Source organism: Podarcis tiliguerta, assembly GCF_965153285.1.
Source record: "Podarcis tiliguerta genome assembly, chromosome: 7".
In the NCBI taxonomy this organism is placed as follows: Eukaryota; Metazoa; Chordata; class Lepidosauria; order Squamata; family Lacertidae; genus Podarcis; species Podarcis tiliguerta.
In genome coordinates this window covers 26,262,333-26,384,228 of record NC_139540.1, presented here as the reverse complement: position 1 = coordinate 26,384,228, position 121,896 = coordinate 26,262,333, and the positions used below count along the sequence as shown (strand labels likewise).

At 42.3% G+C, this 121,896-nt stretch overlaps 2 protein-coding genes and 1 long non-coding RNA gene across 7 annotated transcripts; all 3 read left to right on the top strand.

Annotated features, from left to right (window-relative positions):
* Window positions 1-251: 251 nt before the first annotated feature.
* Window positions 252-19,239, top strand: LRRC69 (leucine rich repeat containing 69). Of its 2 annotated transcripts, XM_083451260.1 has the most exons (8): window positions 252-614; window positions 3,704-3,830; window positions 4,950-5,022; window positions 6,194-6,389; window positions 7,811-7,882; window positions 13,726-13,827; window positions 15,854-16,033; window positions 17,468-19,239. In XM_083451260.1, the coding sequence occupies exons 1-8, from the start codon at window positions 267-269 to the stop codon at window positions 17,576-17,578; spliced, it is 1,209 nt and encodes a 402-aa protein (XP_083307386.1). In that variant the 5' UTR covers window positions 252-266; the 3' UTR covers window positions 17,579-19,239. The 2 variants fall into 2 exon arrangements, with proteins under 2 accessions (XP_083307386.1, XP_083307387.1); XM_083451261.1 differs by lacking the exon at window positions 7,811-7,882.
* Window positions 7,889-13,063, top strand: LOC310682567. Its single transcript, XR_014514003.1, has 2 exons — window positions 7,889-9,062; window positions 9,562-13,063. It is a non-coding gene; the product is annotated as an uncharacterized lncRNA (long non-coding RNA).
* Window positions 19,240-32,017: 12,778 nt separating the features above from the next.
* On the top strand, window positions 32,018-112,337 carry SLC26A7 (solute carrier family 26 member 7). 4 transcript variants are annotated; one of them, XM_083451094.1, is made up of 19 exons: window positions 32,019-32,173; window positions 42,938-43,172; window positions 54,260-54,370; window positions 58,928-59,104; window positions 68,732-68,892; window positions 77,177-77,329; window positions 78,473-78,555; window positions 80,157-80,304; window positions 81,858-81,971; window positions 84,762-84,839; window positions 85,581-85,676; window positions 88,992-89,098; window positions 90,098-90,164; window positions 90,969-91,109; window positions 94,215-94,263; window positions 100,251-100,354; window positions 103,366-103,420; window positions 103,518-103,621; window positions 107,454-112,337. In XM_083451094.1, exons 2-19 carry the CDS (start codon window positions 42,980-42,982, stop codon window positions 107,487-107,489), a joined length of 1,977 nt encoding a protein of 658 aa, XP_083307220.1. In that variant the 5' UTR covers window positions 32,019-32,173; window positions 42,938-42,979; the 3' UTR covers window positions 107,490-112,337. The 4 variants fall into 4 exon arrangements, with proteins under 4 accessions (XP_083307222.1, XP_083307220.1, XP_083307221.1 ...); XM_083451095.1 differs by lacking the exon at window positions 32,019-32,173 and adding an exon at window positions 45,089-45,132 and having other exon boundaries at window positions 43,064-43,172; XM_083451096.1 differs by lacking the exon at window positions 42,938-43,172 and having other exon boundaries at window positions 32,018-32,173.
* Window positions 112,338-121,896: the final 9,559 nt, after the last annotated feature.

Here is a 121,896-nt window from a genome sequence, read left to right as displayed (position 1 = left end):
TAGCTTTTACTATACTTTTTTGTTGCATAGCTTTTTTGTTGTTATCCACCTACAAACAATGCTATTTCTTCTTGTTCAGTTCCTACTGCGCCTTTTTATAAAGAGAAGCAGCCAAAAATCACGACTAGTCGCCCTTATCTCCTCCCCTCGCTGCCCCTGCTTCAACTTCTTATTTGAAGGGACCGGGCATCTGTCTGCGGCTTTCCTAACATTCCCGGACTACAGTTCCCATCACCCACTCCGGGCTCTATGCCACTCCCTTGCGCATGCGCGGTCTCCTCGCGGCCCCTCGTAACGTAGACGCCTGTTACCATGGCCGCGAGGCCTCGGGACAACGCGCCGCTTTCGCCGTTACCATGGCGACGGCGAGGCCTTGTTTACTCCCGCGGTTTCTACGGCGCCGCGGAGCTGACCGGGCCCGAGGGAGAGGAAACATGACGGCGGAGCTACTGCGGGCTCTGCGTGGTGGGCCAGGGACTCGCTGCCTGTCGCTGAAGGCGCGGGGGCTACGCCGCCTGCCGCGGGGGTTGGGGAAGATGAAGGGCCTGGAGAGACTGAGCTTGCGGGACAACAGCCTGCGCCGGCTGCCTCAGGATATGAAGGCTCTGGGCCGGGTGAGGCGGCCCAGCAGATCCTGCGGTCGACTAAGAGGATTCTGCGCCATGGGGCTCCATCCCTCCATCTCTGGAACCACTAGGGTTGCCACCTTTCAGCCCCACCCCCCCAGCCCTGCTCCTATGCTTTTCTGACAGCGCCTTTCCCACCGCGTTATTTAGCCTATGAACCTAGCATGAAAATAAAGTGGTAGGAGTTTTCTTCCCTCAGCTGCTGGTAAAGAGACAGCGCAAGGTGTGGGGGGCATTTGGCAGGCTGGTCAGGACCTGTTCAAAAGCCATCCCTAGCTTAAGGTTACCAGATTTTTTTCAGTGAATCCGGGGACACTTTTCAACTTCAGTGGATTCTGTATGGGGACTGATTTGTAAATCGGGGGACTGTCCCCGGGAAACAGGGACATCTGGTAACCGTAGTCTAGGTCCACAGTGGTTCCCAACCTTTTTTAGGCCATGCCCCACCTAAGCATCTCTAAAATCCTGACACCCCCCTACCCGGTGACATATAATTCTTCTTATTCAAAAAGTGAACTCCTATTCACGTGGAGGAAGCCAAAAAGGCCATTAACTGTTAATAACTCATTCTTGAATTGCCCCCCTTAAAAATCAAATTGCCCCCCTGTAGACCCTGTTGGGAGCCACAGGTCTAGGATAAGCGGTCTAGGGCAATCACTACTACTGTACTCAGGTGGCTTGGGATCTCTGTTCTGCATTGCTCAGCAAAGATGTGGTTAGTGATGCGGTGGTGAAATCTTCATTGGGGAAAAAATAGTACAAAGCATCATCCTAGGGCAGGCATGTCCAACAGGTAGATCGTGATCTACTGGTAGATCATTGGACATCTGTGGTAGATCACTGGTAGATCACAGGCTCCCCCCACAGAACAACTTTGAGTCCGCTAAAAAAAAAGCTGAACAACTTAGAGCTGAACCCCTAAAAAATGGGGTTTCCCTCCTCCCTAAAAAAACTCAACAACTTTGAGCTGAACCCCCCAAAAACGGGGGTAGATCACTGACAGATTTTAATTCAGAAAGTAGATTGCAGCCTCTTGGGAGTTGGCCACCCCTGTCCTAGGGTTTCCAGTTGTGTTGTGGGCTTTTAAAACAAGAGGAACACGTGGTTCTTCTGTAGGTGAGATTGGGCTTGTTCCTTCCGAAAACCCTTTTTTTAGAGCATTTGGGAACTGTAGTGCAGCTTTCTTTGAACAATTCTGCTATTTGTCTTTGCGACAAAATTTTATGCCACTATCAAGTTTTAGATTTCTAATGGAAAGGTAAAGATGCTATAATCTTCATAGTCATAAATAGAGGATGCAAGTGTTCAAAGATAACACTTTCAGGCTCCATTGGTTTCAGTGACAGAGATTTAAGAGCTTTTTAAAAGCTCTGCTTTACCTTTAGAATCAATGGGGGTTAAGGGTGCACAGCGTTTAACTGGACAGTGCCCTTAGTTTCTGGGTTATTTATCATATTAAATTAGGAGAGAACTGGAATCAAGTAGAAGGCATTGACTGAACAGCTGGATTGGGGGTGGAGGGAAGGGAATAGTTCTTTACATCTTTCAATCTAAGCCTTTATTTTTTATGGGTCATAAAAGTGGTTATGGAACTTTTTATGACGGACTGAAACTTGGCAGTAGTATAATTCAACCTGGGACTAATATGCACTTTTTAAAACAACATTTTAAAAATGTTCTGGGAAAACTCAAATTACTTCAAAATACTTTCACAAAGCCCCATGACTGTGGCACGAAAGTGTGTATTTTTCCACAATTGTAAAATATTTATACTTCATGCTGAAAGCAGTGTTGTTGAAAGTGCTGGCTATACCACAATACATAATTATTTTGAGTAGCACTGTGCCAGCCTCTCTTCTCGGAATGGGTGCAGTCCTATCATGCTTTCTCCTTTGGCATAATGGCATATGGTGGATTTATATGGAGAAGTATTTGGTTCTCTTTGCTTCTCCTTCCTAACTCATGTTTTGGAAGAGAAAGAGATACTTGTCTCATCATTTCAGGATGCAGTTTCTGATAGGATTCCAGGCCTACTGTTTAAAGAAGGAAAAGTTAAAATTCCTAGTGAGTGTATTCAAACTCTTGGGCACAACTAACGCAAGTAACTTGGATGGATCAAACCTAGTTCAACCAGCTCTGTATAGCCTAACTAATTAAAATCACAGCATATTACAGACAGAAAGGAGGCTTAGTGCAGAAAAGTGCTTACAGAGAAAATGGCAAAACCACATTCTGTAGCATAAGGTACACTGCAAAAACACAGTGTGATCTGGTGAAATATGCTATTTTAAAAATAATATTGGATTTAGGGTATTTATTTTCTTAGTTTTCAAATAAGAAACTGATTATAATGGACGGAAACTGACTAGATTTCCTCATGTACAAACATGAGCTGTGACTGTTGTCATAAAAAAAGAATGGAGATTTAGGATTCTAGAAGCCCAGCAATACTACAACAGGATGTTGTGTAGCATAGTAGTGTCTTAATAATATGTTTGTGAGTGTGTGTGTGTTTGTTTGAGGGGGTTTACACGGTGCTGAACATTATATTTGGAATTAGGTTCCAGTATTACTGGGTATGTTTTCAGCTTTAAGTTAGTATTTAATAGCATGCATTTAAGTAAATGCATTAAGTAAATTTAAGTAAATGCATTAAGTAAATTCGAAAGCACGCAGTGCAAGTAGATAAATAGGTACCGCTCCAGCGGGAAAGTAAAAGGCATTTCTGTGCGCTACTCTGGTTTGCCAGAAGCGGCTTTGTCATGCTGGCCACATGACCCGGAAGCTGTACGCCGGCTCTCTTGCCCAGTAAAGCGAGATGAGTGCCGCAACCCCAGAGTCGGTCATGACTGGACCTATTGGTCAGGGGTCCCTTTACCTTTACGTATTTAAGAAAATGAATACCATCTAGGCTCAGGCCATGCTTTGGGGCTTCCCATATGCATATGGTTGGCTGCTGTGAGAACAGGATGCTGGACTAATTGGGCCATTGGTTGATCCAGCAGACTCTTCATATGTGTCTGATGTTTTGGTGAAAGAAATGATGCAAGGCTGTTTAATTAAATATTTTATTATAGTTGAAGGTACTAAATTTGGGAAATAATAATTTTGAGGAGGTTCCAGAGCAGCTGAAATACCTCAAGTCTTTGCAGACTCTTCATTTGTTTAGAAACAAGATCACCAGAATATCACCCTTAATATTTGGTAAGCTCATATCACATCCTGCTCAAAATCATTTTAATGTGAGTGTATATAATGTGACATATAATATATTCTATTGTAGAAATTCTGCTCCATAAAAACTTACAGTTCATAAATCATGTTTCTGAATCTATGCTTGTTATCTCATAAACAAGCATCATTGTATTAAATGGAACTTACTTCCAGTTTTTAATTAAAGCGCTTTTACCCAACCCTTCAGCCAATGGAGTCTCCCAGAATTACCTACAGATATTCATAATATAACAGCCCCTCCCCTCCTCTCTCCTCTTTTCATGTTGACAATCTGAAAGATAAGGCACAGCAGGAAAAGTCATTCAGAGGGGAAAGGATTGTAGCATCAGTGAATCCAATTGAATAAATTTGCATATGAGCAAACCCTAATAGTTTTGGAGAAAATGCACTCTTTTTAGATGACGTATACACATCTTGCAGAACATACCATCTTAGAGAAAAACATTTGTTCTTTTGAGATAAGGCAAATTTCTAAGATGGTGCCAGCCTTCTATGACACTTTTCGAGGAGACTATGTTTAAATGTTTTTAATAATCTGTCTTACTTAACATTGTAGCCGTAAATAGTCTCAGTTCCCCAAATGTACGATGTTTGTAATTAATATATATGTAACTGCATGGGCAATCAGGGAGCTTTAGGCTTCTTATGACATTGTAGCCAAGTCTACAAACCTGCTTTCTGTCCTCATTTTGTTCCCTTGCTGTCATTCTGTCCACACTGCCCTAGGAGTAACTTCCCTTTATTCAGGAGAACTTTCTTGCAAGCAACTATGTATAGAACTGGACTGCTATTGTTCCTGTTCCATACTGTGGATTATCCTATCATTGACTCCCATTTTGAGTTTCCCATGACTCTGTCCGGTCACCTTTCTGAGGATATACTTCCTTTATATCCTTTGGCAACACTTCATATTCCCCTTGAAACCGTGTACTGTACTTACCTAGTAAACAAATGAAATGATCACCCATGTTACATTGTTGATCAATAAAAACACACACTGTAATGACAAAAATGGAATGCAATGGCATTAAAATGCATATTCAGGTCTATATAGATAATACATACTTTATCTTAAAACTGTCTTTACAGATGGATTGCAAAATTTAGTACTCCTCAATCTGAACAACAACCAACTTAGTTATCTTCCTCCAGAGATACAAAGGTAACTACTATAATTTTGAAGTTTTACCTAAGCTGCCTATACCATTATTTGGTAGTATGAGACATAGCATTTGCCCATGTTTATCTGGGCAGAAGGTGTGATATATTCCTTAATACTGAATGGCAAAAACAATAAAATATAGCAAGTTATATGCCTTATTTTGGTTCCACACTTCACACTTTTTGGACAATAGCAGCAGAAAAAAGAAAATAACACCAGTGCCCTCCCCAGTCATCTTTTGTTTGAGACTCTCTAGCTGTACTAAAAATTGCTTCTGTTCTGTCCATGTTAGTGTTACATCAGGTAGACCTAAGTTCTCATTTAGTCACATTAGGATTGCAAAAAGGCTCCTATAGAAATCTTAAGCTAGATATTTAAACATAATGTTTTGTAGTATTGTACGCTTTATAGGGTTTAGGTTCCATCCCTGTCAGCAGCCATTCCTTTATTATTATATATTTATTTATACCCCACTTGTTTCCTTGATGGGAATCAAGGCAGCTTACAAATAAAAACAAGAATATAGAGAAAAATAAAATAAAAATATAGAGAAAAACAACAATAATTAAAAACAATTAAACATTTAAATAGAAATAAAACCATATACAGTATATATATATAATTTGTTTTAAACATACAAATAATTACAATAAAAACAGCACAGCACCAGCCCTTTCATTCAAAGCAGTCAATTCCCCAAAGCCTGTTCAAAGAAGGTCTTCACCTGCTGGCAGAAGGACAACAAAGAGGGAGCCAGTCTAGCTACTACAGGAAGGGAGTTCCACATTGAGAAGGCCCTTTCCCATGTCCCCATTCCTTGAGACAATGCCAGGCCTACTTGCTCCTTTGATGATAAACAGTTACTTATTGGGCTGCTACATCTTCAGTTGATTGTGCTTAGTTACAGGGTTAACTCTGACCTATGAGAAACATAACTCTGACCTATGAATTAAAAACTACCACATTAATTTTGAGTTTTAGTGCTTTTTTTCTATACCTTTATTGGCAGTAAGGTGATTGAGGTACATTCACTTGATAGACTAATTAACAACTTTTAATCCTGTTTTGTATTAAAATCTATCTAGATGCAGATGTGTAGACCAACATTCACTGGTAAACATACAAAAGAAAAATAGAGTTGGAGGCTTGGAATTCTTTGTTCCTTTCATAGGCTTGAACATCTTGAATGCTTGAGTTTAGACAATAACCAACTGCAAAAAATCCCCAAAGAATTCTGTTATCTCCGAAAGTTGTGTGAACTCCATTTGTTCAACAATTCCATCACTGTGCTCCCTGAAGAGATTAAATACCTGAGAAAACTCAAGATCTTGATTTTGGCAAGAAATCAAATAGAAGAACTTCCTGATGTGAGTAGTGGTGTGCTTTGAAAACTGTGTCTTCTTGAGACCAATACAAAAGTCATATGCAGTTTGTACAGGGATTAATTTATTTTTTAAAAAATCAGCTTGTGTTGTGCAGACTGTTTATAGCCAGTTAGCACATCATGGTAAGCCATAGTTAATGGTTTACTGTGTGTGCCCCTTAGCTGATTTGCTCTTCCCTGCTCACACTGGGAAGAAGCAAGCCACAATCCCTTACTTAGCATTACATCTGAACCAGTGATCATGCTTTATTTCACTCCAAGCAAACAACAGTCAGTAAACCAAGAACCACCTGTGCCTATAACTACTACTACTACTGCTACTACTCTGAGTAGAATTTAGTTAGCTACAACCTAGAATCTGTTATGTTTTGCTAAACTAAGAAGGTGCAGGGAATTCATATAAGCACATTATTGATATTCACCATATGGGAAATGCTCAGCCCTGAAAATACCCGTTGTTGTTGTTGTTGTTTAGTCGTTTAGTCATGTTCGACTCTTCGTGACCCCATGGACCAGAGCACGCCAGGCACTCCTATCTGCCTCCCACAGTTAGGTCAAACTCATGCTGGTAGCTTCAAGAACACTGTCCAACCAGAAAATACCCTAACATTACAATTAATCAAGAATTACCATGGGTGGCCTAAAGGAAAATACATTTTGCTTTGGATGAAACCTCACCTTGCCTTTCTGCTTTGCTGCCTGCTATGCCCAGAATTGCTTCCCAAAATACCACTGTGATATTGTGTTTCTCTTCCTTCAAATCCCTCATTTTCTTTGAAGCCTTTAGCAGAACCGCCCAGTTACTATTCACTACTGAAACTAAGGGCTTGTCCACACTTCCTCTTGTCCCGCTGCTTTCCCCTGGGGAAAACTGCTCTTTAGCGCTCAGTCAGAGCAAATGGCAATTTGGGTTTTCCCTGGTTTACTATTTCTTCCAGTCTAAGCGGGTTTTCTCTTGGAAAGGAGTGAGGGGAAAACCACCTGGACCCATGCCTAGTAACCACGAGTCAAGCAGAAAACTGCTTGGACCCATCCTTTCTAGGCACGGCATAAGCGGAAGTGTAAATAAGCCCTCTGCCTAAGTAAGTGCGAATAACCTACATACATATTCTTTCCCTATCTGTCTCACCTCTATCATCTGTGTCATCTTTTGTTACCTTCTGTATCAATTTTCAATTTGTAAATATACCCCCAGAGAGGTAAATATTCTAAATTGTTTTAATACCAACTAAAATCTAGCCCCTCTTAGAATACATTTTCAGCTTTCCCTGTATGATTTTTGTCTCCCACTTCTGACAACTGTTTTATTTTTGTTCTTTCACCTCTGATGTCCGAGTCAATATAATTTACTTTAATATTGCTAAGGCTCCTTTGGCTTTTACTAAATTTATCGTTTTTCACTAGGGACTTTGCAAATTGAAGAGGCTTAGAGTTCTAGATGTAGCTGGAAACAATATCCAGATCTTCCCAACAGCAGTAAGTAGGACTATTAATAGGTCTCTTCAGTGGAATAATCTGTACATTATGAAAATTAGTAAAATGGATTTCAGAAACATGAAGCAGGAATGCATTTTTAGTAATATGCTTGTATTAGTTATAAAAATATACCTGATTTGGATTCTTGTTTATGTGGATTCTTCCTGAACTATGCAGGGTAGTGGTGGTCCACCCCAAATCAGCAGGACCTCCACTCAGTTTAGGGGAATTCTTCCTTCTGCCACCAACCTTTTGTTTCCCATCCCACCTTGTTCAGAAGGGCCCCCCAACCTACTGGAGAGGCTTTGTGGGTGACACAGGTAGTGCAGGAGGGGGCAGGGAGGAAGGGAAAATGAAGGGAAAGAAAACTTTCATTCCATGAACGTCTTTAACTTACCTTAAGATCCATACCAGCAAGAATAGTCAGAAAATACTGGGATGCAGTTGGTTAACAACCGTATAGTATGGATATACCATAAAAAGTGATTGAGCAAAGGATGGCAATTCTAGTAACTGGAGCAGCAGGCAGGAAAGTTGCCCAATGTGAAGGGCAGTATGCCTACAGCTCTCTGGACCCCAACGCCACCCAGTATATAGAAATGCTTACAGAGGATGTTTGAATGCATTCTGCAATAATATCAGCAAACACCTGAGGGCAGCACTACATAATGTCACACTGCTCAACTCAGTTTCTTACTAATACAGAAAAGCCAACTGGAAAAGTTAACCCGCAGAAAATAATTTTCTTGAACATTTGAATGTTCAGTCTTTGCATATGGTTTCACAGTATTCCAGTTTATCTGACCAACAGCCTTTAGCCACAAAGTGATTTCCTACTGCAGGTACATTACATGGCAAACTTTTTCTTTTCCTTTTTTCTTTTTCGCAACTACAACTATGTTTGCTGCTGAAGCATGGACAGCATCTCCTTGTGCTCACGTGTGTTTCATATATTTGTGTACCTGAATATATCATGGCATTGTTGCAGAAAGCACTCGTTTGATACCAGCATTAAATGTATTTGATGTGTAATGCAAAGAGCTGCCATTACACATTAATGACTCAGGTTCCCTACCAAAAACGACCCTAATATGAGGTAGTGTGTGGTAGTTGCCTAAGGCAAGAGATAATAGGTTCCATTAAATTTTAGTAGAGTGGAAGGCAGAGGTCTGGCCCAGGGGTCTGCAACCTTTAAGACAAAAAGAGCCACTTGGACCCGTTTCCGAAAAAAACAACAACTGGGAGCCGCAAAACTCGTCATTATAAAAATAACTTTTTTGTCACTTTTTTATTATTTCTTTGTTTGACCCCTCAGAATTACTCCTCCTCATAGAAATAAATGTTAAATTAACAATTTACCTTTTTGTGTGTGTGTTCTTCACTCCCCTTCAAAACAGTGACCAGCGTACATGCCCCCTTTCAATGCAGTGACCAGCGTACATGCCCCTTACAATGTAGCGGGCGGGCGGGAAGGTGACGTTGGGACGGTGCGTGACTAACGCACGCACCGCCCCATGCGACGTCACAGCCAGTACAGTGCCCGCCACAGTGGGGAGTGTCGGGGCGCACAATGCGCCTCCTCCCCTCGCTAGTATCTGCCCCGGAGCCACGGCAAAGGTGTAAAAGAGCCACATGCGGCTCCGGAGCAGCGGGTTGCAGACCCCTGGTCTGGCCTATAGGGCACAACCCAGGAAAGGGCTTTCTAAGCAACATCAAGATGAACAGGAATGTGAAATAGTACTCTGCAACATCCATTCTTTTCAGCTAGGCTTGTACAGGAGAACCTTCTGTTATTTAGTGTGAAGAAGCGGGCACCATTTGTGTTTCCTGCTTTGGTCCAGGCCTGTTTCTTTACATTAGCAATCTCTACTCTGTTGTGTGAAGCAATGAATTTAACATATCATGCTGTACTATACTTACCATTCCTGATGGAAATAGAAGAGTAGCATGGTGCAAGTTATGTGCAATTTCAGGGGTGTCGAGGCAAACTGAGTCATTCATAATGGAACTATTAAAAACGATACTGCTAGCAAAATAGAAAAGACATCTTTAACTAGCAACAAACAACTACTGAAGAAGACCAGAAGCCATCTGTAAGCATAAGAAAGCCTGTATTTTAGGAATTCAGTTTCTGAAACTTGCTTGAAGAGATACCCATCTATGAATTCAAGTAATCAACTTCAAATTCAAGATATAGCATTTAAATATAAAGTTTGATTAGGTATAATTTGTTAGCAGTACTTTTCTAAAGGGTTCTTTTTGTGGTATTTGCCTTATCTACTTCTTTTGATGAGTTTATCATTCATAATGAAAGCCACTATCCTTCTACTTGTTAGAAGTGGCTTTCTAGTCTTCCACCTGACATCTGTGATGGACACAATAAATTCATCTCTTCCATTTGAGAGCATAGTAGAAAATACTTTACTGAGGAACTAGTGTTCTCATATGCATACATTATACTTTTACATGTGCAAAGGCCCTTTTCTAGATTATTTTGGCTGTACTTTAAAACATTTCAGAAGGAAAATATTCAACAAATTATGAAACTCCAAACAAGCATGTTATCAAACCAAATAGATTTTGGAACTAGAATGCCTTCTTGCACCTATCATTTTACATGTACTAGAATTATGTAAATTAAAAGGAAAGAAAGGTTGCAAGTATTCTGTAATGTAAACAGTGCGTATATTGGCATGAAAATATGGCTCTTTTGAACTATAAAACTCACATAATGGTGGGGGGAGGATATAAAGTTTGTCTGTGAGCCAATTTGTATTTGGGCAGAAATAAAGGATTCATTTTTTAAAGGATATTTGCAGCCAAACAGACCTAGATTTAGAAAAGAATTGAGTATTTCTCCCAATGGAAAAAGAATTGGCACTATCCACACACAGCTGAGTACATCTAACTTTTGAAAGGTGGTCTTGAGACTCCAATTTTACATGTGTGCATTAAGATGCAGTTAGCCCCTAAGTCAGTTTAAGAGGCAGAGTTAAGCACTTCAATATTCTAGCATTTAAATAAGGGATTTGAAAGTGTTGGAACATGTCAGTTTTATGGATATTTGCTCTGAAGTAACATTTTTTGAGTTCAATGCAACTTCCTTCTCCCAAGTAAGTATGCATAGAAAAATTCCTTAGAACCATGTCAATACTGTTTAATTTTGTTACTTTAAAAAATATTTAGAGAGTTCTTATCACACAACTGCCCAGATTATAATTGTTGAAGAATTGTGCTTGTTGCAACAGTTAACTGCCATTTATGCTTTGCTGAAAATGCAAACAAATACCTAGCCTATATTCTGCTGAGCCTTTTAAAGGATTGTTGGTATAATCGACCTAAATTTAAGCACTTTTAAGTCCCACTGTTTTCAGTGTTAGCACATTTAAAAACTTTTCCATTGAAATCAATGGGCTTTAAGAGTTTTAACTTTGGCTGGATTAATAAATATCTGCTAAGTTCATTGTCATGAACACCTAGTAGTCATTTTTTATGTGGAACCTGTGCTAGCTATAGAACTCAAGTTCCAAACTTACTGATCTGTTCTTCACTATATTTTATGAGAATGAAATCATCTTTTGACGTTTCTTGTAAAGGAGATTTTGGATTACACCTCAGAGATTCTGTCATAGTTATAATTTGAAGGAAAAAAAAGCTGTAAGAAAGTGATATATTTTTATGGTGATTGCTACAAACTATGTGACCCAGAATGTAATTGCCTATTCACTCATCTTGCCCTGGAGGTATGAACTTTTTAATGTCACAAAATCTCAAGCTTTCATTTGTGGAAAGACAATAAAAGGTTTTACAGATATACCAGCTGCACAGAATCCTCTCTCTGTGTTTATACGTTTAATACAGGTGTTCTCAGTAAGTCAAGGTCTTCTAGCTTTGCTTACATTGAGTAGTTGCTTATATAATATCAGCAGAATTGTTATCTATCGATTTACCTATCTTTGTATGCTCTATCTAATAAAACAGAGTTAGATAAGCTTAGGTTGTTTCATAAAACCACACGGTATCAAATTAAGCTAAATGCAATATTATTAAGCAAATTTCTATTATGCACTTCCTCTCAAAGGAGCCCACTTAATATTTGCTTATGTAGCATATGAACTTGTGATTTAAAATAATTTTTACTGATTTGTCAGTGGAAAGTATTCATAGACCAGAATGTGTATAAGAGGAATAGTAACCATTAAAGAAGGAACAAAGAGTCAGTACCATTTATTTCAAGATGGTTTGTAAATTACTTAGAGAAATTTCATGAAACCATAAAGAAAAAATACATTCTTGGATGGTTTTCTAGCAAACAGCACAGTGTGTCAGGTCCCTTTGGTAGCTCTAGAAATCAAGGGTATAATAACTCAACTTGTTACACAGTTGACAGTGGGGATGGCCTAACTATGAATAGTTTCTTCCAGATCCATTTGAATAGCTTTTTGTCCCTGGTCAGCTACTATTTTTATGGTAAGCCCATTGCACATAATGGACTTCTGGAAAGTCCTTTTGCCAAAGTCACCATGCTCTGTAAAGTCTGTCCTGCCTAAGGCCTGGAAAATGGGTGGTGGTGTTGTCTTGTTCTGTGGTAAGGTGAGGGTCAGGCTAGGTGCAGAACAACACAATGCTAAGTAGGCACAGGTGGGATGCAAGGTGAGGTGAGGCAAGGCTCAGTCTGTAAGCAGAGGAAGGCAAGGTGAAGGCTGGATGTGAATCTCAGACTGTGTTATAGGATACCGCTTCAGCAACAAAACCAACTGGTAGCAGCTACATCCCAGTTGTTAGCCCTGTCTGTACAGCAGAGCTTTCCAAACTTTCCCCTGTTTTAGACATACATCATTTTGCAACACAGTATTCAGGTTTACTAGCAAACCAGAGGTTAAACTAACCCCTTTCCAGCCCTGGGAGGAGCATGGGGAGCAGTCATATGACACACCTACACGCTGCAGCCGACATTAACATGTCATGACACACATTTTGGAAAGCTCTGCTGTAGAGGAAGGTACTTCTTCAGTTGAAGGGTGCCACCTGCTATAGTAATGTCCTGCTGCAATTAAGCCTCTGGTCTCTCTGGGACTTCAGCAATGGAGTCCTCTGAGGACAGCAGTGCTTAATTTTTGGACTGGAGGGGCACCAGCTGCAGACTTTGATTAGACCCCTCTGGTGCTTACTATTTTTTTTTTTTAGATGCAAGTTTAAACAACGAATTGAACATGAAATAGTTTGGCCCTGATTTAGTTCACAGGGACTTTCTTCCAAATCAGTATGCCTATTTTTGCAACTGCAATCAAAGTCTAATACTAAAGCAGCCAGCAGTATCAACATGCCAAGCTGGAGATCTCATGGGGTAGATGCTCCTGCCTGACCTCGCTTTAGAGTAAGGGTGGCTAACCTGTGACCTGAATTTGATCTGCCAAGCTACAGGAAGTTGCCTGCAACTTTTATCTGATCAGGAGATAAAACGCCCTGCCTTCTCATTGGAAATGACATTTGGTAAACTGAGGTCCAGCTCCGAGGGCCTTCTGGCGGTTCCCTCACTGCGAGAGGCCAAGTTACAGGGAACTAGGCAGAGGGCCTTCTCAGTAGTGGCGCCCACCCTGTGGAATGCCCTCCCATCATTTGTCAAAGCGATAAACAACTACCTGACATTCAGAAGACATCTGAAGGCAGCCCTGTTCAGGGAAGTTTTTAATATGTGACATTTTAGTGTATTTTTCATCTTTGTTGGAAGCCGCCCAGAGTGGCTGGGGAAACCCAGCCAGATGGGCGGGGTACAAATAAAAAATTATTATTATTTGTTGAAAGTATTGATGTTTCCTGTATTTCTTGTGTTGTTTAAACAGATGGAAGATCTTGAACTGGAGGAACTTTATTGTGAAAGTAATCCATTGCTTCAGAAACATCCAGTTAGTGCCATACAAGAGGAGGACATTTTGACTCTTAAGGTTACTGGAGAAAACCTTTCAAAATTATAGATAACAATGGACTAACTTAAGTCCACAGATTTTAGTGGGTCATCTCTGGGTATGACTTAGTTGAATACCACCCTATAGTTTAAAAATGACTTTTTCAGATTTCAGAGTAATGAAATCCTTGTTATTCAAACCATTCTATATAAGCATTCTGTATTCCAAGATAAAGTTTTACTTACTAAAAATGATCCTTAGTCTGGTGGACAGAGTTTGAAATTAAGTTAATTAAAGTTTCAGGATTCTGATAAATTGTAGTGATTTCTTGGAAAATAATAATAGATGCTATGGTGGAAGCCAATCACTTTCCAACAGTATTTAAGTACAGAGGAAAAAAAGTTAATAGTAGCTGTTTCTACCCGTTCCTTTTAAAGAGCACAAACACTGAATGAACACTGTTTCTGCCCCGTCCTTTTAAAGAGCAAAATGTTAGTGAAACCTATGCAACTCTCCAAAGATTGAAAAATGCTGAAATACTTGGGGAAGATATTTAAAATCACATACAAGAGCACAGTTCTATATAACAGCCACAAAAAAGCACTGAAAGGCACAGGACTGTAACAACAGTATATTAATGAGAAGAAGTTTTCAATAAGGTAGACAATGTGTATATTTCATGAAGACTTACAAAGAACCATATAGTACAAAAGTAATTGTTGCTGCATTGAATGATGCTCTAAGCAGCTGAAAGCAGACCAGCTTCCTGATAAGGTCTGGTTTTGACTCTTCCCCAGATGATAGCACCTCAAAAACATTTCAAGGCCCTGAGTGTGGCGAGTATTGGGACAATGTCTTAGCTTAATGCCTAGCCATGTGTCTTGGAGCTCTGTTGTGAACTTCTGAACTAACCTGTAGTCTGATATGTGTTTGGGCGTTGTAGTGAATTTTGGAATAAAGCCTTTAACAATAACCAAGCTGAGAATTTGAGCACCACATCCACAAGTGGGTCTGTGAAAAAATGTGTCTGTGAAAGGCTGCAAATGTACTTTATGGCCATGTATATTGTGTGGCTTCAGCAAACTGCATCTCAATTGCTATAAATAAATTTGCTTTTCTCTTACAGTGAGCCATTTTATATTCCCATAGGATTCTATGGCTACTCTTTTTGGTTCTGTTTGAGTTAATGATTTTGCAATGAGTAATAAGTTAAAAGCTAACTTGGTTTTTTAAAGACCTTAACACAAATCTAAATTTTAAAGAAAAAACAGAAATTATTTCCAAATTATATAAAATTAACCTCCCTGGGCTGGGGCCTGCATATATCTTTTTGCAAAGAGCTCAGCGAATCATTCATAATTACAAAATAAGTATTTTTTGCTGGAAAAAAAGCAGAATGGAGCAATCTGAGCATTTTCAGGACATCTTTGACAAAAAGGATTAGCTATTTCAGTATTAATTTGAGGATAGAATTCTCGCTCAAATTGTAAAATAACAGATTAATTTGGAAGCTTTAAAATTGATTGCATCTTGTAAATAGTTATACAAATAGCACTGAATTCTTTAACTGGCTGTCTGTGGGTAGAAAAGTCTAGCATGCTTCGTGAAATCAATAAGCACTCTGTCAGGAAAAAGGAACATGTTCAGATAGGAATACAGGGAGCTACCATCTAGCTCAGTATTGTCCACACTGGCTGGCAGCAGCTCCCTCCCTCCAAGTTCCATCAACAGACACTGATTGAAAAACGTCCTTCCTGGAGCTAGATTTGAGTGTGGCACCTGATCTGTCCTTTACAATAAATTCACAGTGCCTCATGGTTACCGCACGTCTGGAGATAGAGAGAACAACTCTTTTACCCCTATCAGGCAGAGCCTTTTGCAAACAGAGCTGTGCAACTTGGGGTAAAAGGCTACAAAGGCCCATCTGGATAAGAGATTATTAAAATATGGAGCCATATGCTCACAGAGTCTCCTGCTAAGTGTCCGGGGTTAAAAGCATTCACTTTGAGGTTCTCTTGCAAGTCTTTTGAATAATATAAGCCATTCTGTCTTTTTAATCATACAGGAACTAACAGCAAGATTTATTCTTGATCAACTGGAAAAGAAAAACTTTAATTTACACAGGGCGCTAAAGCAGAACTTAAATGCACAGAAGATGCTTGCCCATAAACAAGAATGTGCTCAGTGCAGACGTGGCTTTCTGGGCATGTGGCTAGAATGTGTACAGTTCGTGGATATAAGACAGGTAATTTTTCCTGAATCATGTATTATTTAAAGCTGGGTTCATTGCATCACCAGACTTTTGCTAGGTTCTGCTGCGGCATGTTTTCCACGAGCACCTTCAAAATCTATTGTTTTCTTTCTGCATGTGTGCATTAAAAATTATTGGGTCCCAGTTATAAGGAGAATATTACTGGTTCAGCATTTGGTTTCCATCAGTGGCCAACCATCTCCTATCTAAACTATTTCAGCTTTCTCTGTTTTTTAATACCACTTCTGCTGTTATTTATTAATTCACTTATCTCATCTGTAATCTCGTGTTTTCTTTGACTGAGTTCCATTTGTTTATGTAATTTGTATCCCACCCTTCATTCAGAGACACATTTCAGCCTCACAAACTCATGACAGTGGCCCCTGAACCTGATCCGGCAATTAGGTGAGACCTAGGAGATCACCTAGGCAGGGTCAGTGGCCAGTTTAAATGTGCCACGCAGAACCTGAGGGTTACTTTTCTCATGCAGCACCCTTCTGCTACATCTCAAACCAAGATTTGTCATTCCAGGTGTTATACTAAAGCAGATCGGTTCTTGGTTTGATGGCTACTCAGAAACCCTGGTTTGTCTGGTGGCATTGTTTCAGATATCATAAAAACCACAGGTCTGAACCATCTATGGCTGTTACCATGGGGTATAAAACTCAGTACCTCCTCTTGTGCACATGCAAATGTCAGTAGAAAGATGTCGCCTTATATGGGAACCATAACTTGATAGTGGCCGCTGGCAGTTCCACTACCATGGTGAAAGGGTCACTAGGGAGAGGACACACAGATTACGCCCCCCCCCAAGACTGCTAGGATTAATCTCTGGACTAAGGGAGGACATAAGATCATGGAAGCTCAGACAGAATCTCTACATAAAATATTATGTTTCATAATAGAATCAATATTTCTCCTGGGTAAGGTCTCTGAAAGGACACTGCATGATGCCCTTTCTTGAGGCTTGTGCTGAAGTGGCAAATCTGACACTGTTTCCTAACACCTCATCAACAGGGTATAACATCTTGATTTTCAGTTTCACCGTCCTGCTCCTCCAATTACTAATTTTGAATGCCATCCAGTAAATTAGCTTTCCCTTGACTCCTGCTGGCCCATTTCCCCACCAGATTACATAGCGCTGGATTGTTCTTCTCGCAGATGTAAAATTCCTGCTGCCTTTCTATTTAGAGATAAATGTGCGAGGGCAACTATAGCTCTGACACAAACATTATTAATTTTAAACATCATTTCAGCCAGCTATTTTGTTGTTCATTTTGTCTGAGCAAATCTGAATGTAAGGGTTGACTGTGTTGTGTCAGAGAGGTTCATGAGGACCCCTGCATCGCTACAATTTATAAAAATGAATATGCTCTGTAAAATACGCTAACAGTTATGCTGTTATATTTTCCCCTTTCTTTTTAAAAGCGAATGAAGACTAGCAGAAACTTGGAGCTCTTACCTGTCAAGGCACTTCTGTGCTCATACAAATGCTTTAATCAGAGCGGCCATGAACTCTTTGGGATTGCTGTACCCTAGAGCAAGCAATAAACCCAGGATCTCACCCAGCTGGCAAGTTGCAACTATTTGTGACACTCTTAAGAACGGAAACAGAACACAGCATTTTGTGCTATATCCATATTCAATGTGAAATACACAGTTGTGTTGGAACAATGGTGGCAGAGAAGTGATTTAGTGGTGGGCAGGAATTATTTCCTACAGCTGTACAGTTGGTGTGTTTTGGCAGCCTTGACTCTCCTTCTGAAAATGGATGAAGTTAATGGCATTGTTTAACAGTGAGGTAAAAGTTTTATAATGTAAACTCTAACTAGCCTAGGTTACTGTGGTTTCTTTTGGCTTCTCTGTTATGATCCATGCACCTTAATCTGAAATTCTGATAAGTGTTTCTCCCCCCCTGAAGATTTAGGGTCAGACCTTAAAACTGCAAAAGAACACTTTTAACGTGTGTCCAGTGATTACGTAGTGCTTGATTTCCATTATAAATCCTGTTTTCTAGAAGTTTATAACTTGGCTTTCACATTTGGCATGCATAATTTTCAACACAGAAGAAAATGTGTTGGAGCGTTTTTAAAAAGAAAGGGAATTGGTACATATTAAGAAGGATTTCTTTGCTCATAGGAACTTTGATTATAAGAAAGCTGTGTATCCTGGCAACCTTTGGAAAAAAGAACATTCCATGGAGAAGCAAGCAGTTTGATAGGACGTTCACATGCTTGCTTGCTTTTCCACTTTTATTTCTTTGCATGTTTTGTCTTCAGTGTTTCCAGTGCTATTTTACTAGAAAACTCGCCTTGTTCTCTTATAATGGCAAAGGCGCCCACCTGAGAGGTGCCGGAACTGAAAAAAGGTATTTCTATGCTGCAATTCCTCCTGGTTTGCAATTTGCATTCTCATCTCATGTAATTAATTGCAGTGCTACAGAAAACAGGGCTGTTTCTTAAACTTGATCCTAAATTTAAGCATGTGGATTGACTTTACTGTTTACATACAGAGATCATTCGTGTTCTGATCTAAACAAAGAAAGATGTATCTAAATTTGAAATAGTAAGTAGAACCATGTACTTCCCTAAATTGCAGATATTTTGTATACGACTGCCCCCCCCTTTTAAAGAGAAAGCATTCTCTGTCACACAGTTACTTGGAAATCAAGCGAAACTCAAATGAGTTCCTAGAATGAAACTAGTGACCACAGTCAAGACAGCATTCAGCATTTCAGGTGTAAACCCCAGCTTTGCACACCGCTCATTTTCAAGAAAGCTGTAAAAATGTGTTTTCTGTCTTGAAGATTGAGACATCAGAATGAAAGCTGATGTCAGCATCTAGAATACTGTTCAGTTTTTCAAGTACAGGCCCTGGCTTGCACCCCTCCTCCCTTGACAAAGGTCAAGGGTGTGCAAAATAGATTAGAATCAGCAGGGCTTTTTTCAGCTGGAACTTGCCAGTTCCGGCACCTCTCAGGTGGGCAACATTGCCATTATAAGAGATGTTCTCTTTTTCTAGAAAAATAGCACTGAAACAGATGTCTGAAGTGGAGACTCTCAAACACAGTTCTTCACTAGTGCATAATGATTTCAAAATGTAATTGCATTTGTCAAGTGATAGTTACATAGAAACAGCACTTCTTAGGCAGTATGTTTTAGCTTACAATATGGGGAAGAATAAAGACCCTGTTTAAAATATTTATTGGTACATGGTATTATCTGAAAATGCATCTGATACTTGCTTTTTATGAACACAGTTGTAGTGAGCAAAAGGATTCAGAAAGGTCTATTGATTCAACTGTCAAATAAATAGTACTCTTTAGTAAAAGCAATGTGACCAAAAAGGCATTTGACGTTTTATTCAAGTGGAAAAACTCTTCAGATTTATCCTAAGGATGAATGAATGGTTGAAATCAGTGGTGCTTTAGTTGCAATACATTTATCTCATTGATTGCCGCATCACTTGAGTACAGGTATCGGATTCAGAGTTAGTTAGCTTGAAAAGGTATCTGAAGGAACCCCAGCCCTAGAAGCAAGTGTCTACATTTTGCAACTTGCCATAATATTTTGTTCCACCAAGAAGATGCCTGTGCCAAATACTTTTCCGGCTTATCCTTGCTGAGATACCATGAAAGTTCATGACATCCTTTTCAGTTACAATAGGAAGCAGTGCTTGTGTTTTTTTAATCCACCCTTTTGCAACAGACCAGAAACAACTTGAGAAGAACTTTCACGTTTGTTTACATTTACTTGAGTTTTTCAGTGGCTCTCTTACGTGATCATTCTTATCGGAAACTAAATTAGCGGAGCATAAAATGCAACAAATATATTATCCAAGCATTTACAAAGAAAATGAAATACTGTTATGAGATATCACTAGAAAATGACTCTTTTCTTGTCCAGGCTTAATTCTTTCATGGGTCAATTTTATTTTTATGAAAAATTAAATATTTGGCAGCTTGACTCTGTGTATTCAAAGTTACAGAACATACTGGATTGCTTTCATTCCTAATGCAATGAGAGAAACAACAACTGCAGTGGCAGTGAGAGTGCTGTATTCAAAGTACTGAACAAGTGTTGTTGAAGTAAAGGTGCCTTCCCCCTAAAGGACTGGAAGACTTGGAAGAAATAATTCACAAGCAGCTGTCATTGGTATGGCCTAGTATAATGATCTGAGATACAACACAATAATTTTGTATTTGCTTAAGATGTGGTGGAATCCTCTATGCAAAAGTTGTGTTTGGTCATAATATAAGGTTTATAAGATACACACGAACTGCTTTCAGTGGTTTGCCATAAAGAACTTCCTCAGATAACTGTGTTAATAGGAAAGATCTGTAGACATTATTTGGACTACATAAGCTATTTTGCAGCACAATCCTAAATGTTCCTACTCAGAACTAAGTTTTCGTGAATTCAGTCGCACTTACAGATAAGTAAGAATAGGACTGCAGCTCTACTGACATAAATGTTCATCTTTTGGACCTCCTAGCATGGGCTTCTCTCAGACCTTTTACTTGTTGAGCATGAAGGATGAAGACAGGTTCTGAGCATATCTGAATCCATTTAGAAGTTTCTGTACAAGCAGATTTGTGACAAGCAAACTTCCTGATTACACAGAGGCTTCTAAGTGCGTTCAGTCAAATGCCTGAGAATCTGAGGGTCCTGCACAAGCCTGCATTAAACAAAATAAGCACATGTTTAGGGCATAAAGAGAAGGGGGGCACACAGGAATTTTCAATTGTTGGATTCACCATGGGCCATATGGTGCAGCTGAACAAAATAGCCATTATTTATACAAATATACAAAAATTAACATTCTTTTCCATCTTACTGAAGGTTTTGTTTCATTTCAAAAAATAAAGTTTCATTTTACTGTTTATTATTGTTTATATTCCAAATTAGATATATATGGGGGCACCAAAATCTTTTAAGTGCTTAGGGCCTCTAAAGGTCTTAATCCAGCCCTGATGCCCCCTATACATTTTTAACTTTTTCATGTTCAGGTAAATGTCTGAGGGGGGCTCTTGTAGTAAAATATCAACATAAATGAGATCCCCAAAGGCTATGGTTGTAAGTGCCACATTGACCATTCCACGTTGTGGCTGCTGCATAAAGAGAGTAAGGTGTTTTCTATAGACATTTGCAATGCTAATTGTTGAACTATTCTCTGATTAGCCACCAGTTCACCATTCAAGAGATTCGTCTGTCTCAAGTGATACTCTGCCCATGATTACTGGTCAGTATTGCTGAGGGCTCATCCACTTCCATTTGCCCCATCACTTTCTCCTGGGGAAACCTGTGGTTTAGTGCTGAATTGGAACAAACGGCAATCGGATTTTCAGTGGATTGCCGTTGGTTCCGATTTAGTGCTAAATAGTGGGTTTTCCAGGGTGAAGTGGAAGAAGAAGAAGAAGAAGAAGAGGAGTTTGGATTTGATATCCCGCTTTATCACTACCCGAAGGAGTCTCAAAGCGGCTAACATTCTCCTTTCCCTTCCTCCCCCACAACAAACACTCTGTGAGGTGAGTGGGGCTGAGAGACTTCAAAGAAGTGAGACTGGCCCAAGGTCACCCAGCAGCTGCATGTGGAGGAGCGGGGACACAAACCTGGTTCCCCAGATTACGAGTCTACCACTCTTAACCACTACACCACACTGGCTCTCCAAGTGGAAGGGCAAAGGCTCTTGGACAAGCACAAGACAAAGGAGAAAACACTCAGCCCCGTTCGAATCCACACAACGGGGATAGCTCCCGTTGCTCTGTCCCAGTTCCTGCCAACCTAGCAGTTCGAAAGCACGCCAGTGCAAGTAGATAAATAGGTATCGCTGTGGCGGAAAGGTAAATGGCATTTCTGTGCACTCTGGTTTCCATCACGAAGTGGTTTAGTCATGACCTGGAAAGCTGTCTGTGGACAAATGCCTCCTCCCTCGGCCTGAAAGCAAGATGACAGCTGTGCCCTATAGTCACTTTTTAATGGACATAACCGTCCAGGGGTCCTTTACCTCCCTCCCCCATTTTTTACCTAGACGAGGCCTGACGTGCTTTTCACGACTCAGACAATGGCTATGACTGATTTGGCTAATGAAAAAGTAAATACGCATTTGACTGTGTATTTATGTGTGTTGTGGCCAGGATCCAAAGAGCCACTTAAGACACACTCATGAGCTTAGGTGTACTTAGAGGGAATTCCTCCCTCCCCCTTGCTGTTTTCCTTTGAAAACACATTCAAATGTGGCTTGTCGTGGACATAGCAGGATGGTGTCCGAGAAGAAGATGACTCTTCCACCAGGTATTGAACAGGTTTTGCATATCAGCTTTATATTTGGAGCTACAGTGATCAAAACATGCTTTGTAATCCTGTTACCTTTAGTTCTTGGCTTTATTGACTTGTTATTCCCACATACAGCTGGGCTTTTGCAACTTTCTAACTCCAGAGATCATTTTCCACATTGTTGCGCTTGCCAAAGCAATGTGCCCTGAGCATATGGCATAGTAATCTGATGTGCTGCAGAGAATTCTGGGATATGGCTTCAGGTGCAATTTCAGTTCCCACAGATTGTTGGCCAAGTCTTATGAATTGAACATGCAAGCTTGGTTAGACCACACTTGTGCTGTCTACTTCATTTTTGACTACAACCCCACCCACCAACCAAGCCAGGTGTGAAATAATGACTTGGGAGCCGAGCCAAATTCAAAATGGTGACAGACTACCTACATCTGCATGTACAAATGTGTATCTACATCAGGGGCCAGCAAACTTTTTCAGCAGGGGGCTGGTCCACTATCCCTCAGACCTTGTAGGGGGCTGGACTATATTTTGGAAAGAAAGAAAAAAAGGGACGAATTCCTATGCCCCACAAATAACCCAAAGATGCATTTTAAATAAAAGGACACATTCTACTCATGTAAAAACATGCTGATTCCTGGACCATCTGCGGGCTGGATTTAGAAGGCGATTGGGCCAGATCCGGCCCCTGGGCCTTAGTTTTCCTACCCATAATCTACATTGTAATGGATCAATAATTCTGGTAGCTTTGTTGCGGGGAGGGGCATTTTGTTGTTGCTGTTGTTAAATGGAGTCAGAAAGCCTTGCCAATACATGGTAAACCACCAAAGGATCCTCTACCTATAGGTATGCATGTATTTTTATCTGCAGTTAGATTAAATTGTGTTTATCGCTGTATAGGGGGCTGGACATTTAACTGAATTTATTTATTTAATGATAATTGATTCATGTATGGTGGCTGGATAGAGTGTTGATTTTTTTTTCTTTTGGTCAATTGTGTTATTTAAAATGGTAGAATATATACTTAGTTGATAAGCATTTATAATATATTACTTCCTGTTGTTTGGCTGTTTTCTGTTAATTTTCCTTTGTATTTTTGTAGCCAGTTTTAAGTGTACTGTATTGTTTGTTTGGATGCTGAAGAGGATCTTCCAATTGTTAATTTTGTTTATAGAAGGTAGAAATTCTCTGGCATTTTTTTGTAGTTGTTTATTTCAGAAAGTTTTAAACTACTTTGTTAGAGCTTTGTTTAAATGTAAGTGGCATATAAATTGTCCAAAGAAAGAAAGAAACGAAACAGATCTCCATGTATGTTCTGCCCAACCCTGGCCTAGAATACCACACAGGTATTCTGTCATACTACTAATAAACTGGACTGTCTTCTATAGAGGATTGTTGCCTATGGAGGGACCACTGATCAATTGCAAGCACACATTTTGCAAGCACATGATGCCCCGACATCTAATAGTTAAAAGGGCAGAGAGCAGATCTTCCTTCAGTCGAAGTTGGTAATATTTTGCTAGGCTAACAAATAGTGTGCTTCTCATGTACAACAATATACAAAATAGGTTGTTACTAAGGTGCTATATAACAACCTATTTTGTATATTGTTGTACGTGAGAAGCTGTATATGTGTATATAGTGCTATATAGGGGGTGCGGGGGGTGCTGTGGGTCAAATCACAGAGCCTAGGTCTTGCCGATCAGAAGGTCGGCAGTTCAAATCCCCATGACAGGGTGAGCTCCCATTGCTTGGTCCCTGCTCCTGCCAACCTATCAGTTCGAAAGCACCTCAAAGTGCAAAGAGATAAATAGGTACCGCTCCGGCGGGAAGGTAAACGGCGTTTCTGTGCACAGGTTCGCCAGAAGCGGCTTAGTCATGCTGGCCACATGACCCGGAAGCTGTATGCCGGCTCCCTTGGCCAATAAAGTGAGATGAGCGCCGCAACCGCAGAGTTGGCCACGACTGGACCTAATGGTTAGGGGTCCCTTTACCTTAAGGTGCTATATCTCTTATCTCCCTACTGATTGATATGACTAATCTTCTAGAACTTCTTAGAAAGATAGTCTAACCAGAATTTTAAGGAAATGGAGTCCCTTGTATTTTTATTTTGATAAGATAATTGGCCATCAAAACTGTCACATAAGAGAGAGCAACACATTTTAGACAAGGCAGTAAATCAGGCATAGGCAAACTCAGCCCTCCAGATGTTTTGGGACTACAATTCCCATCATGCCTGACCACCGGGCCTGTTAGGGATGATGGGAGTTGTAGTCCCAAAACATCTGGATGGCTGAGTTTGCCTATGTCTGCAGTAAATGGTGTCAAAGCTAGATTTGCTGCTCAGAGATGGTCTGTGACTTGTTGGAAGAAGATGCTCCACTCACACCCATTTCTAGGTATTGATAAATGAACTGTCAGCAAATTATTCCTGTTAATCTATTGTGTTTGGTGCCTCTCTTGCAGGATGGGAGAAATTTGGAGGTGGAAGCAGAGACAAGGGACTAAGTAGCTCAGGAGGCTTTACACAGGGAGATCCAGACCAAAGCATAAATGATTAAATGTTTGGCTGTTTGCAAAAAGTAGTGTTAGTAAAGAAATTATTTTGTTGTAGTAAAGCAAGTGACAATGTTTTGTTATGTTTACTAAGTAGTGGCTACTTTATAGTACTGTGTTAAGAGACTAATAAGCTTTCTTAGTTCATGGCTGCTTTATGATAGCATGCCAGCAGAGTTGATGTAAGGGGTAAAACCAATTTATCAGTAGTATATTACATATTGCTGGATTTTAGAATAGTTAAACACATGTACACACACCCTAAAAACACTGATACAGCAAATTAGTACCTAACATTATTGCCTTAAAATTTATGAACTAGAATTTATTTAAGTAAACCCAAATTTAATTCTTCAAAGCAGATTTTGATCATGTCTGGAATTCAAAAAGTTGACTCTGGATCCTGGAAATGTGTAGAATTTTTGATATATATGACCTTTTAAGTTCTGTCCCCTGGTTCTTATGTGCTGATCAGCAAAAGTGGAGGCAAATGAAGTATGAAGACCCTGGTATAAAAGGAAGGAAAAAAAGTGAAATCAACAGGTAGAGGTAGAAGACAGACAAGCTGATCTGTGGGTCTGGGCACAGTACCTTCCTATTAGCATTGCAAACCAGAGTTTTCTGAGAGGTACAGGTTGATGGATCCAGGGACATTTGTTAAAAACAATCAGGACTGTGAGAACCAAGTGGCAATGAAGAAGAAAATGTGTAAGATGCAGTGGTAATGGGGCCTTAAATTTCCTGATCTCCTAAAGGCATAAAACTCACAGTCTTAGAGTTATTTGCACATGTATTTATTTATTTAGGCTATTTACATACTGCTTCATAGAGCAAGGGAATCTCTTAAGTGGTTTACAAAATTTGTAAAAATGACCACAAATAAATGAAAAATACAAAACCCACATTTTAAAGACGCACAGAAGAGTTAGATAAGATCCTTTTAAGCGGCAGAATAAACTAAAACAATTAACTTATGGAAACCATCATGATCCTGACAGCCCAAAATACAGACATGCAGCAAAGACAACGAAATTTTGCCACTTGATTTGCAGATCTGAAAAGGTTGATCTAGCCACATTTTTTGTTCTGCCTTTCTTTCAAATAGTGTAGGCTTATGCCCTTTACTTTGCCAGAGAATTGCTTACCCGCGTCCCCAGGACCGAGAAGAGAATAAAAAAATTCCAGGAAAGTTTCTTCTTTGGAGAAAAGAGTTTTATTGCAAATCTGTGCACAGAGACAGTCAGCAGAATATAGTTTCTGAAATCTGACTGTGCAGCAATACGCATCTGCAAGCCTTCTTATACTTTAGAGTATTTACCCACCTCCCAGACCTCCCCCCAAAACTTCCCCAATCAGCTGGCAAGTTTCCAACTTATTCCTTATATGGCACATCTATATTTGCTGGCTAAGGCTGCTAGCTAAGCACTTCTTCTGCTGGTTAAGCATTTTCTCTGCTCAGTAAGCACCCCCTCCCACCTCCTTGTACACGTGTATTCTTTTGCTAGCTAAGCATTCCCTTCGTATCTCTTCTTATCTTGCATTACTTAAAGCAGAAGCAAAGCAGGAAACATCTTGCTAGTGGTTTTTAGTTGACAGCAGTTTTTGGCTAGGCAGGAAACGACCTTCTGACCTGTAACTAACATCAGCAGTTTCAGATAGCTGGTTAGACAGGAAACGGCCTCCTGACCTGTCTGATTTAGACTTTGCAAATAACTGCATTTTTGGGTTTGAGCTTGTGTAACCATCCTAGCAGAGTGCCGGAATTTACTATGTGTAGATAATATTAATGATTAACCGTTCCCCTCTCCCTTCACTCCCTCCTCTTCTTCTGAACAACCTAATACTTAGGTTCGTTCTGGGGTATGGGCCTATACTCCCTCAGCACAGCGATGACTGTGGGTCCTAGCTTCCGTGACAGGAGTCTTTGCATCATTTGCTGCAAGCATTGCAATAAGCAGGGGATACAGAGGCAAAGAAGCAAAAGGATTAATAGCGGTCCTGCTAATAATACTATAACATTCCTGAGCCAACTGCCATCAGGGAGCCAGGAATACATCCAACCCCATGCATCACTCCCCGTGGCTTTCAGCGGGTTTGCAGCTATCATTGTTTCCATGTGGTTGATGGTGGCTGAAATATTTGCTGACTGGTCTGAAATGTACATGCAGCAATGGGAATGAATTAAGGCACAAACTCCGCCCTTAGAGGCAAGGACTACATCCAAAGCGTAACGATTTTGAAGGACTACCTCCCTTATCTCTGACATTTCCTTATTAATTGCTTTTAAGGCCGAGATGGTGGAGTTAAACAAAGCCTCGGTCCAGTTTGCCAATCTATGCAGATCCCGGTAATTCATGGCTACACCCAAAGGGGGTAGAAGGGACCTAGAGATGGCTGTGCCGGTATACTGGTTAATAGGTGATTTCGCGTCCCTTTTGTTACGCAGACGGACTGTTGGGAGCTTATCCATCTTATACACCAGGGGTACGACTACTCCTAAAGTACAGGTTCCAGAAAAGGCAGAGGGGATTTCTTTGTAGGCTCTTGTGCCGCAGAGCAACCACAAATCAGACTGGAGCAGGCAGTTAGATCTGCTGCGCGCCGTCATCCAGGTAAACCAAGTATAAAAATCGACACACATAGCATCATAAATGGAAGTACCTTTTTGGAAGCAGGAGGATCCGTTAATATACTCATAAGTCCAATTGCAATATGGATAGTGACCTAAAAAATTGCTGCTGTTATGATTGAAACGGAGACAACGAGGTGCCTGTTCCATGAGTGACAGAAACACTGGGGGTGAATAGGTGCGACCATCTGACATAAGATTACTAATTCTAAATGACTCATTTATTGGAATACTATGCAGTAGTATGCCAGGCTTCTTAAATTGTGGAGGGATATGCATACAAACCCAGCATTCAGAAAGATTAAGCATAGAAGAGAAACGATCTATATCTCTAACATAGGTATTATTACTCCAAATCTGATGATAGGGCTCTGACCGGCCGGTTTTCCGTATATGTGAGTCATCTCCCAGACCCAACCCAAGTAGGGCTAGTACCAGAAGGGTCAAGGGGATGGGGGCTGGTTGTTCCCTCCCACAAAATCGGTGACGCTCATGCCAGCAAAAGAAAACACACATCCATATGACAAGAGCGGTTGAGATAACCCCTATCCACCAACCCCAATCCTTCCATGGTTCCTCCCACCAATATTCAGGGGGTGTGCTCATTGTTGAAGAGCTCACTGATATTTGTGCCCGACTATCTGTTGAGCCTCAAGGATGAGAGTCCACTGGTGAGCTGATGCTCCCACTACGTGGGTCAACTTTTCTGCTAACCCTGATGGGTGGATTGAACCACTTGTTTAGCAATTTCAATGCACACCTGGTTAAGGCTCCCACCCCGTTCCGTCCCATCTATCGCCTGCATTAAGAGTAGGACCTGGTCTATCAAATGAGGTTGGTACAGTGCTCTACCTCCCATATAACAGTTGACTACCCTCCCACAACAGCAAAAGCGGTCCAGAACTCGATAGAGTTCGAGCGTCTCTGCAACTTCCCGTATGAGCACTATCCACGCATGCCGGACAGTGGTGTGGGAGAGGAGCCACAACGGGGCAGTGGGGTGTTTTAAGACGGCAATCTCATCAAATCCCAGTTTCCAATAGCCATAGAGCACACCATCTCTTACCACCGGTAAGACGAACCAGTCGTAGCAGAGTCCATCAGGCCAATAAATGCGGTATGGCTCAGTGGGGTCAGGGCTGTGGGACATAAAGCAGATAACAAAAAGAAAAGAGAAAGTCCCTATGGAAATATTAAATGTCCTGGTGAGCTTCCTGGGTTAGTCCTGGCACGGAGTTGGGGACGCTGCCCGCGGGCGCCCCTCCCATCCAATTCTTCAGCTGTGCGTTGAGATATCAGCTTCCGGTGTGATATCAGCAGAGCGGTCGTCTGCCAGGCGTCTGGAGATGGTCAGCTGGAGGGGGTCTTGTGAATTGGGGATCACTGTCCAGTCAGTTATTGCCCTTTTCACACGAGTATGGTGGACCCAAGGGGTGATGCCTACAACCTTCACGGCAGTGGGTGTGGGAAGTAACACGGTGTAAGGTCCCTTCCAGCAGGGCTGAAGCGGAGTCTGGGACCAGTCTTTCACCCACATTTCGTCACCAGGTTCAAAGTGGTGCAGGGCTCGACTAAAACACAGGGAGTGCGAGCCTGGGTCCACCTATTGAGGGAAGGAAAACTCGAGAGAGAGACTGAACATACTGGTCTATTTGTGTACAGCTATGGGGTTAGCAAAGGGTTTGGGTTTCAGAATTACGGGCGGTACATTTTTAGCCATTCCTGGAGGATTATCTTCTGCCCATACAGCTGGATTTACTTGCTCTAAAATGCAGGTGGGAATAGGCCCCTCCTCTTCTTGTACCATCATGAGGCACCAATATTCCCTCAGCGGGGCTTCCATCACTAATTCCCCGGGGGGCATTGTGGCCTATATGCTTCTTTCAGTCTTTCAAGGAAGACGCCGGGCGGCTGCACAACTTCAGCAATTTTGGCCATATTGATAGGACGCTTGGCCGCCCTCTTCATGCCCTCTATTACTGTTCTATGGTAAGTCTCCATGGCATTTATTCCACCAGGGTCATTATAGTCCCAATTGGGAGTCCTCCTGGGGTAAATATTTTCTATCTCTACCTCCTATCTGTTCTGGGATCTCAAGTAATCCCTAGCTCCTGTGTGTACCTTCCTGACTTCCTCTGTAGTCAGGAGGGAATCTAGCAGAAGCTGTATATCATCATAGGTGGGCTTGTAGGTTTTAAAGATCCCTTCAAATAACCTAATTATCTTTGCAGGGTCCTCTTCAAAGGCGGGGTTGTGTGGCACGCTCTCAGCCAAGGGGGATTTTTGTCAACATTTGTCTACCAGGTTGAAATATATGGCACCTGGTCAGGGTGAACTTTAATAATGTTCTGCCATAAGGGGTTTGTTAGGTTTTCACCAAAGGTTCCTTTGGAAGGCGATCCAGTCCCTTGGGTGGGCCAGTCTACTTTGCAAAGGGTTCTTAATCTTTCTTTCTTCAATTTAAAACCCCAATCATCATCCTTTGTGGCGGCTTTCCATTTGTTCAGAAAACATTGCAAAGGGGTGCATTTATTACCGCCTGACTCCATTTTATAAGATACTCCGCACCTAATCCAGCAATCACACACACTCCAATCTCCACGTCCTGTCAGTGGCCCAGACGAGCTCGCGCTGCTGGGAACCGCACTTCAAGGACCACACATCGCTTGGCCGATGGCTCTGAGCCCCAGCCTCTCATCCACTCATCTACATGCACTGGAGTATCTTCACTCAACACACACCTCCCCTCCCCTGTTTCCCCCTTCCCTTTCCTTCCCTTTCCTTCCCTTTCCTTCCCTTTCCTTCCCTACCTAGCTGACGGCACCTTATTGCCACGGCCAGCCGGGGGTGATCAAGCCCCATTATTCCTAAGCTCCAATACCACTTCCCGGAGCTTACCTTAACTTCAGAAGTCACCCACGTCCCTTCGGCCGTCTCCTTTCTCCCGCGACCAGGTGTCTCCACTCAGGAGCGGTGTGGCTGGCTCCCCCCACGAACAGGCAGGGTGTGCACTGGAACCCCAACACCGGTCCAAGCTGTTCACCTGGTCGAGCCTGGCTCTTCCCGGCCCCCTTGGGGTGGGGCAATTCCCGGCCAATGCACCAAGCTGTAGGCTTATGCCCTTTACTTTGCCAGAGAATTGCTTACCCGCGTCCCCAGGACCGAGAAGAGAATAAAAAAATTCCAGGAAAGTTTCTTCTTTGGAGAAAAGAGTTTTATTGCAAATCTGTGCACAGAGACAGTCAGCAGAATATAGTTTCTGAAATCTGACTGTGCAGCAATACGCATCTGCAAGCCTTCTTATACTTTAGAGTATTTACCCACCTCCCAGACCTCCCCCCAAAACTTCCCCAATCAGCTGGCAAGTTTCCAACTTATTCCTTATATGGCACATCTATATTTGCTGGCTAAGGCTGCTAGCTAAGCACTTCTTCTGCTGGTTAAGCATTTTCTCTGCTCAGTAAGCACCCCCTCCCACCTCCTTGTACACGTGTATTCTTTTGCTAGCTAAGCATTCCCTTCGTATCTCTTCTTATCTTGCATTACTTAAAGCAGAAGCAAAGCAGGAAACATCTTGCTAGTGGTTTTTAGTTGACAGCAGTTTTTGGCTAGGCAGGAAACGACCTTCTGACCTGTAACTAACATCAGCAGTTTCAGATAGCTGGTTAGACAGGAAACGGCCTCCTGACCTGTCTGATTTAGACTTTGCAAATAACTGCATTTTTGGGTTTGAGCTTGTGTAACCATCCTAGCAGAGTGCCGGAATTTACTATGTGTAGATAATATTAATGATTAACCGTTCCCCTCTCCCTTCACTAGTTCACGGTGATGTAAGCAGTACTTTCCTCTTTAGAACAATCCTGGAAGGTTGGTTAGGCTGAGAGAAAGTGACTGGCTGAAATATATCCAAGTGAATCAGGCCTCTGGCCTACAGAAAGCACAGGAGAACTTGATGCGATACGCTGGGAATAAGGAACAGTGTCTAAAACGAATGTGTCATTTATGTCTAATTAATATATGCATACAGGCCCTGCTGCCGTGCATTTCCGCCGGTAAGCGCAAATCAAGACAGCCAAAAACATAAGGCACTTATAAAGAAGGAAACAACCCCAGAGTATGGCCTGGAGGCAAATGAGACCAGCGGCTTGCGGAAGCTAATAATGTCTGGGTCTGCCTGGATGTGTGATTTGCCTGGAAGCCACATGTGTGCTATCTTGGGTCCCATGACCAAAGAACGGAGGGATACGAGTGCAAAAAAAGAAGATAAAATCAGTTTTCTAAAGGAAACAATTGTCAGTCTTTAGCCAAGCTCAGGGAAAGGTCACAGTTCTGGTGGCCCAGTTCTGATGCAGGGAGGCTGAGGCCCAAAGAGCAAGAAGCAGGCTGCAAAACGGGCCCGTGTTTAGGATCAAGGGTAAATAGACAAGCATCTGGGAAGGTTGGAGCGAGCTGGCTGCCAAGGTGAGCATCATCCCCTGATGTCCTATTACTCCCACTGAGGCACCAACTTAGATATTATAGGGCTTGGTGGGTTCTGATTGGCTTCTGTGGGTCAGCTGACAGTACCCAGGCCACTAGAGGAGCCTGGAAGGCAACCTTGGTCCACAGAGTTTAGTTGTCTGAACTGCTGAGGATTCAGGATGCTGTCTATGGAGGAAGGTAAGATGGGGGGAGACTGTCTGCTAGAGGCCTGGGTTTGAGAGAGAGGGAGACACTCGCATGCCTTGCATCAAGCAAGCATCCTGTTTTTAAAAACGAACAAGGCCTTTGTTTTTAGTTTTTCAAAACAAGGGAATGAGAGAGCCTTTGCTACCAATTTATACTGGGCCTAGTGTAATGATGTTTTGGACTCTGGTTCTTCCACAGTCACCTCCTTGAGGTGCAACTTTTCTCTTTGTAGGGAGTTTGCACTCGAGGACCGTTCAAAAATGCAGGCCTCTATTTGCAGCCTGAATTAGCAGTACCATGTTGTGTCCACCCCCACTGCTGTGTGATTATTTTGAATATAGAGATTGGGACTTAGTGGGTGAGGGGGGAGAGAGAGAATGAAACAGGTACCAAGGACTCAGCTGTACAGCTGCAGATAAAATGTTCTGATTGTGTTGCAAAAAGTGCAATATACAGTTGTGACACTAGACGGCAGCTGTGAGCTATAGCAAATTTCAATGCATTTTTCAAAATGGTTTTTATTTTTTTAAAAAAGCATTTTTGCAACATTTTTAACACGTGTGTAGGTGTTCCACCCAAGTAAGCTGATATTTCAAACGCCATCCACAGGTAGCCCCAGAATCCACAATAAAGAACTCTAGGAGCTTTGTATATTCCCCCAGCTGTACAGATTGAACAGAGTCAGTGCCTGACTTGTTTTCGCACATTATTCTATGTGTGTCAGAAAAGCATAGTCAGGGAAAACTGGACCTTGGCAGGGACACACACACATACCCGTGTTAATGGCCTATCACTGATGTGATCGCCTCACCAGGAAAGTAGCTTGGCTAATATTTTAACACTTGCTGGATCCAGTGATTAGAGAGGTCTCAGCATATGGCCTAGTGCCCCCCAACTCAAAACAAGATACTCACACATCTGCACTTGCCGACATGCATAAAAGCTGTGGGGGGGGGGGGGGATGAACCTCTCGCACTTACACCACCCTTGGCTTGGCCAAGCATTCTGATGTGCAGCCTCATGCACATACTTGTGCAAGCAGCTGCACTTGTGTGCACACAACTCGCGTTAGATCAAGATAACTTATCTAGGTCAATATTTTTCATTTATAGCTTATCTATCTAATACAGTAAACCTGCAACTTATGCACATTTATGCACATTTAACATTTAAGTGCATGGGAAAAAAATGAATAAAATAAAAAGGTGGTGAAAAGGGGGCAGGATTCTGGGGAAAATGACTTTTGCAAAAAAACAACAACAAAAAACCCATTGTTGAACACAATGAGTTTTGACTATACGTGATTTTGGCTTTAGTTTCGACCCCCAGAATGTAACCCCGACATAGGTCGTGGGCTTATTGTAATACTAAAGGGTGTCAGAACTTCAAATTTCTTGCTTACGCCCTCCAAGGACCTCTTGCATAATCTCCCATTTTCTTGGAGTCACTTAAAGTTTCTCTTGACTGGCTGTGTAACAAAAGCATGAGTAATCAACCTCTCCGTTTTATCCATGAAACTCCAGTATCAATCTGTGATGGTACATTGTGTAGTTGGAGGATGATGTCAAGGTCGGAGAATCTTACTGATGGAGAAAGCAGGATGCTACCCGTTGTGATCCAAGGACAAATGACTAGCAGTTTACCTATAGAAGCCACTGGATGTCACTGTTGCTTTGTATGCCTCTTGTGAAATGAAGTTAGCTTAGTACCGGAATGGAGAAAACATTTCTTTTAGCTAGAAGTTCAAGTCAAAGGTGAACCACACACTCATGTCCTTGCATATTATGTGGGAGTATGCCCCATTTAGTTTCCACTGTTTTCAGCTTGGGTTACAAGCCATGCAGTTTTGTGTTAGATTCAGAATTCTGGAGAGAGTTTTATTAGAGCTATTAGGCTTCCTTAGAGCTATATACAAAATATTGCTTTGTTATCGGAAACAAGTTTCCCTGATTAGTTGAACAAATAATTTTGAGAGATTGCTATGCACAGATTGTGTGTCCTTGTGATAAAATTTAATGCATGCACTGAACACGCTAGGTACGCTTTCATGCCATATGCAGATAGCCAGTGCTTGCACTGTGACTTGGTTGTCTGTGAAAAGAGCACATGACAACAGTGTGTGCATTTAGTGGAAGTGTTTGGTAAGTTTTTGTGATTAAAGGTGGGATGTGGAAGTTTGCATAGTTTTGTTTTCAGTCTTGAAGCCTTTTGTTGGTATTTTGGTAAGGACATCTGTGAGATATAACACAAAGTAATGTCACAGAAGTGCAAGTTGCTTTGCCTGTGTTGCAGAGAACTGTCTTTGCAAAGATGCAGAGAGGCATCCTGTTTTATTAAATTCCATTGTGTCGCCTCTGTTGTTTGGAACCCATAGAAATGAAACGTTTTCCTGTTCGCATGGCACAGAGTACTTTCTTCTTTCTATGAATAATGATGTGCCAGTAAGGGAAGTGCCAGATGGGATAGGTTATGCAGTGTTAATAACTACAGAAGAGTGGCCCTTATTCCTGGTAAATGGCATGCCCTGAATATACAGTATGCAATAAAGGCCATAAACAGAGTCCTGAGTGACAATAGTATGTAATTTGTAGACCGACAGAACAAACTCACCAAGAACTTGGCCATCTTCAACTTTAGATGAACCAGGATCTGTAACTTGTACAAAAGGTTCTTTTGTGGGTGAGTGGAGGAGGAAGGGAGGGAGGTAGAGAAGTAGAACACAGTGTCGCTATGGATTGTTAAACCAAAATGGTCCACAACTTGAGCTGCCATTAATCAGTTAACTCCACTCACCTCTTGTTCCAATAAGAAAAAAAATGCTAGAACTTGTAATATATTTTAAAACATATTTGCATTTCATCCCCGTGTTTTCCACAATAACTTGCGTGAAACAGACATTGGGACAAGCCTACGATAGGAGCAATAGTTTTGTCATGATTTGCAGTAATACAGTAGGCTTATCCTAGCAGCTAGGTTCTAGGAAGTGACTGTGGCGTAGCAAATTAGCACATCATGCTAATTTGGAAGCACTGCCCAGTGATGTCTTCATTTCATACTGTGCTGAGTGAGCATCTTAAAACAGCCCACAGAATGTTGATGAAACCAAGGTGGTGCTTGAGTTCTACGAACGCTGAATTGTCTCCCAGTTTCGGCTGAGAGGAAGGGTGAAGCTGGATTCATGATAAACTGTTGAAGAGGGCCAAGCCGAGGAACTCATCTTTTGAGTCCCTCAGTGACTGTTGTTAGGACCTGTGCTTTTTCACTTGTTCATATGATGTAGAGTTATGGGTGAGCAATAGGTAACCAGGCTTGCTGGTGACACTCAGTTGTTCAATGTGGTTAAAGAGATTGTGATGACCTACAAAGTGATTTTTCTCAACTGGGTGAATTGGCAGTAAAATGGCAAATGCAATTCAAATTAAGCAAGTGTGAAATGAGATGCATTAGGGCAACAGAAAAATATATATCGTAATTTCACAAATACACTAATGAGATCTGAACTGGCAGTGACTGACCAGGGTCATAGTGGATACCTAGATGGCCCCAGAGGCAGCAGTGAAAAAGTCAAATTAAATGTTAGGGATCATATGGGAAAAGGATTGAAAACCCCCCCTGCAAATATCATAATGCCAGTATACAAATGGTGAGATCAGATCTGGAATATTATGTAAAGTTCTGGTAGCCTCATCTAAAAAAAAAAAAAAAAAGAAGGGAGGGCATTTGCAGAGCTGGAAAAGGTTCAGAAAAGGACAACCAAAATTGGAGGGGATGGAGTAATTCTCTGAGGGAAGGAATGGTCACAACATTTGGGGCTTTTTAGTTTAGGAAAAGAGCATGGAAGGGGGAACATGTTAGAGGTTTATAAAGTAATGCATGTCGTGGAGAAAGTGGAATGCTTTTCTTCCTCTCTCTAATACTAGAATTTGGGGCCACCTGAAGAACCTGAATGTTTGAAGATTCAGGACGGGGAATGTGGGGAGTCCTTCTTCAGACAGCGAATAGATCAACAATGGGATTTGTTCCTCAAGATGTAGTAATGGCTGCTAACCTGGATGGTTTTAAAAGAGGATTAGACAAATTCATGGAGGATAGAGGTCTCATTCTGTGCTGGCTATGTTGGCTATGCTTTCCTTCACTGTCAGAGACAGTGTGCCATCGTATATTAGTTTCTGGGAATTGCAAATGAGGAGAGCGCTGTTGAGCTCAGGCCCTGCATCCACATACAGTGAAATTTTGAATTCTTACAAGCCAAAGGTAATTCTGTGGATCATTTGGTTGATTCCTATCAAAATTGCTAATGGTTGAAAAAAGATTGGAAACCATGACAAGCAATAAGGTGCCGAAGGGACACTGTAACCTTAGTGGCTTTGACAGGTGATTGTTAACAAAATCGTTTTTCATTGGGTCCTTATATAAGAGGGCAATCTCTTCTTTAAATCTGCTACCAATATTCATTTCTTGAATGGATCTTGCTCAAAAGGGCCAGTCAATCATACCAAAGGCTTTTCTCACATCCAACCCTTAATGATTTCTCAGACTGTTGTAGTAATGGTAATGGTAATGTACTGTGCTACATGCTTTATAATTTTTAATTGTATTTTATAGCTGCTTTTATTTATTACATTATGCATTAGCATTCCATGTGAACCGAACCTGCATGTTACTAGGAAAAGAATCAAGCCAATTCTCCCCATCTTCCCTTTCCTTCCCCCGCCAACTGACACTTAATATTCCGTGGCTCCTGGAGGCCACACTGGGCTCTGTTTGTGCATTATTATTATTATTTTCTTCTAATGCATACATTTCTGCAGACCTGGGGTGTTTTCCAGGAAGGGAGCCTCATCCATGTGGCTAACGAGGGCCTTTGTGACATTAGAGAAGGTCCTGCATCAAGAGAAAGATCAATAGACTTTGCAAAGGAGACGACTTTCATGACCCATTACACAACTGCCTTTCTAGTTATAATAGATTTTAGAGAAACCTCCAGTCCTGAAAAGATGCTCATCTTTTAACTCCAGTGACAAGCACATAAGCTCCTGTGCATTTGGGATTTTGATTGGTAATCATTCCAATGTTCTTTTGAAAAGCCAGCAGAATTCATGTATTAGTCATGAAAAATTGCCACCTTCCAGTTTGCTTTTGGGCTGGGAGATGTATTTTTGTTCTTGACTCCACTGGGCCTTTCCTTTCCTTTCAGCATCTCCTTCTGCTCTTGTAGCACTTATGTCATCAGTAGTGGATGCTGCAGAATCTTTAATGCTTTGGTGCCCCCTGTTGCTAGCTCTTCTGTAGAGATACTCAATAAAATTATCCATAAAATGATTGCAGGGACTTTTAAAGATCCAACAACTAAAACATAGCCACAAAACATTTCCTGCTGCAGCACATTGTAAAGCTTACTTCATATGGGAATTAATTTCCATTGACGTTAACCATCTTTTTGTGGTCAGTCTGGATTGCAAAAGTTAACTAGCATGGGTTGCAGTGCTTAATTTCTTCAGAGAGCTTTCCCCCCTTAAGCTTAGAAGCATCCCCATCTAAGTTGCTAACTCTGCCTCCCTCACCTTAAGAAGAGTGAGGATGCAGTAGGCAGGCTTAGGAGGAAAATAAACTCACCCTGCACCAGCTCAGAGACACTATTATAAAGTTCTGGGACTGACATTCAGAACATTTTCTAAGTGTTGGTTCAGCTACAGAACCTAAGTCCTTGTTTTCTCACAAGCATTCATGTATGCTTTTAGTTATGGTGGGGATTCAAACCATTTCACACATGATTTCTGATCCTTTGATTGCTCAGTGCTTGAGCCTTTTACAAAGGTTCAGTCTGAATAGAACAAAGGTCCATATAGTTAAAGTTATGGTTTTCCCAGCAGTGATATATGGAAGTGAGAGCTGGACCATAAAGAAGGCTGATCACTGAAGAATTGACGCTTTTGAATTAGGGTGCTGGAGGAGACTCTTGAGAGTCCCATGGACTGCAAGAAGATCATACCTATCCATTCTTAAGGAAATCAGCCCTGAGTGCTCACTGGAAGGACAGATCCTGAAGCTGAGGCTCCAATACTTTGGCCACCTCACGAGAAGAGAAGACTCCCTGGAAAAGACCCTGATGTTGGGAAAGATGGAAGGCACAAGGAGAAGGGGACGGCAGAGGACGAGATGGTTGGACAGTGTTCTCGAAGCTACTAACATGAGTTTGACCAAACTGCGGGAGGCAGTGGAAGACAGAAGTGCCTGGCGTGCTCTGGTCCATGGGGTCACGAAGAGTCGGACACGACTAAACAACAACAACATGCAGATGTGGGAGGGAAGGAACTGAAGCAGAAAACTTGAGCCCTCACCACAATAATTGAATATCTGAAGGGAGCCTATGCATGTAGGTTCTCTTTTGAGTTCAAACAAGCATGCATGCATTTGGGCCAGTGCCTGCCTATGCCTAGCCGTCCCCGCACTCCCAACACACATTCATCCTACACAGATTGGACTTTTGTAAAGGGTTTGGATGACTTACCTGCATGAACAGACACCACTGGAAAGCACTGTGGTTGGGATGATGTGAGGAAACAGGAAAGCTGAGTTCTGTCTGTTGGGTTTGATCTGTGGTAGCTGTTCCACCCATGCAAATAACCACTCAATACTGCACTGATCAGCAGCAGCATCAACAACCCTTACCATTAGGAACTTGCCATAAGAAAACACAATAAACATCTGAACATAAGAACACAAGAGCCCTGTTGGATTAAGCCAGTGGCCCATCTAGTCCAGCATCCTGTTCTCACAGTGGTTACTCAGAGGCCTGTGCAATCAGGATTCAAGCACAATAGCACCATTCCCTCTTGTGGTTTCCAGCAGCTGGTATTCAAAAGCATCATTGTCTCCAACTGTGGAGGCAGAACAATGCCATCATGGCTAGTAGCCATCGATAGCTCTCTCCATGAATTTGTCCAGTCTTCTTTTAAAACCACCCAAGTTGATGGCCATCGCTGCCTGCTGTGGAAGAGAGTTCCATAGTTTATGTGCTGTGTAAAAATACTTCTAAAAAGAAAAATCTGTACTGAATCTTCCAGTATTCAGCTTCATCAGTCCTAGTGTTACAAGAGGGGGGGGGAACCTTTACCTACTTTCTCCCTGCCATTCATAATCTATCAAGTTAGATTATGCCTTTTTTCTAGACTAAAAATCCCCATATGCTGCAACCTCACCCAGTTTTACAATATCCCTTTTAAGGTGACGTGACCAGAACTGTACACAGCATTCAAATGCGGGCACACCATAATTTGTATAACAGCATTATGATATCTGAGACCTATAAAGTGTTGGCTTTTTGCAGTGTGGTAGCGCTGCAGAGAGCTTGCTGGGGAGACCATGCATTAAAAAGGGACTCAAAAATAACTTAAACAAGGTTTTAATTACAAAAACAAAAACTCCTTTTACACTAAATACATTAACAAACAAACACGACCCAACCACCAACCCATCCCCCAGGGTAATGGCAGAGCTAGGTGCTGCTCCTTACATACTATACCCAATTGCTGACACAGCTTAATCAATAGAACTCAGCAGCACCTGCTATGTTTCACAGCTGTAAAGCTGGGTCTCGTTATTTTGCTCTGGCCCTTGCTCTGACCCCTTAAAGACATACACATCGAGTGGAACAATGATGAACCTTTACATTTAAAGAAGCCATTCAACATAAAGACCTATCTGAGGACTCAAACAACCACCAGAAGAAAGGCTTTTAAAAAATGTTTTTTTTTTTAAAAAAAGTACTATAAAGAAGACACACCACCATTCAGCCACCTCTTAATTATCTTAAACTAAGAAAGTGATACCCCTTAATAAGAAAGAGACAATGGAGGAAAGCTATTTCCTTTTACCTCCACAACAAAAAGCCCCTGGACCTATTTATCTGCAATTTGGCAGGCTCAATCCACTCTGGAGTGTTTCCTGTGCCTGTAAATTTCATCCACTTTGGCCAAAAGGAAAAAAACAACATAGCCATTTTTAGATTTTGCATTATACTTAGTGGGGAAACACAGTGCTTTGCTCTATACAGAGTGGCTCAGAACTCGAAACACAGTTCAAAGTGGAGAGAAAGCACAGAGTGACTCAGACAAAGATTGTTGTTGGTTTTTTTTTAATGCATAGGGTCTGTGTATACCACTGGTATATATCCTTAATTATGAATAGCCAATAAAAATTGTATATGGCGGATGAAGCGGTGGGATCCATCTCTCTAGTGGGCATTTCTCTCCCTTCATTGAAGCCTTTTTCTTGTTGCAGTGTATAAGTTGATGTTCGGGTTTCAAAATTAGAAACCCCATGTTACAAAGAGATGAATGGCTCTGTTATGCAGCGGAGATTAGCCTGAATGTTACTCATTACCCTCTGGGGCTGAGGCAGGGGGGAATTCATAATGCTTTATATGCACTGTGGATTACTTGACTAGCACCTTGTTGCCTAATGGTTTCCATGACTCATAAATGCAGAATATATACTTATAACAGAAAAAATGCATTATTTCCCCATTTCTTTGATGCCATTATAAAATGTGTGATATTTAAATACCTAGGCATTTATAACAGAGTCATATATTCAGTAGGGTAGCATCTGAGCACCTGGAAAAAGAAATATGAGTACAGGAACAATAAGAAATCACTAGGCATTACAAATATTTAGAGACTAGTCTCCATAGAGAGCATATTAACTGCCAACAGCAGCAATAAGAGAGAGAGCAGATTAAACAGCTGTAAAATGTGGATGGTGAGCACAAACTGCATATTAGGAATTGAACAGATATCTAGCTGTACTTATCAGAATTAGATAAACCACCATACCATCTAGTGCAGCGCTGCAATTAGCTACATTATGATGGCATGTAGATCCCAATTTTTCCATTGTGATGAGAACAGTCTCATTGGGTTTCTTTTAGTGGCGTAGCGTGGGGGGTGCAGGGGGGGCCGGCCGCACCGGGCGCAACATCTGGGGGTTAGGGTTAGGGGGCGCAAATCCACAGGTTAGGGGGCGCAAATTACTTGCCTTGCCCCGGGTGCTGACAACCCACGCTACGCCACTGGTTTCTTTTAATCTCCCTGTAACTCATACCAGGCATATGAACTTACTGGGAAAATGGGGTGTCAGTGTGTGTGCACTGCCCATGTTTCCAGTTGGAGGGCAAGCACCTGGTCAGCACCTTGGTTCTTTGAGGATGCCCTGCAACTTTTGTTTTACACACCACACTGGGAGCTTCCATTACACAGCAGCAACCTGGGTTTCCTGCCTGTGGTACACTGAAGAGGGAGAAGGTGGCAGTCAGCATGGTGCTCTGAAGACTGCATTTGTGTGATGCTTGTGTGTTCACATACCACTTTGCCACATCCACACATTATGTTTCGAGGCGTCTATTGTAAAAACCCTATGTGTCACACCTCAGAAATGTAATGTGTGTAGAAGCCCTTAGAAGGCATGCATAGCTGAGTGGCAGAGCACATGCTTTGACTGCAGAAGGTCCCAGGTTCAGTCCTTGGCATCTGCATTAAAGAGGTTCATAGCAGGTATTTTGTCTGAGACCTGGAGAGCCACTGCCAGTCATAGGCAGTACTGGGGCCAAATAGACGGCAGTTCCGAATGTTCCCATGATGGCCAGTTTCTGATGCAGCCTCCCTAGCTGTTCCTTTAACAGTGATTTAATCTGCAGCAATTGCAGGTGGGGATCCCATTTAGCTTCTAGTCACAAAATGTAGACCTGTGTTTCCCAACCTTGGGTCTCTAGGTGTTTTTGAACTACAGTTCCCATCATCCCTGACCACTGGTCTTGCTAGCTAGGGATGATGGGAGTTGTAGTCCCAAAACACCTGGAGACCCAGGGTTGGGAAACACTGATGTAGACCATACTGGCTAAAAAAGCTTCACCTGATCATTTCTGCATATCAAAACCCTTCTTAAAGGGGAAGGAACAAGCTAAACCAGGGAGGTTGTGCATAGCCAATTGGTAAGCTTGCCAGCTTACCTGAAAAGGTCTCCCTGTTTGTTTTCGGCTGGTATCAACCGTGCCAAGACATGTGGGCAGTCTAATCTACGAGCTGCTGTTCCAAAGAGAATGTTTTAATTAAAGTGTCATGTTGCAAGAGGTCTAGCTAAATTCACTGAGCATGTTTGCCAGCACCAGAGATTCGGAGCAACTTTTTAATGCACTGATGAGTTTTTCCTCTGGCTAGAAAGGGAGAGAGAGAAGTTCTGTGTAGTGTTTCCCTCGCAAAAAAAGACAAATTGCTGCTCTCTCTCTCTCTTTTTTAAATGGTTGGCAAGGAGACTCCTGTCTGCCTGGGCACTTCCTGCTTTCATTAGCATAGCCCAACCCACATCGAACAAACGCCCAGCACTACCTCATTTTAATGCTGGACCCAGGCCAAACGTACAAGCACTACACTGAATATAAGGAGGAGAATGACTGCAAAGAGAACCATAAACTGTCATAAGGCTAGACCACATCTCTGGCTAGGGCAGAAAGAATATTGTGCTGAACATGAACAGCCTTTTAGATAGTTTGCATGGTTGAAAGCAAAACATACTCAGCAAGGTTCTGACACTGGAAGAAAGGAGGGGAGGGAGATAAAAGAACGGGTGTTTCTTTCACAGATCTGAAAGTATAACCTGACAGAAGAATAAGCGAATTTCATACCAACTGGGTGCAGTTCAACAGAGGCAGTGTTTTCTCCCCCCCCCCTTTTCTATTACTATTTTCTTCTGCTACAGAAGAAGGAACATTGTGAAGGAAAGGGGTAGTGGGAACACAGCATGGCAGGGGCCAAGCGAAAAAGGAAAAATGCCATCTGGAGAAAGATCCATGCACTTCGCTACGAAGACTTCAAACTGTGGTGTGTAAGGAGGCTCCCTGTTCTGGAGTGGGCGCCTAACTACAACTGGAAAGCAGACCTGCTTCCTGACACAATTTCTGGGATGATGCTGGCCGTTCAGCAGGTGACTCAAGGTACTGTGCTGGAAATGGGCTCCGATAGCTGTTTAGTGTACAGGTTGAACTGCTCAAGCCTGTGCTTGTCTCCTATCAGAACTGATTTCCCCCATCCCCTTTCCTTACCCATTCGGTGTAACTTACAGCGGACGCCTACGTGTGTTTACGTGGAAGTAAATTCCGCTGTGCTCGAGGGGGCTTGCTCGCAGATTAAATTTGCCTTAACCTTGCTGAAATCAATGGGCATTTCTCGCCTTGAACATGCAAGCACACAACAATAGTAATATATGTTTGGCAGAATTTGTGTGTGCATGTACATACGGCATATAAATTGGGTGCCATACGACGGCATATATAAGAGCGATTCTTGCTTGTCTCCTTTAAAAAATAATTATACCTGTGCAGAGAGGTTTACTGCTACTCACAGCAGAACCCTTTAATTATGAAGTGAAATTCACAGGACAGATCTATGCATGCTGATGCAGAAGTACATCCCACTCTGTTCAGTGGGATGTATAGTAGGATTGTAGCATTAACCCTTTACTAATCTGCTTTTACCCTCCTTTGTTGGTTGTTGCTGTGCTTTATTGCACAATGTTTGCAATGAGAACAACACACTTATACTGACCTACCTTACAGGGTTCTTGTGAGGATTATTGCTTACCAAGATAATGGTTGTGAAGTATTTTGAATGCCATAAACTGAAACGTAAATGCTAAGTATTATTATAATTATTCTATGAAAAATCTAGCAATTCACCTTGAAAGTAGCATCTTTCCCTTCCCCTGCTCATATGAGAGAAACAGTGAAGAGACAGACAAACATTAGCATTACCCCCTAGTGTTACCTGCTACTTCCTTGACAGCAACAGCCAACAAGCCACAAAGAGTTTAGCACATAAAATAGTACCTTGTTACATGTTTATCATGGTAGCCAAAACTGTGGCCTTTTGCAGGCATGTTTGTCTTCTGAGATGTACTGCAAATGGCCATTGAAAGCTGTAATAAAAATCAGGGGGGAGCTCCAATTTAGTTTGGTTGCCATAGGTGCGAAGAAATCTCCCCCTGGCTGATACCTGGGGGGGGGGGGACAGATGTGAAAAGAACAAAACTGCTTAAATAGTTTTTGGAGAAATTAAGGTTTCTGTCATGTTCCATATGATATTTCAGAAAAATCCTCCATTCAGTGTATTGTGAAAACAGCTGAAAGATCATTCAGAGGCAAACATTTTGTGATAGCTGTTCTTTTACAGATTTCCTAACAGCTAGCCTTAGTCCTCATTCATGCATTGAAAATTATAAGTGCTCCTTTAATTGAATTATTCTGCAGCTGGAACCAACCGGTTTGTGTAAGTATTTATGCTTTTGGAGTAATTAGGAACATCTGCGCTGGCATGATTTAACTTTAAAGACCTTAATACTGTAGTACTGTAAAGGATCTTGTTTCACTGGTACACTCATAGACAACAATTGCAATTAAAACACAGCTAACAATGGCATGTTTGAAGCCAACCAAAATATTGAATTAAGAGGCAGGCAAGAGTAGGTAGTACTTTTCTCCAGCCTTCTTTTTTGGATTTCCACAAAAGAGTTCTTGGACTTTATTGTCTACAGCTTAGAATACACAGGTGATGCTAAAGAAAACTACCATTTCTATTACATAAGAAGTTGCCTTTACATCAGGTGAGACCATTGATCCAGTGAGCCCAGCAGTGGCTCCCCAAGGACTCAGGCAGAGGACTTTCCCCAACCACCTGCTATCCTGTCCATCATATCTAATATAGTGGAGATGCCAGAGATCTTCTGCGTGTAAAATAGGTGCTCTGCCATGAAGCTATGGCCTTGATTATATTAATAAAACAAATATAAGAACATAAGAAAAACCCACTAGATTATACCGAAGGTCTGTCCTGTGCATTATTCTCTTTCCACCAGAGGCCATCAGATGCTCACGAAGAATTTACAAGCAGGGGATGAAGGTAACGGCATTCTCTAGTCTTTGAATCTCAGCACCTGTGAATGCAAAGGTATTCTATTTTGGAGCATAGTGATTCTTCCTGGCTGTTATTGCTAATGTAAGGTTACCAGATTTTTTTCAATGAATCCAGGAGCACTTTTCAATTGATTTTGTATGTGGACTGATTTGTAAATCCGGGGACTATCCTTGGGAAACGGGGACGTCTCGTAACCTTATGCTAATAGTACTGATAGATCTCATTGAATTTGGCTAACTTCTTTTATAGCTGCCTAAGCTAATGGTTGTCAGCACAGTATTTCGTTTAGTCTTCTGTAAACTTAGTACAGCAGCATTCTCTAGCTCAGGGCGTTGTTGGACTCCAACTGTCACCAGCCTCAGCCAGCATGGCCAGTGGTCAAGGAGGATGGGAGTGTGTGTGTGTGTATCTATATATTTATATATATTCATTCTCACCCAGTCTATTCCTGGCCCCACTTCTGCTTGTGGCATGGGGGCCATTGCAGTGTGGCTGCTTCCTGTGCCAATCAGAATGTCAGAAGCCCTAGGTCATGGAGCAAAATCCCATGTTGTCGTAGTTTACAGGATGACATAGCATTGGGGTACCCGTATCTAGCTTTTCCTATGTGGCTAGGAGCTTCCAATGATATCATCATGATGTAGAAAGGAACCGCAGGAAATCATGAGGATCATACAAGAGAGCGAGGCTTTAATATAAAGCAGATTCCAATTAAGCTTCCATTTAAAGGAGATTCTACAATTCCCTAGGCAACTTATTCCATTGGTAACTGTTCTCTGAGAAGGAAGCACTCTTTGGTATCTGCAGCCTACATCTGCTTTGATATTTGCTGGAATCCACAGGATAAATGGATGTCTGAGCCATGGAATTATTCTGTTAACCAAACAGGTTTTGCCCAAGTGTTTCTTTCTTCGGATCATTACCTTTAAGGAATGTTCAGATGCCATTCTGTCAAGCTTTATTGTTCATTCTGCCCTGGCACAGGATGATTTTGTTCTTTAAAAACTTGTGCAATATCTAAATGCTAATGAGAGATTTGATTCAAAAAGTTGAGAGGAGGAGAGAATCAGACAGCATGGATGTTAATCCCATAGCAGACACACACAAAGAAGGGGTGTCAAATGGGAGTCTAAACTCTTCATTCAGAAGATGTCCAAGGGCTGCACTCAGTTTTCAGTATTTGATTTGGGGTGTGGGAAGCAATAAAAGGATCAGTAGTTGATTACTGAGTACACTCGTTACCATTCAATCCCAATGTGCAAAAAAACTTTCATCAACACTGCTGCTGCTCCTAATCACCAGTTTCCACCCAGACCTTAAGACCTCCTTGCAATTCTAAGTCCCCTATCATTTAGAATGCTTCCATCCTGCAGTTTATTATGGACTCTGCACTGTTTTGCATGCAAGTTTTGCTCAGCATTCATAGAATGTTGTCTTCATCAAAACGCTGCCCAGTGTTATTTTCCTATTTAACCATGATTTACGCAGAAAATCTGATAAGAAAGCAAAACCTATGAAAGTGGTCTGGATTAAATGAGGAGATGTTGTAGGATATCATTTTGATGAGGATGGCATTGTGTGAACACGGCAAAAAAATTGAATGTTTGAGCAGCAACAAAACTGCCAGGTGGAAGTGCCATTAAGCCCGCATACCACTGCTTGCCCTCCAAAATCCTCTTATACTCCAAAGTAGCTATCTTCACCAAACATGCCACCTAAACATCTCCTCCATTGGCTACAGACAACCGCTTCCTATCTCTTTTGGCTTTGTGTCAGCATATAGCCAATTGTGCACTCTCTATCCTTTTTGATGCTTGTGCTGCTATTATAAAAGGATGGCAGAGAGTTCAATGTTTAAGATATTCTAATAGTTGGCACTGTTGGTAGGCTAATCCTTTTGCTTCCTGGCTATTCAGATGGGTCAGTAATTTATGTGGAGTGAGCTAAGAGTGCCATAGTCTGCCATAGAAACTTTGAAGGCAGGAGGTTTACAGTCCAGCTCGGAGGTGTGAAACCTCAGGCCAGGGTCAAAAGCAGTCCTCCAGGCTCTCACTCTGGCCTTTGGAAATTTCTCCAGCTCACACCCTTCACAGGTTCTGTTTCACCCCCCAGATATTTTTGCGTGGCTAGAAAATGTTCTTGAGCCCTGCTAATGCCTCCTGCTTGTCTGAATGGAGAATAGAGAGGAGTGTGAGAATGTAGAAATGTCAGAGGTGAGCCAGCAGTACACCACACTGTTCAAGTTGGAATTAACTCTTTATTAGCAAAAACCTGATCCACACAGGAGTGTCAAGCCTAATGAACAGAGCAACTCATCACTGGTTGGCCTTGTCCCCATGAAGCAGTTGCTGAGCAGCCCAGTGAGATGTGTGAGGTATAAGTAGTTAATAATAATAATAATAATAATAATAATAATAATAATGGTATCCGCCTCCTCATAGCTGCCTAAGTCCCCTCTTCTCTTAGGTTTCCCCCCCAAGCAATCAGAGACTGCGTCTGCATGTCACCAATCCCTCCTCCACCCCTTTCAAGCCCTTCCTGGTCCTGGGAGGCCAGAGGGGAGGGGAGCCTGTCACAGCAGGAGGGGGAGACACTTCACCAACCTGACTCATCTCTGCCTCTTGGCCTCTCTCCTCCTCTGCTTCAGCTTCTGCCTCTGATTCCAGACTTCTCTCTGCCACAGACTCTCACAGCTCACTGAGCCCTGTTACCACTTCAGCTTCTGACACCTCCTCTTCCCTATTCTCCCTCTCACCACTCATTGTCATCCCACCACCACTCCTTGGGCTCTGAGCCTTCTTCTCTTGGGGGTTCCCCAGCCGGTTCCTTCCACCTTTCCTCTGCACCCAACCAGTCCATGTCAAGAAACTAGCCTACTGTACAAAGGCAAAATTTACATTTGTTGCTCTGGCCAAGCCCATGACTGGCACATGGCCCTTGAAAGATGGACCAGAAAGAAATGTGGTCCTTGAACTGAAAAGGTTCCCTACCCCTACTCTTTCTGATGCTCGTATGGCTCATGCCTCTCAATCTACCCGTACGCCTTGCCTGCACCAAAGGGTTCATTGAATTTAGAACCAATTCAGAGAGCCACATTGTTAAAGTGATCACATGGTAGTACATTTATGGGTCCAGCTGTGGCAGAACTACTTGAGGATTGGTCAGAATGTGGGGAATTCAGTCACTGATGTGGATGAATAAGTGACAGCTTACCTGTACTGAATTTAAATTTATTAGCCATTACCCATTCCTCATTCCTGCTTCATTGGGGTCGTATGTGAACATCTGAAATGGTGCAATTCTCAAAGGAATGCCATATTTGTTTAGTGCATGCTTAGATTGGATCTGGAGAGACTTTTTCCTAACACAATTTCTCATCCATTTCAATCCCCTTACTCCAGTGCCCTAAACTTAATTTTAAGAAACATAGAAATCCATCCCTCAATTGGTTTCATAAGCACTGTAGGAGGAATAATAATTGCAAGACTAATCTGTTGCTTGTATTTGAACTGATGGATGATGCAACACTGATGCGTGTTTTCTTTTTGTATTCCCTGAAGAGAACAGAGCTCCGTTACCTGACACTATAAATAGACAGAGGTATATATTAGCTTAGATAGCTTTTTAAAAAATGGATTAGACAAATTCATGGAAGATAAATCCACTAAAGGCTATTTACTCATGACAGCTATGTGAACCTTCCATTTGGATGAAAGGGATCATGTAGACCCACATTAATCTGTTTTCAGGCCTGGTTATATTATGGAAACAGCTTTTATAGCTCAGTGGGGCAGACGGGGAAATTTAATCCCATTGCTTTTCCTGGACCTCTTAGCAGCATTTGAGACCTTCTATGCTTTTGCATGGCCTGGTCTTTGTAGCACCAGTGTGTTTCTGGATGAGGGTTTATTGGAATAGAGTGGGGGGCTTTACCACTGCTGTGGTTGAATAATTGGATAAATTTGCTCAGGGCATGGGGGAATAAGATAAAAGGAAGATGGAAGGTCAAATGAAAGTAGAGAGGGAAAGTTGCAAGCAAAGATTCCTAGCAGTGGAAGGAAACATATGAGGAATCTAGTGAGTCCATTGCTGGATTAGAGCGCTTGGAAATATGATAAGTCTCTATTAGGTTCTAATGGCTGGTCCTTAGAGTCAGAGAAGGAAAACCATGGAGCTCAGACAGTATGGCTAGCTCTTAATAGCCTGGATGCCGTTGAGAAGGTCTCACCACTGGCCATGGAACTACGAGAGAATGGATGAAGAAGAACTGCTAGGCAGCTCAGTGTTCTGAAATAGCTTTGAATATACATTGGAAGGACTCATTTCATGATTTTCATCCTTTTTGGCAAAGTGAGACATCTCTTTTGCTTATATAGTTGCACATCCTTCAAAAGATTCATATCCTTTGCCTTGGCATCACTGATCAATCTGCGACTACAGGCTTATTAATTAATTACAAATTAATAGCTCAAATTTCTCCAAGGATCTAGCCAGATGTTCTGGCTTGAGGACAGAGATTTTATAGTGTCCCACGCTTCCCAAGTTTTATTCTACTTATATCACTACCACCGTCTCCAAGACTTTGGCCACAAGTGCCAGGTAGAGAAGTTGCTTTTAATCCTTGGTTTCCCATGAGGCTGACGATTTATGTAGTTTTTACTAACTCATTTGCCTCACATAAAAATGGCCCTTTAACTTGAACTGTGCAGTTATAATTAAACAGAAGAACAAGAGGGATCATTGCTCTTAAAACAAAGCTAGCTTGCAAAGGATTAGAGCCATGGGTTGTGGGACAAAGCCCATGTATTACCTAAGGTAGTTCTAAATTTTGTACTTGGCTTGTGGGTTTCTCAGAAAGCCAAGAAACTTAAGACTTCATGAGCTGGCAAAAAACCTAAAAATTGGCAGTCTTTCTTAGGCTGCTGGTGTACATGCTTGAAACTTGTACTTAAAAACCAGAAAGACGGATCATGTGTCTCAATGAGTCTTCCATCCAGCAACTTCTGAAACTCCAGAAGGCTAAGGGCATCAGTTAAACTCAAAAGATGCAGAGGAACATTCTTGGTAGATGCAAGTACTCCTGTTAAATATGCTGGCTTCTTTGTCCCATGGTACGTCACCCAGAATGCTTACATTTCTCTGAAATTGGTTATATTTATATGCTTAACAGCATAATCCTATGCATGCCTACCAAGAATGAATTACCCCCAGGTGAGTTCAGTTGGACTTTCTCATAGGTAAATATGTGTATAGGATTGCAGCCTAAGTGTGTTCTTCAACCCAGTTTGAACCACTGAAAAGGATTGTTCTCATGTTGCCATCCTTTGGACCTCCATGGAGGGGGCTCAGTCAGAAGGTCAAGATGGTGATTGCTGGCTCCACATCGGTTTATGTGAGAAGAAGTGGTCCCTGAAGTATTGAGGTCCTGAACAGCATAAGGCTTTATAGATCAAAGCCAGTACTTTGAACTGAGCCTGGAAACTAATTTGTAGCTAGTACCTTCATGCCAGAATTGGTTTTGTACGTTCGGACCATCCTGCACTGGTCAGCAATCTGGCTGCTGAATTCTGCACCAGTTACAAAATGGATGTTTGGATTAGTGATTTTGTGGCCAGATACCAAAACTGCTAAAGTTATCTTCCCTTTTCTTTGTGCATGCCAATTTATTATAAGCACTCCCATTTCATTCATTCATTTCATTTATAACCTGTCTTTCCTTCAAGGATTTCTAAGTGCTATATATGATCCCTCCCCTCTACATTTGACCCTCATAACAACAGGTAGATTAGGCTGAGACATAGTGACTAATCTGGCTCAATGGTCATTCATTGAGTTCTTGTGGCTGAGAAGGGGATTCAAACTTGGGTCTCTTAGCTCTCATTCAGCACTTGAACTGCCATGCCACACTGGCCCTCATCTACACAAGGGGTGGACTCTTATTTAAAGCAGCCTTTCCACTCCTGTCAGCGTTCATCTTTAAGAACAACAATGTTCTTATTGTTAAATAAAAAAGTTGTTTATTTAAAAAGGTAAAAAAAAAAAATCAGCTTGGCTTTGAATGGGATTTCCTGCTTTAAGTACGAATTCTCTCACACAGAGTAAAAACATGCGCAGGTAAGAAGGCTAACTATGTAGTCCTTCATGCTTAGCAACGATAGTGCCTGGTGTTATGGGATCGTTGGATGGAGCCAAGAATAAAAATTCTTCCTGTGTCTGGACACAATGACTACATTCTTGCCTAGACTTTGCAGGTGCTTTACATAAGGCTTCATTCACCTGAAACAACCTGAGGCTGCCAGGTATGATGCTATTATATAACTATGACAGGTCCACATTTGGAATATTATATGCCATTTGGTGGCCCATTTCTGGTTCCACTGAAAAGGGGTGGGAGGTGTGTAATAAATATAAATCAAGTCTCTTAAACAAAGGGCTCTTAAACAAAACTACTCGAGAGAATGGCTTGATGGACAGTGATAACAACAACAACAACAACAACAACAACAACACTGGTAAAATTACAATAAAAACATAATAGGGGAAAAAACCCAATTTAAAATATAGGTTAAAATGCAATTTAAAATGCAGCCTCATTTTAAAAGTAGCCCATAGATCAAAACCATAAGGGGGTGGGGTGGAAACATAAGGGTCACTCTGAGTCCAAAACCAAAGGCCAGGCAGAACAGCTCTGTCTTGCAGGACCTGCAGAAAGATGTCAGGTCCAGCAGGGCCCTAGTCTCTTGTGACAGAGCGTTCCACCAAGTCGGGGCCAGTACTGAAAAGGCCTGGCCCTAGTTGAGACCAATCTAACCACCTTGCGACTTGGGACCTCCAAAATGTTGTCATTTGTGGACCTTAAGATCTTCTGTGGGGCATACCAGGAGAGGCGGTCCTGTAGGTATGTGGGTCCTAGGCCACATAGGTGCTAATGAGACAAAGAGGCAAGAACTGAGGATTAATCTTTTCATACTTCATTCAGTGCTCAAATGCCTTGGCTTTTGTAGTGAGTTTGGAGGGCTATAATTCATACATTTAAAAAATACATTTAAAAGTAATCACTTTGATCATGCATCTTTATCTCACTAGACTATGGCAGGTTTTGTGGCTAGAAACTTAGCTTTAGGTACAGAAAGGCCCTTGTGGTCTATTCCAACTCTATGATTCTAATCTTTTTTCCATCACCACCTTTTCTCCCCCCCCCCCGTCACATACGTTTGCCATATTATGTAATTTGTCCACTCATGCATTCTAACTCTGGCAAAATGATTAACTTGACTTTGGTCTTCACACTAAAGAATAGTTAGCACCTTAATAGAGCTCTGCTCTTGCACTCAGAGCTCATGTTACAGCTCAGGGTTCATTATTACTCTGTAAAGCACTATGGACATTAATGGTAGAATGCATGATCCAGCCAAAATAATGCATTTTCAAGTCCCATTTACTTCAAGATGAGCATATGCGTGCATCTCACCAATGGAAGCCAATGGGATTTCAAAGTTTTTAGCTTTGACTGGATTGTGACCTTAATGTGTAGGCTGTTCCTTCTTGTTAATGATTTACTTATTTCCCCTCGTGTTGTATTGACTTTAGGAAAGATTGTGGCAAGAAAATTATCTTACGTTCCTCTTGATCCTATTTAAAAGTCAGGTGTGAATAAGACCTGTGTTTTTGAGATTTGTAGATCTGTCCAGTAGGAACAATCTGAAAATTCTCTATGGGAGAAACAGCAGCTAAGTGATACCACACATGCATTGCATGCAGAAGGTCCCGGGCTCTTGCTTTGCCATCTCTAGAATTGTTTGTTTGTTTAAAAAAGAACCAGGTAGTTGGTGATGTGAAATATCGGAGACTTCCAGATTCTGCAGCTGGAATTGACAGTAGTTAACTAAGTTTTAAAATCCAGTACACCCATTAAAAGGACTGTAACTCCCTATTTGAACCTGCCTAGGTTTTGAGATCTTCCGGGAAGGACCTTCTCTCAGTCTCACCACTCTTAAGGAAATGTTTGGCAAGGAGAACCTGTGAGATTGGTGGCTACCCCCAAGTTCTGGAACCTACTCCCATGGGAGACTAGGCGGACTGCCCCTCTGCTTTCCTTTCACCAGCAGGCAAAAGCTTTTATTGTTTGGACAGGTCTTTGGTCACTAACTGGCAGTTGTGATGATGAAGGATTCAAACCAGAGACTTCCTCCTAGTACAGTGGCTAAGATAGAATTCCCATAGGGAAGGGACTGTGGCTCAGCGGTAGAGGGTCTGCTTTGTGTGCAGATGGTTGCTGGTTCAATCTCTGGCATCTCCATCTATAAAATGATCAGGTTGAAGAAGATGGGAAAGTCCTCCATTGCAGAGCTGATGCTTGTTAGATTAGAAAGCACACACACAGCTTTATTGCGGTCCATAGACCAAAAGTACATGGTACAATATTATATATCAACAATTATTCAGGTGTAAGATCGGCCTTGCTAGCCAACAGAGGAGCTTTAGCTTGTACATACTGAATTTTGGCAATGTAATGGTATCAATCTTATCCTCAGGGAGACCCTTGATATGAGAAGAGTCAGCCATTCCAGGGAGCTCTGCTAATGTTGAATTGATTAGGTGCTGTCTAACCTGTTTATACAAACTACAGTGTAACAAAATGTGCTTCATAGATTCAACATCCTGGGAACATGGGCATAGCCTATCTTGGTATGATTAGAAATCAGTGGGCCAGGAGGGCAAGTAGCCTGACTCAGCATAGGGCAGCTTCCTGTGTTCTTATGTATCATGCTACCCCACCTCTAAAAATGGTCAAAGAATGAGATTCTGATTACAGATTGATATTAAGAACATAAGAAGAGCCTGACGGATCAGGCTAATGGCCCACCTACTCCAGCGTTCTGTTGTCACAGCGGCCAACTGGATACCTGTGAGAAGGCCACAAGCAGGACCTGAGCACAACAGCATTCTTCCTGCTCATGATTTCCAGAAACTGGTATTCAGAAGCATAGGGAGAATGTTGTCATCATGGCTAATGGCCACTGATAACTCCATGAGCCTTTCTAATCCCTTTCTGAAGTCCTTCAGAATGTAACCTGATTTGTTTCATAATTCCCATCTACCTTCTCTACAGGACTTGCCTTTGCTGTCCTCTCTTCAGTGCATCCTGTGTTTGGCTTATACGGATCTCTCTTCCCTGTTATAATTTATGCCATATTTGGAATGGGACGCCACGTTGCCACAGGTAAGTGCTTTTGGATCCTTGAGGACCAGTTCCGAGAACTTAACAGGTCTGTTGGCTGACTCTCTTAATTTTGCCTTCGAGGTTAGTGTTTTGTATAGCTCACAGTGTACGATGAATAAAAATTAAACAAGCTGTTCTTCCATGGAAGGGCAGAATGCAGAATTAGCTTCCATTTGCTTCTCTGAAAATCAAAGAGTCCCCGAGGATCAATGCACAAAGCTTTGCAACTTTTCAGACTCCATTCATTTGTAGGAACCCCATGTAATTTCTGCGGAAGTAAATGGAATTTGGGTAACAGCATGGCTTGATGGGTTGTGCTCTCTGTGACACTCAAATTCGGCAGTAGTTTTGGACTATTCTGAACTCTTGCAGCTTGGAGGAGATAGAAATCACCCTCCAGAAATGAATTTGGTATTTTTTGGGTGCATTTCTTTTACAACTACTTTCCCCCCCTGTGTAATAAAACTATTTGGGGGTGGGGGAAGCATGATGAAGATCAATCTGGAACTGTATCTGCATCATTAATATTGCACCAACACTATCTCCATAAGGACTCTCCACTTCGAGATCTGGCTGGTGCCTGCTAAAGGTCTGTGTCTTTCAGAAGGCCTTTGGATGCTAAGGTTTGGCCTTTGGCCTTTGAATGGATGGTGTAGTTTTAGTTAACTGTGTTGTATTGTTTTCTTTGTGTTCTCTTGTTTGTTTTGTTGTTTCATTGCTGTAATCTGCCCTGGGGTCTTTTGATGAAGTGCAGGCTCTTAAATTTCAAAAATAAACAAAATAAATACATTATACCATTATATATAATGCTCTATAAAATTTGCTCTAAGATGAAACTTTCACCTGGGAGAGCTCAGCCAAAGACAGTTTATTTGCTTATTTCCAGAAACAAAAAACAAGAGCTGCACAGTGTTCGCTTGCTTTGAAACCAGAAGAGATTGTTGTTATCGTTTGGCTGACTCATATCCAGATAATCTCTCTCTCTCTCTCTCTCTCTCTCTCTCTCTCTCTCTCTCTCTCTCTGTGTGTGTGTGTGTGTGTCCCCTGCCTGGCTCTCTCTCTCACACACATACACATAATGGTGTTTTTATGTATGGATGCAAACACATAAATCCATATTATGTACAACAGAAGAATAGTTAAGCAAGAAAGGGCAATCCTGCACCAGACATTTTGCCATTCTTCTAGGCAGCTGCACTATATCATCCAAATCATTCATCCCTTACAAAGGACGCTGGAGCCCAACTCTCATACTAAGCAATTCCTGGCCGGGTTTTAGTCAGGATGGCGTCAGTGCGCATTCTACTGCCACACCTCAAGCACTTGAGTCACTCCATCTACCTTGACACCAAATGTTCTTTTCAATTGTGACAGTGCTTTAAAAATAACAAGAGCTTACAGACAACAGCATCAATATCTGTTAGCCAGGATAGCTATATTTCCTCCAGTATCTAAGGCTAAATGCTTTGAATGTGCAGGAAAACATTGACTCAAAGAGAGGAGAGCAGACTCCTGTGCTTACTGATGAATTTTTTTTAAAAAATTGCTCTATTGTTATTATTTAATTAGATGGTGAGCAAAATTTAAAATCTTCACTCTGTAAGCACCAGAGTCTACTCTCCTCTTTGTTTGACAGTACGTGTAGAATACAAGTTTGGGGGGATCATGATCATGCTCCAGGGTGCCAGCTCCAGGGGGCTGAGCCCTTTTGGGGGTGCCTACATTTTGGGGGTAAGGCTGGGCCCCCACCCCACAAGTCACGGAGGCAAAGTGCAGAACTGACCGTGGCACAGCTCCAGTAGCCAGCTCTTTCCCCTCCTCCTTCTGCTGCTGCGGAGGTGATTGGATCTAGAAAGTCCAGCTTCCATCATCCCTAACTATTGGCCATTCTGGCTAGGGCTGATGGGAATCTGGGAACCCACCAGTTGCCCAGCCCAGTCTTAGGTAATTTTCAAGCTCATATGGGCATCCCAGTGATGCTTACTCAGAACCAAAGAAGGGGTCCGTCTAAGATATTAATTTGAGAACTTATCTCTCAGAATGAGAAGCAGGGTTTTTACACAGAACATCTGGTCCCGGTTGCAGAAAACAATGGAGCTGGGTACGGGGGTCATGGCCTCCCTTTAGTTAATACGGGTTGGAAAGGATGGAGGAAGGGAAAGAGCTATGGGAGCCTTTCAGATATCGGGGAGGGAAAATTCTGAATTGCGTGGAACCACACACAAAGCTATCCCCTCGGGGTTTGAAAAGCCCAAGTATATGCACATTCCCTTTGGTTGTTATTATGCTTTCTAAGGAGCAATCATTGTCTTTTGAGTAATTGCGTGGTTTTTTGGAAATGGTCTGTGTGCCAAAATGTGCATTCAGTGCTACATTTAACAGCTCTGTAGCAGCCATGTGGTCTGCTGGGAAAGCAACATTCCGTCCAAAGTACATAGAATTTGCATCAGGACGTATGCAAAGCCTATTGTCAAAAGCCCCTTGCAACTCACTGGCAAGTTGGATTTGCATCTTGTGGCAAGTTCCTTGGAAGCGATCATAACTCTTGAGTCAGCAAAGTAGACATTACGTAGTTACTTCATTTAAAGTGTAGTAATTGCCCAACAGGGACAAGCTGGACTATTGGTTTCTTCAAGCAAAGCATTTAGGACATCTGGTAATTTGAATAAATGTTGGATGCAGTTTGATATATTTAAAGGGTTTGGGATATCTGAGCAGCGTAATTGATGCACGTTCTGTGCTATTCATGTTGCTTTTAGATGAAACAAGATTTCCAGAATGAAGGCGTAGAGTGTTTGGTTAGAAAATTTTGATCAGTGGAGAAGTTTGGCGTTCATTTTTTAAAAAAATGCTTTGTAGTTATTGTAAAGTATCTTCTTTCTATGATCAGTATTTGTAATCTTTTATAGATCTGGGTGAACTTATAGTTTTGAAACAATTCTATAATGCCTCCAATAATGCTATTAACGCCCCCCCCCGAATATTTCTTATAACATTTACCTTAAAGAGAAGTATAAATGTTAAAGTACACCTTAGGATCCAAGACATACAATTTATATTTCCCCTAACTCTACAAGTTACTCCTTTGCTGCAGATTTCTCCATTGAGTTGGTGGCTATCACAACATCCATTAACAACATTTCATATATATTTCACTCAAGCATTTATGTAAGGATCCCATGTACATGTAGCAGGATGACTCACATATATACACACAAAACAAGAGTTGAATAAACCACCTTTGTTTATCATTTCAATAACACACAAATGTAACTTTGATTGCTGCATGATGTTTGTGGTTGCTGTGGGAAGGGCCGAAGGAATGGATACAGAAGCCTGGTATTGGGTCAAATTAGGCCACAGCTTTATTGATTACAGGAAAGAGTATGTTTGGCTAAGGCGTTGGGCATGTATCCAGCATCAGGCAGCTCACATGCTGCCTGATAAGAACTCAGTGGGTTCGACCCTGTGCTGGGGAGTCATCCCTCAACATGGATCGAGTGCCACAACCCTGTACAGCCTGCCATTGGGAGAGGTGTATTGGACCATCAGTCCCTATGCGGACTCCTGGACAGTCTCATCCCTCCTGGACCCCTTTAACAGGGTATTCACACCACTCAGCATCCAGCCCAATGCCTTATCCACCAAAGCTGTGACAGTTGCTATGAGGTAGGTGAAAACTGGCAAGCCAGCTTGCAGGAGAAAATTCCTTCCTGGCCCTGAATATAGCAAGGTCTATACTCTAACTTGCTCGCTCCCCCACTAGGCGGACCCCCAACAGACTGCATGGGTGGAAAATCCCACGGCGGTCAGCAAAGAGGGTGGCCTGCGCTTGGCAGCCCTCTTAAATATACCAGGAACAGGCAGGGCACAGCCCCATGCCTCTGCCTCAATTGGCCTTGCGGGTAAGGCTCACCCTAACTGGAAGGTCCAGCATGACCAGAGGTGGGTGGCACCAGGTAGCCATCCCCCGCCCCGAATACACAGGAAGATGGTGGCCTCCCAGGACTAGCCGCTCTGCCCCAGATGAGCGAATAATAGAGAAATACCTTTTCCTGGTAAGAGGTGATGCCTAAAATTGGTGTGTGCAGAAAACAACACATGGAGAACAGACATGTAGTTGGACTATCTGAATACAGAGCTGGCAAGGCAACTTTCAGCACATTTTAAGCACAATCATTTGGACACAACACTCATAGGTTTGGATCCCAACTACGTTGTTCACAATTTAATCCCATTGAAAATCAATAATACTTAAGTTCGTCACGTGGGCATAGCCACAATTTTTGTTAGGGGGGCAGGCATTGGGGGTGGGGCAGAACCGCCGTGATTGTTCAGTTAGTTAACTATTTCTATCTAGGGTGGGCAACTGCCCCCCGCCCCCCTTGGCTATGTCCATAGTTCGTCATGACTAACTGGACTCATTGGTTTCTGCTTGAAATGTGACTTAGTCTGCACCCAGTCAACAGATTTCAATAGCACTTCCTTTGTTTTAAGCACAATGCAAAACAAACTGGAACTGTACCGATCAGAAACTAAACTCTCTCTCTTTTGCAGGAACCTTTGCGTTGACCTCCTTGATATCAGCTAATGCTGTCGAGCGTCTTGTTCCTCCCATGAGCAGCAACTTCACAGCAAACAATAGCTCCACGGTTTTAGGATTATCTGAGTTTGAGATGCAGAGGATTGGAGTTGCTGCAGCAGTTTCATTATTAGGAGGACTCATTCAGGTAGGTATCCCTTAATAGCCAATACATATAGAAAATCAGATTAGCAGTAAACCATAATGCATCCAGAGCCCCTAGAAGAAGCAAAACTGGATTGTGATGGAGCCATAGCATGGAGTCCTCCCATGTGCTCTGGAGTTTGATGTGGCCTAAGTAGCATGGAAGACACCTCACTGCTGGAGTGTTGATGCCACAAAAGCAAGATCAGAGGGAGCTGCTAGTTGTACATGATCTTTAAAAATGAAATATACATTTCATTACAGGCTGAGGTTTATGCAAAACATGATCAGTATTTCAGCTAAGCTGCTGCTTACTGAATATAAGGGAAAATGTTCCCTTTTATCCACCAGGGTTCCTGTCTGCTCCAAGAAATTAAAACTGGGAGCTAATTCTGCCAAATCAAGATGGGAGTCTGCTGAAAAATGAGTGGCTTACCATGTGTTTAGGCCTACTTTCATGGGCCTATGGATGGGTCAAATCACGTGTTATAGTCACTTCCATCAGGGGTGGCTAATCTGGCCCTCCAGATGTTCCTGGACTATAGTTCCCACCATCTCTGGCTGGGGCTGATGGGAGTTGGAGTCCAGCAACTTCTGGAGGACCACTGGCTCCCCATCCTACATGATGAATCCTTGCAAAGAAGCCATTTGGGGGACAAAGGCGCACATGGCATAATAACACTGGAACTAGTCTTCAAGTGACCATTTCCCAGCATCCCTTCTCTTGCGTCTCCCAGCATCTAGTCATATGGCAAGAAGTTCCACTGTGACTGTTTTCAGCTTGCAAATGAAGTTGATCTGGGCCAGAGAGGAAGCTGGAGTTTCATGTAGCACAGGCAAAGGTTTCCTTATCCTTAAGAAAGCTGCTGGCAGGTTTGGTGCAAAGTTACATGACATCGCTTGCTCTGGCTTCAACATACCCGTCTAAGTTTACCTGCCGCTTTTCAGGTTAAACCAAGAAAGCTGGTTCCACCACTCTTTTAAATCTGATTATTAATGCACTTTAAGCGGAGTCCCAGGTATGTTCATGTTGGCACTCTCAGTTTACATAGCACAGCTGATATGCCCAACAGGCTGCATGCAAACTGAGAGCATGCCCTGGAACACCAGTGGCAACTAATTTTTAAAAGGGCCAAACTGAAGGTCCAGTGGCAATGGATAGGTGGAACCACCCTGTTCTGATTTGCAGAATTTTGGCAGAAAGCAGACTTTATTTTATTAATTTATCTATTGGAAACCTTTATCTCCTGCTTTTTCAGCTTGTAAGATCTTCAAAAGGACTTACAGTCTATAATAGCCATGGGGACTTGTGGCACTTTAAAGTGTAACACATTTACTAAGGTGTAAGCTTTTGTGCACTTCATAAGATGCAAGACATTACTCTCACTGGGCAGCTATACATCTATTTATAATAAGGGATAATAAAGAAAGGCCAAATGATTGGAGGCTGGTATTGCAATACAGAAGAAAAGAACTTGAGGTAGCTGGGATTGGAGCAAACTTCATGCTACTGTAATACAAGTGAAAAATAATAGTAAGGAAAGATAAAATGTGATATCTTAAATTTTCCCCTATTATGCATGTACTCTTTATAAAGTATTTGTTTATGAGACGTACCTTTAACTGTTCAAAATTTATAAGGAGCCCATAGATGGAATGATTGTATATGATATTTTGTGAATAGGAATTACGTAAAACATTTTTTTTAAAAAGAAGAGGAGGGAACTGTAAACAAAATTCTTTACTACGATCACATTTCAGTTAATGACTGCTTCTGTATTAGTGGGTAGATATCTAAGTGCTGCATGCAATTCCATATAATAATCATCATCATAATAATTTGCTTTTTTTGTCTGTGGAAACATCCAAATTGAGGTGTTTGGTTTTTTTTAATCAGTATTTCTTTTGTTGTTTCAATGCCCAGTGGATACACTTATTTTGATTTATATTTTTAAATGACACCGGGCAAAACTCCCAAAGACAGATTTCCTTCTTGCCGTTTGGAATATGGCTGCTACTCGTAAAATAACCTCTCTAGCTTTTGCTTTGGCCAAAGTTTATGCGTGCTTTGTCAAGTGCTATCTTTTGGAGCATGTGCCAGACCAGTGTTCATTTTCATTGTAGACTGTTGTTGTTATGGCAAATGGCTGAATCCACAAAACTGAAATTGAACTGAAATATGGCCTCTACTGAGAATCAGCAATTAACTAGAGTACAGTGGTGCCTCGCAAGACGAAAAGAATCCGTTCCGTGAGTCTCTTCGTCTAGCGGTTTTTTCGTCTTGTGAAGCAACCCTATTAGCGGATTAGCGGATTAGCGCTATTAGCGGTTTAGCGGCTATTAAAGGCTTAAGGGATTAGCGGAGTAGCTGCTAAAAGGCTATTAGCAGCTTAGTGCCTTAGAAAAAGGGGGTGGGGAGCGAAAAAAAATCGCAATAATCGCAAGACATTTTCGTCTTGCGAAGCAAGCCCATAGAGAAATTCGTCCTGCGAAGCGCATTGAAAAATGGAAAACCCTTTCGTCTAGCGGGTTTTCCGTCTTGCGAGGCATTCGTCTTGTGGGGCACCACTGTATTCACAATTCCTTACCATCAATCAGTTATTGCACTCAGGTACATTGCTGTAAATGTACCCTTATTATATGATGCTTATGTTACTGCATGCTTTGGGGCGTTTCTGTGGTGAGGTGCATGCCCTAGTTTTCTTGTCATTGTGGAAAGTGGATATTGGTGTACCGCAGACATTTAAGACCATAGTGGAGCCTCCTTCAACTTGGTTGCTGTTGTTTAGTCGTTTAGTTGTGTCCGACTCTTCGTGACCCCCTGGACCAGAGCACACCAGGCACTCCTATCTTCCACTGCCTCCCCCAGTTTGGTCAAACTGGTAGCTTCAACTTGCTGCCCCCCCCCCCCCAATGTTGGCCTACCACTAAAAACCATTTAAAACATATTAAAACAAATTACGGTCACTAGAAATATTTATTTCAGGTGTCCAAGACCAGGGTGAAGATACACATATGACAAAAGCTGTATAAAGAAGATGCCAGGCACAGCTGTGTAAGGAGGGAGTTTCACAACTTAAGGGCTGCCACAGAGAGTGCCCTTTGCTGGGCCACTACCCTCTGAATTTCTGAGGACAGTGGAACTACCAGTATGGCTCCAGCTGCTGCCCTTAACACTCAAAGAGCATCTGTAGGGAAGAATGTGGGCTTTCAGTTATTTGAGACCTAAGTCCCAATTGCACATGTGTCTGTTTTATTACATGTACACAGGAGAGAATTCATGATTCCTGGCATTTGCATGCGTGACAAAATAGAGTCATGGGCATGCATCCCGTGCTTCATGAACTGCATGTTGGATTCTTGCAATTGATGTCCAAACGTTGTATTATGTGGTTGTGAGGACCCATGGCATATTCATTTGCCCCTGAGTTATGTTACAATCGTGTAACTTTTTTTAAAAAAAATACTTTTCTATGCTGACTTTTGTAAACAGTCATATGCTTGACAGATCTTGTTATTAGTTGCCAATAGACACTATCAGAAAGAAAACATCTTTTGTTCTCATTTAGCATGGCAACAAAAGCTAATCAGGCTATTCTATTGTAATCACTATTTATCTAATGGAGAGGTAAGGAATGCTTTTGAACCAACACACAATAGCTACTGAACTGTGGAAAATCTTGTGTCTTTCCTCTTCAAAGCTTTGTTTTATTCGGTTTTTCAGCAGAGGCAGGATTTCATTTTATAATATTCTTTTGTCATATTTTCTCCCCCTTCCCCCCAACCTCTTTTTTCTCCACCAGCTCTAGGCAATCCACATTAAATAACAGCAAATCAAATGAAGGTGACAACCTGACCCTAACCTTCCCCTACCCAGCAGAATGTTCTATTATGAATTGGCTATATTAGGCATAGGCAAACTCGGCCCTCCAGATGTTTTGGGACAGTGGTCAGGGATGATGGGAGTTGTAGTCCCAAAACATCTGGAGGGCTGAGTTTGCCTATGCCTGGGCTATATCTTTAGCATGTTTAGTTTTGTGTGATTTGTACCTTAAGTTGCTAGGGCACTCCATGCTTCAGTTCCTTGTGTTGTCTTCATTAGTTAGTGCTCCACTTTAGGCTTCTTTCCACAAAAGATAGTAAATAGGTAAATACAGTAGTACCTTGGGTTACATACGCTTCAGGTTACATACGCTTCAGGTTACAGACTCCACTAACCCAGAAACAGTACCTCGGGTTAAGAACTTTGCTTCAGGATAAGAACAAAAATTGTGCTCCGGCAGCGTGGCAGCAGCAGGAGGCCCCATTAGCTAAAGTGGTGCTTCAGGTTAAGAACAGTTTCAGGTTAAGAACGGACCTCTGGAACGAATTAAGTACTTAACCCGAGGTACCACTGTAACCTTTTCTATGTTTAATTGCTAGCCTCCAACTCTGGACATTGTTCTGCCTTTCCACTACTTTGCTTTTTCCTTTAAGACCTCCACCCCCAACAAAATAATGAATTTGCCTACCAATTCTTGTTTGTTTGTTTGTTTGTTTGTTTGTTTTTAATCTGACATTGGAAAACTTCCTCTCCAAGGGCCAAACTATTTAGAATGCAGGAGATCAATGGAACACTTGCAAAGTTCTTGTCTGACTTGCTTGGCAAAACATACAGGTATCATAAATGTCCCTAGTTTGGGCAAATGGCACAAGAAAACAGCCACACACTAGTACTACATTCCTACTCTGTTTCCAGAGGGATGGCCATGCTTGCCTGATGCAGCAAAATCAGACAAGTGTCTTGTGACTCCTTAAAGACTATGAAACATTATTATGGTATAAACATTAACTAGTAAAATTGATTCCTTCCAACTGATCCAGTTGCATTTCTTTAAATATATTTAAAGGAACTTGCTGCTGGAAAGAGAGTTCTCATAATACAGACTGATGCAGTTCTGTGCATCATTTAACACAGCCCAAATTGTCTCCAGCCAGATTACAGTAGTGTCCAAGATGTGACTTCTATCTTATCTCCTGACCCTCATTAAGTAGTGTCAATTTAAGAGCATATCCCAGGCCATTCAAAGACCAATGTTATTGAACAGGCTTGTCAAAGTGAGTGACGCCCTAGTAGAATATAGCATATTTTCAAATAATTAGCCCTGCCCTTTCCTTTTCAAGATGGCTCTTGGCCAGATATTCATCTTAACAAATCATTTCTATTTCACACTGCTGATGTTGGAAGGACATTGTGCGTTTCCCATGTCCATTTGTCCTTGGACTTGTTCCTTTTTATTTCACAATCTCTCCCTTTTTGTGGCTGTAGCCGTGCTAAAGTGGTTTCACCTTTGGCTACATATTGCTGTGAGATGCCTGCAGTTCAACAGAGTTAACCATGCTTAATTTCAAGGGGCTTTGGCAACTATTGTGTTGGATTGTGGCCAGTGGCTCCACTCTAGAGGGCTGATGAATATAATTATACTTTTGCGCGCACCCATTTATCATGTTATGGGATGTATCCCTCATTGCACTCTCCTTCGATAAGTGTGTCTCTATACAATCTATACAATACTCTATACAATACGTGGATGGTGGACTCAAGGGCATCCTGATCAAATTTGCAGATGACACCAAACTGGGAGGGGTGGCTAACACCCCAGAGGACAGGATCACACTTCAAAACGACCTTGACAGGTTAGAGAACTGGGCCAAAACAGACAAGATTAATTTTAACAGGGAGAAATGTAAAGTATTGCACTTGGGCAAAAGAAATGAGAGGCACAAATACAAGATGGGTGACACCTGGCTTGAGAGCAGTACATGTGAAAAGGATCTAGGAGTCTTGGTTGACCACAAACTTGACATGAGCCAACGGTGTGACGCGGCAGCTAAAAAAGCCAATGCAATTCTGGGCTGCATCAATAGGAGTATAGCATCTAGATCAAGGGAAGTAATAGTGATACTGTATTCTGCTCTGGTCAGACCTCACCTGGAGTACTGTGTCCAGTTCTGGGCACCACAGTTCAAGAAGGACACTGACAAACTGGAACGTGTCTAGAGGAGGGCAACCAAAATGGTCAAAGGCCTGGAAACGATGCCTTATGAGGAACGGCTAAGGGAGCTGGGCATGTTTAGCCTGGAGAAGAGGAGGTTAAGGGGTGATATGATAGCCATGTTCAAATATATAAAAGGATGTCACATAGAGGAGGGAGAAAGGTTGTTTTCTGCTGCTCCAGAGAAGCGGACACGGAGCAATGGATTCAAACTACAAGAAAGAAGATTCCACCTAAACATTAGGAAGAACTTCCTGACAGTAAGAGCTGTTCGACAGTGGAATTTGCTGCCAAGGAGTGTGGTGGAGTCTCCTTCTTTGGAGGTCTTTAAGCAGAGGCTTAACAACCATATGTCAGGAGTGCTCTGATGGTGTTTCCTGCTTGGCAGGGGGTTGGACTCGATGGCCCTTGTGGTCTCTTCCAACTCTATGATTCTGTGATTCAATCCTGGCTAGGCTGTGGTCTTGCTGATTGCCCCACATATTCAGGGAAGCCATCGTGTGGAAGGTTGCTGCCTACCATTGCTACAATGGTATGTTAAAATCAACTGCAATAAAGACCAACTGTATCTAGTTATATGCATCTCCTTGATAAATATGGCATGCTTGTAAAGACAGAGGACTGTCACCTTTGGATCTCAAAATGCAGAATGAAATGTGCATGTCTTTATGTCCCTCTGTCTTCTTGGTCAAAGAGGGTCTATTTGTATACACATTTCATCCTGCATTTTGAGATCTACCTGCACCCGTTTTCCCATTTGGAATATTCCTTCCGCTATTAGCTGGATTAGAGGATGGTTTCCAGTGTAGAAACTGTTTCTTGTGTAAACCGCTTCCATAGCTCCCCCATAGAGAATTACATGAGCCCACATGTCAGTCTCTGGAAGAAATATATGGGTTGCCTTTTTACATGTTACACACAGAAAATGAAAGCATAAGTGTATTAATCTATGTATTTGAAGCATTCAAATCAGCCCTAGTTTTAACATTTAAGCTTTGATTATTTTTACAGTGATGAAAGTTATAGGCTGAGACTTGTAGTCAGTACAGGACACTGAAAATAGACACAAGTTTTGTTCCAGTCACTAGAATAGTGAAACTGTAACTGACATAAGTAAAAGTAGGTCAGGAGCAACACTTTGTTGACGGTGCTGAATGACTTGGGATACAAAATGTTATCTAGATTGCAACGCAACAAGTAATTAACTGCAGAGCAAATTTAAGAACACAGATAGAAATGTTTTTTAAAAGTCTTTGTCACAGTTAAAGAACGGCAAAATAATGGACGTTCAGCACAGTCAATGTAAGGCAAAAAGACTGGGCTAGTAAAAGCAAGTTTGTCTTTATTCAGCATACATTCTCTGAAGCTATTTGCAGCAGGATATGTTGTTCAGGCTAATAGTTCAATAAAATTGAAAATCCAATTAGCCGTTATACTCTAAATAATAGACGTTGGAAGTGTTTATTCTTCAGGATATCCTGGCTGTGATCAGAAAACAGCATCAATGTCCCTACCATAAATTGCATAAATTGTATCATCCTGGTGATGGTTTCAGTTAGGAATGCCTTTGAGAGTTGGTTTCTTGCCTTGGCCATTGAAGTAAACCAGTGACTGTGGCAAAGATATTTGTATGATTCAATGTCACAGTGTTCTTGAACTTCATTGTATTTTTTGGGAGTGCCAGCGGATTCATGTTTGCTCTCTGGTGCTGTCAGTATGTGAAGGGGGCACAGGTGCACCTACTAAGGAAATGGAAAACTGGTGTTTTAAATTGTTTTGTTTTGTTTAGTTTAGTTTAATGTGTTTAGTGTTATGTAGTGTCTTTATATTGTATTGTATTGGTTTTTTTTCCTGTTTTTGTTTGGTTTTGTAATGTTTTAATTGTTCAAAAAGCAATAAATATTATTATATATATATATAAAAAAGGAAATAGAAAACTGGAGAGGTCCAGTGGGTCAAGTTGAATCATACAAACCAGATGGTGGCTAGAAAACCGGTTCATGGTTTCCATAACAACACTCCACATCTCCTAGGAGGGCTTCTCTAGTTGGAGTTGCCATTCCCTCAGGAAAAGAGATGGCTGTTTCTTGTTTCTTTGTAGACATGGTCAAAAAACAAACGAAGGAAAGGGTGGTTTTCATCTGTTTAGCCATTTTTCTTTTCTCAGGCAACACACTTTTATATGAATAGATGTCTTTCGCTCAAAGTTCCACTCAAAAACCTTGAGCCACTGACTGCATACTGCTGAGCCCTTCTGAAAAACCTGAGTTTTGCCCTCTGGTTCCATTATGGACCTGGTCTGAGCTCAACCCCCTGTCAAGGTAGCAACTTAACTTTATTTCACAAGGCCATTTTGGGAACATGGGTGTCAGTATCCTGCTTAGTTTCACACCATATGAGGTTGTTCCTTAGCAATGCCTACAGCCTAGTTATGACAAAACAGTAGATGAGACAGTAACCATGTTTCATTGCACCTGACTGCTTGTGAGGGTTTTCATTATGGAATACTCCCTGTGGGAACTGGCATGGTTACATACAGAGAACAGGCATATCAGGAATGAGGCTTGGCTAGAACCCATATCCCTGATTTAGTTTCCTTTGTGCAGGGAGTTATATATCTGAAGGAGTATCCAGGATTCTGGAAGTTATTTGAAAGTGTCAACAAACAGATAGATATAGGTGATCTAGTTGACATTGTATGCATTGTTTTTCTGAAAAGTTTTACAAAGTTTCTCACCAAAGACACCTGAGAAACATTAGCAGCTATGGAATAAGAGGAGAGTCACAGATTAAGAAGTGAGCAGGAGACAGTTTGAAATGCACACTTCTTAAACCAACACAAACCAAGACACAGCTAGTCTTTGAATTTTGTGATACGGTTCTCAAACCAAATAATGGGTACAAAACTGCATGTAATAGGGGAAACAGAAGACTGTCCTCCGATAGCCGTCAAAGATTTTGGTGTCAGTACAAAGCTGAGGACATAACAACTTCATTTTGCTTGTTTAGTTCTGTCTGCTTAGGCCAGGCAGTGTACATCTCAAAGGAATAGAAACGTGGTTGAGAGGCATAGCTCCTTCCACTTAAACCTGTGGGGCCTAAAATCCTGGCCATTTGTGACTTTAAATCTGTCAGACACTGTACAGAGAACGGTCTGAATGGAATGCTTTTTAAAAAGTAGCTTCAGCCAGACTTTTGTGGCTTAATCCCCCCCCCCCCAAGCCCTGCGGAGCTTATTGTGCCTATATATTGGAGTAACTGAAAAAGAACAACATTCGAGCCAATGCTTCAGAAAAGTCACCGTACTAAATACACATTGGCAGAGCCAGCTGTTATTATAGCTAATCTCAACCCAGAGCCTGGTAAACCAGTGATAGGAGAGAGATAACATATAATGAATATATAAAAGTGGACATGTGTTGAAAGTTTATTCATGGTATGCAATGCATAATTAAAAAAAACACTTCACTGTTTGATTAGCTCGTGGTGCTATCTTGTCCCTTTTATGTTAAAAGGGTGGGCGTATCTTTTCCTTACATTAGCCTTGGTACCCATATCCACATGTAATCGCTGTTAATATATCTTTGGTTTCTCAGGTAGCAATGTTTGTGCTGCACTTGGGCAGTGCCACCTTCTTGCTCACAGAGCCGGTGATAAGCGCAATGACGACGGGAGCAGCTACGCACGTCGTGACTTCACAAGTCAAGTACCTCTTGGGAATGAAAATGCCATATATATCAGGACCCCTGGGATTCTTTTATGTAAGTTCATTCTTGAAAATTGGCTCTGCCGTGGTGCTCACAGTTTGCATTTTCACTCAATATGCAGGCCCAGGCCTAGGCACTGCGGTGTCCTGGTTTGGGTCTATGTATATCTAAATCCAACTTGTTCTGGGTGCATGTCATTCACGTCAAAGGAACAGCAGGTACACAGTCTGGGGGTCCTTATAAATCTGCTTTGCTATCATTGGCCCGAATGTCGCCTGTGGCACAAAGTGCCTTTCACCTGCTGAGACCCTTCCCAGATACAGTTAGCCTGTCCATGGTCATCCTTGTTCTGATAACCTCCAGGCTAGACTGCTGCAATGCATTATATGTGGGGCTGCCTTTGGAGACTGCACGTAATGTACCTGCAGAGCTGCCAGAGACATCTTGCCAGTGCTTAAGGAGCTCCACTGGTCCCCAGTCCGTTTCCAAGCACAATTCAAAGTGCTGGTGCTTAGCTTACCTTTGAAACCTCAATGTGACTTGGGAGTTGAGTACCTAAGGCTACATCTACCCTCCATCAATCCATTTATGGCCTACTGGCATCTGAGATGAAGCCAGCAGTGATGAGAAAGAGGGTTTTTTTGTTGTTGTGGTGCCTTGTTTGTGGAATTCATCCTCCTCAGGGATGCATGCCTGGTCCATTTACTCATGTATTTTAGTGCTAAGCAAAGGTCTTTTTACTTTCCCAAGCTTTTAACATCTTCTGACATAGGCTGTGTACACAATCCCAATGCATCCAGTGCATTCCACCACTGGCTTGGGAAGTGGTGTACACATGATGTTAGCCACAGTTCATATCTGTCCTGAATTTATCCCGTTCATCCTTAGCAAATACCCCATTTTGACGTGTTTTGGTTCCAATCAGCTTCAATCTGAACTGAGAAAACGAAGGACTTGTCTGCATTTAATGATACCCGGTGCTAGAATTGTTTAATGCTGTTTTTTTTAAACTGTCTTTTAAAGTTAGTTTTTTATTGCTTTGTCTCAGTCTGTAAATAAATGCATGCAATTACCGCATTTTAATCCTCAAAACAATATTGTGGGATATGTTAGACTGAAATGCAGTTACTTTCCTACAATCTCTCATAGTCCAACTGCAACTCTGGCTCTGGAAACTCCATTGTTCTTCACTTTTCAGAACCAATCCAGTAGTATCTCCCTCTCTTTCTTGTCCTTTCCCATCTTTACTACCTGTGACTGACTGGGGTGGTGGGGCAAGTATATTGTGGTTATTCAGCAATTAATTCCCAACCTCCTTACACAACCAGTAACATGACTAGTGTGAAGTGCTGTTGTGGTGCACTTGATGTACTTTGACTGGTCCAGGGACAGAGAATCTGGAGAACAAGCTGTTCCCATATTAAACTACCCTCTAATTATGATTTTCATCTACGGCCCTTCTCTGGGTGCTTCAGCTTTTGGAAGTTAGGTGGGTAGCTGCTTGAAAGAGAGCCTTTCTTGTGGTGGCTATCGTATTGTCGAATTTTTCGGGCACCAGCATCAATAGCTTGGCTTCTAAAAGATAAAAACCTTGTTTATCTAAAAGATAAGTTTGTCCAGTTTGCCTGGGGTTTTGACAGTAAGTTAAATTCTGTGGCCTATGGCAGGGTAAAAACATCTTAGTATAAAAATGTTGAGTTCAATGGCACTTATACCTAAGTAGGAATATACTGTATAGAATTGCAGCCTTAAAATGGTCTTCATTAGTACTCTGAAACAGATACATAGAAAGCATGATCTCAAGACCCAGTAATGTTTTACTAATACATTGTTCTCTCTTAATATGATTAATTGCATATTAACTTACTTCAGTGTACTGTAAACCTTTATCATCTGTAAACCATTCCTTCCATATAAATTACAAGGAAATAGGCAATGCCATCTGGTGGTTGATACTGATAGTTAAATGCAGCAGCCAAGGGACCCTAGATTGCTTGATATGCTAAAAATGATAGGTATGTATTGTCCCACTTTCCTTCATCTCTCTAACCCAGACTTGCCTGTATTCTAACATTTCTTGTGAGTGCTGTTGGCTCCTAATACTTTCAGCCTCCTTGTTTTATGTCATCTGCTAATTTTCTATATTATAGAAAATCGAGAATCTATAGCAATCGACCCAGGCTCTCTATTTGACAGCAGCTCCTCTCTTCTTTTCCTTCTTCTTCTTCAAACTTATGCTATTTGCTAGAATGGATGCAGATAGATAGTGATGTTTCCACATTCATCCAATGGTTTTAATATTCTTTACATTCGGGGAGTCATTTCCACATTACCGTATCCACCAGGTTACACGGGAATATTCTGTGTTGCACACACGGTTTGCATGCAACACCATCTTAAGCCTCACTTGAACCAAGAATGTGACCAATAGCACATCCAACATTGCAGGAGAAAATGAGTAGTGATAGACAAGCTATAATTTGGAGAAGCAAAGCACTATTACTGATGTTCTCGCTGAGGAACCCCAGCAAGTTTTTCAGAATGCAATTTGCAAACCGCTGCACCCTAGCTGATTCTTTTTTAAGTTTGCAAAAGGATTCAAAAACAGTCAATGCACCTTGCATTTTCCCTCCAAACATAACCTTTAAAAACCACACTGACATATTACAGAGCATTATATTTGACATCTTTGTTTAAAATGGTTGTTTAATTTTTATTAGAGAAGATCCCTCCCTCTTAAAGGGGCTGTTTAAAAACTAGACAAAAATTCCATGTGCCTGTCTCCACACATGGGTTGCTTTGGAGAGGGGCCAGTGTCACCATGCAATAACTTTGATAATTTGTGTTGCCATGGTAGTAGTTTTATATGAAAAAATAGAATTAAGTAATTGTGCGCTGCTCAGCAGGCACAACTGCACTGCAAAAGGCAAATTTGGCAGCTACTTCATTGGTCTGTTTTGTTTTTTTTCTTTTAAAACATTTACCTTTATAAGTTTAGCCTGTTGCTTAATTCTTCCTGGTTTTATATTCTTTTTCACAACCTCAACTTACTCAATTCTCTCTCTTTTTGGCTTGGACACCCAGGGCAGGGGTGAGCGGAGCAATGCAGGAGTCCAGTCTGCTAATAAAGTGGAGTAGGAGAGTCATAAGGAAACAAGCCAATGAAACATTTTCTTTTATAGAATGAGATCATAATTCAGTATGAGCAAATGAGAGAACCAACCTACTTTGAGGATCCCATGAGATACATAATTATCACAAAAGCGTTACAGCTCGCAATTTATACGAAGCCAGAGTTTTGTCCAATCAAAGTTTCCCTAAATATAAGACTTGTTATAAATGCTCAGTGTGGTTGCCACCTCTTCTGTGGTTGCTTCCACATGGGTAGAGAGCCACGCAAAAGGTTCTGCTCCTGCGGCTCCTCTAATCACACATTTAGCCTGCTGTACAAGTAATGCATCTCCCAGGGCATCATATGCCACATTAACTGTTGGATGAAACTGGGAGAACATAAGAAGCTGCCACATGGCAAGTCTGTGCTGATTGACAGCATCTCTCCAGGAATTTCAGACAGAAATATTTCCTAGTCTTCCCTGTAGTTGCCAGGAACTAAAACAAAAACCTTCCTCAAGCAACGCATGTGCTCTTCCACTGAAGTATGACCCTCTCACTAGTTAAGGTACTTCATAAGTTAGCAGAAAGGAGCAGTATGTAGGCTGGGAGAACCCACACAACACCACCGGACCAAGACAATTTTCTGTCTGAGGACAAGACCAGCTGCACTTCATGCACAAGGGCCAACTTGACTAGCAGTTGACACTTACTTCGATATTGAGAATACAACAGTTTCCTTCCAAACATCTAAGGGCAATAAAGAGTTCTTCAACAGAGGGGAACAGGTGGGCGCCTTTGGAAGAGCAGCTGGGGGCTACCACTATTGCCCTGTCCCCACAAATCTGCCACCCTCACTCATCCTGATGGTATGGCTTGTTAGAATTCCTGCTCCATGATTGCAGTCATGGGATTGTTATCTGTCACATGATGATGTATGTTTTGACTCCACAGAGTGGGAAGTGACGGAGACAGGATGTTTGTGTTACTGTGTTTCGTGAAGTGGGACTATTGTCCTTTGTTTTTTCTCTTTGCTGTCTTATGCTAGAAAGAGTGGGAGCCATGTTGCAGTGCTCTGTGTGTGTTTATATGTAAATAAAGTAGATTAGCCAAAATGCTGAGTTGCTGAGGTCTGTTACGCAAACTGCGAACACTCTGCGGATCCCTAAGTGTGCCGACGCCTGTTGGCATCGGTTGCTGTGATGTTCGGGCAGAAGAAAGCTTTGGAAGCTCCCGAACGAATGACCAGGAGGGAGAGAACATGCCAGTCGGGCATGTGTCTGTGTCTGCCAGGGTCCTACTTGAGAGTAGGACAAGCTCCTGACATGGCTATCTCCTCTCCACTAACACTGCCTTCAGTATTGGGTTTTGTTTTTTTTAAAAATTGGCATTATTAACAACGTCAATTATTACTTGGAATTTTGTAGTAGATGTGTGATCTCAGATAGGGAATTCCTGCTGGGCTACTGCTTAGCTCCCTATTATGAGATGGGCCTGAAGTGATAACTATGTGAGGATGGAAGGAAAGGGGAGGAGTTCTGTATCTTTCACGGTGGTGTAGAATTGGAATTTTGGCAGCTTTAGCATTTTTCACCCTAGCACAATCAATTGTACCTGGTAAAATACTTGCTCTTTTGTACAACTATTACTTTTCAGGGACTCCCCCCCCCCCCAACTCCCTTGTACAACTTGCAATAAGGAAACAAACAGTCTGAAGATCCCAAATTCATTAGTTGACTTGGTATATGACAGCCTCTTAGATTGCTTCCTCTACCATCCATGTACATAGAGAGGGATCTTGGTGCTGCAGAGTTACAAGATGGCTAGTTTCTTCTTCCATCCCCATTTCTCCCCGCCCCGTGCATGCCCCCCATCTCATTTAGCTCACCTCCTCCACTCCATTAAAGTTTGGAGCTTGTATTCCATGACGAAGTGCAGCATATTCCCACAATAGCCTTGTGTGCTGAGTGCCCATGTATATATAGGGCTCTGTTATTCCTTCTGGCGATCCCTTCGTGTGTTGGTGTTTCACCCACACATGGAAGGATCATGCCACATGTATTTTTCAAACTGGCTACCTCAAACTGTACTCAGCTCCCTGCATACCCTTGAAGAATGCAGCAAATAGAGTATTAAAAATAAACCCTCCGGCTTCCAAACCTACTTTTCAGAACAAGGGGTGGCAAGATGCCACCTGAGGGTTGGAATGCCATGTGGTAAGTTTTCTGAAAGAGAGAGAAAATAAGAAAGCAAAACTAAATGTTCTTGTTTAGAATCTGGGTCTCTTAATTTTTATGAACAAGTTTCCTAACTAAATGGTCCAGGTATTAGATTTGAATTGTTTTTGTAAAGCAACTTTATTCCCAATTCGTGTTGCATTTGGCAGCCAATTGTTGGAGAGAAGCACTTTTCAGCAGTTTAATAGAGACTTCTTGCCTGTAAAATTGGATTGATCCTAGAGCATACTCTAGTATTTTGACTAATTTGTGTATTTTAATAGCTGTGCCTGTTTGGAACTCTAGCCTTAATGGTTTACCTTTACAGTTATACTTGCTGACATATTAACTTACTGATGTATCAGCACGCCTGTCCTTTGCACCATTGCATTATATGGCTGCAATCTGGCAATCCAATGTACTTTCTCAAGTTTATATGTCAGTAGTGGATGGGAGTCCTATTTTCTGCCTGAGAGTGTTCTTTCTGTGCCATCCCTGTCTTATCACCAAAGAGGATGCAGCTTGCAAAGAGTTCCATGACATCAGAAAACCTCATGGGTGCCATGGAGTCACTGAATGAAGGTGCATGTCTTTTGGGAAAACTTTAATCAGAAAATTGTACTCACGTTTTCCAAGAAATCTTGGTAAATTGAGGTTCTTTAAATGTATGTTCTATCTCAAAAGTGCCTTTCACTTAGATGTGCATATAAAAAGCCTTTCACTTAGATGTGCATATAATGATCAGGCAATGAACTTGTGTCACCCAATATTTTTTTATACTCCTGTAAATGAAAGTTGATTAAGGGCTCATGAGAATTGGCCATTTGGCTACTGTGATACTCTTGAAACCTTAAAATAAAATGATTCAAACACACTATTATGTGAGAACTGTTTGGAAACTGAAATTGGTTTAAGAACGTGAGACTTGGCCTCTCCCAACCCTACTTTGTCTTATGATATCTTCATCCAACCCAAGTAAACCCTGATGGAGAAGTCCAATGGGGAGAAGTTGATGGGGCTCACTCCAAGGGCAGATTCTACCCCACATGCACTCCTCACCTCAATCCCCAAATTTCCCCCTGTAGCCTCTTTAGATCCCCCCAGAGGGACTGAGTGCAGCAGCTTTGATCCACGAGATCCCAGAGTGGGGTAGTGTGCTTGAAGAGAGGCTGGGGATGGAGGAGAGTGCTTGGGAGGGGAGCAGTCTACTCCAGCTTGGATCAAAATCCGAATTAGGGAAGAGTTTTTGAGGTTGGTTTTATTGAGCCCCTGAAATTTCTTTCAGAGCCGGCACCTTTAATGCATGGTATGCTAGATTAAGTGATTGAGTTGGTAATTCCTAGTGTTCATTGTCTGATAAACATCTACTAAAATGCAAGACTATTAATATTATAGCAGCGCATATTATATCGATTCTTTCCTATCTATCTAATCCCATTGGTCCTTCTAGAGATATGGAATGTAACATTTATCAGTTCCATAGATTTCTGAGTACAGTTCAGAAGAACTTCTTGGACTGTGCCTTGTGAGTAGATTTGCCACAGCCAGTTAAGCCAGTAATAAACTGGCAGTGAAGTGAAAAGTATATCCCAGAAAAAGTACTATGTAGCATGAATATTTGGTGGTATAAATACTCTTTCCACCATGCTGACCTAAAGGTGATGGGAGCTGTTGTTCAACAACATCTGGAGGAGACAAGGTTCTACTAGGCCCAGAGATGTACCTAAGCTCCCCTGTGCCCCCTGTCCCTCCCTTGCACCCTTGGCAAAGAAATGTGACTGGCCAGAGCAGCAGGGGAGCGTCCCAGGGAGCCTGCTGATGGGCAGCCGAGCTCCTAGCCACCTGAAGCCAGAGTGGAGAGGCATGATTTTTGTGTCTCCCTGGGCCTTTGCCCTTGGCAGGGGCCAAGCTGGCCAATCCCTGGGTATGCCTCTGACTAGGCCCTTCAGACAAGTAGTTTGGTCTCCATGTGTGTTGCTATGGGAAAACAAGTAGCGCACCACAGCAAAATGGGTCATGGTAATCCATGGCTAACAAAACCAAACTGGGTAGTGATGATCCACAAAAATGACTGTCAGCGAGTTCCCGAATCAATTCCTGTTATTTCGGAATGCCTTCATAAAGCCTTAACAGCATAGTGTATCAGAATGGGTTGGCAAACACAGCCTATGTTCAACAAAAGACAGATGTTTGAAATAAAACTTGCAAGTCTTTGTGTATGTCATATTTAAATAGTTGATGGTGGGATTTAGTCCAGCTCTTCATTTTGCTTGCTGGCTGCTCTTTGGATCTGGCTTTGGGTAGCTTCTGAGCCTGTGCTGATGACTGTGCTGACATTCGGACATGGCATTCCAAGTTTCTGTCTTTTGTCCTAGTCAGTCTCGGCTCCTGGTGGGGCACTGAGCCAAAGCCACATGCTGTCTTCAACACACATTTCTGGATAGGCATGGCTCTCTAGTTGCCAAATCCCAAGCCCTCTAGTATAACATCTTCATTGTTTGATTATATAAGGACAACATGTGGGTCAAGGTTGTGGTTTCATTGCCCATCCTTCCAAATGTCTGACTCATGTACAAAATGTGCCCCCCACCCCCCAATCTTAGACGAAGCATGGAAAAGCTGCATCCCTGTTTTTGTGACAAATATCCGACGGTGAAATAATCTAGACTAGGTCATGGTGACCTTAGTTGTGGCATTGTGGCTTTCCAGGACAGTGGGATCATAGCTTGCTCTGTAACTTTTTGCATGTACATAGTCAACATTTTTTGTTACCATTCTGTGTAAGAAAACACCAGATATAAATGTTCTGATGGTGACTTTTGAGTTCAGAAAAGAACTAGTTTATATTATCCTGGAATATAAATGGAATATATATAATGGAAGCAGCTCTTGCCTTTGCTGAAAGGCATGTCTAGATACAATCCACTGTATTCAGTAATAAGTTCCAAAATTGTGGACCTGCTTCTTTGAGCACTTTCACCCTTGACCTTTTGATTTTCTTTCCACTATAGATTTATGCCTACATCTTTGAAAACATCAAGTCCATTCAGTTGGAAGCTTTGCTGCTCTCTGTAATGAGCATTGTGATTCTCGTTCTTGTTAAAGAACTGAACGAAAAGTTTAAAGGGAAAATCAAGGTGGTTCTTCCTATTGATTTGGTTTTGGTAAGTATAAACGCAAGCACTGTTTTGCACTACTTAATCTGCTGCAGCCGGTGGTGCTCATTGTTGATGCAATGCAGGGCAAATCTTTATGGTTTTGCCATTTAGATAATGGTGTGACCAATTTAGATAAATTCAGGTGTACTGTTTCTCGGAAAAGTTTGATAGAAGTATAATATTAAACAAATACCGCACAAAGGAAAATGGCAACGGACTGGCTTCAGCTGTGAGGTTTAAAAACATTGTTTGGGCTCATTAATTGTAGCCATGCAACCTTCTGGTGTCTCAGCTATGATGTTTAGTCTTTGTAATGCCCAGCTGTTTTTCAAAGTGGTGTAGTAAAACTGACTTTATAGTAAAGAATTTTGGGATTGTGCTTTGTGAATGCATACTGTGGCTCTGATGCAAAGAAGCCTTACAGGTGTGGGAGCTTGATTCAAGATCTTAACCCCCCAAAACCCCATCCCCACACATTAATCTTTGAGTCTGGATGTGTACATGTGCCAGATGAAAACATATAGGGCAGGGGATGAGGAACCCCCGGCCTAGGGACCAGGTTGGGCACTCCAGGCCTCTCTATCTGCCCTTGGAGCTCTCCCCAGGCCACCCCCTTACTGGCCCTGCTTTGCACCCCAAATGCCGTTGCCCGACTGAAATGTGTCCTTGGATCCTGATAATCTTCTTACTTATCTGGATGGAGGATAGAGAGGTATGTTTGAAGGGTGCTCCTCACCTTCATTTCAATATACCTGAGATGTGTGGGAACACATGCTCTCTTAATGTAGGGAAATTGCATCCCCTTCCTTTTCAATACACTCCATGCTTCTCAACTGTTAATTCAATGTAATAACCGTAGATAAATTGAGGGTGTGTAGAAGAGCCAATATTCACATAGCTTCTGTATAGCTATATGCTATCATGTAAACCCAACTATACGTGAACATAGGCAATCCCCATCTGAGAAGAAGCTGACCCAATGGTCTCATCTCTGTAACTTAACAATATTGCTTCTATTCCACTGGTTCCACTCATATTGTTCTCTGAAGAAGTGAGCCCAGTGCCAAAAGAAACATAAAGATTTCTTTTAAAAGTGTGAAGTGTTTATTGCCTCCCTCCTCTAAGTCTTTGTTGTTGCTTGACCAATAGATAGTTGCTACCTCTGCTGCCTGCTACTATGCTGATATGAAGCACAGCTATGGCATGGAAGTTGTGGGACATATTCCAGAAGGGTAACGTGTTCTTTATATGCTTGTATGTATTGATACATAAATATGTATATTCAGTATGTTTTGCATTTTTGCATTTTAAAATCATTGTTTGCATACCCTCATCCTGTGCAATAAAATGGTCAGCAGCTGAAAAATGAAAATGAAACCATGAATTCTGCCTTAATAAGGATGATAACAACAAAGTTGATTTTCAGAAGGCTGATTTACTGAATAGGGAACCTACACAGAACCAGACATCAGATACTGGGGATCAGTGGGTCGTATCCAACGAAGCGCCAAGTTAAAATCCCTTAGCACTATACTCTTGTTCTGCTGGTGAAATGTTTTGCACCAGCAGAATGTAGCTGCATAAGAGAATGCACAAGCAGGTGGCTGGTAACTTTTTTGCACAACAGGTTATGGAGTCTGTTGCGCAACAAGCTTCTGCTAGCGCAACTGTTATATTGGAGTCCTGTGTTGCACAACATTAAACTCATCCACTTGCTAGCATACTGAGAACACTGTGTAGGTAATGTAGGTCCAGTTCTTCTGATGAATAGGAATGCTTCTTTATTTTGTAGAATAAGAACCACAAGTCCTTTGCTGTCTGATTCTGTCCCCTATTTCTTTCTAAAGCTGCTACTGAAGACTAAATTGACACATCTGTTTTTATGTTGACTGGTTTTTACAAACTGAATGTCCAGCCTCTTTTTTATGCCTGGGCTTGTGGGACTACATGTAGTCATTTTTCAGATGACCGAAATCCGGAAATACTAAACTTGTGGATTTAAAGAGGGAAAGGGTGTCTGTGGTCCTAGCAGCAACCTCCATAGGCAGCCACTCCTTTGAAATCAGAGGTTAAGTATTCAAGTTGTATGAACTTAAGCTCTCGCCATGTGATTTGGGGATCCTACCAAGGAGGCAACCTATACACATACAATTTGCATGTGCATATCTGTTCACAAACAAGTTGGCCGTGTGCGGAGGTCCAGAATAGTGGCCATGATGCCTCCTCCTGCTCACATATTTGAGATTTTTGCTAACCTTCTGAATGAGGGCTACAGCTGGTTGGCATCAGTGCTTGTTTTCCAAGGTTACTCAAGGGCACGCAGCACTGGCACCATTTTTTCTAGAATAAAACACTGGTTAAAAGGGTGACACTTACTGAAACAACTTCATGGTGAGTAAAGGTACCTCCCCCCCCCCCCCCGGAGGAAATGCACTGATTGTATTTATGTGAAATGTAGAGATATTGAGAAGAAGCTTTGATAAGCTATCTGAGGCAAAGACCTTCAATATGTATCATTTCAGTACATCAGTGCAGCTTTGTTAAATAACAGCAAACCAGACAGCACATTTTGGTATTTGGTAGACTTTGTAGCACTGAAGAATGCAAATCCTTCCTAAAAATGACCCTTCTCAAACTAAACTTAAAATTGAAAAGCTGGAATAGACTGTGATTTTGTGGCTATAAAATGAGGAAATTCCATCAGAATTGAGATTTCTGTGCCTACCCTGAATTAATGGGAACTTTTCAGTTCACAGTTTTGATTTGATACTGTCACATTTGCCTTCTAATGCATAACACCCTCCACCACATAGGATTGTCCTTACTTTTACAGCATACCACTGCCAAGGTCTCCACCCATGAATATCCTCCCTGAAGTCATCACAGAGGCATTTGGAGTAGCATTGGTTGGTTATGTAGCTTCACTAGCCCTCGCCCAGGCCTCTGCTAAGAAGTTCAACTACTCTGTGGATGATAACCAGGTAAACGTTTGTACACTGTTTTCTGCTGACGAAACTTTGGTGAACATGCTATAAGTAGAAACCTACCAGGATCATGACATGCTTTCCGTGGTCTTACAATTAGTCTTAAGGTATAATTGAGAAAGAATTTGGTATAATTGAGAAAGTTGGTTCAAACTATGACATTTCCCCCCATACTAGGTTCTTGGGTTATGCTAGGCATGCCAGGAAGCCTATAAACCCTGCTGCAGTGATGACCTTATTTCCACACAGCTAGTGACTTTACACCTTACCATGTCCCTCCTGCCATCTCCACCCACTCTGGATAAACTGTTGTGCTTTCTGTAGGCCACAGAGATAGGCCAATGTCCATTCTCAAGACCTTCAGCTCCAAAGTCATGTGAATTTACAATATTATATTAAAGGGCTATTGATCACTCTTGCATTGTTCGGTATCCCAAGGGAATCTCTAAACTACCAGTGAAGAAACCATAAGGGTATGCAGGCAATGGGAGGGAGGGGAAGGATTTGTAAAATTATTGGTTTAGAATGTTTCCCAGCTTTTGGCAAAATGTTCTCAAAGTTATTTGCATAGCGAAAAGTAGCTTGCAAACAGATTTAAGCAAATTTGCTTACACTCTGAGCATGTGTGGGCTTTTCCATGTAGATCTTCCACTGCTGAACAAGAGAACAGACTTCCTCACTTTACACTGGATAGTTTTGCAGGTTCTGGTTTTGGAAAGCAACCCCCACCTCGAATTTGTCAGATGCTCCTATGACCCTAAGATTAAGTGTCTCAAGCTCTGTCCACTGAGCCCACAATAGCAAATTCGGAAATGGGTCAGATAATATCCAGGCCAGGGGGATAGGGCTGCTTCTGCAATTGTTTTGTTTTAGTAGTAGTGGATAGAGAGCATTTCTTTTTTCTCCTTATTCTGCAACGCTTGAGCTTGGGTGGGTCACCCAGTGAGACTGATGGGCAGTGAGCTTAGAACAGGCAAAACAATTTACTCACACAATGCGTGATTAACTTGCGCAAATCACAGCAGCAGCTGGCAGGGTGTCAGGGCTCGTCTGACCTCCCATCACCACTGTTGCTGCAGTTTGCCAGGAGAGAGACAGAGAAAGGTGCGGTGGCCGTGAGGGTGGTGCAGTGCAAGCCAACCAACCAGTGAGGCCAATCTGGCTTTCCTACTGGTATGTTTGCACTACACCAACCTAGCAGCTACTGTCCCTTCCTGGTAGCCCACAGTAATTGTAGGAATGAGATGCCAGTTAAGCATGGCCCCAGTGAAGGCCACTGGTTTACACAGCTTTAAAAGAGGATTAGACAAAGAAATTCATGAAGGGCAGGCCTATCATTGGCTATTAACACAGCTATATGGAACCTCCAAGTGCAGAGGGAATGTGCCAAGGAATACCAGTTGCCAAGGGTGTTGCCTTTAATCCCTGTTGGTGGGCTTCACAGAAGCATATGGTGGGCCACTGTTGGGATACAGGATGCTTGTTGAGATGATCCAATCTAGCAGGACTCTACTTTGGTTCTTATGCTCTTTCCCCCCAAAACTTTCCAGGAGTTCTTGGCTCATGGCCTCAGCAATGTGATCCCATCCTTTTTCTTCTGCATACCCAGCGCAGCAGCCATGGGCCGTACTGCTCTCCTATTCAGCACTGGAGCAAAAACACAGGTAACTCTATTTATGTTGTCAGGGCAGAATAGAAATATTGGCTGTTGTACTCGCATCTCCTGCACTGCAGTGTAATTAATGCTGAAAATGAGGTGTGAGATCCTTCGTAACCATTCAAGGGAATGTTGTAGGCACAGGTGCCTGCTACATTGGCAGAAGAAAAGGGAAAGGAAGCAAGCTTAACTCTCCTAAGATGCTTCAGAAAGGTAATACCGACCAATCAAATACAGGGGCAATGATCCTAGAATGAAAATATATTAAGAGCTGCCTACACTGAACTGATGCAATGGATTGTCTAGGTCAATCTTGCCTTCCCTTACCTGATGGCCTCCAGATATTTTGTACTGCAACTCCTATAATCTCTTATCATTGGCTGTGCTGGTGTGGGCTGATGGGAGTTTATGGGATACCAGGCTGGGGAAGGCTGCCCTATCCTAACCAGCAGCAGGTCTCCTGGCAAAACGTCTCTCCCAGCTCTTCTGCCTTTGACCCTCTTAGTGAAGATGCCAGCGGATGAACCTGGGATCTTCACCTTACCTTTAGCACATGTTCTTTTCTACAGGTCTACATTTCCCAATGGAAAAAAGAGTAATGTTTAAACTATCTTACAATACCTAGCAAAGATATAAATATAACCTTAAGGTTAACAGTCAGAGTGTTGGTTTCACCTTAAGAAAATCAGACTAATAACTGCTGGGCAGTAAGAGCCTGCCTCCAATCGTATTGATTGTCTCTGCCTACAGTCCACAAGAAGTCTTGTGGTGCTTTGAAACTCTAACCATTTTTATTATGAAATAAGCTTTTGTGGACTTGAGTCCGTTTCATCAGATGCATGGTGTAATCTTCAATTGCAGGTGTATGATACATAGGGGATAATGGGATTTGTAAGGAGTGACATCAGACGAAAATGAAATGCAAAAAGTAGCCATTCAGTTAGAACATGTGTGGAATAAGTGCTGTGATCCCTTCAAACAGCAGTAAAAGGTGATAAAACAGCCTGCCCACACTACCAAACTGGAAGTTTCTGAAGTGTGGTTGTCATGTTCTGCGGGGGAAGGGAAATAGTAACTTCCCTTTCCTGAGACACTGTCTGTGCTCATTTCGAAAGTATCTCTAGACCCAAGCAGCTGATGTCTTCCTTCTTTTGATGAAGGCCAAAGAAAACCAAACCAAAACTCTTACCCATTTGTGCCGACCAGCGAATGCTTTGATACGTAAGGGCGTATGATCAACCACTGGAGCTATCCATAGAAAATATCAACGGAGACAAAAGCAAATGACAATAGTGATTTTAGAGGCTAGACACAGACACTAAACACACACACAAAAGTCCCTGACAAACCAAACAGTCCTTTGTTTTGGGAAACAAAACTGATCTATTACATGCCTATCTCAAGCCAAGTCTAGTCATCAGACTGACATAAAATAAGCAAAGCAAAGCAACAAATACAGGCAAAAAAAGTTCCCACCCAATAAGAATCACAGGTCCAATCAGGAGAGTAATACGTACAAAATAGAGAATATTTAAAAATCATGCAGGTCATGGTATGGCTAAGAAACAGATCCAATCACTCCCCACAAATTGATCTCCACTCAAACAAATCCTGCGGCAGTTCACCATTAGACTGGAACAACATCTTATGAGAGATGTGTGGCTATTGCTGAAAGTAGCTTCTCTGCACCTCTTCTCCTTCTCTTCCTCCCGTTGTGCAGTAAAACGGAATGAATGACACAATGGTACCATGTTCCAAGTTTTTCTGCACTTGTGCCACTTTATTAGTGCAGAAACTAGAGCTGTGGTGTCACACATTCTCATTTATATGCAAGAAAAGGAAGAGATTGAGGTGGAGAGTTGGGAGCATTGCTGTTTTTAGTGTCAGCCCTGCATCTTTTGTAATGTGTAATTGCAGTATTAGATCCTTGAGGACAAAATAAAGGCTTCTTAGAGACCCCTCCATGTAGAATGGGGGGAAAAACCGCATGGTCAACTTTCCTTAATGAAATGCAAAAGATTCAGAAAGAAACAGCAATCCATGCATACTTGCTTGTTCTCCACTGCTGGATGCTGGAGCCTTGTGTTCAAATTCCCAGTGACTAGGTGACCTTCTGCCAGTTGCTCTCAGCCAAGCTGGTTTCATAGGATTGTTGTGAAGAGAAGCCAGAAACGTATGCCACTCTGAGATCCTTAGAGGAAGTTGGGATAAATAAAGCAATCAGGTTTGAGAGGAACTTGGGAGGAGACAAGTGATGGAACAGAGTGCCTAAACATTTCTCCAGCTACCACTCCCTTGCCACAATTCCCCCCTAGGCGAAGCTGCCAACCAACAGGTATGTGGATGACACGTAGTCCCGTCCTAAATCTCATTGAAATCAGCGTGACTTGGGTGTGGATGAACTTCTTCGGATTGCAACCATTGTGTAATAAATGCAGGCACAAAAGTACATTTTTCCAGAAGCTCAGTGGTTTCTGCCTGCATATTTGAGATCAAACAGTAACACCCCCCCCTTTTGTATATTGTGCATATTGGTATTTGATACATGTATTTGTTCTTTAGGTGGGCTAAGGGTAACCACAACAGGTCAAATCTTAAATTATACTCAGATGCTTCCAATCTGCAGACCATGTGAGAGCCAAAATCCCCTTTCCTAGCTCCTAGAATTTTTATGTGTCTGCAGTGTTTTGTTATGCTCAGCAACATCGGCAAACCAAGCACTTTCATTTCATTTTAGACATGCTTTAGAATTTGAATAATGTGATTATTTATGCTTCTCCTTTCCAATTGTTTTTAGGTGGCTTGCCTAATATCTTGCATATTGGTGCTTGTGGTCATCTATGCAGTAGGACCAATGCTATACTGGCTGCCCATGGTACAGTTCTTTTTTTAATTACTATTATTTGCTATCATATGATTTTCATAGACTAAACTATTCTTTCTGAAAATGACTGCACCGCCTTTCATTATGATTCCATGATTATTAATGCTCTCATAGAAGGGAGAGAACACACCAGTTTCATGTGCCAAGAACAAATAGGGAGTGGGGAGTCTTTCTTTCTGTTTTGCTTGGATATGAACTGGGTTGCCTGTTTTCGATGGAACTTATTGCAGAAGTTTTGAATCCTTGCACCTAGTGTATAATTTTGCACTAGGTCATAGGACTGGAGCCAGGGCTTCTAGCACCAGCGCTAGGGGATAATTTACCCTCTTCTTCCCATGAGTAAGGGGAAAAACCCTTATTCTCCACGCAAGGAAAGAGGCCTTTCTACTGTCTGAAGAAATGAAAGTGGCATATTCACTCACAGCCTGTTCTTGTCCCTGGTTATTATTTTTTGGATTTTAAAAATGCCTGGTATTTCAAAGGCTCTTTGAATTTATCCTTCTAGTTGCCACCCAAATGTATCGTGCATTGCAATTTCAGAATCCACAAAAGGCACGTGTAAGATATTTTGTCTTTGGCATTATTTATATTTGGAGGTGTTGATAACTGTAGTGAAGAGGTGTCTTCAGGCTTCCTGGGAATTTGCCAATTAACTTGCCGAAATCTATTTCCCTGAATGTTTGGGGGGGAAATGCTGAATTCACTTCTTGACAAAGGATTCTTTCATTGCAGTGCGTACTAGCAAGTATCATTGTGGTGGGGCTGAAGGGGATGCTGGTGCAGTTCCGTGACTTAAAAAAGTATTGGAATGTGGATAAAATAGACTGGGTAAGTGAAATTGAATCTAAGGATTCCCCTCCTCCAGGCCTTTTAATGCATGGGATAATGTCCTAAATGCCCCCATTACCAAGTCTTCCCTTTTGTTGCTGTTCCTCAGCCAACTGTGTAGGAATTTACTGAGAGGAAGGTCCATTCTTTTACATATGAATTAAAGTTTTGCCACTGTTTCTTTCCCTTACCCTTTCTTTTCCCTGCTAACAAAGCACCTTTCTCCTCTGCCATGTGCTCTCAGGAATCCACCTTCTGATTTGATGTTCTAGGACCAGGAAAGGCCCTGGAACAAATAATTAAGTTGGGTGATGGTTAAACGTGTTATTTGACCTGCTGATGATCTGTTGATTTCTATTAGTTGCCTTACTTGTCTTTATAAAAATACTTTGCCAAAATACTCTTTGTATATTCTGTAATGTCTTTACTGAACTTTGTTCCTGTCTATGATTTTCCTTTAAAAGCTGGAAGATAAAAAGAAAACCTGCTTCACTCTGTGTCAGGGTGGCATATTGACGTCCTTATTAACAAGAGTTCTGACAGAGAGCCATAACAAACCTCTGAAAGGGTAACTGACAGGTGGGGATATGGTTGTCTTGGCCAGCCTTTCCCAGGCATTTGTGCCTTGTATTATGATTGAAGTGAAGATGTCCCATTGCCAAAGGAGGAGCCTTCTTGAAATAAATATTGGTTTTATACTTACAATTGCATTCTAGGTTGGATGTTTAAAACTCCATAGGACTCTCAGTGGAACATCAATAGAACAAGAATGAATTCAGGAAATAGAAACAGTTACATATGATTCTTTGTCACACGCCAAATCTTATTATGTAGAAGCAAATACGTCAGTTCTAAGGAGCTTGCGGTTTAGCCCTTGTGTGTTGAGAAACCTCTACTTGCCTGTAATAGTTGCTATGGTGTCTGGAGAGCCTTATTACAGCCACTGCTATTGCCGCCTCTACTTGCTTACTTTTCTTCTACAGCAACATAGAGACACTGCTGTGAGGGATAGCAGGTCTTGTTTTGCCCATTGGGACTGCTTCCCCCTGGGAAAACCCATTCTTTACTGCTGAATTGGAGCAAACCTCAGTTGGGTTTTCCATGGATTGACGTTCGTTCCGATTCTGGGGTAAAGAGTGGGTTTTCCAAGGGAAAGTGGCAGGGCAAATGGAAAACCGCTCAGACCCATGCCTAGAGAGCACGGGACAAGCAGAAAACTGCTCAGATCCTTCTCAGCATGGGATAAGAGGAAGTGTGGACAGGGGGGAAGCTCTTTGGCTGGCTGTAGCAGCTATCAAGCCCGTAGTTGCTGCATGCAGATGGGCACTTTGATGCAAGTGAGATCATTGGCCTCTTAGGATTAGGGGTTTGGTTTGAGAACAGTGCTCTCCCAGAAATGTTTTGAAGTTCAACACTCATTGTTGAGAGAAGATCTTCTTTGTCTGGGTGGTAAAATTCTCCTTGGATCCTAAGTATTCCTCTCACCTCCTACCTTTGTTTCCTGCTCTTCAAGATTTGTATAAAGCATTATCCTGCCCTTTTCTTTCTTTCCCCCTTGCCTTCTCCTTGGAATTCAGAGTCATCGTTTTCAAAAGCAAGTGCTGAGCTAGCAGTTTTCCCAGGCTGTGTGCTTCAATGCTATTACAAAGAAACCATTTCATTCCAGACGAGATTGTAATTTCAGTTTGGCTAATTTGTTCTAAGGGATGTGAATTGTGGTATGATTTATGTAGCAACACAACCACTATGGAAGGAACTTGAAATAATCAAATTGCTTCAGCCAGGTACCAATTAGTCATCGGGGGATAATTTTCCATCATTTTGGCTTTCTTTACAACCAACATGATAGAGATGAAAAAGACCTTTTCATCAGTCTTCTTACAAAGCAACTCCCCAGTCCTGAATCCCGCCCCCCCCCTTCTGTTTTCTTCCCTGTACATACATATGCATTTTGCTGGTTTGGGTTTAATGTTTTACTCGTTGTTCTCTTCTCAGTTTGCACTATAAATCTTACTTTTTTGGAGGAGCAAAACTTCAGCTTTGGACCATCACTGGAAATAAGAAGCAAGAAAACAACATTCAGTAAAATTAAGAAGCAGCCAGATCTTTTTACGCAAATGCAAAGATGAACAGATTTTAATTTCAAATTTTGTAAAAGGAAACCTTTTGCAATCATTCTCCCCCTTGCCCCCTCCACACTTCAGTATTCTGGTTCAAACCAGTAGAAGTCAATGAGATATCAGAATGTTATGAGATTTCAGTGCTAGCAATGAAGCTGAATATAAGATTACTATTTTTTGGATTAGGTTTTTAAGTTTGTATATGTGTATAGACTTGAGAGTGATTGTTCTGCTACAGATTGTAGATATTTGCAGAAATCCTTTGGTTGGGATACAGCAGCAACTGAGTTTCAACCACGAAACTTTCTGGGTGATCTCAGATCAGTCACTATCTCTTAGCATATCCTACATCAAAGCCTTTTTTTTTTTTTTGTAAGAATAAAAGGGGAACCTCTTATATACTTCTCTGTGATCCTTGTAGGCAGGTTAAGAAAGAAACGTGATCAATAAAATATAACACTTCTCTTTAAAAGTGTGTGTGATGCAGATGCCCAAGCTTGGAGTCCTGCCATCTAGTGTCACCATCTTGATAAGTGTTTTATATCTTTAAAAAGTCACTCCCACTGATGATGATCTCCATACACTGCACCAGTGCACTTAAATACAGAGATCTCTCACAATGCTATAACAGTCTCTGTAAACAGCAACATGTAAAATAGCTCACTAAGCTCATTGTCAGGGATTGAGATCTTTTAGGCTATATTGCGTACCAAATCCAACCATTTATTAGTCATGGCTTCTTGGGCTATCAAAGTGTAATCGCAGGTGTGCATTGCTTGACTTCTGTTGTATCATACAAGAAGCATGACTTTTGTTATATCATACAGGAAGCACAATACCACTGCATGTGGTAGGATAAATCTGTAACTGTCCATGGTACTGATTTCCTTTCTTTTTCTCTTTCCCCCCTTGTCCTGCCACTGCTGTGGTCATATTGGTTCTGAATGTTTCTCTAGTCCTTTGACCAGGGCCTAGGAAAAGCCTATGCTGGCTCCCAGTAATGTGACCTGTGCTACTACAATAAATGTGTACTTATTTATCCCCAAAAAGGAAAATATTATAGGATGATCCCTATGGAGAAGGGATGTTTTGGACAAAAATCAGCTTACAGGGAAAGGGTTAATAACCTTTCTTCCAACACACATTTTTGCTAAGTTTGTATAACTAATTCCTTTTTGTCTTCTTTTCCTTACAGAGTATATGGGTTAGCACTTACATATTTACAATTTGTTTTGCTGCTAATGTGGGATTGCTGTACGGCGTAGTCTGCACAATACTTATAGTGGTTTTCCGCTTCCCAAGGTGAGACATTCCTACAGTATTCTCAGAGGCAAACAATTTTGTATCCACAACAGTGAAATATATAATTCTATAGCATTTAGGACAAAAATACATTACAAACTTACATAGGTTATATGCCAGTTCAGCTGTCATTCCTCCCTCCAAGGAATCATGGGAATTGTAGACTGTTGAAGGTTCGAATTCCTGGCCCATGTCCCAGAATGCTCATAGTATAGACTATGACTATGCAACCAATTTCAGGATTAAAATAAGCATGATGTAAGGGGAAAATGGGATTCCCAATCCTATGCTTCCATTGTAAAATGAATATAGGGTCTGAGGATGTTGTTAGCAGGAGCCAGATGGTAGTTGGGGATGGGTTAATTCCTGTCTTCTGCTCATTGATGCTGCCTTGCAAATGCATCTGGAAAAACTGTCCAATGTCTTTTTTGTTTGTGTACATGTAGGTGAACGAATCCTGTTAATTTAACTATTGAGCCCAGTGGCGTAGCGAGGGTTGCCAGCACCCAGGGCAGGGCAAGTGTTGTACCCCACCCCCACCCCCAGTGAACTGGGCAGCTGGGGTGGGAGCTCACACTGGGGGAGGGGGTGTGTGGAGTCCATGTGGAGGGTGAATGGAACCCTCCTCCTTCAGGCTGCTCGCCTGCTGCCTCCATCCACCTGACCACTAGACCAACCTGCTTGCTGCCGCACCTCAGCTGCCAGGGCTCAAAAATGTGTACCTGGGGCCATGCCCCCACGGGCCCCCTCACACTATGCCTCTGATTGAGCCTGACTTTTTTTAAAAGTAGAAGAGCAAGTAGCTATAGAACCCTTTCTGTTTTAGCACCCATTAACAAACACAGGTTGTCGAATGTATGAAGTAAGTAATTTGCAGAATCTGGAACATGTGAATAGCCAGATAGCACCTGGAAAATGTTCACTTTTCAAAAGTTTGTTTTGGCATTTACAGTCACAGTGCGCAGTCTTATGTATGCTGCTTTCACATATCTGTTATAGAGCAACGACTCTGAGCCTGAAACATATGAAAGAAGCGGAATGCAGATTCAAAACAGAAGCAGATTCTGTAAGCCTAGTCTTCTTATTCTCTCTTCATTCAAAGGGAGTTATATTTCAGCATGGGGGAATCCCTGTCCTCTTCCTCCTCCTCTGTGCTTTGTCCTTGCTGGACATGTGTCCATTTCAACTTCCTTCCTCAGAGTGTATGTGGAGACTGCTTGTACCTATCAGCAGGGGAGGGGGGGTGTAGCAGGAGGGACCTGATCTTATTCCTGTTACACACAACCTAATGAGAACCTGGCATCATCTTGGCATTCAGGAGTCTAGGGTGCAGAATGCTTTAAGCGGCATTAAAAAAACATTGGGAGACATTTCAGACTTCTCAGTTTCCATACATTTGTTTCCTGTCCGCTGTGGGGCCTACTAGAAGGCTCAGCCCTAGGGATGACAGCTGGTGCCACCAGATTTTGCAGAGGAGCCTGGAAACCAAGTCTTTGGAGGAGTGGTTGAAAGAGCCAAGTGGCTGAAGGAAAGGTTAAGGGGAGGCATGGCTGTCTTCAGATATCTGAAGGACTGCCATGAAGAAGATATTGCTCCAGCGGGCAGAACGAGAACCAAAAGGCGGAAAATTGCAGGAAAGCAGAGTTCACTTAAACATGAGGAGAAACTTCTGCACACTGCCTGTGGGGCGGTATGTGGTAGGCTTTCTCTTGGTCGAGGTATTTTACTAGAGGCTGGGTGGCTGCATTGTAGATGTTGCATTGCATTGAGCAGAAAGTTCAACTCCATTAGCCTGTTGTAAAGAATGCTATGTCTGCTGGTTAACAAGCATTACTATATTTGCTAAACTGTTTTTAATTTTAATTCAAAGGAGTCCTTACAACCAGTAAAAATTGTCTCGGTGAATAACCCACTCGTCTTTCTGAATGCTAAGAAGTTTCACATGGACATATTAAAAATAATCCAGAAGGAAAGCACGTGTGCACAGCAGCTACCTGAAGATATGAACAAGGTAAGGCATGCTTCATCATGGAGAGAGGGTTGCTTGTGTTTCTTTCTGTACTTTCAGTTCACGTTTTCATTCCACCCGCTCGTATTGCAGAGAGGAAATTCAAACTGTACTGCAGATTCGAAGCATGGTGATTGTACTTTGTGTTGTGGCCAGGAGAAAATGACTCGGGAGGTAGAGAACACACTTTAGAACAGAGATAGCTGCTTTATCCCCAGTAAGACTGTTGGTACATCTAACTCAGCAATCTACACTGACTGTCAGTGGCTCTTCATAGGCTTTATACAAGGATTGGGTCCTGGGTCATTCTCCAGGCATTCTCTATTACTGAGCTGACAGGTTTGGTCTCTGGCAAATCTAGTCAAAGGAATTAAAATAAGCAGAATAAAACCTTTTGTTGCTTGAGACATAAATTTCTTAACTGGAAAACAGGATCTGGATCTTGCTTGGTGCTTTTTTTTCTAGAAAAATTGGTTCCAGAACTCACCGCAAAGTTGTTACAGTAAGTCACTGGGCAACTAAGGACAGCCCTGAACAGATGCCACTTTTGACAACAGCTGCATTTACCACCCACGGAGGTCTAAAAACTATAGCAAGTTGTGTCCCTAACTGGTGTGGGAGTCTCCCCTGGTTCTGGTACAGGTCAAATAAATGTGCCCCCGCCTCCCTCGTTCTCTTAGTTTCAGGTAGATGGCTAGGACAGGTTGGAAGGGCCCTCACACAAACATATATGTGTGCAGCGGTGGAGGTCTGGTTGGAAAGCTTAAAGTCTGCTGTAGCTACACAGGAGATGGGTTGAGGAAAAGGAAGGAGGACTTGGCCCAACCGTGTAGCAGCTAGTAGCCAGGTGGAGTCATAGATCTAAATAAAAGTGTAGACTCTCACACGCTGGCCACCTTCCGTTTTGACTTGAAATGTTCGTTTTGCGGCGGGAGCACCAGCCCACAATGACACCCACCTGAGAGGGGCCAGAACTACGCTTTGGTGTGCTCTGACTGGAAAAAAAAGCACTTACCTTGCTACTGACCATCAAAGTTGACAATACAGTATTGGCTGGATGGAGGAACCTTACAGCAAATATGCAGCAGCAAATTTCAGGATTATTAATAGTGGCCACTTTGTCTTGATCTTCAGAGCACCCCTTTAGTGGCATGGCTGCTTACCATGAATGCTGACTGTGCATGGATGATCAAAGGAAAACAACAACAAACAAGCCTATGGTCATGTAAAGCATACTCAATAAACACACGAGATGTAACCGGCAGTGTTCTTAGGATTAAATTATTTTTTACATATTCAGTTAACGCTGCTGCGCGCATTTCTAAACATACTTTTTGTTTTGACAAACTAAGTAATGAAGGCAGGAGGTGTCTCAGTCACCTATATGCAAGTGCATGGTTGCTGGCTGACTGGCAGCCCCCACCAATGTCAGCATTCTGCACCTGGGGTTCCTAGCTAATGTGCCACCATGGTGCTGAATGAGACAGCCTCTGCCTCTCTCGCAAGCTCCTGAATGTTTCTGGTAATGATTGATTTCCCTCCTTGGATTGCTCTGGTGAGTCTTGCAAGCCAATACTGGATATTACAGAACCACCAGACATCTCCAGGACTCCCACTTCTCTCAAGCAAACTGACCGTGCAAAGCTACACTGGGACCTCCCATAGTTGAAGGAATTGAAAGCACAACATTATTTATTCCCCCTTCCCACTTAGTAAGGTTGTGTGATATGGCAACACAGAAGCCAATTTCCAGCGCTACAGTGGTGGAGTCCTTCTGTTGATTTTGGTTAGATATGATTGAGAAAGCAAAAGCTTAATTTTTCAGAACAGTGGTCCATCCATCACTCTTAACAAAGACTGTTTCTATGAATACTGCGTGCCTGGCCATTTCCCCTGCCCCTCCACCAAATCAGCATTCGAAGCTATGGAGTTGATCCAGATTAGAAACCTAGGAGCATGACTCAAAGCACGTCTAAGAAAACAGTGACCTAGTCGGAGCCAGCAATCCAAAAGCCAGTGCTTGGATCCAGGGTAGACCGTGTGCCAACTAGTTAAGCCAGGTAGCTCTGATGCTCGATACGCGTGCACACACACACACACACACACTGCTTGCTACTGAAGCCAAACACAAATAGAAAATGACTTGTGCACAGTTAATGAAGGGTTCTACAAGTGTGATGTGGGCTTTTGTCTGTGTGTGTGGGGGGGGGGAGGTGTCAGTTCAGTGAGCATAGAAGAGGATTAGCCAAATTCATGGAAGAGAGATCTATCGATGGCTATTAGCAATCATGGATAAATGGAGCTCCCATGTTCAGAAACAGTATTCAGAGAAAAAGATACTGCCTTTATGCCTGGGTTCTGGGCTTTCTGACAGCATCTAACTCACCATTATGAAAAATAGGATTCTGGACCAGGATCTTAAGTCTATCCCAGCAGCATTCTTAATGTTCTTAAGTTACAGAGGCAAATATATGCATAAATGAAGCTGACCAAAGTTATTGTATGGCCCGTATAATGTGGCTTTAGTATATACCGGTATGCTGCTGCTGCCGCCGCCACTGCACTTTCCCCTCATCTTGCTATTCTGTTGAGCCATTGCTATGGCAGTACAATAAACGTGTCCTCAGCTCAAACACCTTCTGGGCTCATGTACCCTCGTCTCTCCCTATGCCTCATGTGCCTGAGCCTCTCCCTCTGTAGTTTGAGGCAAATTTAGGGCTTCCCTAGGTTTATTGTAATACAGTGTATAGGGTTTTTTAAATATAAAAAAAATATGGTTTAGCTATTTTCTGTTGTGGGTGATACTGTTAGCCACCTTGGGCATTTCTAATGGAGAGTTTGAGTATAAATGTACTGTAATAAACAATATTTATATATTGTTTAATCTTTGCAACACACCCCTTTTAAAGTGATGGTGTTATTGCTACTGAGGCTGAGTTGTAGTTGCCTCACGAAGAAGTACTGAGTCTCCAGGCCCAGTAAAGAAACACAGAGCTTAATACAACGGAACTTCAGTTACCTTTGTGTACGGTGGATTTGCAAAAATTTTAAGGCAGCGAAACAAGGGACAGTTCTTTCTCTCATCGCTTTTTTTTCTATTTCTTACAGTATGAACAGAACACATTGCTCAGCCCATTATCCAATGGAAATTGCCATGGTGAGTTTATCATTTAAGACAAACACTTGACGGGCCTTTAGATTACCCCCATCATATTCCAGGACCCATGTCAGTTAAAGTTTGATCAGGAATCAAACTTATCTCACTGCCCTACATACCTTCCCTTTGACATGGCAGGAGGTGAAGGGTCTGAAGATTGTGAATGTGTTGGAATGAGTGTGTTGATTTAACTAGGTGTTCGAAATGTGTTGTAAAATAAACATGTGGGGCAGTTACCAAACGTAGGTGATGTAGATTTCCAGGTTAGACCACTTTGGAGATCAGTGGAATACCATAAAATTATATGATTGGGTCATATTTCTCCCCCCTGGTTCTTTATTGCTTTAGAATCTAAAGTTCAAATGAATACACTTGCCTGTCGGCATTGCACCTTTGCACTACAAAAGCTCCAAATTGTGGTGTTGTGCCTTCGTTGAGAGCTTTGTTCTCAATTTTCCGCACGCCAGTCGCAGAGAGCTGTTTGTGTGTGCTGTGACTGCAAGACCCAGGACCCAAAACCAAAGCAAGAGCTTCCCATTACATACAGGGCTTCTCTTGAGTGCAGGACCTAAGAGATGGCAATGGAGAAGGTAGCATGAATGTGCCTGATGCTTACACGTCCAGGCAAGGAGCATGATGTGATGTCACTTAGAATCACCCAGAAGGCTAGAGGCAGGCAGGCATGAGTTCTGTAGGATGTACACAAATGGCTGCCAGCTAGGAGGTGAAAGGGAAGACCTTTCCTGATGCCTGACTGGCCAAAGGGTGGTTAACAGGGTCGAAGATGACTTTCCTGAAGCTCAAGTATGGTGAGAGCCAGTATGGTGTAGTGGTTAAGAGCGGTAGTCTCGTAATCTGGTGAACCGGGTTCGCGTCTCCGCTCCTCCACATGCAGCTGCTGGGTGACCTTGGGCCAGTCACACTTCTTTGAAGTCTCTCAGCCCCACTCCCCTCACAGAGTGTTTGTTGTGGGGGAGGAAGGGAAAGGAGATTGTTAGCCGCTTTGAGACTCCTTAAAGGGAGTGAAAGGCGGGATATCAAATCCAAACTCCTCCTCTTCTTCTTCTTCTTCTTCTTCTTCTTCTTCTTCTTCTTCTTCTTGAATCAGCTCATTATCTCCCATCTATGCCATACATTCAAAGTATCTAGCTACTTTTAACAATCATGGTCATCCCCCCCCCCCCCAAGAATCCCGGGAAGCAAAGTTTGTTAAAGGTACAGTGGTACCTCGGGTTACAAACGCTTCAGGTTACATACGCTTCGAGTTACAGACTCTGCTAACCCAGAAATAGTACCTCAGGTTAAGAACTTTGCTTCAGGAGAAGAACAGAAATTGTGTAGCGGCGGCATGGCGGCAGCGGGAGGCCCCATTACCTAAAGTGGTGCTTCAGATTAAGAACAGTTTCAGGTTAAGAACGGACCTCCAGAACGAATTAAGTTCTTAAACTGAGGTACCACTGTACTGAAAGTTCTTAGGAGACCCCCCTTTTCTTCTTACAGAGCTCCAGTTCCCAAAGTTCCTTGGGAGGAGGGACTGATTGTTAAACCACTCTGGAAGCTCTGTGAGGGGAATCACAGAACTGTAGAGTTGGAAGGGACCCAAGGGTAATCTAGTCCAACCCTCTGCAATGCAGTAATCAGAGTCTTCCAACTGCCACCCCCTTTCACCTCTAGACAAGAGACTCAGAACAGCATGCCATGTTGCACCCCCCCCCCAGGGGGAGGTCTTCTAACAACCCTCAGGACCCTTAGCAAACTATAATTCCCAGGATTCTTTGGGAGAAGCCAGGACTGTTTAAATTGGTTTACTGCTTTAAATGTATAGTGAAAACGGAAGCTTAGCTTGGCAGAGCAGGCTGTCTCTTACTGGGCCTAGAAGAATCTGTCAGTTTCTCATTTTTATAGTCTTATGTTCTCATCTCAACTATTCTTCATCAGTTTTCTGTTTCTTTTTTTTAGAAAAAGCTTCACTTAAATTAATCAGTATTTTGTTTATTTTATAAAATGTGTATTCCACTTGATTGTAAAAACAAAGTAAAACCTAAAGCTGTTTACAGAAAAAACTCCCATTTTAGTGCTCATTCCTCCCAATCTACATTTTATATGCATTTTTACTCGATAAACACATTTTTTCAACCACTTTCTCCTACAATACTGCATTTTGAATGTTATCTTCTCTCATATATGCATGTTATATACACATTTCTGCACACATTATTTGGTTGGAGAACTGAATTTTTAAAGTTGAAGAAGTAGCTGCATTTGAGCTTGCATATTATTTGGGGAAAGTGGAAATTAAGTAGTTTTCACTAAAATGCAAACTCAGCAAATTCTTCCCCATCTCTTGTTCCATGTATTGACTTTTTCATTTAATTGGGATGCTAAGGTGGGGCCCAGGAGGCTTTTTAAATACAAAATAATCCTTTATGAATGATTTTAGAGTGTTGTTTGTGCTGTACTTTTGTACTGTTTTATTGTTGTTAGCCGCCCTGAGCCCGGCTTCGGCTGGGGAGGGCGGGATATAAATAAAATTTATTATTATTATTATTATTATTATTATTATTATTATTATTATTTAACCCACTCCCCATTGAATTCCATGTCCAAAGATTGTGTTTCACGACAAAGTAAGATACAAACATTGTGAACTTTATGTGATAAAAAAACCTATTAATAAACCTATAAGACGCCCCCATGTATAAGACACCCCCTATTTTGGGGGACCCCAATTTAAGAAAATGAAGGGAGATACTATCCATGTATAAGACCAGCCCAGATTTTGAACATTATTTTAGAGTAAAAAAACACAGTCTTATACATGGGAAAGTACCATATTATGGGGCAATGTGACCACCTGGAGGCTTTGAAATGCCAGCAATGTTTTTTTTTCTATTCAGGTAAATCAGTAACTACAAGGTAAAACAAATACTGGAGAATTTTCCAAGCTTTTGATGTATTCTCCCATAATTCCTGATCTTTCATTATCTCTCTGGGGCAAAGATTTTCTTTTACTCTTTGACATTTTTGAATGGGCTGTGGAGAGGATTTCATTAAAGGCCTAGCAGCTCTCTTGAGTCTATTTTTAGTTACTGTCTGGCTGGAGTTTACTTTCTTTGATATTAATTTCCCTTTTGCTCTATTTGGAAAACATTATGCATATACAATTAAATAATCCAATAAACCTCAAGAACTGCAAACGAAAAAAAAAGCGCCAAATCTTTGGCTACTCATCGAGAGGATTTAGTGCCAATGTAAATCCATACATTGTTAGCACCTAAGTCCCTTGAAGAATTTCTGAGCCCTTTATATTCTTTGTCAAAACTATTTAGTTTAAACCGTTTCATTTTGTATCTCCATCCTTTTGTTTAGTGCTTTGTAGTTTATAACTTAGAAGGTTAGTTCTCTTCCAATATTTAACAGAAGAAAGCAAACGATACTTGTATCCCGTAGGCCAGATCCCCGTAATGGGGTGGAAAGCAAATTCTGTGGTTTGTAGCTCGGGCAGTGCAAAGTAACTATCCTATCAGTGTAAGGATTTCGACTTCTGCAGCAGGACCCCCACCATACACCCCCTAAATCTTTTCTGGGGTTTCTCCCAACCATCTGGAGCAGATTTGAGGAGGGGGCAGACTTTGTGCTGCAGGAAGGAAGAGGGGAGAAGTTCTACCTTGCAAGTGGAAACCCTTGTGTTCATGGGATGGTTATTTAGCGCTGCCTGTGAATCTGCTTCTTTGGGGTTGCTATGGAACATTTTTAGAAGTGGTGACTTCAGCGTATGTTTTTAGAAAACTCGCATTATTATGAGAAGCATCAAGTGTTTAAGGATACTTAGTGGTTAACCACCTGCTAACTGAATTGAGCAACTACCTAGTGAAGTGGATGCTCTATGGATGCTTTAGCCGAGATTCCTGCATTTACGGGGGTTGGACTAGATGACCCTTGGATCCCTTCCAGCTCTAAGACTCTAAGTTTGCCTATTGGAAAGCATCTATGAAGCTGTTTCCTTTACATTCCATGAAGAGACAGCTGCGCTCAAACTTGCCATCAGTTCCCCTAATAGAAAATTTGGGTGGTAAGTGTTGACAGAAATTGAATCAAAATCCAGGAGGTCTTCACAAAACATGTGAGAAATTTTGAAGGAAGCTAAAGAACTTCTACGGACGCGGGTGGCGCTGTGGGTTAAACCACAGAGCCTTGGACTTGCCGATCAGAAAGTTGGTGGTTCGAATCCCCGCAACAGGGTGAGCTCCCATTGTTCGGTCCCTGCTCCTGCCAACCTAGCAGTTCGAAAGCACGTCAAAGTGCAAGTAGATAAATAGGTACCGCTCCGGCAGGAAGGTAAACGGCATTTCCATGCACTGCTCTGGTTCGCCAGAAGCAGCTTAGTCATGCTGGCCACATGTATGCCAGCTCCCTTGGCCAATAAAGTCAGATGAGCACCGCAACCCCAGAGTCGATCATGATTGGACCTAATGGTCAGGGACCCCATTACCTTTACTAAAGAACTTCACTAAAAGTGGAATTATTATTTATTTTAAGGAACTAGCAAGGCTTTTCCGTAAAGCTCTCTGGGAATCTGATAAAGAACGGAAACCATAAAATATACTGTTAAACCACCATAGGGAGGGCACGGGGCTTCATTTCTGGTCTTCTCAGCTTCTCTCCAGTCATTCTCAGCTTCAAAGGCCTGTAAACGATGCCTTATGAGGAACGGCTAAGGGAGCTGGGCATGTTTAGCCTGGAGAAGAGGAGGTTAAGGGGTGATATGATAGCCATGTTCAAATATATAAAAGGATGTCACATAGAGGAGGGAGAAAGGTTGTTTTCTGCTGCTCCAGAGAAGCGGACACGGAGCAATGGATCCAAACTACAAGAAAGAAGAAGAAGAAGAAGAAGAAGAAGAAGAAGAAGAAGAAGAGTTTGGATTTGATATCCCGCCTTTCACTCCCTTTAAGGAGTCTCAAAGCGGCTAACATTCTCCTTTCCCTTCCTCCCCCACAACAAACACTCTGTGAGGTGAGTGGGGCTGAGAGACTTCAAGGAAGTGTGACTGGCCCAAGGTCACCCAGCAGCTGCATGTGGAGGAGCGGAGACGCGAACCCGGTTCCCCAGATTACAAGACTACCGCTCTCAACCACTACACCACAATGGCTCTCAAGATTCCACCTAAACATTAGGAAGAACTTCCTGACAGTAAGAGCCGTTCGACAGTGGAATTTTCTGCCAAGGAGTGTGGTGGAGTCTCCTTCTTTGGAGGTCTTTAAGCAGAGGCTTGACAACCATATGTCAGGAGTGCTCTGATGGTGTTTCCTGCTTGGCAGGGGGTTGGACTCGATGGCCCTTGTGGTCTCTTCCAACTCTATGATTCTATGTCTAGGAACACAGGAAGCTGTCTCATCCCACATCAGACCAATAGTGCATCTAGCTCATTCATGTCAACATGGACTGGCAGTAGTTCTCCAGAACTTCAGGCAGGAGCCTCTTCGTCTTACCTGGAGATGCTAGGGATTGAATCTGGGGCCTTCAGCACACAGAGAATGTGAGGGAGTTGGGTCTGGTTAGCCTGGAGAAGAGAAGACTGAAAAGTGGTATGTTAACCATCTTCAACTGTCTAAAGGGTTGTTATGTGGAAGATGGAGCAAGCTTGCTTTCTGGTAAGACCCGAACCATTGGGTTCCAATGACAAGGAGATTCTGACTAACATTAGGAAGAACTTTCTAATAGTAAGAGCTCTTCAACAGTGGAATAGACTATCTTGGAAGTTGGTGGAGATTTTTAAGCAGAGCTTGGATAGCAATCTGCCAGGGATTCTTTAGTTGTGATTCCTGCATTGCAAAGAGGTTGGACGAGATGACCTCTGGGCTTCCCAGCTCTACAATTCTACAATTCCACATAGAAACCCCCACTTATTTCAGATTGATACCGCATCTGTCTGTAGCCCACAAATAAAATAAATGAATAACAGACCTTTTTAACTAACCATATAGGTGAATCATCGTTACAGCAATGGCCCAGCGAAAGGCATTCCCTAATCCTTGACTGCAGTGGCCTGACTTTCTTTGACTACACTGGCATCTCTGTGCTTACTCAGGTATTTATGATTCACCACGTTCATTTTATTGTATCCACACTATTCTGTAGTGTCACTGTATTCTGCCTTGGTCAGACCCCCACCTAGAGTACTGTGCCCAATTCTAGGTAGAACTATTAATAAGGATGTTGAGAAGCTGGGCTGTGTGCAGAGGAGGGAGACCAAGAAGCTTTATGAGGAAGGATTGAGGAAGTTGGGTGTGTTTAGCCTGGAGAGGATAAGACAAAAGGTGATATGATAGCCATCTTAAAGGGCTGTCACATGGAAGATGGAGCAAGGACGTTTTCTGCTGCTCCAGAGGGTAGGACCCAAACCAATGAATTCAAATTATAAGAAAGGGATTCTGACAAAACATTAGGAAAGAGCTGTGTGACTCAGGAACAGACTACCTTGGAAGGTGGTGAACTCTCCATCAGAATTTTTTGAACGGAGATTGGATGGCCATCTGTCAGGGGTCTTTAGCTGTGATTCTGCATTCTAGGAGGTTGGACTGGATGATCCTTTGGAATCCCTCCAACTATACAGTTATATGATTCTATACACCTACTTACGTGTGTGTGCTCTGTGGGTGAATCTCCCACTCATTCTACTCCCAGTTATGCTTTCCAACAAGTATACCGCTGGCATAATCTAGGATAGCAGAAGGCCTCCTAAACATTTATTCCTCTTTCAAGAACATCACAACTGTCCAATGCAGAATGCATTGATGGTTGCAGAATGGGCACGAATCTTTGTGCTATTCCTTTTTTAAAAAAACTTTTTTTAGGCCAAATTCATACATCCACACTTGTCGCTTGATGGCTGCAGTATCAAGTGATGACTTGCATGTGGGTTATAAGCCCTCAGAGGTCAATCACCATCTAATTCCACTCCTTTGTTGCTTCAAACACAATACTTCCCAATGGAGTAATCTCCAAACTGTAAGTCATCTTGTGAAATTAACTGACCTACACATACATGGGAATCAGATCCCAGCTTGGAAACTATTTGCCTCCCGTATCTTTTCCTATAGGGTCCTATGTTCACTTTCTAGTTCTCCCTTTTTTTCTAGGAAGTTTCCTCTCAGACAAGTCCCCCCCCCTTTTGACCAAATGCAGATTGCTTTTTTTTTTCACCTTTTCCCGGAAACTGACCCTCCTTCCCCATAGAGATGACCGTCTTATCCAAAGCCTTTGGCTGTCCTTCTCTGTTAACAATCAGATACTTTACGGAGTGGCAAAACAAGTGTTCAGAAGTCATGAGTCAAACATGCAAGTATTATCACAAGAGAGAAAAGGGTCAGAGAACCAGAGCAGTCACAGCATATGTGACTGGACATTGCTTTTGTGGACATTGCACTCATCAAACTTAATAGAAATCATTGGCCAGGTAGGACTGGCAGGATTTGCCCTTAAGCCAGGGTGGGGAACCTTTTTGGCCCATTGGGACAGATCTTTATCTCTCCCTACCCCAGCGGGCCAACTTGGACAAATAGGTGGCATCACCCACTTGCCAATCTCCTTTGAAGTATTATCCTACTGGAACTATTCCATTTTTCTTTCACAACAGCCAGTGAGTGGGTGGAGGCGAGCTGGATTGGGAGGGGAAAGGGACTTTAGACGTTTGCTCCTGTGTTCCCAATCCAAATATCCCCCTGTGCCTGCTATGTGCATGGAAAAAAGCTCCCTGTGCAAATAGACATAGGGTTAGATCTATCCAGATTAGATCCAGATCTATCAACCGGGGCAAAAGATTTAAGCATCCCCTGACACCCCCAGTCCTGCTTAGGTTTTTTGTGTGTGTGTTGGCTATTTGTGAAAGAAAAATATTGCACTCAAACCACATGAATAACATCACATGCCTTTAGTCCTAGATCAAATAGATCATTTCACATTGCTTTTTGAGATTAGTTAGAAGAAAGCAGATGCCATATGCTTCTTTTGTATTAGATGTGGGAGGGCTTCACGGAGGGGCAAAGACCAAAAGCTGCTTCCCTGAGATCCAGTGGCACTAAAGGGTTTTAGAAACCTTCATCTCTAGCTGCTACACGCCAGTTGGAAAACAGGCTTTTGCTTTAGGAATGAATGCAAACTTGGGCCACTGTACATTCAACGCTTAAAAACCGTACTGATGTTGTGACCGACATAGGTTTAATATTTGCATTACGTTTTAAGGAAAGAAACGATGAAGCTGCAGTGTTACTGTCAGGACCCTTTATCCACGTGACATAGCAAAGTGCATGCGAGCTTGCCATGTGCTGCATGTGTCGTGGACTAAGGGAAGAGGGCAGGAGATGCACCAAATATACGCTCTGGTCTGTGCTTTCTTTGCATTTGCGTCATTGGTCAAAGTAAGCTCAGACCAGTTGCAGGGACAGCAGCAGGGATGGGCTGTTGCCTTCTTGCGGCCTTCCTGGAGGCAACTGGCCAGTCTTTGAGGGGAGCATAATACTGGACTAGATGGAACTTATGCAGAATCCTCCTGGATCACAGCAGTGTTTGTCCTTACAATGTGGCATTGAGGCTTACCATTCCATACCACAAAACCTTAATGGATTTTAGCTTTTAGGGGGATGTTTATATTATGGAACAGTTCCCTCTGCTGGACACTTGCAATTCAGCATGTATATTTTTTTGCTAAATATTACTTAGGCTGGGCACACGTAATTCATTTAAAGCAACCCCCACCCCCCAAGAATCCTGGGAACTGCAGCTTGTTATGGGTACTGAGAACCATAGCTCTGTGAGGGATAAAACACAATTCCTAACTTATTTGGAGGGGAATGTGCTTTAAACATGTTTTAAAAATATGGGAGGTATGCACCCTACCTGTTTCTTACTGAATGACATCTTTCCTGAGCCGAAAGTGGGCCTTGCTAATTTGTGTTAAATTCATTTATATGAAATGATGAAAGCAACAACAACCAGGTGTCAAAATCTAAAACAGAGAAGAAGGAGGGGGAGCATCGTTTCATCTGAATGTGATATTTCAGCATCTTTAGTAAGGTGGTTTAAATATTTGGATTCTTTTAGATCTACACGGAATCTAAAAAAAGAAACATCGATGTTTTACTGGCAAATTGCAAAGGCAAGTATCAGTTTTTGGTGAGCATAAATTTTAAAAATTAACTTTCCCAGGTGTCGTTCCTCTCTTTTAAAGTGCGCACATTCCTGTCTTGCTACAGCTTCCTTGATAAAGGCATTGAAGCTCAGCGGAAAGCTGGAATCCGAGAATGCCGTCTTCTTTGAATCGGTGTCATCAGCTGTTGGTGCCATTCAGTTGAACAAGGTGAGTCTCACTGCACGAGAACAGAAGACGATAAGAGAGCTATCATGATTTTCTACCTCACTCAAGTTCCCTCTGCAAAGTGGCCAATCAAATGTCTGTGGGAAATTCACAAACAGGGTGAGATGGTTATCTCTGTACCTTGTTCTTCATCTTCAGCACCCAGCAGTCAGGAGGGGTACTTTTTTCTGCATTTCTGGCATTTGCTGTTCACTACCCCAGTGGAAAATATTCCTCTATGCATCTTTTTTTTTTTAAAAAAGCCAGTCACAGTAACCAGCAGCAATGACGTTCATAGGTGAATTATGGGCTATGTCATAAAGTATTTCCTTTTGTTTTTTTTACCTGCTAATTTCACTGGCTGACCTGAGATCTTATGCCTTGAAAGAGGTGAGTCATGCTTTTCCTATTTACTCTGTCCATGGCACTCTTAGTCTGATATAGGGTTATAAAGTGGTGCCCTCTATATGGTTCTGGACTACAATTCCCATGATCTCTGACAATACTGATTGTGGCTGATGGGAGATATAGTTCACAAGCACCTGGAGGGTGCCACGTTGACTACTCCTACCCTATAGCATGCCCCCTCAGCCCTAAAGACATATGAGAAGCAACTTAGCTTAGTGGTAGTGCATCTGCTTTGAATGCAGAAAGTCCCACTTTCAATTCCAGATGGGACTTGAAATGTCCCCTGCCCGAAATCCTGAAAAGCTGCTGTCACTCAGGGTGGACAATACTGAGCTACATGGGCCAGTGGTTTGATTTAGTATAAGGCAGCTTCCTGTGTTCCTTTCTTCTTTTCTAAGCTAAACAGCCCCTTGACCTCCCTGTTTAACCTATAGTAGCCATTTCATTTTAAAAATCAGTGCATGCACATGTGTGTGTGCAACAACATGAACAGCAGGTAGTTGGAAGCAACAATATACAGCGGCAGTGAGGGTCATCAACTGTGGTGTGATTGTCCATTCCTGCTTGCATTCATTCATGGCTGCCTACACCTGCCTAAGTCCAGCCTCACCCTTGCAGCCTCTGTTGAGGCGATATTATACGACACAGCTCAGGGGTATTTGGATTGGAACCAACGTTATTATATAAACTCTGTTTCCACATTTGTGGTTTCAAAGGGCACAGACTTGCTTATAGCGTAAACTCATGCAAGATTCTCCACTGTAACTGTTATTAAACCATGTTCAGGCAGCGCATGGAGTTTTGGCTTTCCATTGTTTTATGCATGACTACAGCATTGGCCGGGGTCCAAGACAGAGTCCCCTCCAAGACAGATCAAAGTTAAAACTAGTCAATAAGCTGTTGTTTTCTGTTTCTTTGCCCTCCCCTCCCCTATTACTGTGAATAGGCACATTCTGCTAATTCAATTAGAAAAGTCTTCTTCCTCATTTTCTTCCAACATCGCTTTAGGCTGATTGACTAAAAACTAAGGAAAACTGGCGGTGTTTGTCGAGCAAAATGCCGAACAGGGGAAATGCAGTATTTTAGCTATTTGAAACTTACGCTCTCTTTGAGAGCCAGTGTGGTGTGGTGGTTAAGAGCGGTAGTCTTGTAATCTGGGGAACTGGGTTCGCTTCCCCGCTCCTCCACATGCAGCTGCTGGGTGACCTTGGGCCAGTCACACTTCTTTGAAGTCTCTCACCCCCACTCACCTCACAGAGTGTTTGTTGTGGGGGAGGAAGGGAAAGGAGAATGTTAGCCGCTTTGAGACTCCTTCAAGGGAGTGAAAGGTGGGATATCAAATCCAAACTCTTCTTCTTCTTCTTTGATTTAGTTTTTACATATTTATGGGACAAGCAAGATGTGTTGGGGGGAATTTTTCCCTCACAGCTGTTGTAGTTAAAGTGTGCAAGTAGGTTCCACACACACAGAGTTCTTCCTTCACCTTGGCTTCAGTAAACAAACAACTCGCAGCTTTGCCCAAAGTGTGGTGGCCAGGTTTGAAGGTGCCTCAGGCAAGATGCTCTCCTCAGTACCACCCTGATGGGCTCCCCCCATTCACAAACTTGCCAGGTTGCACCAAAGAGCAGGAAATATTGGATTGTATCACACAGCCCTGGGCTGAGAACAAATGCTGGGGGAAATGGTTGTAGCTATCACCACTATCTTAATATCTCTAGATGGCCTTTGGACTTTTTTTCAGAGTGCTGTAAAAAAAAAAAAGCATTTTAAACAAAAACAAATTAAGTATAAGGAAGCCAATGTCAGCAGTGGTGGACTCTTCAAGCCCATTGGCTCCTCCATGCAAGTGCTGACACTGGGCTTGGTTTCAGACCACCTGTTTGCAGTGGCTTCCTCTCACTTGGTGGCCCTAGAGATCATGACTCATTGGGTGAAAAATGAATTTTCTGAAGCTTCCCTTAGTATCAAAGGAAAAATCAAACAGTGGTTCAGCAGGTTCTTTCTATCCTAGTGCTGGAACTAGCCAACACGCCCTCAAGTCCTTGGGTTCAGCACTCCAGCCAGATTAGCCCCTGCAATCCAAACTGCTGCATTATTGTCAGGGATTCCAGATCTCAAGCTAAGGTTTGAGACCTAGCCTAGTGAGCAGACACAGTGCCAGTACACAGAATCCTTGGGCAAATATAAACTCTGGCAAATGACAGCGTTGATGCTCGGGTGGCCAGCATAGTCCCCACCAGAAGTTGTTGGACTACAATTCCCATAATTCCTCACAACTGGCTGTGCTGGCAGGGGGCTGGTGGGAGGTGCAAGTCCGACACCATCTGGACTGTGCCAGCCTACGTTTAATATGTGCTAGTGTGTTTAACGTGGATTCCGTGAGACAAATGAGTCCTCCACAAAGCTAAGAAGTTATTACCTCTCAACATACCACTCCCATGAAACGCCAGGTTTGCATTACTAGCAGTGGTGGTCTTGTGAATTTTGGTGCCTGTGTTATACTATGATAACCTTCTTAGAACAGCAGGATATGTGCTTCTCACATGTGCCAAAGTGGATGTTTTATCTATATAGCTGACTCTTACATGTGTTAAATGCCACATATGTATTAACTTAAAATAATTTTCTCTGATGTGGGTTGATGTTGATTTTAGAGGGTTAATTGTCCACAGATTGTTCCAATATGCTGCTTCAATTGCTATGGCTAGGTCCATTTCCCAATTTTGTTTGATAACCAAGTTAATAGTTCAATGGCTAGATCAGTGAGTATTTTATATAAAATTGATAGCATTTTTTTTGGATGTTCAGAATCATTCGTTCAAATGGTGTCATTATTCTAATTCGCTTGAGATTTAACTGTTGAATTTGAGACACAGTGCATCACCTGATAGCCAATTCACCCAGCATCCCTCCATTCTTTCCATGATCTGCCCTGCTGTGAGATCCTTTCATACCAATCAGTTTTCTATCAGGTTTGTAAAAGGATGGGAAACGTGATGCAATGTGAAGGGAATCGATAGTGATAAGGGGGTGTTAATTTCTACATCTAGGATTTCCAGATCTTTAATTCCGCTTTTGCAAATGGGTTTGTTATCATATCTAAGATAGTTTGGTTATGAATCAAGAATGGGATGCCTGGTATTCTGTATTGCACAGGTTTCTCAAATTCCAGTTCTGTCCAGATCTTCTCTTTTACATTATATATCATACTAATGACATTTTGTATATGGACCACATCATGGTATCTTTGCAAATGTGGTAGACTCGCTTCTGGAAATGTTGATACAATACAGTTACTCACAGTCTAGGTCTCTCGCCCTGGGTCTATTTTCATTGTTAAATGCCTGGATTGTTAATGACTTACATGCTAATGCTTTCTAGAAAACTCTAGCTGTAGGGTGAAATCTCCTTCTTCTTTCAATTTTAGAATTTCTGCAAGCTTAATGAACACACTGAGGTCTGAAGCTGACCTGATATAGATATATTGAACCACTTACCTACAGAAAGAACTTTGCCGGTGTTTCGTCAGATCTTCAAACATGGGATTTTGATGGTGATAATTGTATGCCAAGTCTATTTAACAAATCCAACATCAACAGTGTTTACTGTCAAAACGTTCCTGGAGGTATCTCTTTGAGTTACCAGCAATGACAGTTTTTTAAGAAAATAAAAAATAAAATTGTTATTTGATTGCTACATATTTTTGTATGCATTTAGATAAATAATAATAATTAGAAAGCAATTTAGGACATTTCAGTAGTGTATATTGTTTTTAACTCTATCCTATTGTAACTTAGTTGTATCATTTTGTGCACAAGAGAATACAACCTTACTGAATTTTGTACTGCAGTCGCTGGTATCTAATCCCAAGGATCTACAGCTTGTTACATGGAAACACAAACTGTGATGTCCAGATTATTTCTTCTTAAATACGCAGGGCACCCATTAGAGCAATCCCACCATGCCCCTTTCATAGTCTATCAAAACCACCAAGGTCACTGGCTATTTTGAGTGTTACTTATGTTCTACACTGCCATATGTATCTTCTCATGAACTTTAAAAACATATTTCCAGTTATGAACATATCCCCTGCTTTGCCTTCCGTTGTGAAAAGGTTTAGCATTTGTTGTAAAATTCTCAGGTTTGACCGATGCTGACAGCTCCATTGAATTAAGTAGAATGGTGCTAATTTACAGTGGTCAGGGGGGTGGTCTTGTAACAGAGGCTTATTCTGTGTCACATTTTACAGGGAATGACATGTGCTCACATAGATCTGTATCTGCATACAGAGAGGGCCAGTTTGCGGCTCTAGATCTAAGTGCTCAGACAGATTCTGCAATCACAAAGATGGGGTGGTGGTGTTAGGATATAACACTAAACCATAGTGTAGTGCTACATGCATGGCCTGAGGCTCATCCTCTCCCTTCTGCACATTCTCCTTCAATGTAGCTATAGTATCCATGTGTATTTTAAGTTAACAGCAGTTTGTCACTTTGGGACAAGTGGTTTTCCATCCTGGCTTGTTTGGATAAAACAGTTCTGAGTTTAGACAAAGCAACAAACTCTTGTTAGCTTTAAACAGCCTGTCTCCTCCTCATGGCCATACTGAAGAAAGAGAAGGATGCAGGTTCGTGCATAGGATGCTAAATTATGTTTTCATATTACATCTAAACAATGATCGGGAGATTCTGCATAGATAAGTGGAAAACAAAAGTGCCATTGTTTCAAATAGTTCTTGACTAGCAGAACAGTTTATTGAAAGTGTTTCTAACCCAATGCACAAAAGTCAGACAAATGTCATAGATATTTAAGTGGGATTGCAATCTTTTTTGCTTGCTAACTACAGATAATTCAAGCCACAACCAAGTTTGGGCAAAAACTGGAGGACATTAAGAATTGTTTCCCCCCCCTCCCCCCAAATAATATTATAAATATCTAATCATACAGTTTTAATTGCTTCAGTTAATAAATAAGGAGATAAATTTCTCCATCTGACACATTGGATTCTAGTGATAGGAGGACAATGGAGATACAAATTACGTTGTATAGATAGGAGACACATTGAAAGTGCAGGGTGTGCAAAATCTGACACTTTTCTCTTGGTGAATATTGCAGACTTTCAACATGTTGGCATTGCGAGTCTGGGATCCTAATCCACAAAAGTGGGTGCGCAGTGTTTGCAAAGCTGGTTTAAATCATTGCATTGTGTTGCATGCCTCTCATTATATGTAGTTGTACAACTGTGTTCTCTAAGTAGTGCAGATTGGAATAATTCTTGCATGTCACATTTCATAATTTCCTTAATTGTGCATCATCTGCATTCAAAAGCCATATAAATTAAGGCAGATCTGAACCGTTATTACACATTGCATGCACAATTGGCTTTTCATAAAACAGATGTGCAATGGACACTTGTCTGAAACAGCGAGTACACAATTTTTGCTTCAGGGGTTGATATTCATGGCATCTCTATCAAAGTGGTGAATTCATCATTCATGCAAAATTTATTGTTATTCTCTCTCCCCACCCCCCCACCTCCCCAAAAGAAATGAGCAAGCTTTCTACACATTATGGACTTGGCTCTAAAAAAAATAAATAGAAGCAATCCATAACAATTATGAATGGCTGGCAATCCTTTATTAAAATCACACGGTTCACAAACTTTTGTAGAATAGGAGGACATGTTAGGTTGATAATTTTGCAATGTGCAGTGTTACCATTTTCTGCTGCTAGCACTTATTGTGGTTATGATTTGCTTATTTGCAAAGAATGCAGGAGATCCGCGCTGCGACCCAAGAGCTCCAAGCAATCACACTTAAATAATTGCCTCATGTTATGTTGGATTATGCTGGTTGTTTATGATGATGTGTGCAGAACATTGGGTTCACTTTCCAAATTGGCAGATCTTTGAAGCAATAAGTTTGAAGGGGTCATTTAAATTATACATTTGTGCATTTAAAAAAGAAATATGGAGGAAAACCGTTGGGTCTCAATCTGCTACAAGCTTTCGTTGACTGTGGGGAAGAGGGTTTTAACTGGAATAAAAGTGTGGCTAGGATAACTTGCAAAGGGGAGCAAGGCAGCAAGGGTGACTAACTTGTGGCTGTGCAGATGTATCTGAATTACAACTCCCACTATCCCTTGCAACTGGCTCTGCTGCAAGGGATGTGGGGGTGGGCGTGAGTGGACAAAGGTAGCCACTCCAGGACTAAGGCGAGAATCAAGCTATCTTCTCTGAGGCAATCTAGCAGCAGTCCTAAAAAATCTGACTTTAAGAGATGGGTGTGCGCACCCATGTTTGAGTGTGCTAAAAATTGGGTGTGCAGAATATCTTCATTGTATGCCATCAGGGTTTGGGAGAAAAAAGTCAGCTGTTCTGGAGCAAATTAATATGTGATAAATGTTTCATTAAAAAATTTGACACACACACACACACACACAAAACTTGCAAGAATCCACTTGGCCAAAAACGGTTTTTTTTAACACAGAGGTTGCCAACCCAAAAAGGACACCCAAAAGGACACCCTGGTGCCTTTTAAAAAAAGTCAGTCCCTAGTCCATATAGAAAGAAAGTTATAAGACAAAATGTGCAGGTAACTTCTAAGTGACTTCTGTGAAATGAAAGTGAGTGTCGTGAGGAATGCTCCCTGTTGCTATTAGACAGCATCAGTGTGTGTGTAAAATCAATATTGAATTAGCTCCATAGTTGGGACTAGTAGGACATAGCTGAATTCCCATGACAGTTGTCAGGGGTGGCTGTCTTGTCTGATTTTGTGTTATGCCATGCTGCTCTATAGCAGTCATTTTGTGGCTGGCACTCCCAGGATACACTCAAAATTCAAAATGTGTCCACTGGTCCAAAAAAGGTTGGTAATCCTTGTTTCAATGCACCTTTGAAGCCATAAGAACAATGCAGCTGGCATTGATTCTCTTTACCTTAAGCAGAATTTTCTAGAGAGTCCCCCCTTTTTCTTTTAAGCACAGTGTGCCAAAAGTTGGTGAACTCAGTAAAGTAATAGCTCAGGATTTTGGAGGTTTTTGGCACCTTAAAAAAGATACCTGTGTGCAGAGTCAGGCCAAGCTTTTTGTGGCTGGCTCTGCATAACACCCAAGGTGGTTGTATCCCGCTAAGCTTAACTTAGGGCAGACCTACTGGAATGAATGGACCTATATTGGTCATGTTCATTCATTTCAACAGGTGTCCTCTGAGTAGGACTAGCATGAGATACACCCTAGAGTACTCAAGGCCAGCAAAGTTATTTTTGGCATAGGAACATAAGGAGTTGCCTTACTCAGAGTCAGACCATTTGATCCCTCCTAGATCAGTATGATCAACATCAACCTTTCATGGCATCCCAAATCAGCTTCCTAAGGATAGATCTGGCTCTCCAGGCTTCTGTGTCAATAGACTGGGATTATTGGGAACACCTTGTGCATTTGGATGTGCCAAAATAAGGACCTGGTGATGCCCTGAGTCCCAAAACCTCTTAAAATGTGACAAAAACAAGCTGGGTGCCCCACAAGTTCATCAGCTCTGGGAGAAAACAACACACTGACATATATTAATGGGGACCTCATTCATTATTGCCCAGGATCCCATAAATTCTCTGAACAGTCCTGCAAATTAAGCCAGACAGACTGTACAAACCTGCACTGCTACAACCTCTGTTTTTATGAACTCTTGTACGTGTGTGCGCGCACACACAGAGAGAATGTCAATAAAGTATTTAAAAAGAAACTTAGTGAAAATGATAAATTAGACATAAATACATAATAAGGGAGACTTGTTAGGATCATTGCTATGCAAATTAAATGTCCCTAATGTTCATCCTGTGCTTTCCCTTTTAAAGGTTATTTCCCCCTAAATCCCTATATTAAGTGCCACAAAGTCTGGCTTTAGGTACCTTGTTATAATTTATTGAAGGCTGGGACAGAGCTGGATGGTATAAATCTACCGTGTAAGATACCTTCCTTGTTTAATGAAAACCTTAATGTGCCAAAAAGCATTTGTTAAGATTGTTTGACATTTACTGGCTAGCAAAATAATACTAACGAGTTGTTTAGAAAAGAATGCACTTCCTAGGAGGGGTACTTCCTTCTGTCTGCCAAAAGAATAATAATAATAAAATGTTTCTCATAAATAAGTGCATTTCCAGACTGGATGTGAAATGGTGCTTTCATCCTTCTGATGGATTTTAGCAAGGATCGGACAATCTGCTCGTTTCTGTATGTTTAACAATGCATTTCTCTTTTGTTTGTTTTCCCCTGTTTGTTATTAGCATATGTAACAATAAATTTATATGGAAATAAACTGGCATGTAGATAATTTCTGTGTTGGAGGAGGAATTGGTTGTTCTCTCTTTCACTGCTAAAAAAAATAATGTCCTGTGCTACACAGACCTCACTTTTTCAACCAGAATTTTTAACAATTTAGTGATGATGCAATATAAAAGCATCGGATTGCATCCAGAGGCTAGGATGTCAGAACTTGTATAAACATTTCTTCTACTACTTTGTCACCCACTCCACAAAAAAGGAATGTTGACTCTCAGCATGGTTTTAAGTATATAGTTCACTTGGGTTGATGTAGGCCCGGTTTGCATATAATACTAGACCATGGTTTACTAAACTATGACTTAGTAAACCATGGCTTGCCATTGTGTCCAGCAGCTTAGGTTTGGTTTGTTTACTGCCAACAAGGCTTGGTCTGAAGTCACAGCTAGTGTTGGATTTACGTATAAGCTAAATAAGCTATAGCATAGGGCCCCACTCTCTTGGCCCCCCCAAAAAAATTTAAAGAGGAAGAAACTGGATGTACATTTCCAAAATATAAGATAAAAAAGCAAATAAAATAAAACCTACATACAGCAACAGTGTTTTGTGTTGTGTAGGCTCCTATGATGTAAGTAATGGGCCCTGCCTGCTAGCCTGCTCCCTAAAATATCACTGGTTTCCTCATTTCTATATATAGGGTGCCTACATTCTGCATGGACTGGTTGCATGGCAACATGTGCAAATGGCTTTAGATACCTATTTGGTCCATAAATTACCATATAGCAGATATTCAACACAAAAAACAGTGACAATTTGCCGTTGACAAAGGACAGCTAGACATATAAAGGGCCCCATTACCTTCAGTAGCTTAGGGCCTCATCAAACCTAAATCCAGCCCTGCCTGGTTTGCATATAATACTAGACTATGATTTACTAAACTATGACTTAGTAAACCATGGCTTGCCATTGTGTCCAGCAGCTTAGGCTTGGTTTGTTTACGGCCAACAAAGCTTGATCTGAAGTCACAGCACGCACACCCTTCATTGTCCTGAGAAAACCCCTTAATCCCTATTCCATTCCATTCCATTCCATTCTCTGGTAGATTTACTAAAAGAAAAACATGCACCAATAAATGAATTTTATAAAGGGGCAAGATTAGACATGGACACACAAAGCATGTTTTTCATTAAAAAATAATAATAATCAAGACTCCTTCTACTCCACTCCCCCTTTCTTTCTGCACAGGGGGCAGCCTTGCCCTCTGCCTGCCCTGCAGAGCCGGCGCATCATGTGAGGTTGGCTTTCAGGGGTCTTCCCCTCCTCGCCTCTCCAGCAGCCACTAGGAGCTGCCCAGTGGAGAATGCCAGCAATGGCAGCCATGGAAAGGCAACAGGATGCTCTCTCATAGCCACAGCCGCTCAAGACAAAGAGCCAGCTCATCCTTCTCCCCGAACTCGGTGGCGGCAGAGGAAATAGGTACATTCTGGGATCAAATCAGAAGCCCAGATGGCATTCATAATTCCAGGACTGTCTCTGGAAAATAAGGACATTTGGCAGGGGGTATGCTGAACGCAGGATTATGTATAACTGCACCACTACTATTGTGTGCACCGATCAGGAATGCACAATAAAAAGGACACCCTAGTCATTACAATTGCGTGGACTGAAGCTTTAAACACTGCTTTAAGCTTCTTGGGTTAAAAATGACTTGCGATTCACTGCTGCGCAGCTCGCTCGCTCATCTTACCATTACAGGTGAAGGTGCAATCTGTAATACCCCCCAAAATCACCCCTATATATGAGGTGTTTGGCCTACCTTCAGAAAGAAAGAGACAGGTGAAGCCATCCATCGTGAACAGCCTGGCTTTTGTAGGTTTAAGAGACAGTCCCTTAGCATTACTTTAACATAGATTTTTATGTGCGAATTAGCAGCTAAATTCATTATGAAAACCCATTTACCAAAGGGCTGACACCAGACAAAGCCCGGGGCTGCTCTGGGACATAACATCTGTTCCATAAAATTTAACTCAGCCATTCCAACCATTTGTCTGTTCATTGCTGCTTTATAGTTTCTCAAAACAGCTACTTTTCTCCTCAGGACATACAAGTTCTGACACAGACTCACAAAAGGCCAAATGCCTCTCTCAGTTCTCCAAGGCAAAGCCAGCAAGAGCGAGACAGACAACAAACATGCCGATTCAACATTTAAAGAGAGGACCACAGGCACATTTTCTTATACATATATATTTTTAAAACCCTTACTATTTTGCCTTTTCGTCATTCCCTGCCACATGCTGAATTGTGCTGATTTCTTTGTAGGTCTTCTGTCTACACAATGAGCCTTGATGTGTGCCAGTTAGCAGTTTAGCTGATGTGTTAAATGGCCTCGGTTACTAATTGAGGATGCTTCTCATGGCATTTCGGAAACTCGAGCCTGAAAGCAGCATATGCTGCTATTGCCCGTGATCGATCAGCCACATCGCAAAGATCCATAGGCTGAAATTGCCGTTAGTTGGAAGCTTCACATTATACCGTCTGCCTCAATTAAATTTAAACAAAAACCAGAAGAAGTAGCATCCATTCCACATCTCTTGAAGCCCTTCCTTCACCATCGCTTCAAGGGGGTCTTCCAGTTGGCATTTGCAAGGCTAAGGATTCCTGATGGAAGTTTAATGATTATCACTTCTCTGCAAAATGCAGTATGGTGGAATACAACACTCCCATTGCTCCAAGTGGGTTGGCTTTTCCTGTCAGAAATCCAGGCCCGCTCTCCTCTCAGTTGTAAAGTGGGCTTGGGCAGGTCATGATGTGCATAATAAAATTGTAGATAAGTAAAGTAAAGGTAAAGGGACCCCTGACCATTAGGTCCAGTCGTGACCGACTCTGGGGTTGCGGCGCTCATCTCGCTTTACTGGCTGAGGGAGCCGGCGTACAGCTTCCGGGTCCTGTGGCCAGCATGACTAAGCCACTTCTGGCGAACTAGAGCAGCGCACGGAAACGGCATTTACCTTCCCGCTGGAGCGGTACCTATTTATCTACTTGCACTTTGTAGATAAACCCCTGCCCAAATCCACAAAACTATTTAAAATTACATAAAATAATTGTCACTAAACCACAAATTAAAATCTATACACTTTTCAAAATGAGCATAGGTGACTAAATTACGTATTTGGCTAGGCTAAGTGGAGGGAGGATAAATCACAGGCATATAAAATAATATAGCATGGGTATCAGCCTAATATCAATAGACAAGAGCACAGGTTATGCAGAGACTGTTCCTCTGCTTTACAGGGAGTAAGTCTCAGGATTAATTGCCTACATTTCCAGGGAGAGCTGGGAAAGAGCCCTGTCTAAAACCCTGGAGAGCTGCTGCCTCTCCTTGTAGAATCAGAATAGACAGCAGGGGTCAGCAAACTTTTTCAGCAGGGGGCCGGTCCACTGTCCCTCAGACCTTGTGGAGGGCCGGACTATATTTTTTTTTGGGGGGGGGGAATGAACAAATTCCTATGCCCCACAAATAACCCAGAGATGCATTTTAAATAAAAGGACACATTCTACTCATGTAAAAACACACTGATTCCCAGACTGTCCATGGGCCGGATTTAGAAGGATCTGGCCCCCAGGCCTTAGTTTGCCTACCCATGGAATAGAGTAATAGAATCCTAGTACTGGAAGGGACACTGAGGATCATCTAGTTCAATCCCCTACAAGGTAAGAATATGCATCTGTCCCATATGGGGATCAAACCAGCAACCTTGGCATTATCAGCACCATACTCTAACCAACTGAGTCAATACTGAAAATACTGAGCTACACAGAGGAATGACCTACGACCCTACGATTAAGAGTCTTATGCTCTACTGACTGAGGTATCTCAGCTGTCCTGACTCAGTATATTATATCATTATTTTTATTATTGATGGTGATGATTAGATCTCAGGATGCTTCACAGCATAAAAAGACAAGATAAAAACACAAAATACATAACAAAAACAAGAAGAAAACCAAAACAAACCAATGGCCCCTGTATTTAGAGGCAGCCCTTCATGTTGCAGTAATCTAACCTAGTGGTTACCCTAGCATAGACAACAGTAGTGAGTCTTTGTCCAGATAGGGGCGCAGCTGGGCCACCAGCCAAAGCTGATGGAAGGCACTCCATGCCACTGAGGCAACCTGAGTGGGCGACCAGATGCCTGTGAGAAGCCTGCAAGCGGTCTTCACTCAACAGCACTCTTCCTGTGGTTTCCAGCAGCTGGTATTCAGAAGCATATCTATGGCCTTTCACCATAGAGGTAGAACACACCCACCAGAGTTGGTAGCCCCTGAGAACCTTCTCCTCCCTTCCAACAAACTGTTCTCACATCAGTGCATCGGCTCAGGAAGCTTCTGCCAAGAATTCTGGGAACTATGGTGGGCCCCACACTCAGTCTAGGTTGGGTGCTGTGATGGCCTGGGATTCTGATTCAGAGGCTGAACCTGAGGAATCCCAGCCTGCACAGGAGTCCCCGCCTCCAGGGCCGGCTGAGCCGGGGCAGGGGCTTGAACCTGAAGGGCCCTCACCTGTGCCGGATCCTCAGGAGCAGACACCAGCTGAATCCCCTCTGGCTCCGGAGGTGATCGAGGACCCATTGCCTGCAGGTGCTCCTCTCCCAGACCTGTCAGGGGAAGGTGAGGTTGCTCTGGGTCCAGTAACCCTCCAGCCTCTCCTGAGCTGCAGAGGCTCAGGGCAGAGAGGCAGAGGGAACTAAGTTCTCGCAGGAGGAGTGCTCGCCTCCAGGCCAGGAGAGGCGAGTCACCTGTGGACCGGGGCCACCCTATGCCTTAGAGGAGATAAAGGCCAGCCCGCCCAGTCCCAGGTTGTGGGAGCAACATCGTTGTTTACCTGTTCCTGCCTGAACCCTGTCCTGCTTTCCTGCCAGAGTTCCTGGCCACGCCCGACTCCCTGCCTTGGACCCCGCTTCAGCCTTGGACCAGACACGGACCACGCCGCACGGTAACACCCCCCCGGGACCAGCACAGGTGCTATTGTGCAGGTCTGTCAGGCTGCACCACAGTTCTCACCAAACTGAGAATAGACCTTAGGGCAACATTTCCCAACTTTTGACCCCTAGATGGTGTTGGACTGCAACTCCCATCAGCCCCAGCCAGCATGGCCAATGGTCAGGGATGATGGAAATTGTAGTCCAACAATGTTTGGGGACCCAAGAATACTTAGCACTACCCTGTAGCTGTGCCATTTTAATGTTTTGAGTAGTAAGGGTCCGAGGGCACAGTCTGAGGACACGTGATACAGACACCTTGCTGTGGCTAAGCAGATCTGAAGCGGGTAAGGAGGAGCTGGATAGGAAACAGTGAGAGAAGAAGAAGAAGAAGAGTTTGGATTTGATATCCTGCTTTATCACTACCCGAAGGAGTCTCACAGCGGCTAACATTCTCCTTTCCCTTCCTCCCCCACAACAAACACTCTGGGAGGTGAGTGGGGCTGACAGACTTCAGAGAAGTGTGACTAGCCCAAGGTCACCCAGCAGCTGCATGTGGAGGAGTGGGGAAGCGAACCCAGTTCCCCAGATTATGAGTCTACTGCTCTTAACCACTACACCACACTGGCTCATATATGTTTCCTTCAGTTCTATGACAAAAGAAAGATGAGTGATAGAGGCACTCAATAAATATAATGGTAGAAAAGTTGCCTTTTAGGAAAGATTGTCTAGCATGACTAGTACTTTGTATAAGGAACCCCTAATAAACTTCTGAAGAACCCCACAGTTCCCTAGAATACAGCTTGAAAAACTAGTGATCTAGGAATTTTTTCTCCCTTTCCAGTGTTTGTCCATTTTCCATTTGTCAAACTTTGGAGTTTTTGTTTTTTTTAAAAAAAATCTGTGTCCAGCCTTTTCATCCAGCCCATGTTTTCAGTGACGCCGAAGCTAATGATTTCTATTTGTCCTGATTTGCCAACTTCCGTCTTCGGTTCACCTGCATCATCAGTGATGTCAATAAATCCCCAGGGACAGGGTTTGTTAGCTAATTTGTGTTTTCTCGGCTGGCTGATCGGCTCCGGAGAGTATAAAACATACGAGATCATAGATAAATAGTGGCTGTTGTTTTGTGTTCTTAGTTGGCAGTGCGAAGGGCTTTTCAATTGTGATCTGTCCTCCTGCCAGATATTTAGATTGCAGGTTTTCATCACCCTACAACTATGACTTCAGCATCCACGTTTGAGTTTGCTTAACAGCTCTTTTGTTTAACGTGAGTGAGTTTCAACTGCATTTTGTACCACAGAGAAAAGGTGAGCCTAAGGATAGGCCCTGCATTTTGTTCCAATGACCAGAAGGAAGTTCCAGGCCAAAATGGGATAGTTCCACCTGCAGGCAGATGGCGTATCTAACAGGGAGAATGTGCGGTCATCAGATGGACAGAGACACACAGTCTTAATCTTGTTACCCACATCAGAGAGGGCATGCACTCAATAAACATATTTTGATTCTATGTTTTCTTCCATCCAAGTCCTAAACCCCATCTTATCCATACTGGGCTGCATACCAATTAGCAACCCCCATTATTTAAAATATACTTTCAGGTATTTGTCACACAAGGTTATGCTGCTGGAGGAGTGTAAGTTGATGCATGCTGAGAAAAAAATGGAGGAACGTTCCTGTAATGGTTCTAGGGGTTGCTCGTGCGTAAGTTGCCGTTACTCCTGGCTAGGTTGCCTGGTTGAACCATTTCTGTCTGGACAGCCTCAGGTTCCGTGGCTGCCTCAGTCGCTGGCAGAATCCGTCAGTGGGCGTTTCTTAAACCTCTTCCAGCATAGAAGCTGTTTGACGCCCAGTCTCCTCCCCCTTTGCCTGCGCGGGAGTTTTCTGCGCAAAGTGGGTGTGAGCAACAGAGTACTCGTGCCCTCTCCGCTGGTCTCCTGCGAAGAGTCCTGGAGCCACCTCTCCGATTCCCCCATCTGCCCCCCTTCTCCACTGGTGTTACGCTGATTTTCTTCCCCAGCGGATGGGCTACCTCTCCCCCTACTGGGACCCTCTCCACCATCGTCCTGGAGCCTCCTCTCTGCCTCCCGCTCCGATGGCAGTTGCCTGACAGTTCCCCTCCCACCATCTTGTATTGCTAGAACCCAGGGTCTCCGAGGGTTATTTATTTTTATGCATTTATAGCCCATCCTTTACCATGCAGTCCTAGGTGTACCACATACTGCTAAACACAATTAAATCATGTGTGATTTTTCATCATCAAACTCCTGTGCATAAAAGCGTATATCCTGAGATTGAAAGAATTATGGCTCACTACCTCCTAGCTGGGGCTTCCATAATTTGTGACCTTTTGCATGAAACCTGACCAACAGCCACATACAGGCAATGACCAATATATGCACATCCAATTGATGTGCAAGCAGGTACAGGGCCACAACCCAGAAGTGGCCGGAAAAGGGGCTGGAGTGGGGCTCCGCTGACGTGTGCGGGGGTCAGGAACGCAACCCCACCACAATGGTTGTTGCTTGTATCACGATGGAGGTGAAATTCAATTCTGTTTGAATTTTAATGAGAAACTACCTAATTTGCTCTTCTTAAACTAATGTGCAAGCCAAATCACCACTATCATTCAAAATACGCACATTTCCAAATTTTGCAATGCAGTTCTCCAACCAAAGAAAGATACAATTAATAGGGAGAAATGCACAAATTTGTGAAAATGACATACACAAATGCATTATGTTAGTGGAAATTGCTTGCAAAAATGTTTATACTAGTCAAAACTGCATTAAAGATATGTTAGGAGAAATAGTGATGAACGTCTATGAGGATTTTAGTCGCAAATTGTTGCAAGAGGTACAAAATTTAAGTTTGGAAAAATGAGAAAGAAAGAGAATCGAAATTCACAGATTTGCCCATCCCATTCTTAATGAAATCAGCCCTGAGTGCTCACTGGAAGGACAGATCCTGAAGCTGTGGCTCCAATACTTTGGACACCTCATGAGAAGAGAAGACTCCCTGGAAAAGACCCTGATGTTGGGAAAGATTGAGGGCACAAGGAGAAGAGGACGACAGAGGACGAGATGGTTGGATAGTGTTCTCAAAGCTACCAGCATGAGTTTGACCAAACTGTGGGAGGCAGTGGAAGACAAGAGTACTTGGCGTGCTCTGGTCCATGGGGTCACGAAGAGTCGGACACAATTAAACGACTAAACAACAACAACAAATTGTGACCTATTCAGTACTCCCACCCCGTGCTATTTTTCTAGAAAAAGATGTGCTGGAACTCACAATGAATGCCTCCCTTATTCTCTTATAAAGGCAATAGCACCCACCAGAGAGGAACCAGAATTCAGTTCCAGTGAGATCCGGCCGTTCCTTGTTTTGGTCATCCTATGTAGGCATCAAAAGCAGGCAATTTAATTGAGCCCTTTCCAACTGGTGCACAGTGTGACTGCTCATATCAAGGAGGCTTGCTCAACTCAACAAAGGTTTCCAGACTCTGGAAAACTGAGATCTTACCATGCAGCAAGTCCAGTTTTTGTCTTTTCTTGTCCTTGTAAACACCACGGCTATGAATCCATGCTAAGGATTCCGTACTGGGGATTGTTAGGAAAGGGTGTGATGAGGAAACTCTTGACCTGACTCTTCTTTGGTTCGTTTTGATGGCTCAAGGCATCCGTCTTGCTTACGTTGCATTATGGTTTTAGCTCCTCCGTGACCCTCACTCTTCTTTTGTGACATAAAATGTGAGAGCAGACTTCCTGACTCCAGAGATTGCAAGCCATCGCTGATACTGGGAAAGGATTCCAAACTATTAGCAGTCCCCTCAGGGAATAAGTTTTCCCCAACAGGCACTGTTAGCCCAGGCCCAATTTATGAAACATTTTGCTTAGTAAAACAAAGCTTGTTTACCCTAAATCAGGGGTCGGGGACCTCGAGCCTGTGGCCCAAATATGGCTGCCAGGCCTCCCCATTTAGTCCATGAAGATGTACCCTTCCCACACTTGGCAACATACACATATGGGGCAGTTAAGGGTGGGGTATCCACAGAACAAATGCGAGCTCAAAATGGACTCCTGATTTCTCCTTTGTGCTGGAACAAGGCTTTCTCCCAGCCACCCATCAGCTGATAGCATACCCTTCAAAATTCCTTGCATAGGGAAATTTCTCACTCCTTTCCGACTGAGCCTCCTTGACGCCTGCCATTTTTGTCCTTCACCCCACAAAGCATTTCACATCAGAAGAAGGACACCACCACTATACCAGTGGGGCACAGCACACCTATACTGTCCTGAGAAAACTCCTCAATCTTGATTTTATTTTATTTTATTCTTCGGTAGATTTACAAAAAGAGAAGAAAAATGCACCAATAATAAATTTTTAGAAAGGGGCAAGATTAGACAAGAATGCACAAAGCATTAAAAAAACAAAGCAAAACAAAACAAGACTCCTTGCGCTCTGCTCCACTTCTCCTTTCTTCCTGCCCAGGACAGCCCTGCCCTCTGCCTGCCCCTCAGAAGCAGCATGTCACGTGAGACTGAGCCTTAGTGTCTGTGGCAGCCTCTCCTCCTTCTTGTCCGCTCTCCAGCAGCTGCTATGAGCTGCCCAAGGGAG

Coding starts and splice junctions, on each gene's coding strand:
- LRRC69 (XM_083451260.1), top strand. CDS start 267: ATGCGCGGTCTCCTCGCGGCCCCTCGTAACGTAGACGCCTGTTACCAT. Junction 615..3,703: donor ATATGAAGGCTCTGGGCCGG/GTGAGGCGGCCC, acceptor ATTTTATTATAG/TTGAAGGTACTAAATTTGGG. Junction 3,831..4,949: donor AATATCACCCTTAATATTTG/GTAAGCTCATAT, acceptor CTGTCTTTACAG/ATGGATTGCAAAATTTAGTA.
- SLC26A7 (XM_083451094.1), top strand. CDS start 42,980: ATGGCAGGGGCCAAGCGAAAAAGGAAAAATGCCATCTGGAGAAAGATC. Junction 59,105..68,731: donor AGGAGGACTCATTCAGGTAG/GTATCCCTTAAT, acceptor TTTCTCAGGTAG/CAATGTTTGTGCTGCACTTG. Junction 90,165..90,968: donor TCAAAACAGAAGCAGATTCT/GTAAGCCTAGTC, acceptor TTTAATTCAAAG/GAGTCCTTACAACCAGTAAA.